This window comes from Nelumbo nucifera, chromosome 1 (genome assembly GCF_055504915.1).
Source record: "Nelumbo nucifera cultivar China Antique chromosome 1, China Antique-T2T, whole genome shotgun sequence".
NCBI classification, from domain to species: Eukaryota; Viridiplantae; Streptophyta; class Magnoliopsida; order Proteales; family Nelumbonaceae; genus Nelumbo; species Nelumbo nucifera.
Window position 1 is genome coordinate 49,387,918 of NC_142649.1, and position 144,179 is coordinate 49,532,096.

At 40.7% G+C, this 144,179-nt stretch overlaps 1 protein-coding gene, 1 long non-coding RNA gene and 1 pseudogene across 8 annotated transcripts; all 3 read left to right on the plus strand.

Moving 5' to 3' along the window:
* The first annotated feature begins 33,801 nt into the window (after nt 1-33,801).
* LOC104587508 (chloroplast envelope quinone oxidoreductase homolog) lies at nt 33,802-65,140 on the plus strand. Of its 6 annotated transcripts, none has more exons than XM_088896678.1 (5): nt 33,802-34,817; nt 35,153-35,267; nt 54,782-54,923; nt 55,222-55,301; nt 64,127-65,140. In XM_088896678.1, exons 2-5 carry the CDS (start codon nt 35,202-35,204, stop codon nt 64,814-64,816), a joined length of 978 nt encoding a protein of 325 aa, XP_088752804.1. In that variant the 5' UTR covers nt 33,802-34,817; nt 35,153-35,201; the 3' UTR covers nt 64,817-65,140. The 6 variants fall into 6 exon arrangements, with proteins under 6 accessions (XP_088752804.1, XP_088752805.1, XP_088752803.1 ...); XM_088896679.1 differs by having other exon boundaries at nt 55,225-55,301; XM_088896677.1 differs by having other exon boundaries at nt 33,805-34,817; nt 55,210-55,301.
* Nucleotides 65,141-108,908: 43,768 nt separating this feature from the next.
* LOC104587511 (uncharacterized) lies at nt 108,909-121,519 on the plus strand. The gene is made up of 2 exons (XR_733606.3): nt 108,909-109,240; nt 121,216-121,519. It is a non-coding gene; the product is annotated as an uncharacterized LOC104587511 (long non-coding RNA).
* An 8,372-nt stretch (nt 121,520-129,891) lies between these two features.
* On the plus strand, nt 129,892-136,782 carry LOC104587510 (receptor-like protein kinase FERONIA pseudogene; annotated as a pseudogene). Its single transcript, XR_016081394.1, has one exon. The product of XR_016081394.1 is annotated as a receptor-like protein kinase FERONIA pseudogene (transcript).
* Nucleotides 136,783-144,179: the final 7,397 nt, after the last annotated feature.

A 144,179-nucleotide genomic window follows, 5' to 3' on the forward strand; every position in this document is an offset into this window, starting at 1 on the left:
AGCTCAATGATTTTTCTTTGAAAGATTTGGGTGATGGATTTAGGTTTGTCCAGTTCACGATTACTGGATGAAAAACTTGGAACGTACTTGAGTGAGTTCTTGAGATGTTACGGTTTAGGGATGAATAGGATGGCCTGACCCCGAGGAATCTCTGTGAGATTCATCTTTCTGCAAAATGTATATTGGTAAAGAATAAATAGAGAAAAGGGCTCCATGCCAGCACCAATTGGCCAATGATCAGCCTCATCATGATTATAAATTTGCCCAACTTTTACCAAATTTCAGTGACATTGAAAAGAGTCCTGTAATGGTAAAAAAAGATATAATGCCTAACAAAGTTATAACCAATAATCAGTATTTTCATTCGATAATCTCGTGGCTAAAAAGCGGTTCGATGTGATATTTGTAATTTTTCAGTGGTGATCCTTTAGGGAAGCAATGGAAATTCTTGATTAGTAACCTGTACTTTGGGCTAGTGCCAGTTTTTGATCCCCCAAATTTTAAAATGCAACAATTCAGTACTCAATTTTCAAAACGTGCTAATTTAGTACCTGTCATTAACCAGCCGTTAAGTGGCATATGAAAAGACATGAATGCCCTTTGGATGTCACTTAATTTTTCTTTATCAACCATCCAAACTCCCTTTTTAAAACTAAAACACTATTCATCATCTTCTTCCTCAACAGTTCTTTGGCATTGCTTTCCCCAACAAGCAACCCATGAGGGTGTATGACTATGAAACATATACGATTGCAAGGTTCAAAGTATCGATACGCATTGGCCCATATCAGCCAATACCTATCATGCTGGTGGCTTCCTGATATGCCCCTACAAGGGGTGTATTGGGGTTCTGACCGGCTCAGGGGTGGAGGAGCCTTAAACTGGCCCCACTGAACTGGTTTTGAAAAATAAATAAAAAAAAAAACTAAAAAACATTATCAATATCGCTTGATACGCCCCTATTGACGTATCGGGCATATCGATATTTTGAACCTTGGACGATTGGACGACGAGAAGTGGGCTTGTGAAAACTGATTGGTCGCAAGCACCCTTCATCTCTCTCTCAGGTAGTCTCTCTTCAAGATCTGATTTGGGTCACAGAGCACTATTTCAGTCTCAAGGTAGAAGATGATGAACAGTGCTTTTAAGGGTGGTTTTGGCATTTTAAAAGTTTTAAACCACACGCCATCACATGATACATATAACTGACAGATCACTAATAGAAGGTATTAAATTGGCATGTTTTGAAAATTTGCATATTGAATTGTCGTGTTTTAAAGCTCAATGACCAAAATGGTACTAGGCCCAAAGTAATCAGGAATTTTCCCAAAAAATAAATGGTTATCTATAGAGCCCCCACTAGGAAAGAAATTATGATTACTTGGTCTTTACAAGTATAAAAGATTCTCTGATGCTATGGCCCTCTGCCTCCACAACTTGCCACCTGTCGAGCCAGAACCCACTCTCGGATCACAGATGCACGGATGGCCCCCACTAAAACAAGTCTCGTTCATTGATACTTTTTCTAATTTCCTCCCCCGCAATAAAAAATTAAAAAGAGAACTGAATCTAATCTTATTTACCAACATTAAAAAAAAGTCAGAATCTTCAAAATTTCATTGACCTTGACATATGAAAATATAGCAGTTTGGAAAGAGTATAAATACAAATATAAAGTGCAAAACCTTATATAGTTTGGAAAGAGTATAAATACAAATACATATTTGCATTTGTATTCCTTCCAAATTAAGCCAGAACAAAACTTTTGCACGGAAATGAATGATCCAATCGAAGAGAGAGATACCATAATCTCTTCTTGATTCCTTTTATTCTCATGAAGCCCTTCATCAATCTAATAATCTCTGGCACTGCCTATATGCTCCCACTTATTAGGTCCTTGTTAACTACAATCCTGGCACTGACTTGTTCAAAGACTTTTTGGTGGATGATATATTAAGGGGATGGTCAGCAGTGGCAAATTCTTCAATTAGACAGTTTGTGCTTCAACCTTATCGGACACCTTCAACACAATAAAGGGTAAAATAAAGCTTTGACGGAAGCTCCTTGGGCAATCGAAGACCCTCTAGAGCTGGGGGAGTCTTCAAGGATGAGGAGGGCAGACTGATGGTATTATATTCTAGTCTCAGATGTAAAAGAAACAGAACCACCAACTCCCAATATTTTCAAAACATACAGTTTTGTGAATGAAATCGAAATCATTTCAATGCTGGCTAATTTCTATAAGATACCGGCGTTTATTGCACCTGCTCAAATGATACTCTTTACTTTGATGGCAGCTGCCTACTGGGTGTTCTTCCTAATATGACCATCTCAATTGAAATCGGCTTCAGTGCTCACAAGACCATGCTAACACCATTCACAGTCTTTGCAGCCTTGCATTGAGAATATCTCCCCATAAAAAAAAAGCATACGAGTACGAAGATATTCTCAATGCATGGCTGTAAAAGGCTGTGTGAACGATGTAAGCATGGTCTTGTGAGCATTGAAGTCAACCTCATCTCAATCGAATGTAGCTAGGTACCATGATCGGTGGGACCAGTCAGTCAAGTCTCTCTGAATGAAAAGTATGATCTGACCTAGTATTTTCCAAACTCACATCCTCTGCACCCACGAATGAAAAAAAAAAAAAAGTCATGTCTAGCTCTCAACTTCCATGAGTTGGGATCATCGGCCAAGGAAGCACATTCTAACACCCTCCCAACATGATTTGGCACCCTACGTCTTACTATGAGAGTAGGAACAACCATACGTCTTAACAGAGTCTAGATCGTTAACCGGCGTTTGGGCTCTAAAAAGCCATCTCCCTTGAATTCCCCTCTTATGTATGTTTATTTTCTCTCCCCTACCTCTACCCCTCTCTCTCTCTCTCTCTCTCTCTCTAACCACCACCCCTGGTTCACTAGTGAGAAAGACTACAAGTGTGAACCGTCGTTGGCTGTTGTTCTTGCCAACGCCATAGTTATGATCACAAATAATAAATATATTGAGTGTGTTGCAAAGGACACATGTTAAATGGGGTGAAGAAGTTTCAGGCAAAATACTAAACACAACTAAAATTATTCCTTTAGAAAGCGATTATAAATGCTAAGGCTTCTTTTGGAAATGATGCAAATATGTAGTGTAAAACGGTCCATTTAAATTACAAAATTTGGTTAGTTTTTCACTAACAAATTTACTTTCTTACCAAACAGACTTTTAGTTGTAATGGATGCAAACACAAATTCTAATAAAGCATATGTTTTTTTTTTTTTTTATCAAAAGTCCACTTGAATGCAAATTTACTTCTTTTTTATTGAAGTACTTTTACATCTTATTATCAATGTAAATATGCAGTGGTTTGACATTTGTCAATGCATAAATGTAATGTTGTCAAATACAAGCAAAAATGAACCAGAGTACAAATTTATCCTAAACTGAGATTTACACTCCATTTGTATCATTTCCAAATACAGCCTAAATGCCCAATAACCAGAGAAATAATAGGTAAAAAATTCTTAGTTTGAAAAATATGTGCACCCCTGCTAGCCCATTGCATGTAGCTAGATCTTCAAAGTTCAAACAAAAACAAGCCTGGTGCAAGGTGTAAATAATAGTTAGAGATGGATCTTGAATGACAAAAATGTGGGTTAAAAAATACATAGGAAGATAATTTCAACCAGAAATTCCATTTGCCCAAAAATTCTTTGTTGTTTCTAAAGGAAAAAACGGCTTACCCTATGAAATATGCTTAGATTCTTTTTTGGGAAAATTCCAAATTAATATCTTGTACTACTTTAAGGATAGTCTTAGTTTAGTACTCAAAACATGAAGAGCCAATAATGCAGCCGATAACGGATGATATGGATGTTACTTTTGTAACGGGAGATCCATGCTTGAAGGAGACCAAGAATTATGTCAGCCATGCAATCAATACCCCTTCCGAGGGATATAGTGCAATGGATATCTCACCAGCCTCGAAGCCTATAATTGCTACTAAAGCAAAACGCACAATGGGAGATTTAATTGTCAATTCAATGGGTCAACCTTCCACTTCTTATGCTGTGACCAATATGAAGAATAGAGCAAGATCGTTAATTTCCTCCTTTCAACTCTAAATAACTGAATGTTGTAAAAATAATAAAGAAGGTAGAATAGAACTTATCAGCAATCGCTTTCTAAACTGAAGTTAAAGTGATGTGGTATTGTAAAATCTCGAAACTGAGAATTGTAGGGAGAAGGAAGGCTGAGTCATGCCACTTGGTCACTCTCCTTAAAACCGCATTTTCCCCCTATGGTGCAACCGGGTGATTGCAAATCGGTCGCCAAGATAAAACAGCCCACAGGCTTCTGGTAGGTGTGCACTCACTTACTAGACCTCCATGAACCACAAAAGACTGATGCTCAGATTTACAGAGAAGGCAGAGTCAAAAAAAGTTGTGTGTAGATTGGGTCGTTCAACACTCTTCTTATAGAGTGTTCTCAAAACTGAATGGACACAGATGTGTCCGTTCAGACATGAGCCTATTCAGAACGGTGCACCTGTTCGAAGAGACGTTTTAAAAAGACATGAAAAGAGAAAATGTTTTAATTTAAAGTGTTAAATTCGAATTCGAAGAGACACATTTTAAAAAGACACGAAAAGAGAAAACGTTTTAATTTAAAAAGTTAAATTCGAATTCGAAGAGACACATTTTAAAAAGGTTTAATCCGGTTAAAACCAAAACGATTTAGTGCATCACACACGCACATGCACCTGCGCCCACGCCCCGACCCGGCCCGGCTTGGTTCGGTGCGTGCAAGACACCTTTTTCTCTTTTGGATCATAGAATAAGTAACCTACAAAACTTTTGGGGTAACTTACAAATAAGCAATGACTGGTTTTGGGTTCCAGTTTAGCATGCAAATTGTAGTCTCTAATGTGAAACCCCAAATGGATATAGGCAACTATGAGTGGATGAGAAGTGAACGAACCATATCCAATAGAGTCTGATTTCTCCTCTCCGATACACCGTTTAATTATGGTGTACTAGGAGGAGCCAGTTGTGATACAATCCCGTTTTCCTTCAAGTAGTCCCTGAATTCGTCTGAGAGATATTCGCCTCATCGATCTGATTGAAGGGCCTTAATGTGTCTCCCCAACTGTTTCTCAACCTCTTGTCTGAACTCTTTGAACTTTTCAAAGAATTCAAACTTGTGTCTCATTAGGTACATGTAACTATACTGTGAAAAGTCACCGGTGAATATTATGAAATTAACGTGCTAGTTACATGTCCTTACATTCACGGAACCACATACGTCAAACTTACCTGTAAATGGTCGTTTCATCATCTTACCCTAAAGGCAAGGCTCACAAGTTGGAAGATTTTCTATTGTTAGAAAATCCAAAGGACCATCATTTACCAACCTTGTGAAACGGTCTATATTAATGTGGCCAAGTCGGTAATGCCACAGGCACGTGGGATTCACTGTATCACAAATTCTCTTCTTGTGGATTATTTCCGACATAGTTTCGGTTAAGTTCGTTTCTAGAGAATGATAGAGAACATAGTGAAGGGATGGGATATCCATAACATGGACGCCCAAGTCTTGTGGAATGGATAGGGCGAATTTCAAAAATTTATCCCATCTTTGCAGGGAATCGAATTCCCTATTTTAGAAAACATAATTTCAAGGATCAATCTTGAATCAAAAACCAAATCAGATCTGAACCAAAAGGAGTAGGAGGGAGGATATACCTAATATAGAGAAGCAATGTCTCCCAATGGAGGTGTTCACGCCCAAGGAAGGATCCAAAATCTACTCCACTGAAGATGGCGCAGTGAAGGATGGAGCAGAATCGGCAACGTTCTTCCAAAAGAACTTGACCCTTCGCAAGAATCAACTGAATGGCTTGTGGGTACAGCTCCAACCAATCTTTTCCCAAAAGATTGGAATCAAGATCAGATCTTGATTTCTCCCAAGAACTAGAGATCGAACTAAAGGCAATGGCGACGGCAGGAAGGAGGCGGCAGGAGAGAATTCGCAGGGTGCAGAAAATCTCTCTTTCTGTGATTTTTAGCTCTAAAGAGAATTGAACATCAAAAATCACAAAACTCTGCTCGCCCCTTTCTTCTTTCATAATCTTAAAGGGATCAACTCCTAATCTCATTAGGAGTTACTAATCCAAATCATATTTGGGTTAGAAGTCCCTTTAAGTGATAAGGGATAACCCTTATCTTATCTGCAGATCATATCAGCCATCTCTTAATCTAATTAGGAGGCTTCCAGATCTAAATCTCATTTAGATCTTGGACTCTCTAAGTGGATAGGGTCTAGGCCCAATCCTATCAACTGATCCATCTCAGAATTCGCCTCCCTTTTTAATTGACTGATCAAATCAGCCTAGTTCGAAATGGGCTTAAGGCCCATTTAAGGTTATGTACTCAATTAGCCTTCCAAACTGCTGCCCAGTTGGGCTTTCTTGTATGGCGTGGGACCCAAACATTGATCTACACATCAGCCACATGGGTTCAGCCCAGCCTTTGTTACAAGGCCTGGCCGAATACACTATTATGGACAGTGCACCCCCTGAATCCCATCATATGGGCTCTATGGGCCCAACACTTACCCTAAGTGGTCCCTGGGCCAAGCCACCTTGTAACACCCAGGGACTGTGGGCAGATGCAAGATTAGCCCATCAGGTATTATCCTCAATGGTCTTACACTTAACCTCTCAGCCCATAATGATCATACACTGCCCGACAAGAGAGGACCTCTCCCTCGGCTGCAAGGAACAGTGTTGCACTCTCTACTTATATGGATCCCAGGAATTAAAACCTTTTGCCAACCATTTCGAAACCATAACATATATATACATATCTTTATATAAATATATTTTGCAAAAAAAAATCTCAACAATTGAAATCGGCTACCGCCAGTCTTGGTTTCCATCAGAGAGAGTGCATCCCCGATCATTACCTTTGTCCGACAAAGGGGCTGATCCTGTCACTATGATCACCCACTCAGATGAATTCTCGGACTGTCCCAACATACCCAAGTTTTGACCCCCACTAAGGATCTCACTGATTGGTACATCAAAGACAGTCCAATCCGACATCTAGTGTAGTATCATAATCGAGTCTAGGGGTCAAGTGTAACTTTCCAGTTTTGCCCATCTATCTCCAAGGTCCAGGGGAATACTGAAAATCTGGTCCGGTTCAAAGGTTCTATTAATCCTACACTGTATGTGCCTGGGGTCTCACCCTGGCAGCTGAGACAGGCCACCCCAACCGACTTGGTGGCACCACAGTGTCAGCCTTATCAGGATAGGTCTCCCCAGACTGATCCACTGGCTGTGAACGTTCTAAACTAACACGAGTCTCATTAAGTGTCATGTTAAAGGGTATTACACAGAAACATACCAAGGGAACATGAATCAAATATGCACTTTCATTCATTTACAATAAACTCATAAAGTACATCATTCTTGATTGAAGCTAAGGGCATACAAAACTGTCTAACACATAGAGACCATTCTCAAGTTCTCCGTATGCGAGGAATTTGTTATTCCATTTAATAGTAATTACATTACTGAACAAAATAAAATAACCATCCATGCACAATTTTGAAACAGAAATCAAATTTTTTCTAAGTATTGGTACATAAAGACAATCTTTTTGTTCAACTATTCCTTCTCTAAAAACTAAATCTACAGTTCTTATGGTTGTAGCTGCAACTGTTGTAGAAGTCCCCAAATAGAGTGTAACTTCTCCGTCACTTAGTCTTCTGCTTGTCCTGAACCCCTGTAATGTGTTACACGCATGAGTAGAAGGCCCAAAGTCAATACACCAGGAAGCAAAAGTGACCAACAAATTGGTCTCTATGACAAAATATTCAAAATTACATCGCTTCTTAGTCTCCAAATACTGAGGGCAATTCCTCTTCCAGTGGTCGGTCTGCTTGCAAAAGTGATAGTCATCTGATGTCTTGTCCTTCTTTTGTCTTTTAGGTTTGCCAGCCTTCTTCTAAGGCTTCTTCTTTGCCCTCCTCTTTCTTTACCTGAATTGCCACCTTCAACAAGCATGGCAATCGGTTTGTCCTTCTTAATCAGTTCCTCAGCCCTCTACAACATATTGTTGAGTTCCTAAAGGCTAACATTTAGCTTATTTATGTTATAATTCATGATAAATTGATTGAACAAGGGAGGCAATGAGTTTAGGATGGCATCAACTTTGGTGACATAATCTAGCCTTGACCCGAGAGCCTCTAGTTCGTTGATGTAGCCCATCATCTTGAGACAATGGTCATGAACCATTTGGCTCTCAATCATTTTGGTGGTCATAAACATCTTTAAGAACTTCTGTGAAGTATAACGATTTTTCTCTACATACATTGTCCTCAGACTATCCAGGATATCCTTGGACACTTCAATCTGATCGAATTGTCTCTATATCAGATTGTCGAGGTGGCTATGATGTATCACCGGGCAAGAGAGTTCTTCTCCTCCCATCTTGATACTCTTTCTTACGGGCCTCAGAAACTCTATACCTGGATGATCTAGAGTAGGGTTCTTAGTAACCTTGCCCAATTTCTCAGATGTCAAAACCAGCATAAGGTTAAGGAACCAGTTAGCATAGTTTGGGCCCTTAAGCTAGTTATCGTCCAACAATTTGGCGAACTGTCCATTTGCCATTTCTGTTAAAGGCAATGCAAATTATTAGTCCACAACCTAAATTGATTCATGTTAATTACATAGAAATGGCTTTAAATCTATGTTTCATTCCCATTTGTTCAACTCTGAGATTTCCCTCCTATCTCAGTGACGGAGACGCAATTATGTCTCTAGAAATGTTGAAAATCAAATATAGTGCATGGAGCCAACTATTTCAACTGCATAAGCCCATCACCTTCTATGAATGATCATATCCACTCATCTTATGAGCTTTCCCATTGGCCTCAATCAAACAAGGTTCATTGTCATTTTAGGTTAAACCTTTCCTTCTAGTAAGTGTTTACTCATCATATCGTGAATGCCAATGTACCATGAGAGAGTCTTCCATTTTATGATAGGCCCCGCCCACATCGGTCTATGACGCCCATATCATCTTATGAAACAATCAAACAGACCCAATAGCAAATGGATAGCCCAATTTTATGGTGAATCTCCTCATTACTGAACGACTCATCTTCATGCTAATGATGGAAGGCCTTTAGAGAATTCATCATGTGAATCTCCCTATCACATGCACTTATATTTTGTTAGAGGAAATGATTTGTAATGCCCTAGTTCTAATTTAGGTCAAAACAAAGTGGCTCTCACTGACTTTCTCAAAATCATATTCAAATGGGCCCTAAACGGCTAGGGTTCCACACGGTCCCTCTTGGGGAGGAAGATGAAATGGGGCCCATCAAGAAAGGTCATCCAATGATCTTAAGGACACAATGGCAATGATGTGCATTCAGCCATGTTGTGCAAAAGAGCCACTGTCGAATTAACATGGGCCAAGTGCTTATGGCCCACGTACGTAGCACATCACACATACATACATCATATGCATGAAAATTGATCCAATCAATCACACAAATTATAAAACCCTAATTAATTAGGTTAAAGTAAAATCAACCCATTTACAACCCATAATATTATCATACAACATTATCTAGGTAGACGGGCTAAATTGCAAAACAGTTCGGCCCATATAGCATTTATGCTGATTTGGGCTAATTCAGTTTTAACATAAAAAAATTGGGTTTTATAGGGGTGGGCCGAATTAAATATTGGAATGGGCCATCAAACCCCTGGCCCAAAATCCAATTTTAGGGGCTGAGAACAGACTCCATTGAACCATAGATTCAGTCCAACCAGTTTGATCCAATCTGGGTGAAAACACCATAGGATTTGGTGTCTATTACAAGATTTAATCCTATTCCCAATTTAAAAAACTGCATTTTCGAGGTTCATTCTTGATACTAAACCAGACCAAATCTGAAACCAAAAGCAAGCAAGTAGGGAAATACCTTATATAGAATCAAGAAAAACTCCCCACGTAGGTGTTCATGCACAAAGAAGAAACCAAGTCCATCTCCACTGAAGATGACACAGTGAATGATGAGGCAGGATCAACAAGAAAGGTTCTTCAGCAAAAACCAGTGATTCTTCAGCAATAATCGTGTAGGGTGATGTGAACACAACTTCAGATTGTTTCTTCACCAAGAAAAAAATATCAAGAATGGTTCTTGATCGCTCCAGGAGGTGGAGATCGAACTGGAATGGCACCAAAAACTGAGGGAGAGAAAAGACTACAGAAAGAATTGTGCATTCTCTGTGGAATTCACCCCCTATTTATAATCCTATCAGAATCAGCTTCCTAATCTGATTAGGAATGAGATTTCTTAACCTAAATATTGTATTTAGATATGGACTCTCAAGTTAATAAGATCTATCTTATCCAACTGCTAATCCCAATCAGATTATAAACCCAGATTAGCCCATTTTATTTAAATCACTTAAGCCCAGTTCGATATGGGCCTCAGGCCCATTAAGTCATATTGCTCACTTTTCCCAATAAATGCTAGCTAGTTTGGCTCTCTTTGTATGGTGTTGGACCCTAGTATCGATCTACACATCAACCACATGGGTTCAGCCCAACCTTTGTTACAAAGCCTGGCCGAATTCACTATAGGACACAATGAACCCTTGAGTCCATCACCATGGGCTCTTAATGGGCCCAACATTTACACTAAATGGTCATTGGGTCCAACCATCATATGAAGGCCCAAAGACTATGGACAGATGCAAGATTAGCCCATCAGGTCTTACATTTAACCTCTCAACCCATAATGATCAAACACTGCCCGACAAGAGAGGACCTCTCCCTCGGCTGCATGGTACAGTGTTGCACTCTCTACTCACATGGATCCCGGGAATCAAAACCTTTCTGCAAATATTTTGAAACCATAATATACATATATGTATATCTCTATATAAATATATTTTGCAAAACAAATGTCAATAGGTTTGAAATCAACTGCCGACATTTTAGGTTTCCATTATAGAGAGTGCATTCCCCAATCATTCACTTTGTTCGATAAAGGGGTTGACCTATCACTATGATCACCCACTCATGTGAATTCTTAAACTACCCCAACATACCCAGGTTTTGACCTGGTTAAGGATTTCACTGATTGACATATCAAACACAGTCGAATATGGCACCTAGTATAGTACCATAATCGAGTACAGGGGTCAGGTGTAACATTCCAGTTTTGCCCATCTATATCCAAGGTCTAGGGCAATACCAAAATTTGATCCGGTTTAGGGTTTCAAGAAAACCCACATTGTGTGTGCCAAGGGTCTTACCCTGGCAGCTAAGACAAGCTACCCCAACCATCTTGGTAGCACACCAGTGTCAGCCTTGGCAGGATAAATCTCCTCAGATCTATCCAACAGCTATGAAGATTCTAAATTAACACGAGTCTCATAAGTGTCCGGTTTAAGGGTATTACACAGAAACGCACCACAATAACACGAATCAATTATGCACTTTATTCATTTACAATAAATATCAATAAGTACATCAATTTGATTGGAGCTAAGGGTGTAATAGTCTAACAACTCCCACTTGCACTTAGGTCCAATCGAGTACAAGCTAGAGTCTCATACTTTCCACATGTTTCTCAAACACTTTCTGCGTGAGTGGCTTAATCAATGGGTCTGCTACATTATCCGCGGACGCTACCTTCTGAATCTGGACGTCCCTCTACTAACAATCTCCCGCAATACATGGTACTTCCTCTCGATGTGCTTCAACTTTGAGTGGGCTCGTGACTCCTTATTCTGAGCAATAGCTCCAGTGTTGTCACACAACACTGGAATGGGTGATGTGCTGGACAGAACAACTCCTAATTCCTGAATGAAGTTCTTCATCCAAATGGCTTCCTTGGAAATATATTCGACTTTGGTTGTGGAATTTGCGGTGGACCCCTATTTACTAATCTTCTAACTAACTGCCCAAGACCCCATCGTGCAGATGTATCCATATGTAAACTTTCTATCATCTAGGTCTAACTGGAAGTCGGCATCAATATACCCTAGGATCTGTATTGAACTACCATCGAATACTAGACAAAGCTCTTTTGTCCTTCAATGGTATTTTAGTATGTGTTTCACAGTTGTCCTATGCTCCTAACCTGTGATTGCATTTGGAAATGGAACTACAGGTCGGTTCACTATAGGTTTTTCTTCTAAATTTTCCTTTCGTTTTTCTTCCCCCCCCAACTTATGCTCTTCTCCCTCCTTTTCTTTTTCATTGATGTTTTCAAATTTCTTTTTCTCATACGGGTCCTTGACGGGTTGTCGAAACCCTCAAAATTAGTACTAGTCCCACGATAAAATGTTTGTAGTAAAAGTGGTTCTAGGTCGAATCCCACAGGGAGCAAATCAGTAATCTCTTAGCCGAATGGATAAAGTAATTGTGTGGGAAAATTTAATAACTAAAATTAAATGAATAACAAACTAAACAAACAACAGAAAATCAGTCTTACTGAATTCTGGTTCAAGGGTTCGGGTTGAATCGATTGGCCATCGATCCTAGGTACATTTCAGCATTCTTGCAATTCAAGCATTTAACCTTAGATTTATTAGGATAGCCATAATAAACCTTGTGTTTTTCTAATTCAGTTGACCAAACCCAGCATTCGATCAACACTTATCACCACTCAACTGGGTACGATAGCGTTCCATGTTAAACAATGATAGCATTAAGATTTGTGAAAACAGTTAAACCAAAATAACAATAATTGAGATAGCTGCAATTACTAAATTTTGTTCCATCGATTCCTTTAGGTTGAACCATGTTAAAACAGTGGTCAAAGGCTGTCACGAACAATTGACCCAAAAAGATATCAACCTAATTGCTACTTGTACCATTATTCGTGACAATTACGGATCACCGAAATCATGGATAGCAATAGGAATATCAACATTAATTCAGTTTGTCAAACTAAATAACATCAACATCCAATAAAAATATGCACAAGAATCAATGAATACTTGAATTAAAAAGCAAGAAAGTAAATTAACTACAGAACCTCACAATGACATAATCGAACATTCCCCCTTGAACCAGAAAAAGAAGCTTAGCTACTCATGATCTGCGCAATCTCCATGCCTTTCTTCTCCATAGCCGAACTGCTTTCTTGAGCTTCTTGGCCTCTTGATGATCTCTTGGATCTTGGAATGAGTGATGCTAGAGCTGGTTCGCCCCCCTCTTTATATAGCCAAAGGAGATGGCTGTTTTCCAACTCCTTCTAGGAGATCATCTTATCTTTAGGGAGTCTTGATCTTCTTTGAACTAATCATATCCTATCTCTTATCTAATCTCCAACCTTCTTATCCTTATAGGATTACATTCAAAGTTTAGATCTAATAAGACTCTCTCCCTCTTGGGAGATTACATTCGAATTAGGACTCTAGACTCTTGCATCCGAGTTGGGCTTCTCTGCTACTTGGGCTGCTTCCAGGTTCTTCTGCGAGTTGGGCTTCAGCTGTTAAATGGGCCTGGCTGCGAATTTGCTCCGACTTCGGGCCCAGTTTCGTACTCGATGCGGGCCGAATCAGTCAAAACCCAAAATAGTAAAGTTGTGGGCCTTTCTTTCTTCTTTCTAATGCTTCTTGAATTGCCCAATTCGGAGTCCGGAACTGTGAGTTAGGCCCAGATCAATGACTGTCGCCGAAACTGTGCAAAATCACCCGAATTGGCCTGTTTTCTTCCAATTGCCTTCTTTGTTGCCCTGAATCAAAATACAAGAGTAATGAGTCAATTTAAGTGCTAAATAAATATAAAAGAGTGAATATTAGAGGATAGAAATATGGTTCTTTTTGGTCTCATCAGTCCTCTTATATCCTCCCACTCCTTAAGGTCGTAATAGCCTTGGCATTTTCAAACTTAGGGTTCTTAGGAGGTGGTTGAATCTGCTATGGAGGAAAACCCAGTGGATGATTTCTAGGATTCGCAACCTGTTGACTCAGTAGTTGTCCTACTTCTCTCCTCGCATTGGCTTCAACTAGCTATCTTATTTGGATCTCTAATCTAGTGATTAACTGTTATTGAGTTAGAATCAAATGCTGAAGCTGCAAGAATTTATCATCAAGAGAATCGGTTTGATAGGGCTGAGGGTAGGTTTGACATGGCTGAGATGGTTGAGTCCTAGGGTAATCATTATACTCATAGTGAGTCTAGGCTTCAGACCATTAAGAGTGCACATCTAGTAGGGTGGTTTCTTGGGCTTGGGCCCAATAAGAGAAGTTGGATTGATTTTTCCACCCAGGGTTATATGGGCGAAAGAATGGGTTAGCATTGGGTTGGAAAAATCAGGTAGATGCATGTACTTGCTCTGGAATGATTGGTTGACAGGAGCCCGCCGCAAGGCACTAGCTAACATGATGGGTCGGGCTTACATAGATGGACCATGTTGAATAGGATGACAAGGTTGGGTATGGGCCAATTTGTTGACGAAATGCAAGGAATTGATCAAGTCTTTGGGCCATCCCATTAATCTTATCCAATTGTTGAGACACATGGTTCCAATCTATCCGTGACTTAGGTTGGAAGTAGTTTCTTATTCCACAAACTCCGGCCATTGAATTCATCTTATTTTGTTTAATTTTTTTTTGATTAAGCACAAACAAGTAAAGCACACGACCTAGGGGCTAAACTAAGGTTTCCTAAACTAGTGGTTCAACCAATGTGAATCCTCTTAGGTTCACTTGGAATTACACCACTTCCTTTGGTTAGCAAGGTAAGAGTTGGGAATGTGGGAGGCTCCCCTTGCTCTCGCAAGGACCTAATTAAGTAACCACAAAACCCTCTTAGGCTTAGCCGGTTAACCTCTTTCCTTAGACACCTACCGCCGGTTATGGAAAGTAATTACAAACTTCTCTAAAATTCAGCACACTTTTGAACCAAATGTGTGGGGCCTCCTAAAGGATCTTGCTATCTAAATTTTAAATTAAGGTTTAGGGTGAACTACACGTGAATGGGTGGTGGTTTTTGGGCCAAGGAAAGGTGATACAATCCCAACTTATCATATTTAAATTGGATCTCCCTTAAAAGGATTAACGGAAAAACACAACTACTAATCCTAAAAATGAGATCGCACCTAACTAGAAATAAACAATAAATCGCACCTCCTTAAATCAGAAATGAAAGAAAAACAAAAATAATTATTCTTAAAAATAAAATCACACCAAGCAAGAAAAATTAAAGACACGAAAAAAAATATAGGAATAATTAATTCTAAAACAAAAAAAAACTCATGTGAATACAAAAATAAAAAGATAACTTACTAGATCTAAAGATGAAACCAAAGAAAAAAATAATCCTAAAAAAAAATATAGCCGAATCTATTAAGAAATAAAAATAAAAATAAATAACCAAAGATTTGAAAACACTAATCTTCCAAGATAAATTTGAAAATAAAAAGAAAAATCAGAAATAAGTTGGGACGACCACACCAGAATCGTTACCCAATGTTTTTCTTTTTTTTTTCTATGTGCAGTTCGGTAGTATTCCGACACCCCACCTTCAGCTGCTACGTCCTGCGAAAACAAAGAAAAATTAAGAGAGTTTTATTTCCAAAGATCATAAAACTAACAAAATAAAAAAAATAATAATGTAAACGGATCCGAAACAAAGAAATAAAAATTTTCAATCTATTGCTTCCTCGGCAACGGTGCCAAAAACGTGGTGCGCCCGGGATGTGTCGTCAAACACCAGGGGCTCCAATTTAATAATTTATATTTTTCCAATCCACAAAACTAAATAAAGAACGTAGTTTAGTGGTGAGGAAGGGGTTGAATCCTCAGGGAAGCAAGGTGAAAAATTATTATTGTTTCGGACAAATAAGAAAAAGAAAACAGATTTAGGATTTGCAGAAAATAAGAAAATAAAATTTATTAAAACTGAAATTAAATATTCAGGATTGAAAAAGACAAGAAATAAAATTCAAAAATTAAATAAAACTAAAATTAACAAGAAAATAAATAAAAATATGTTGAAATTCGGATCCAGTGGCGGTAGTTTTCCGGGAAAACAAACTGCAAGCCGTTCCTCCTCCATTCAGCCCTCGAACCCCTCGAGAAACCTTAGCCTTGAATTCGGCGAATTCATATCTGCGAAAGACAAAGAAAAAAAGAAATTAAATCAAACCAAAATTGAAAATTACAGAAATGAAATTGCTAGAAAAACTTAATAACAAAAAGAAAGAAAATAAAACAAAATAAAAATGGTGGATCAGCTCTAGTGGCGGCAATTGCAGGTTGGACGAACTGCTTGCAGGAACCCCTCCTGACAAGAACTGGGCTTTCTCCTTCTTGTAACCCTTGAACCCCTCAAGAAGCCTTGGCCTTGTGAACTGGGCTAACCAACCCCCTCTCAAGGGCCCCAAGGGTCCTTTTTATAGAGAATGGTGGACAAAACTAGGATTAGAGAAAAAGAAAGGGGCGGCTAGTGGGTTTATGCAAAACAATCGGTGCCCCTAGGGTTTAGGAATGGAGGGTTAGGATTAAACTAAAGGGATCCTATGGCTATAGTGAAAAGGAGAGGGTGCCTATAAGTACGGAGGACTGGGAATTAAGCAAGGTGAAGATCTAAGGGTATGAGAGGTTGCTAAGGCTTGGATGGTGAGATTAAATGTTAGAGAGGAGTGGAAGGGGAAGATTTCGTAGTTCGGGGTGGCTAGGGTTTGTTAGAGGTGAAAAGAATGAGTGGGGAGGCACCCTAGGGTTTGCTAAGGAGAGGGGAGAATGCTAATACAGTAGGAGGGGTGCCTTTCTGGGTTTAGCAGATAGGAGGCACTCTCTTGTGCTTAGTTTTTCATAGAAACACCCCCTCTCTCAGCTAGAATTGTCACCAGCTTCCCAAAATCTGCAGAAAACTCTGTAAATTTCCTAGGTTTTACCAAAAATTTTTACAAGGACTCTCAGATGTCACAACAATGAATTTAACCGAAAAAAGGGTACATATTAGTCAGTCTAAGGTCTAAAATACCCCTAAAATGATGCCCTTAAGGCATCAAAATACAGAATTATTAGTCACCATGTGTGAAAGAGTCATCTCATTATTTAAAGAAAAAGAGTGATCTGTGTACGAGTCAGCTAAGCTTTATCTCATATTGAGAAAGATATCATCGCATTTTTTATAGGGTCCAATTTCATCGCATAAGTGAAACCCAATGAATACTTTCCAACTAGGGTGGCTGAGTGTTACCACTCCTATAAAGATTAAATTCAGTCACCTTGGGTTTCACCTAGGTAATCTATTGTAAGTAATAGGATGAATAACAATGTCTAATGCTATCAAAAGTACTCCTGGAGGTACCAGGGTGGTGATACACATTCAACAAGATAGAATAATGGGGTTTGTTACCATACCTTATGTTTGGCTTTTCTCCCTTGGGTTACCAGGGTAGTTCATCGCAATTTGTAGTGTTACCTTCTTTGCTTTGTCATCACTTCTGAGGTTTCCAGAGCCTTCATTGGGTTGCCAAGATAAGTAAGTGTATGCCTGGGGTTGCTAGGGCCTTCGCGTGGAGCATGCGGCATCCTAGAACCGGCTAGGTGCAAGTATATATGCGTCTAGGTTTGCTAGAGCCTTCGCATGAAGCATGCGGCATCGTGGACATCCTGGAACCGGCCAGGGTAACTATGTGCACCTGGGTTTGTCAGGACCTTCGCATGGAGCATGCAGCATCATGGAACTGGCCAGGGTAAGTGTGTGTGTGTGTGTGTGTGTGTGTGTGTGTGTGTGTGTGCATGGGTTTGCCAGAGCCTTCGCATGGAGCATGCAGCATCGTGGAACTGACCACGACATCCTGGAACCAGCCAGAGTAAGTGTGTGTGCGCCTGGGTTTGTCAGGGCCTTCTCATTGAGCATGCCACATCGTGGAACCGACCACAGTATGTAAGTATGTGTGTGCTAGTGTTTTCCAAGGCCCGTAAGAAAGAGTATCAAGAATGGGAGGAGAAAGACTCTCTTGCTTGGTGTTACATAATATCCTCCTTAGACAATCCAATATAGAGACAATTCGATAAGATCGAAGTGTCCAAGGATATCATGGATAGTCTAAGGACAATGTACGAAGAGAAGAATCATTCTACTCAACAGAAGGTCCTCAAATTGTTGATGACCACACAGATGTTTGAGAGCCAACAAGTTCATAACTATTGTCTAAAGATTATGGGATATATTAACGAACTAGAGGCTCTTGACTCTGGGTTAGATGTTGACACTAAAATTGATGCTATCTTAAACTCTCTGCCTCCCTCCTTCAATCATTTTGTCATGAACAATAGCATGAATATGCTAAAGGTTAGCCTTCAAAAACTCAGTAATATGTTGTAGAGGGCTGAAAAACTGACAAAGAAGGAAAAGCTGATAGCCATTCTTGTTGAAGGTGGCAAGTCAAGTAAGAAAAAGAGGAAGGGTAAGAAGAAGACTCAGAAGAAAGCTAGCAAACCTAAGAAGCAGAAAAAGGACAAAGCATCAGATGTGTGTCATTTCTATGACCCAAAAGATCAAAATGTGATTTTGAAAGAAGGGTAGGATCCATCGTATGGACGCCAAAAAGGTTGCGGAATTGGTGGGCGAATTTCAAAAAATTTCCTACCCTTCTTCCAACTGGGAATCATATTCCCTAATTTTAGAATCAAAATTCAAGGATCCTATTTAAACCATACCAGACCAGATCTGAACCAAAAGAGAAGGGAATGATTATACCTAATCCAAAGAAGTAAAATCTCCCAAAGTTGGTGTTCACACCCAAAGAAGACACCAAGATCAGCTCCCACTGAAGAGGACACAGTGATGATGGAGCCGAACCAGCAGTGTTCGTCCCACGAACCAGGTTCTTCAGAAGAACTCGGTGGAAGACTGAGAGCACCACTCATACAATCAAGAACGTTTCTAGATCTTCTCGAACTGGCAGAAAAAGGACGATGGCTGCTAATGGAGGAGAGTCATAGAGAAGAAGATGGTGAACTGCTTTCTTTCTCTCTAGGGTTTCTGAGATCTCATCTCAAGAAGCAGCATTCTCTCTTAAAAAGCTCCCAGGGTTCGAATTCAGGTAATTCGAATTAGGGTCTTTATCCTCTTTCTTAATGATTAAGAAAACCTCCTGAGCATATCAGGAGTTGCCCTTATCCAAATCTGTATTTGGATTAGGACTCTTTAATCATATCTGCAAATTAGATTAACTTTCGGGCTCATCCTAAAGTTAATTCGAATTAGGGTCTTTATCCTCTTTCTTAATGATTAAGAAAACCTCTTGAGCATATCAGGAGTTGCCTTTATCCAAATCTGTATTTGGATTAGCACTCTTCTTAATCATATCTGCAGATTAGATTAACTTTAGGGCTCATCCTAATCTCAGATCGGCCCCCTTAATTGACTGATCAAATCAGCCCAGATCAAAATGGGCTTTAGGCCCATTAAGTAATAACTGCTCAAAAGTATTCCAAACTGCTGCCCAGTTGGGCTTCTTTGTATGGCATGGGACCCAAGCATTGATCTACACACCAGCCACATGGGTTCGGCCCAGCCTCTGTTACAAGGCCTAGCCGAATTCCCTGGAAAGCCCAGTGAACCCCTTGAGCCCATCACATGGACCCTATGGGCCCAACACTTACACTAAGTGGTCCTTGGGCCAAGCCATCTTATAAAAACCCAGGGACTGTGGGCAGATGCAAGATTAGCCCATCAAATATTATCGTAAATGGCCTTACACTTAACCTCTCAGCCCATAATGATCAAGCACTGCCCGACAAAAGAAGACCTCTCCCTCGGCTACAAGGAACAGTGTTGCACTCTCTACTCACATGGATCCCAGGAATTAAAACCATTTGCAAACATTTTGAAACCATACATAAATATATATCATATATATAAATTTTGCAAAACAAATTTCCAATGATTGAAATCAACTACCGGCAGTTTGGTTTCCATCAGAGAGAGTGTATCCCCGATCATTACCTTTGTCCGACAAAGGGGCTGATCCCGTCACTATGATCACCCACTCAGATAAATTCTCAGACTGTCCCAATAGACCTAGGTTTTGACCCCCGCTAAGGATCTCACTGATTGGCATATCAAATATAGCCCAATCCGACACCTAGTGCAGTACCATAATCGGGTCTAGGGGTCAAGTGTAGCTTTCCAGTTTTGCCCATCAATCTCTAAGGTCCACGGCAATATTGGAAATCTGGTCCGGTTCAAGGATTCAAGTAATCCTACACTGCGTGTGCCTTGGGTCTCACCCTGGCGGCTGAGACAAGCCACCCCAACAGTTGGCAGCACACCAATGTCAGCCTTGCCAGGATAAATCTCCCCAGACTTATCCAATGGCTGTGAACATTTAAAACTAACACGAGCCTCATGAAGTGTCCAGTTTTAGGGTTTTACACAGAAGCATACCACACAACATGAATCAAACATGTACTTTATTTATTTACATTAAATATCAAAAGTACATCAAGATTCATTGGAGGTAAGGGCATACAAAAACTATCCAACAGATTTCGCAGTCGAAATGCCCATTTCGTGGAAGAATATTACATCCTAGACAATCATCATCAGTAAATCGTTCTTGATGAGGATAACCCAGGAGTAGTGGGAGATGTCCCACAAGCTCTAGATCATACCCAACTTAGAAGATCTACTCAGGCTTCTAGGCCTCCAGTTAGTTAGGGCTATGATCAAGAAAGTTACTAGATGGAAGTCATGATTAGTGAGGAAGATTCCATGACTTATACAGAAGCTATATTGGACATAGATTCATTAAAGTGGGTCGATGCCATGAAAGCCAAGATGGACTCGATGGAAACCAGCACGGTCTGGGTTCTTGTAGATCCACTCTTTGATGTGAAAGCAATTGGTTGCAAATGGATATACAAGAGGAAGAGGGTTCCTGATGGAAAGATTGAAACCTATAAAGCTCGTCTTATAGCGAAGGGGTACACTTAAAAAGAGGGAATCGTTTATGAGGAAACATTTTCGCTAATGGCCATGCTTAAATCCATACATATCCTGCTAGCTATAGTAGCACACTATGACTATGAGATTTGGAAAATGGATGTCAAAATCGCGTTCATGAATGGAGATCTTACTGAAGATATCTATTTGTAGCAGCCACAAGGCTTAATTACTGCGAGTCAGGAACACATGGTGTGTAAACTTAACCGATACATTTATGGCTTAAGCAAGCTTCTAGAAGTTAAAAGATCCAATTTGACTCTTCCGTCAAGCAGTTTGACTTTGAGTAGAATCCGGGTGAGCCCTGTGTTAACAGGAAAAAGTGGGAGATAAGGTTACGTTCTCAGTTCTGTATGTAGATGACACTCTACTCATCGGGAACGATGTAAGAATGTTGACTACGGTGAAAGTATGGCTTTCACAGCAATTCTCCAAGAAAGATCTTGGAGAAGCCTCCTATATCTTGGGACTTTGACTCTATAGAGATAGATCGAAAAGGATAATAGGATTATCCCAGTCTACTTACTTTGACAAGATTGTCAAAAGATACAACATGGAAAACTTCAAGAAAGGATTTGTCCCTTTCAGACACGGAGTCACTCTCTCTAACGGTATATCTTCCAAAACTCCCAAGGAGATTGAGGGCATGAGAGAGGTTCCCTATGCCTTAGTCGTAGGGAGCATCATGTATGCCATGTTGTGCACTTGACCAGACACTGCTCAGGCTGTGAGTGTGGTAAGTAAATACTGATCTAACCCTAGGACAGGAGCACTAGACAGCTGTGAAGAACATTCTTAAATACCTTTGAAGGAAAAAAGAGTTTTGTCTGGTATTCGATGGTAGTTCACTATAGATCCTAGGGTATACCGATGTCGACATCCATTCAGACCCAGATGATAGAAAGTCTACATCTGGTTACATCTTTACGATGGGGTCCTGTGCAGTTAGCTGGAAAACAGCAAACAAGGGTCCACAACATATTCCACAACCGAGGCCGAGTACATTGCCGCAAGTGAAGCTGCCAAGGAAGCAGTATGGATGAAGAAGTTCATTCAAGAATTAGGAGTAGTTCCATCCAGCACATCATCCATTCCACAATAGTGTGACAACACTTGAGCCATTGCTAAGGCTAAGAAGCCTCGAGCCCACTCGAAGTCAAAGCACATCGAAAGGAAGTACCATGTACTATGGAAGATTGTTGGTAGAGGGGATGTCTGGATTCAGAAGGTAGCATCAGCAGAGAATGTGGTAGACCCATTGACTAAGCCAAGTTGACAATGTTAGACAGTTTTGTATGCCCTTAGCTTCAATCAAGAATGATGTACTTTATGAGTTTATTGTAAATAAATAAAAGTGCATATTTGATTCATGTTCTCTTGGTATGTTTCTGTGTAATACCCTTAAATTGGACACTTAATGAGACTCGTGTTAGTTTAGAATGTTCACAGCCAATGGATCGGTCTGGGGAGACCTATCCTGACAAGGCTGACACTGTAGTGCCACCAAGTCGGTTAGGGTGGCCTGTCTCAGCTGCCAGGGTGAGACCCTAGGCACATACAGTGTAGGATTAATAGAACCTTTGAATTGGACCAGATTTCCAGTATTGCCCTGGACCTTGGAGATTGATGGGCAAAACTGAAAAGTTACACCTAACCCCTAGACTCGATTATGATACTACACTAGATGTCGGATTGGACTGTCTTTGATGTACCAATCAGTGAGATCCTTAGCGAGGGTCAAAACCTGGGTATGTTGGGACAATTCGAGAATTCATCTGAGTGGGTGATCATAGTGAAAGGATCAGCCCCTTTGTCGGACAAAGGTAATGATCGGGGATGCACTCTCTCTAATGGAAACCAAGACTACCAGCAGCCGATTTCAATCGTTGAGATTTGTTTTTGCAAAGTATATTTTATATGAGATATGAAAGTATATATATTATGGTTTCTAAATTGTTTGCAAAAGGTTTTAATTCCCGGGATCCATATAAGTAGAGAGTGCAACACTGTTCCTTGCAGCCGAGGGAGAGGTCCTCTCTTGTCGAGCAGTGTGTGATCATTATGGGCTGAGAGGTTAAGTGTAAGAGCATTGAGGATAATACCTGATTGGCTAATCTTGCATCTGCCCACAGTCCTTGGGTGTTACAAGGTGGCTTGGCCCAGGGACCACTTAGGGTAAGTGTTGGGCCCATAGAGCCCATTTGATGGGTTTAAGGGGGTGCACTGTCTTTAACAGTGTATTCGGCCAGGCCTTGCAACAAAGGCTGGGCTAAACCCATGTAGCTGATGTGTAGATCAATGTTTGGGTCCCACGCTATACAAGGAAGCCCAACTGGGTAGCAGTCTGGAAGGCTTTTTTGAGTGCATAACCTTAAATGGGCCTTAAGCCCATTTCAAACTGGGCTGATTTGATCAGTCAATAAAGGGAGCGAATTCTGGAGTGGATCAGCTAATAGGATTGGGCTTAGACCCTATCCACTTAGAGAGTCCAAGATCTAAATAAGATTTAGATCTAGAAACCTCTTAATTAGATTAGGAGATGGTTGATCTGATCTGTAGATAAGATAAGGATTATCCCTTATCACTTAAAGGGACTTCTAACCCAAATATGATTTGGATTAGCAACTCCTTATCTGATTAGGAGCTGATCCCTTTAAGATTATAAAAGAAGGGGGCGGCAGCCTTTAAGATATGATTCACAGCATATTTTCTCTTTAGAGCAAAGAAAGAGAGAAAGAGAGATTTCCTGCATACTGCGAATTCTCTTCTGCCGCCTCCTTCCTATCATTGACATTCCTTTCAGTTCGATCTCCAGTTACAAGGAGAAATCAAGATTTGATCTTGATCTCAATCTTTTGGGGAAAAGATTGCTTGGAGCTGTACCCACAAGCCATCCAGTTAATTCTTGCGAAGGGTCAAGTTCTTTTGGAAGAACGTTGCTGATTCTGCTCCATCCTACACTGCACCATTTTCAGTGGGAACAGATTTTGGATCCTTCCTTGGGCGTGAACACCTCCATTGGGAGATATTGATTCTCTGTATCAGGTATATCCTCCCTTCTATTTCTTTTGGTTCAGATCTAATTTGGTACTTGATTCAAGATTGATCATTGAAAATATGTTTTTCTGAAATAGGGAATTCGATTCCCTGCAAAGATGGGAGAAATTTTTTTGAAATTCGCCCCATCCATTCTGCAAGATTTGGGCACCATGTGATGGATATCCCATCCCTTCGGACCAGCAGTTAAAAGGAAAGTGAGCCTACAAGCTTAATGGGCCTAAAGCCCATGACAAATTGGACATGGGCAAATTAGGGTTTAGATCTGGGTTTGGATCAGCTAGAGGATAAATATTTGGATCAAAGAACTCCTAATAGGATTAGGAGAGATGATCCTTAAGGCTTATAAATAGAGGGGGCAGATTGCTTCAGTTTCACCTTTTCTGCTCTCAGTTCTCTCCCTCTGTTCTTGTTGCCCTACCCCATTCAATCTCCAGTTTCTTAGACTGATCAAGATTGGATCTTGATTTTGATTTTTGCAAGAAAAATCAGATTTAATTCGTGCTCACCATCCTTTGCTTGATCCTTGTTGAAGGATTGCAGTTCTTGCTGAATGACTGCACTACTGAACCTGGTTCATGTCAAGTTGTGCCATTTTCAATGGAGGTGGGTTTTGCTACACTCTTTGGGTGTGAACACCTTCTTTGGGAGTTACACGTGTGGATTCCGTATCAAGTATAACCCTCCTCTTTCTTTTGGTTCAAGATCTGGTTTGGTTTATTTTAAGAACGATCCTTGAAAAATGCAGTTTTTCTAAAACTGGGAATACGATTCCCGGAAGGGAGAAAGAAAATTTTTGAAATTTCACCCAGCCACCCTGCATGTTCGGTCATCCATATAATGGATCTCACTTCCCTTCAAACTTGCAATTTGCATCAAGGGGAGAGATGGTGAGTAGTATCAACAGGCTTAAACCCAAAGTTTGATTTCACTAAGCAACACATTCTTAGTGCAGACGTTGTCTCTCTTGCTACTGCTTACTCTCTTGTACAAGGGGAAGAAAGTCGAAGAATCGCCATGATGCAATCCTCTGTGAGTGATCATTCTGCCTTTATGTCATCACGACCCAAGCGAAATACTAGCAAGCATCCCATTGCAGAGAAGGTCAAGGATGTTATTTGTGAGTACTGCAAGAAGCCGAGACACACTAAAGAAAGGTGTTGGAAGCTCAATCCTCATCTAAAGCCAGAGAAGTACAAAATCAGGAAGAAGGGCAATGCTCACTTGGCTACAATGGGTAATGATGCTCAGCCCTCGAATGTGCTTGACTCCTCTGATATGATGGATAAACTCAGGAATATATTATTGCAGCTAAATAATGGTGGTACTGAAAGAATGGTAGGATCCATCCAATGGACGCCATAAAGGTTGCGGAATGGGTGGGCGAATTTCAAAAATTTCCTACCTTCTCCCAACTGGGAATCATATTCCCTAAATTTAGAATATATTATTCAAGGATCCTACTTGAACCATAATCAAACCAGATCTGTACCAAAAGGTAAATGGGAGGAATATACCTGATCCGGAGAAGCACTATCTCCCAAAGTTGGTGTTCACGCCCAAAGAACGCTCCAAGATCCGTTCCTGCTGAAGATGACACAGCTGTGGATGGAACAGAACCAGCAGGGTGCGTCCTACACACAGGATCCTTCACAAGAATCCTCTAGAAGAAGTAAACACTGTAACCTTTTCAGTCTTTCTTGCAAGACTGATGTCAAGAACAGATTTCTTGACTTTCTTTTCTTGCAAAGATCCAATCTTGCAATGGCAGATGGCGGCGGCAGGAGGAGAGAACCAAAACAAAAAAAAGCTGAACTGCTTTTTTTTTTCTCTTTTCTGGAGAGTATGAGATCTTATCTCAAAATCGCAGAAGGTATCCCTTGTGTATCCAAAGGATGGTTCGAAATCTGATGTATTTTCTTTTTGGTTTCTCCTCTTTTCTTCTTGATTAAGAAACCTCGTAATCAAGAGTTATCCCAATCCAAATCAGTATCTAGATAGAGGATCATCTTAATCCTATCTGCAGATAAAGTTAGTTTACTCCTGATCTTATCAGGAGGTTACCAGATTCAAATCTGATTTGAATTTGGTCTCCCATAGTGGATAAGGTTAAAAGCCCCATCATTTTCACTAACATTAATCTCAGATTCGCCCCATCTTTTGGGTGATCATATCAGCCCAGTTCGAAATGGGCTTTTGGCCCATTAAGTATTCAGTGTTTAATTAGTTTCCAATCCGCTGCCCAGTTGGGCTTCTTTGTATGGCGTGGGACCCAAGCATTGATCTACACACCAGCCACATGGGTTCGGCCCAGCCTTTAAAACAAGGCCCAGTCGAATTCACTGAAAAGCTCAATGAACCCCTTGAGTCCATCGTATGGACCCTATGGGCCCAACACTTACATTAAGTGGTCCCTGGGCCAAGCCATCTTATAAAAACCCAGGGACTGTGGGCAGGTGCAAGATTAGCCCATCAGGTATTATCCTAAATGGTCTTACACTTAACCTCTCAGCCCTTAATGATCAAGCACTGCCCGACAAGAGAGGACCTCTCCCTCGGCTGCAAGGAACAGCGCCGCACCTCCCTCTCACATGGATCCCGGGAATTAAAACCATTTGCAAACATTCTTGAAACCGTACATATAATATAAGTATATTAATTTTGCAAAACAAAATTCCAACGATTGAAATCAACTGCCGGCAGTTTGGTTTCCATCAGAGAGAGTGCATTCCCGATCATTACCCTTTGTCCGACAAAGTGGCTGATTCTGTCACTATGACCACCCACTCAGATGAATTCTCAAACTGCCCCAACATACCCAGGTTTTGATCCCCGCTAAGGATGTCACTGATTGGCATATCAAAGGCGGCCTGATCCAGCACCTAGTGAAGTGTCATAATCGAGTCTAGGGGTCAGGTGTAACTTTCCAGTTTTGCCCATCTATCTCCAAGGTCCAGGGCAAGACTGGAAATCTGGTCCGGTTCAAGGATTCAAGTAATCCCATACTGCATGTGCCTCGGGTCTTACCCTGATGGCTGAGACAGGCCATCCCAACACTTCGTGGCACACAAGCATCAGCCTTGGCAGGATAAGTCTCCCCAGACTTATCCAACGGCTGTGAACATTTAAAACTAACATGAATCTCTATAAATGTCCAGTTTTAGGGTTTTACACAAAATTAAACCAAACAACATGAATCAAAACATGCACTTTATTTATTTCCACTAAATAACAAGTACATCAAATCAGATTGAAGCTAAGGACATACATAAACTGTCTAACAGGTACATCCTCCTCATTTGGTTCTAGACTTAGTAATCTATCTAGTTCATATGCCAACACAGGTACTGCACTTGCTTGTTCCACCTCCTTTAGCCCATGGATTGTAGACTCTGGGACCAGTGCCCATATGACTAGTATGCCTTCACATTCTACCTCATATAAGTTAACCCCGGGGAAAGGCAAGATTACTATTGCTGATGGATCTCAAACCCCAATCTCGAGTCAGGGTGAAATCAGAATCACTAATAACCTTTCTCTTGACTTTGTTCTACATGTGCCCTAGCTACAAAAAAAATTATTATATGTTAGTTCTCTAACAAAATCCCACAATTGCTTAGCGACATTTTTCCAACCATTGTGTTTTTCAGGACTTAAGCACGGGAAAGATGATTGGAAGTGGGCATGAAGTGGATGGAGTCTACCTCCTGCATGGACCTTCAGAGCATGGATTATCTAGCTAGACTGAGTCTTGTTCTAAAGAGAAAATGAGTCTTTTGAAATTATGGCATTGTCGCTTTGGTTATATGTCTATCAATTCTATCAAGTTTTTGTTTCCAAACTTGTTTGATTCTGTGTCCAAATTGAATTTTGAATGTGAAGTTTGTCATTTATCCGAACAATGTAGAAACACATATTTTGCAAGCAGTAAAAGAAGTAATGTTGCTTTCCACTTGATCCATATTGATGTTTGGGGCCCATATGCAGTCTTTTGTATGGGGGGTATAGATATTTCATTCTCTTCAATGATGACTACAATCGGTATACATGGCTTTATTTAATGAAAAGTAGAGATGAAGTTCCTATGATTGTTCCTTCTTGAATATGGTCGATGCACAATTTGAGAAAAGAGTTAAAGATAATAAGATCTGACAATGCCAAGGAACCTATGATTGTTCAAAACTTCATGAATATGTTCGAGACACAATTTGATAAAAGAGTTAAGATAATAAGATTTTACAATGCCAATGAATACTTTGAACATCACTTGCATAGATTTTTTGAAGACAATGGCACTATTCACTAAAGTTCATATAGTCATACTTTACAATAAAATGGGGTGAATGTAAGAAAAAATAGGCATGTGGTTGAAGTTGCTTGAGGCTTAACATTAAAAATATCATTTTATTGATAAAATATTAAAAATTTAAAAATTAATAAAAAAGAAAAGTATGTAGAAGAGATGTACCGTATCAAAATACAATGCAAAAATATTGTGGACCGGCCACATCTATGAGATATAAATGTGACCGAGATTTTGGGATGTGGACGAGGGTAGTCTACGATATATTGTGAACCAGTTCCATCCACGACCAACAGAATGGTGAATTCACCCATAGCGTGGATCGAAATTGTCCATCCATGAGATGAACACACTACCGAATACCACCTTAAAACTTTTAGGTCCATTGTCTCAATGTTATATTTTCAATCTAAAGCCATGTACTACTTTTATCATTACAAATGCAATTTATACCACCGTACTTTTGGACTAAACAGACCATGTTAACAAATATATGTGGGATCATCTAAAAATGACACAAAATGTTTTATCTAATGCTTTTAAAAATGATTTCACAAATGGAATGACTTTGATCCAAACTAGACCTGGAGTCGTCGATTCATCTCATAAATCAAATTGGACCAATTTCACCAAAGGAGCTTTAGGTTATTGTGTTGGTCAATAAACTTACTTTTTTCCATTGTAAATTTGGCTTATCATTAATACAAATCGTTATTTCTAACTAATAAATATGACATTTCAATTATAAACTTCAATTTGAATGTCTATCTTATATCATGTTATTGAAGGGATGGGAGATCCATCATATGGATGGTTGAACCCTATAGAAAGGTTGGGCGAAATTCCAAAAATTTCTTTACCCCCATCAAGGAATCCTATTCCCAATTTAGAAAATTGCATTTTCAAGGTTCGTTCTTGTAACCAAACCAGACCAAATCTAAAACCAAGATTAAGGAGGGATATACCTGATACGGAATCCATGCAAAAAGCTCCTCTCAACATAGGTGTTCACGTCCAAAGAGTGTACCAAATCCTCCCTCCACTGAAGATGACACAGCTTAGGATGAGGTAGGATCAGTAGGTACTTCTTCACCAAGAACTAGTGATTCTTCAGCAAGAATCGAATGAGACAATGAGCACAACTTCTAAATTATTTTTTCTAGCAAGAAACAATATCAAGATCGAATCTTGATCCAAACCGAGAACTGGAGATCAAACAGGGTAGGGCGGCAAGAGTAAGAAGAAAAAAGAGCAGAAGGCAAGAACAGTCTAACTTTGTTGTCTTCTGTAATGTTTTGGTTTCTTTTTCACATCCGCCCTGCTATCTATATATAGTCTTAAAGAGACAACCTCCTAATCTGATTAGGAGTCTCTTGATCCAAATCTTTATTTGGATCTGAACTCTTTTAGTGATAAGGATAATCCCTTATCTAATCTGCAGTTCAAGATCATCCTATTCCTAATGAAATTAGGGGTTCCCTGATCCAAATTTCTATTTGGATTTGCTCTTTAAGTGGATAAGAGTTATCCTCTTATCCTTATTTGCTGATCCAAACCCATATCCGCCCCTATTTAATTAATCCAATTAACCTAGTTCGAAATGGACTTTAGGCCCGTTAAGTTTTCAGGCTCACTTCCTTTTAATGTTGGTTAGCTTGGCTCTCTTTGTATGATGTGGGACCGTATCATTGATCTACACATCAGCCACATGGGTTCAGCTTAGCCTCTGTTACAAGGCTTGGCCGAATTCACTATTGAATACAGTGAACCCTTGAGTCCATTAGTATGGGCTCTTAATGGGCCCAACATTTACACTAAATGGTCATTGGGTCTAGCCATCTTATGAAGGCCCAAGGACTGTGGGTATATGCAAGATAAGCCCATCAGGTATAACCCTCAGCCCTTAATGATCAAACACTATCCGACAAGAGATGACCTCTCCCTCGGCTGCAAGTACAGTGCTGCACTCTCTACTCACATGGATCCCAGGAATTAAAACCTTTTGCAAATAATTTGAAATCGTAATATATAAGTATATCTCTATATAAATATATTTTGCAAAACCAAATTTCAAACACATTTGAAATCCACTATCGGTAGTTTAGGTTTCCATTAAAGAAAAATGCATTTCCTGATCATTCACTTTGTCCGATAAAGGGGTTGATCCTGTCACTATGATCACCCACTCAGATGAATTCTCGGACTGTCCCAACATACCCAGGTTTTGACCCCCTCTAAAGATCTCACTGATTGACACTTCAAAGACAGCCCAATCCGACACCTAATGCAGTATTATAGTCGAGTATAGGAGTCAGGTGTAACATTCCAGTTTTGCCCATATATTTCCAAGGTCTAAGACAATACTAGAATTTGGTCCGGCTCAGGGTTTTAAGAAAACCAGTACTACATGCACCTCAGGTCTCATGTTATGGGCCCGCGTGTAAGATCTCATCATGGGTCGGTCCACGGGGAAAACTCCTAGCCTTCCCTTGCCCTTCCCTTTGCGTGCTGACCCTATTATGGCGAACTAGGGGGTGATTTGTCCAAGAGATCACCCTAACTCTCCTAAGCTCTTTCTTGATAAAAAATTCAATGCCTTTATTCCAATTCCAAGCTCATTTAAATAGGAGATTACAAGAGGGTTTCCTTGTTGTATTCGGCTAGGATAATCCATCTCTTATCGAAACTCAAACTCCTACTTCTAATGGTAATTAACTTCCTATTTCTACTGGTAACACAACTCCTACTAAGAACAGGGGATAAGTAGATGGGATAAGGGATACAGTAAGGGATAAGGGATAAGGTAAGCTGGCGGTTAGTTGGCTAGAGTGGCAAGGTAAGTGGGCCCCTGATGAGTTGTCGTGTAGGCCCCCCTTCAATGCTGCTGCTCAGTGCTACTGCCCTTCGCTACTGCTGCCGGCCGCGGTGGTTAGGCTCGCCTACGAGTGTGTCTGCAACATTACACCCCTCTTGGACTATGAGCTTGTCCTCAAGCTCGAATTCAGAATGGGTGTCGGAAAACACCATCAAAGGAATCCCGGATAGGTGGAATGACTTTGCCCTCCTGGATCAGGTTCCCATGAAGGGGGTTCCTCTTCATCTTCCTCTTGTTTCACCAGGAGGCAGAAAAGTCTCTTGCACCTGTGCCCTGCTGAGTAGAGTTTCTTGCAATCCCTCGCCCTGCGTTCTGGCATCTCAGCCCTGGACAAGTGCTTAATAGGGGGTGTAACGACGCTGCTTCCTACCATGGATGCTGATCTGGGATTGGTGCTTGTCTGTGGCTTCCGTTCTTGGCTGGTTGTTGAGTATGGAGCCACTCCGAGTGGTTCTGGGGATGCCCATGCTGATGGAGGCCGCCCCATACTGACGGTTCCGTGGCTGAGTTGTAGTTTGCGTTCGAAGGCGCGTGCTAGGTTCATGGTTGTGACCAGGTTGGGAGGGTGTTGCATCTCCACGTCCACCCTTCGGGGTTCTGCTAGCCCTGCGGTGAACATATCCACCTGTTGGTCTGGGCGTACTGAAGAGGCTCTGGCGAGAAGGGTCTGAAATTGCCGCTGGTACTCGGTTATGGTCCCAGTCTACTTGAGGTTAATTAATTCTCCCAAGGGGTTGCTTGTTAATGGGGGTCCGAACCGAAGGAGGCAGTATGACTTGAACTGATCCCAACTAAGTCCTGGTTCTTCCTATTCCACTCGGTAGAACCAGAGCTGCGCTTCGTCTGTCAGATGGAACGCGGCCAGGCTGACTTTATCCTTCTCCGCCGTGCGCTGATTACGAAAGAATTGCTCGCAGCGGTACAGCCATCCCAGTGGGTCGCCGCTGCCGCTGTATGAGGGAAACTCCAAACGGCTATACTTGGGAATAACTGTGGCTGTTGGGGCAGCGATCCGCTGTTCGCTGGATGCCTCTGCCCAGTCCGGACGGTGATTATTTGTGTTGGCGATTTCCTTAGAACTCCTTTCTTTGTTGGAGAGGAATGCTTCCAGCAGGCGTCGCAGCTCTCGGACATCTTCCTTGACTTCACGAACCTCCATGCTGGTTTCTGTTAGCCTATGTTCCAGTTCGTGGACCTTGGATGATAGCTGCTCCATATCGCCCATGACGTTTGACTCTGATACCAAGATGTTATGGGCCCGCACGTAGGATCTCGTCACGGGTCGGTCCACGGGGAAAACTCCTAGCCTTCCCTTGCCCTTCCCTTTGCGTGCTGACCGTATTGTGGTGAACTAGGGGGTGATTTGTCCAAGAGATCACCCTAACTCTCCTAAGCTATTTCTTGATCGAAAATTCAATGCCTTTATTCCAATTCCAAGCTCCTTTAAATATGAGATTATAAGAGGGTTTCCTTGTTGTATTTGGTTAGGATAATCCATCTCTTATCGAAAATCAAACTCCTACTTCTAATGGTAATTAACTTCCTATTTCTACTGGTAATACAACTCCTACTAAGAACAGGGGATAAGTAGATGGGATAAGGGATACGGTAAGGGTAGGGATAAGGTAAGCTGGCGGTTAGTTGGCTAGAGTGGCAAGGTAAGTGGGCCCCTGATGAGCTGTCGTGTGGACCCCCCTTCAATGCTGTTGCTCAGTGCTACTGCCCTTCGCTGCTGCTGCCGGCTGCGGTGGTTAGGCTCGCCTACGAGTGTGTCTACTGCTTCTGTGTCTGCCACATCTCACCCTGGCATATGAGACAAGCCCCCCCAACCAACTTGGCAACACATTAGTTTTAGCCTTGACAGGATAAATCTCCCTAGATTTATCCAATGACTGTAAAAATTTTAAACTAACACAAGTCTCGTATATATCTAATTTAAGGATATTACACAGAAATACACCACAATAACATCATGCTCATCGAGCTAACAGTTATCTTGTAATGTAATGTAATGTCACAAGACACATTTATGAAAATTTTGTATTTTTCAATCCAAAACACTTGGAGCAAAAAAATAAACTTGTCAAAACAAGAAAATAGGCGGTCTTTCTGCGCGTGCCATCAATTGTTCAGAAGTTTGGCCGTCTGTCCCCTTTTTCTGATTTTCCTCGTTGGAAGAAGATTTAATCGGAAAATTTTAATTTTTTCATTTGAAAACGACACGCATGCAATCAAACGGACCGTCAGCTCCAAATATCTTTATATAAAAACCCACTCTTTTGACTGTCCATGCTCCGTGATCTTCTTAATGCGAATTCGTAGGTGAAGTTTCGAATGTTCGAGCAAATGCCACGTTTACGAAGCCGATAACTTAGCGCTGTGGTGTGGACCGTTACTTTTTTATTTTTTGGGCTTTTTACAAAAAATAAATAAAATTAAATGAATTTACAAAATTAGATGCGCTTTGAAACAAAATTTTTGACCAAATTGACCCTTCTTTTCACCTATTTTTCTGGACATTGTCTTCTAGCTCCAATAGCAGCTACATCAGGGCTTCGTTCATCCGCAGCTTCTCTCGATCATTGATCCAAATGGCATCCACCGTTTCCTAGTCGTTGTCGTGTCGATCCATTGGTGGTGACGGAGAGGTTGAAAAGCCTGAACCATTTGAAAGTGGTGCTCTGAAGGAAGGAGACGAATTCCTTCTTCCTTTGTCTGCACTCCATCATTCCTTTCAATTATTGTCTTTCCCCCGTTTGAAGTTGTTTATCCATCTTTCCCTTTAATATTCGTCGTTAACCAGTTAACCTCAAAATATTCGGTTGAGCTCTCTCGGACGCCTAAAGAGAACCAGAGTGGCCATGGAATGCATGGGCATCAGTTCGGATTGCCTTAGCGTTTCTCATGCTGGTTTCTATTGGGATTATTCATCCCTCGACTATGGAACGGGCATTGGTTCTAACGACAGCGGTGGTTCTGACGAGGTCAAAAGGGAGAATGAGAATAGGAGGCGACGGGAGTGATCAAGTTACGGGGGAGAGGAAATCGCTGCCGCTAATCTGGGTTGCAGCGGCAGGCGGAAATGAGGAAGATGGAGAACAAGGAGGTGTTGATGATGAATGGGCGACTGTGCTATTGCAGAGATAGAAGAAAAGGTGGGGAATAAAAAACTCACAGGGTTAGAGAGGAGAACTAATGGGGGCCGGTTTCTAGCGTCGCGGCTTATTCGCATTGCAGCGGGGGCCGAGAGATAGAGTAGGGCCATGAGGGGACTGGTTCGGATAATGCAGGGAGAGGGATAGAGAGAGAGAGAGGGAGAGAGATTGGTGGTGGCTATGTTCGGACTTGCCGCTGCAACTCGTTATAGCAACAATAGTGACGGGCCGAACCGCTGCTGTTGGCTTGAGTTATAGCGGCGGGCGGAGATAGGGGAAGGCGAAGGAAGAGAGAGAGAGAAAGGAAAAACGGAGGGAGAGGAGAAGAGAAGAGAAAATTCAAATAGTGAGTGAGAGGAGTAGGAGGAGTGATCGGAGGAAGACCACCGCCGAGTTCTGTGTCGGGAGGAGGAAGATGAAACGTAACTTCTGCCCTCCCTTTTAGAAGGATAATTTGGTCAAAGAAAATGATTTTCTTGTTCCCCTCACTGTTTTCGTAATATATTTCAACATATACGAATTTAATGAAACTTTATTATTTTTTTTAAAAAAACCGTTTTTTTGGTAATAAAGAAAAGTATATTAAGACTAAGAGATCAAATAACAAGTCTTCCCAACAAGTCCTGTAAAGTATATATAAGATCGTGGCTTCTTCTCTTTATTCAGCTAAACAGAAGAAAAGTGCTTCTGGGGTTCACTCGTGGACAACCATTGTAGTGTTTTGTTTATTACTCTGACCTCTGAAGAACTGTTGCAGCCCTGATTCGGATTTGGGTTTCTAAATCTGCCTTTCCCTTCTTGTGATTATGGCCGGGAAGGTTATGCAAGCTGTTTGTTATGAGGCTTATGGTGGTGGATCAGCTGGTTTGAAGGTAACCTTTATTTTGTTATTTTCTCACGTCTTTTTGTTTTTTTTTTTAGTTTTTCAGTTTATTGGGTTTCTCAGTTAGTTTGGTTTTAATCTATAAATTTGTTCTTGCTTCTTAAAGGCTGATTTTGTGCTTTTGGGTTGAAGGGGTAATTTCAATATACCTTTTCTTTAACTGGGGGTTCTTTCAATATTTGTTTATTTTTATGAAAGAATTTCAACCATTGGAACCCCCCGATAGTTAGGTAGATACATAAGAATGCACTAAACCACTAATTGACGAAAATTGGAGAAGACATAGAAAAGGATGAGAAGAAAATAGAAAAAATGATACTGACAAAGAGGATATGCACACTGGGTTCAGAGTTTAAGACCCATTAGACATTCTTTTTAAGAGTGTCTCTACATGCTATGACTGAAGAGCTTATGATGAACAAGATATTGCAGAAGTAGAAGAATCATAATGATATTTAGAGCTCTCATTTGTCTACTTTTTATTTTAAAATCCTACAAGAGTTTAATTAGTGTTTCAGAATATTAATAAGCTTAGCAAGTTAAACTAAGTATCCAAATTGTTTTCGATAGGTAATATAGGCGTTATAATGTATTTGGTGTTGTTAAGGTGGCTAGATGATGTCTATGCCTTTCGACCTGGCAAGGTGGATTGATGCATAGATGTTCCTTTAGGCTAAATAAATAAATAAATGAATTTACATATTTTATAATGTATTTCTGTAACCATACATAATTAAATGTTAATTGTAAGCTATTTAGTCATAAATTATATTACTAGATGCTTAAATGACAACTTACAATTGATTAATTGTAAAATGCCAAGATTTTTGAGTGACCTTGCCTCCTTGGTTTAAGTGGAAAAAAACACATACAAACAGAGGGAATAAAGACCCAATTTTGAATTCTACAAGAATTCCTATCAACCTAAATAGGTTACAGATGGGTTGGGATCTGCTGCACTGTTTTTTTTTTTTTTTTGGTTCTTTATATGCTGAATTTTTTATTACTGCACTTATCTTGTACTTTCAAATTATTGAGAAATTGGTTCTTGGTTGGGCTGAATTTTTTTAACTTTGGCCAGCTATTGTAACTGTTTTGGCTATGTTTGGTTAAAGTTTCAGTCCTTTCAATAGTTACAGGAAGGCAGGTCCATGGCCTATTTTAGTAAAACTCTTCCTTCTCGGTCTCAAAGATATGCTACGTATGAAAAGGAATGGTGTGGTTACTTGTTGGGTTGTCATTTCACCGTTTGTTCTAACCACAAGAATCTTAGATATTTGGCTGAACAACTTGTTCTCAACAAAATTCAACAGAAATGGTTGATAAGTTGATTGAATTTGACTATAATGTTGAGTACAAGGCCAGCCCATCAAATATAGTGGCTGATGCTTTGTCATGTCAGCATGAATTGGTCCAGTACTCAGCCTCAAGGCCCATTTACCCTCTCACAGCTCGGTTGAGGGCAGAAGCTGCCCGAGATGACACTCTTATTTAGCTTAAGGCCAAGATCATGGCCGCACAAACGCCCATCCACAAGGCTACTCTATCAGTAGTGGAATTCTTATGTTCAAGGGTCAAATGGTAATCCCACAACAGTTAGTCCACATACCTGCTTTGTTGGAGTTGTTCCATGCCTCTACTCTTGGGATACATTCTGGTGTGTTGCATGCATATCATTGATTGGCTTCTCATTTTTATTGGGTTGGGATGAAGAAACAGATGTAGAATTATGTGGTCCAATGTTCTGTTTGCCAATGTTATAAATTTGATACTTAGACTCCTGCTGGTATGTTACAACCCATTCCTTTACCTGGATAGGTTTTGGATTAGGTCACGATGGACTTCATCACAAGTCTTCCACCATCTTCAGGAAGGATAGTGATAGTGTTTTTTTTTTTTTTTTGGTAGGAAATGGTAACTTTCAGTAACTTTAAAGATAATTAGCACTACTATCACCTTCCAAAGAAGGTGATCCCCAATTCACATCAGACTTACCAACATGCCCAAATAGAGTTTTCCTAGTAACCCCTTTCTTTGCCAAAGCATCAGCCAAGGTGTTTGCTGACCTTCTAGCCCATTTAAACTTTACTCTAAGCTCCCTTGTTAGGTTCAGAATTTCCTTTACAAATTGTCTAAGGGACAAAGTGCCTAAGCTATTTGTCTACATCCAGCCTACTACCAACTTTGAATCTCCCTCTACTTCTAAATGTTCAAAAACCGAACTGTTTAGCCAATCTGAGTCCTTGTAGTAGTGCCATTACTTCTTCCCTAAGTGAATCACCTACCCCAATTAGTGCTGAGAATAAAGCCAGTATTCTTCAGTCCACATCTTTACAAACACCCCCAACTCCCAAGGTACCAGGGTTACCTACAGAACTGCCATCAAAATTCAGCTTTACCCTATTTTGTAGAGGAGGGGACCAGATTTCATGAATGGAGATGAAGAAGAGGAGCCCACTACTGTACTTCATTCTCTAATCAAGTCATCTATTGAAAGAGCCTTGAATAGATCCAATGTTTTCATCCAATGTATGACCTTGATGGTTATTTCTTCTACTAATTCATCTTTTGATTTTCCTCGCCCTTGGAAGATCTTATTATTCCTCTCTTACCAGACTGTTCAAACAATAGCTGCTCTCGTTGTTCTCCACATCAACCTACTACTTTTCTTTGGTTGTCGGGAAAAAGTTTTAGTTGAAGAGGTACACCACACTCGATGGAGGAGTCCACTGCAATAAAAGAGAGGAATTCTAATTCCAAATATGGGTAACAAAAGAACAAGAGATTATAGATGGTTCACTGTCTCTCCACTAGCCATACAAAGGCTACAGACGTTGGGATAAGCACCAGTTTGGTCTCTTTTCTTGAAGCACATCCAAAGTGTTGATTTTTTGGAGAACCACTTCCCAACATTAGCCCTAATCTTAGGAGATATAGGAGCACACCACACTTCTTTAACAACCAAAAAGATAGGCAGGCTATTTGACTACAATAAAGCATTAAAGAAAGAGGATCCGTTTTGATTGTTGGGTGTGGTAATAAAGTGTTATTCTGGGAAGACCTATGGGTAGGGGATATGCCCCTCAAGTGTAAAATTCCCTGACTACACCTTGTCAAACCTTAAGAAGGAACCTGTTTCTCGGGTTGGTGTGCTTTCAGATTTGGGTCTTTCTTGGGATTTTGGCTTCAGAAGGGGTGTGAGAGATAATGAATGTGCTTCCCTAAAGGTTTTTATCTCAACCTTGGAGAGGGTCCTTTTAGACCAAAATTCAGTTGACTGTAGAATCTGGTTCCTAGCCTTTGATTGCATTTTCACTTGTGCCTCTTTCTTCAGTTTGTTGACTCACTTTGAATCTTTGGGGTAGAACTTTCCAGTGAGAGAAATCTGGTGCAAACCGATCCCTCCCAATGTACAAGCCTTCTGTTGGGAAGTGTTCCTAGGGAAGGTAAACACCTGTGATGTGCTACAGAAAAGAAGGCCAAACAAATGCCTTTCTCCTCGTGTGTGTGTCCTATGTAAGGCTTGTGGTAAAACCCTACCTTACTTGCTCTTATCTTGCTCTTTTGTTTTTTGTATTTGGGAATATTTTTGTTCTCTCTTTGGATGTGGATTGGCTCCTCTACAAGATGTAGTTTTCAGCCCTGATGCAACAGAAAAAAGGGGAAAGTGTTTATGGAAGGCAGCAAGAGCTGCTGTGGTGTGGACCATTTGAGAGGAAAGAAATCAAAGAATTTTCTTTGAAAAAAACAAATCAAAGGAGGAAGTCATTGAAGCCATAAAAATCAGAGCTTTGCATTGGGTGATGACCATGGAACTATTCAAGAACATCTCCACAAATGACATTCTCAGGAACTGAACTGAAGTGGCACAAACAGATGTACCAAAAGAAATTGGGAGAGTGGAGAGGAAACCACCTGCACTAAATAAACTAAAGCTAAACTTTGATGGGAGCTCCTTTGGCAACCTGGGAAGGACAGGTATAGGGGGTGTGTTCAGAAATCATCAAGGAGGAGTTGCGGCTCTATTCTCAGGACCAATAGGCATTGGTGGCTCAATTCAGGCTGAAGCTATGGCACTCCTACAAGGCTTAAATCTGGCTGAGCAGATTGGAGCAATAGATTTAGAAATTGAAGGAGATTCACTATTGGTCATTTCTTGGGCAAAACAGGTCACTTCAGCACCTTGGAAGCTCAAATTTATCTTTAGGGAAATTGACCTTGCAAGGACGCTCAATACTCAGTTTGGTTGGGTGAAAAGGACTGCAAATGGGTTGGCAGATACCTGAGCAAAACAGGGAGCAGATAGACCTACTTTGTTCTGGGAAGTGTTGTAATTGCTTGTAGTTGGGGTCATTGCAGTGCTGATATCTATGTCCTGTACCTTAATGTGATCTTTGAACTTAATAAAAGTCTTATTTGCTGATAAAATAAGCATTAAAGAAAGAGGAGCTAGAGAAACAACCTGAAGAGGATTCAGACAAAATTCTACTATCAAGACAAGATTGATCCAAAGACACTGAATTTGAAAGACAGAAAGGTTCATCTGTAGTGACCACTTCTGAGTCCCTTAAAGCACTTCTCAAGCCCAAGTCCTAAGAATCCCCCAAGCCCGTACACAAGAAATACTTCTGAGCTTATGGACTAGCTTTCTATGTTCGTGTGTTTTCTGCCTTTAGCCCACCCCAATACTGCAGCACAGGCAGCCATATCTTCATTTAAGAAGTCTCCTGTCTACATGGTACTCCATACACCATTATCACTAATAGAGATTCAACATTTATGAGCTGGTTTTGGTCTGCCTATTTTAAAGCCTAGGGAACCAAATTGCAGCATTCTACAAGTTACCACCTCCAAATTGATGGATAGTCGGAGGTGATTAACCACACCCTTGAAACCTACCCACAGTGCTTCACTAGTGAGTATCCTTGATAATGGCTTAAGTTGCTGACCTGGATAGAGTACTGGTACAATACCTTTTACCATTCTTTGTTTGGAATGTCTCCTTTCAAGGCATTTTATGGGTGAGAACCCCCTTCCTTGTTGCCATATGAGAAGGGTTCTATTGGTGGTGGTGGCTGAGGTCAACCATTATGACTCATTGGGATGTAGTCCTTAAGGATATTAAATTGAAGTTCTCTCATTCTAGCAACAGAAACAGATGAAGATAGGCACCATTTTGATGTTCACTACAAGGTTAGGGATTGGGTCTACCTTAAGTTGGGGCCCTACATGCAAAGCAGCTTGGCTAACCGCAGCTCTTAGAAAAGTGGGGAAAGTGGCTTACAAAATTGATTTTCCAGCCAACTTGAAACTGCACCCAAGTTTTCATGTATCACTCGTGAAGTCACACTTGGGGCCTGCCCACACTACTTCACGGGTCTTGTCTGATTTCTCAGGAGATGAGAAATTACTGCTGGAATTGGACTACATTACTGATTTCAGGTGGGTCATGGATAACCACCAAGTTTGCCAACAAGCTTTGGTTGTCTGGAAGAGGTTACCTATAGAGGACACTACTTGGAAAGATTATCAGCTCCTTAAGCAACTTTACATTCACATCAACCTTGATGACAAGGTTGTGCTGGGGGGGGGGTTGGAATTGATAGAGTGTTGTAATGTGAATAAAGGCCCATTTAGTCCCATCAAATATTGTATACAAGAGGACCACGTAAGCAAGCCTGGTATTAGGTGGTGGGTCTCATTGAGGAAATGTATAAATAGACCTCAAGATGAATGAAATAATACGAAGGTTTTCCCTCTCAATTTCCTTTTCTCTATTTGTTATTCTCTTCTTTTTTGTGTTTCAGGAGAAGTGTCTCCCTTCGAAGAGGATTCCTGTGGTGAGAAGATCTCATCAAATTCCTACTCCAAATAATGCAAAAATGGTGCTTATATCTTGGAAGTGTAGGAGTAGAGGCTAATAGAAGGTGAGCAATCTCACCAATTAGCATTTCAAAGTAAAAGAGTAACGAGGATAATTTAGGTCATTTGTATTAAGTTTCATATGTGGCACCTCCCAATTGAATGCCCTAATCTTAGGTGGCTTGGTGATGGGGATCAACTTAAGGCATATCAAAAGAGAACCAAAGATGCTCATATGCTTATTTGGCATCAATATGATGACATGGGGCCCACATGGGAGCTGGACAGGACTTATTTGACTTTCTTACATTTATGGACAACAAGGGTATTTATGTAATTTGCATGTTTAGGGGTTATGGTTGGGGACAAATCTTAGTAATTTCCCTTTGTTTGGCTTTATGTTTGTAATTGTTTATGGGCAGGTTTAGTCTAATCTAGTTTCTTTTTGTAAATGGCTTGTTAGGCAAGCTAACTTTGGGGGGGGGGAGGGGGCAAGTTTCTTCCTTTGGAAGCTTCTTTCTTATTAAGCTTGTAAGGTTCTTTGAAAAATAGTTTTGGATAATGAAAAAAGAAAGTTCCTCTATAGAATTTGGTGTGATTGCCAAGTTAGGGGTGTGATTGTCCTTACCCTTAGTGTGATTGTCTAGGGTTTTCATCTTATTTCCATTTCTTCTCTTTTCTTCTCTTCTTTCTCTATTAGTTCTTCGTTTGTGCTACACATCTAGACCTAAGTGGGTTGCAAGAATAGTGCTAAATCACAAAGATCTTACATCACATGGTACTTTGCAAACGACCTCATTTGGAAACTGTGGAAGGGGGGTAACTTGAGGACATAATTCCAAGAAAAAAGAGGCACAAAGAGAATAAGTCCATGGGACTAAAAACTCCAAATGACTATGCACTAATGGTTACTAAGAAGGCGTGCACCTCGCCTTGCGCTTTGTTCCTTGGGCACAAATTGCCCCTAGTGCTTTTAAAATATTGCTGTGTATCTTGATTTACACTCCTATTATTACTGAATTTACATGTCATATACTCTATTTTAGTCCTACTTATTTTAAAACCTCCTGTTTCTAAGACATTTTATCCATAAGCTTAATTTTACATTTAATGCTTCATTAGTTTCATCAATTGAAAGAATGTTATCCACAAACAATATGCACCATGCATAGTTTTCAAGGCGCCAAGGTGAGGCTAGGCAACCATGGGGCGCCTAGCCCTCGCCTAGGCAATGGAATTTAAAAATAAGAAGTTAATGTTTTTCTACCCCTTCTGAACTAGTTTTTTTGGTTTTATGTATTTTGCACTTACTTTTGTGCTTGTGTTTCTTGTAGTATTGCTTGATGAGAACAAGTACTAAAATAAAAGAAGAAAATGAAGAAGAAAAGTAGGGGGCAGGGCCCCTGTTGTAGATCCAGAAAAACTGGTGAAAAGATATTAAAACAAAAGAAGAAATATGAAGAAGAAAAGTAGGGGCAGAGCCCCTGTTTCAGACACCAATGCTGAGAACAAAAAAAGCTGAAAAAAGGCAAGAAATTAAGAACAAAAGGGGGCGGAGCCGAAGCCCTTGTTCTAGACCTAGAAAAGTTGGTGAAAAAAAATACTAAAATAAAAGAAGAATATGAAGAATAAAAGAAGGGGCGGAACCCCTGTTTCAGACACCAATAATGAGAGCAAAAAAGAAAAAAAGCTAAAAACATGAAAAAAATTTAAGAACAAAAGAAGGGGGGCAAAGCCCCTGTTTTAGTCCAATAAAATGATTAAAAAAACTTAGGGAAAAGATACAAAAAGGAAGAGAAAAATGGGGTGTAACCACTGTTTTAAACCAGGAAACAGAGAACAAAATGAAGTTACTTTCCTCACAATGAAAACATGATAACATGCATTAGATTCTATTATAAAAACTAAAACCAACCAATATAATATTATATATTTTATATCTATTTTCATTTAATAAATATTATATATTATATATGTGTTTCAGTCCCCTAAGCATGCACCTAACATATATTTTCTTGGTGTTTGAGCGAGGTGGCACTCTTTGAAAAAGTGCCTAGTGTTTCAGTCCCCTAAGCATGCACCTAACATATATTTTCTTGGTGTTTGAGCGAGGCACTCTTTGAAAAAGTGCCTAGTCACCTAGGCGCCCGCCTAGGCGTTGCCTTGACAACTATGGCACCATGAAACTTCTTCTTGAATAGGTTTAGTCAATCATCTATGATCAAGGCAAATAGACAAGGGCCAAGTGCTGAAACTTGGTGAAGGAAGATCCGTAGTAACTGTAAAATTTGAAGTCTTGTTTTTGATAATTGAAATGTGAATTCATTAATCAAAGAGAATAATCTATTACACTCATCCCTTGGAGAAGCGCAAGGTGCAGCCTCTCCTAGATATTATAGTGAAACAAGAAAAAAACAATAATAAATTACAGACTTGCCCAAAAAAGCTCTTCTCTAGAAACCCCTTGTTTGGCAAGACAGTCAGCAAAAGCATTTGCTGACCTACCAACCCATTGGACTCTAATGATCATGTGTCTTGTTAACCATTTGATTTTTTTTCATAAGATCCCTATACCTCCAAGTAGTTGAATCAGGGTTCTGCAAGCAACCCACAATCACCTTAGAGTCCCCTTCAATCAATAACTTCTCTATCCCAAATTGGTTGGCAATTGAATTCTTTGTACAGGAACCAGCAGTTCAACCCTTGTAGAATCACTTACTCCCACCGGGCCTGAAAACAGTGATAAGATCTTGCTATTCCTTAGTTCTCAAGAATCCTCCAATCCGTGACAATCTCGGATTGCCTTGACTTCTCCCGTCAAAATTCAATTTGATAAACCCTTCTGAGGGAGGTACCCAAACTGCTGCAAATTTATTTTTCTAAGAGGATAAATTAGCAATTGCAGCCCAACTTCTCCAAAAATCCACAAAGGAAAACAAAGAAAAGGAATCTAAGGTTCTCAGTCTGTATAGTTCTAGTGAAAATACACTACTTTACTATTGGAAGGGTTCTCTCCTTGTCAAGAAAGATTTTGGAATTCCTTTCTTCCCAAATAGTCCACAGTGTGGCTGCTCTAATGCATCTCCACATGCATTTCCCTTTTTTTGTTGGCCAAACGAAGGTAGACAAGCTAAACAACAAATTGACTTCTGTAGCAATCCTCATTATGGGCTTTGCACAAAATACACCAGTTTGGTTCAAAGTATTAATCTTATGATGATACACCTCCCAACAAAAGACAACTTAGGGGGAATAGGTTTGGTCCAAACTTCTCGGATAAGGAAAAACTAGGCACATTTACTGGAACAAAGGGATTTGAAGAAAGAAGCACAAGAGCCTTGAGGAGCAGGGGTCCACATTCTCCTATTAGGGGAAAAAGGGTCTAAACAAACATTGCCAAGAGAAGAAAGCAACTCAGTGACACAAGGAAGTTCAACCTCTTCCAAACCTCTATGAAAACCAAAATCCCAATTCAAAAAAAGAGGGAGGACTGGAGGGGAGAGGAATGAGGAAACATGCTCTTTTTTTATAAAGAGAAAGGGAGTAAAAAGAGGGGAAAAGGTCTTTGAGGGACATGTTACCCACCCAAGTATCTTCCTAAAAAAGAACTAGATTCCCACACAAGCATCATACCTTACACATTGAAGAAATTTGGGAAGAATGCCATGTATTTATTTATTTATTTTGATCAATAACACCGGTTTCATTAAATTAAAAGAAAAGAGGGAATATGGATACAAAAGGGGAGATAAAATATCTTAGCTCCCTAAAAACAGAAAATAAAGGGAGTGCAAATAGAAAAGATTAAAAAATAGCCCAAAAAATAGACTCCCTATTCACTCCTTGCTTGGCCAACCCATCCGCAAATGAGTTGGCACTCCTCTTCACCCAGCTGTACTGAATCTCAATGTCCCTACCCAGCCATAAGAACTGTTTTTTTTTTTTCATTGTTAAAGTTCCACAAACCACTGTCCTCTGTCTTCAACCAACTAACCATCACCTTCAAATCACCTTCCAGGATCAAACGACTGATATTTAATTCCTTTGCTCTTCGAATTCCTTCAAGCGCTGCAAGGATCTCAGCCCTAAGAGAGTCACCTTCTCCAATAGGGCCAGAGAATAAAGCAATTAACAATCCCTTCCTCATTCTTGAAGACTCCTCCAATCCCAGAGGGCCCTGGATTCCTTACACTGCTGCCATCAAAATTCAGCTTTATAAAGCCCGAGGGGGGAGGGGACCAAAACGGACAAAGAGTCCTCTTGCATCTAGCATTGGAAGCAATCTCTTTCCAGTTTCTTAGCAAGTCATCCACAGGAAAATCTGAAAACAACTCCAAAAATTTTAGCCAGTGGACAACCCTTAAAAGGATTCGATCTAACAATTCTTCCAATATTCTTTCCTTGTCGGAAAAAATGCGTGAGTTTCTTTCTTCCCACAATGACCAACATACCGCTGTCCTAATACACCTCCACATAGTCTTCCCTCTCTTCCTAGGCCAACTGAAAAAAGAAAATGAAAACAAACCTTGGACAGTCTCCGGAGGATACCAAGAACACCCAAAACGGGAGAAAACCCACTCCCAAACAGTTTTAGCAGCCTTACAGGAGACCATGAGGTGGTAGCCAGATTCCCCATCAGCTTTACAAAGAGCACATCTATTAGGAAGTAGACAATAGTTGGGTCTCTTTCTCTGAAGTAAGTCTAAAGTGTTGATTCATTCCAGGAAAATTTCCCAACAAAAAAAACCAATTCGAGGAGGAACAGGCCTGCTCCAAATTTCCTTAACCGGAAAGGACAACCCAAAGGGGATAGGAGGCTGAGTTAAGGTTTCAAAGAATGAAGCACAAGAAAAGGTACCAGAGCTAGAAGGGGTCCAAAATCTGGTGTCTTCCTTAGCAGGGTTTAGGAAGACAATCTCAAGGGAGGCTAGCAAAGTTACCAAGCTATCCATGTCTGTATCCCTAATTGCCCTATGCAGGCCTAGGTTCCATCCAAAGCCAGAAGTGGAGGTTGAAGGGACCAAGAGAAGATATGGGTTCATTTTTCAAGTCTGATAGAGCATACAAGGAAGGAAGCTGGTCCTTCAGAGGAGAATCCCCGACCCAAAGTTGTTCCCAGAATTTTATTCGGTTACCAGAGTTTGGACCATACCTGATCCAAGGGGAGAAAACTGGAAGCAGATTGTGAATGGATTTCCAAGGAGAAGCAGCTGAAGCCCTTGCCAAGATTCCAGGATCCCAACCATTGTCTTCCAGCTCATGAATGCTAGCCACAATCTTAGTCCACAATTTATCCCTTTCCAATGAAAACCTCCACAACCACTTTCCCAGTAGAGCCATATTCCTTTTCTTGAAATTACCAAATCCAAGACCTCATAGTTTTTTACACCTAGTGACCACCTCCCAACTCACCCTATGATCTCTCTTCTCCTCTCCAGGCACCCACAGAAAGTTCCTTATTAATTTTTCCAAAAGATTGGAAACCTTTGAGGGGATCTTAAACACTGACAGATAGTAGATAGGTAGGTTAGCTAGGGTAGACCTAATGAGAGTGACTCTCCCACCTAAAGAAAGATAATTTTTCTTCCAGGCCGCCAGCCTCTTCTCAAACCTCTCCACTACCGGAGCCCAAAAGCTAACACTCTTAGGATTATCTCCTAAAGGGAGGCCCAAGTATGTCAGGGGCCAGTCCGAAATTGCACAACCTAGCTCACCTGCAAATTAGGTCCCTTTCATTCACATTCACTCCCGCCACACAACTCTTATCAAAGTTCACCTTGAGGTTAGATATCTGCTCAAAGAGTTGTATTGTCAACTTTAGATTCCGGATCCAATTGAAGTTCCCTCCTTCACAGGATAGGATAGTATCATCTGCAAACTGTAAAAGTGTTAAGGGAACCTCCTCCCTTCCTACTCTCCACCCTCTTATCAAATTCCTCGAGTCTGCTCTATGGATCAATCTCCCAAGCACATCAACAATCAGGGTGAAAAGAAAAGGGGAAAGAGGATCTCCTTGTCTTAGACTTCTCAACGCAGGAAAGAAGTCAACCACAGTCCCATTCACCAGGATAGAATAATGACAAGTCCTAACGCAGCCCCAAATCCATTTACACCACCTGTCTCCAAAACCAAAACTCCTCAACACCTCCATCAAGAAAGACTAATAAACCAAGTCATAAGCCTTCTCCAAATCCAATTTGCAAACCACTCCCTTCTTCTTTGACTCCTAAAGCTCTCCAAGCTCTCATTTGCAATGAGAATCTGATCGGTGATCTGTCTTCCCTCCACAAAAGCACCTTGGTTGGGTGCAATAATAGAGGGAAGCACCTTCTTTATCCTGAGAGACAACACCTTTGCAATGATTTTGTACAAGTTAGTCACCAGACTAATAGGTCTAAAATTCTTTGGTTGTGATGCATCTTTCTTCTTTGGGACTAAAGCAATGAAAGTTGAGTTCAAGCCCGGATTTATTACACCCCTCCTGTGGAACTTCTCAAAAACTGATCTAAGATCATTCTCCAAAATATCCCAACAATCCTGGTAAAAGGCCATTGTGAACCCATCTGGACTCGAAGCTTTTGTACTATCCATTGAGAATACTTCTTCCTTTACCTCCTCCATATCAAAACTTTTTTTCTAACCACTCTCTCTTCTCTGCACTTAGAGTCGACCAATCCAATCCCTCCAACCACACTCTCCCATTCATAGGCCTTCTAAAAATAGATTTGAAGTGGTTTACTAGAGCCTCTGCAATTTCTACCGGGTGGGACAACACTGCTCCATCAACTTCCAAATTAGAGATGAAATTCTTCTTTCTCCTCCCATTTGCCACTGAATGGAAAAACCTTGTGTTTCTGTCTCCCTCCTTTAGCCACTTACACCTGGATTTTTGCCTCCTACTGATTTCCTCCTTAACCAAGATGTCCTCCATCTGCCTCCTCAGAACTCATCTCAACTTCCTTTCTTCCTCTCCAAAGGAACCTCTCTCTTCCTTCAGGTCCAAATCCTCGATTTGCTCCACCAGAACTTGTTTTCTCTCTTCTAATCTTCCAAACTCCAGCCTATTCTACTCCTTTAATTGTGATTTTAAGTATTGGAGTTTCTTGTGGAACCTCATTCCCTCCCAATCAACTACTGGATTAGCTTGCTCCCACCACTCTCTGATCTTCTCAATGAAACCCGGATGAGTCAACCACAAGTTTTCAAACCTGAAAGGGGTAGGCCCAACTCCTCTTATTTCCTTCTTGACCAACACTATAGGTTAGTGGTCTGAAGTAAGTCTTGGGAGAGTCCTAGAAGTAATATTGCCTCAATGTTCCTCCCAATCTGTTGATAACAAAAATCTGTCCAACTTAGAGCAAATTTGCCTTGATTGAAGGTTGGACCAAGTGAAGTTATTATTTAGGAAATGAAGTTTTTTAAGTTCAAAAGAGTCCACAAATTGGTTGAACTTCCTCATACTTGTTGTCACTCTCTGTCTGGGGTTGTTGGTTTCCTCTGTAAATCTCACTACATTAAAATCCCCTCCCACACACCAAGGTCCATCCTAGAGGCCTCTAATGTCACTCAATTCTTCCCATAATTTCTCCCTCTGCCTATAGTCATTGGGGCCATACACATTTGTTAGTACCCATTCATACCCATCGTCCACCTGTCTGAACTTTAGGGAGACAGAATGATCTCCAATTAGCTCCTCCACACCTATGACTAAATCTTCTTTCCATAGGGTCACAATCCCTCCTGAGGAACCCCACGAGGGAGCAGCCACCCACTTTATACCCCTAGAACTCCACACACTCCTTGCCCATCTGCAATCAAAATCCATTCTTTTGGACTCTTGAAGCATTACCACATCCGGATTAAACTTCTTAATTACCTCTTTAATTGTCGCTCTCTTCCTAATGTTGCCCAACCCCCTCACGTTCCAACTTAGGATTCTCATTAATAACTCTTAGCCTTAACCCTAACTCCTCCAAGATCTATTTAGACCCTTTTCTTCTATCCCCTTTCACTTCAAACTTCTTGTCCCCCTCAATATCTCTTTTTAATCTCTCCAATTCACTCAGCTTTCTATTCTTCATCTTGCTGTCCTCTTTTTTTTGCATGTAGGCTTTTAGATCATTCGGGTTCTTCAGCTTGCACCCCAACTTTTTCACAAACTCTGCAACTGACTCTTCCCCACTAGTTTCCTCTTTTTCTAAAGTTGCACTCTCCTCACTCCTAGGAAACTTCTCGTTCCTTCTCACATTACCTCCAACAACAGCCCTTTCTGTCCCCTCCATGCTCCCTCTCTACATTTCCTTCCTCTCCACTTCACCCAAAAGGCTCTCTATGATTTCCCATATTTTTGTCTCTCTGCAAGTTTTCTCACCCACTACCCCCCCTTGTAGACGCGCTGTGGCTTTCAGACCAAGGGCTTCCGACTCTTGGTTGGGAAGAGAATTTGGAACAAGGGACACAGAGCGCTCATCGGTAGCCCAAACTGAATTGACAGAGTTGAAGGATTTACCTGAGGTAGAGATGTGAGGAGAGAGCATAGGCAAAGGAGTGGTAGTCACTTTCTTTTTTGAGAAATTAGAGCACTCTGTCTCCCTGAGTTGGGGGAAGAAAATCCCTGTCATTGTATCAACACAAAGACCCCTTTCTGTACCCAAGTATGTACCTCTCTGTGAGGTACCCTTGTTCAGCTCTGAGAAGACCCGAGCTACCTCCTTTTCGGCCTCTTCCAAAGCGCTAGAACTAGGGAAGGGCTCAGCCAAATTTGGGTTAAGATCATTCACCCGCTCCTCCCCCTCCTCCTTTCCCTCCCCCACCGAATCCCCTATGAACAAACAATCCAGGCTGAAAGTATCCCTGTTCTATTCTTCAGATAGAGCTTTGTCTGCCGCACTGCCTAAACTCCCATAGGCTTCTGATCTTTCATCATAGTCAGAATCTGAGCCGCAACTTATCCAACCTTGGTCAGCCTCTTCCTTCTCTTTTGTTCTAACTCTCAAATAGCGCGGGTTCGGGCGATCAGGAACGTTGTGTTTTTGCGTGTCGCCGGCTGGCCGTCGGACCCAGCACAGGGCGAGACCTAGACGATGATAGATGAATGTTGCCATCTATCATTGCCCCATGCCTGCTCTGCCCCACGTGATGACTTAAGTTGTCACGTGGGCTTTTAAAGAAACCACCCGGTGCCTGTCCCGCCCCACGTGAAGGCTCATCCACTGACCCGCCCGGCCCAACCTTCCTTAAAACCAGTTCAGACAATGACTTTGAGCACACCCGAACCATACCCCTTTTAGCCATGTCAGCATAGGACGGGCCACCCTCTTTAAACAACCCAACTTCAAAAAAATTTGAATTAGAACCCTTAATAGGAAAGCTTCGAGACTTGGGGCACCCCTGCGACTGTTCCCCTTCCTCTGTAGTTCACCCGCATGCACCAGGCTTTCCCACCAGCCCCTGAAGGCCACGTGTACACCAACCTACAGACTCGTCAGCTCCTTCAACCTCTGTTCGTCTTCCCCAGAGCGAGGCTTCATCTTCTGAAGCTAACCAGACCTTGTACCAGGCATCTTCTGAGAGAACTTTGAAGGCGCGTGGCAAGTACTCCGGCTTGATCCCAACAACCTTAAGTTCCACAGCTCTCAAGTTTCTTAAGTTAACCTCCAACAGAACTCCACTCAACGCTCTGACAATTTTCCTTAGTATTTGATCATTCCAAAGGTTGAAAGGAAGACCGAGAAGTTTGATCAAGAAGCTGCCAACTCTAGATTCAACTTCGTTGCAAACTGGAGCCCAGTTCTGGACCTGAATCAAACTTCCCTCTACAATGAACGTACTGAAATTCAGTTTCTTAATGCCAATATCTAATAAAGCTTTCTTTTCAGCAAAAGGCAACAACACTACATCTTCATCTAAGCCCAACCTCTCTGCAACTACTTCTAAAACCTTCGTTCAATCTTCTATCACCCTATCTGCCACTATGACCATCCTCTTCTCCTAGCTCCCACTCCCTTCTTCCAAAGCTACTCGTTGGAGGACAGTCGAGCTAGACACCAAAACTTCAGGGTAATGCTTAAAGCAGGACACCTGGTTACAAAGGACAGAAGGATTACAATCCTTCAAGCCAGGGACTTCTTCCACTTTCCCTTCGACCTCCAGAAGAAAAGCCTGAAGATTAAAAGCAAAGGAAGCCCACCCTCTCTGCTTCTGGCCTTCCGAAATACACAACACTTGCCTTTTGTTATTACCAAAGAGTTCGGTAACCATTACAAACCACCCGTTTCCACTCCTCTTTAGCACAGTTTTGAACCTCTTACTCTCACATGTCAACGAATTTCTCCAACCTTCTTCCCGTAAAGAATTCACAGTTCCATCTACAAAACCTTTCAACCACACACATGCCTCCTCCGGTAGGAGAATCGTCGCCCTGCTCCCTTCTCTGATTTTCAAGTGAACCTACCCCTTTGTCCTTCCCTGCTCGAACAGGAAAGATTTGGCTTCAATGATCAACTCCAGTCTCCATTTCCCCGCCAGCTTGAACTTCCTCCCCTCCCTCTCCCATGGTTTTTGGCATAACCTCCTCTTGTTATTCTGGTGTGAATGCCATGTATTTATTGCCTTCCAAGGAGTTGATAGAGTAGCCCAACGAGATACTCCAGCATCCCAACCTGAATCGGAACAGCCATGAATGCTACCCACCACCCTATGCCATAAACTCTCTTTCCATTGGCCATCTTCACAGACACTTTCCCAACAAGGCTTCATTTTTAAGAATCAAATTCCCAACTATAAAATTTGAAGTTTTTCCCATTGTTGTTCTAACAATGGTTGTTAGATCCATCATATACTTATTTTGAACCCCTTTCTTTTCCAAGATCCATCATATTATCTCTCTAAGAACTCTACCATATGCCTTTTTTAGATTAATGAACACCATATGAAGATCTTTCTTCTTCTCTTTGAATTTTCCTATCAATCATCTCAAAAGAAATATAGCTTCCATTGTTGATCTCCTTGGCATAAAGCCAAGTTGGTTCTCCCATACACTTGCTTCAAGTTGTAATTTTTGTTCAATTATTCTCTCCCAAAGTTTCATACTGTGGTTCATAAGTTTAATCCTTCAATAGTTATTACAACTTTGTATATCACCTTTGTTCTTACATATAGGCACCATACCACTGTTTCTCCGATCATTAGGCTTATTCTTTTCTTTCACTATCTTATTAAATAGCTTGGCTAGCCATAACAAACCTATCTCTCCCAGACCTTTCCATACTTCTATTGCAATCCCATCTAGTCCTAATGGCTTTCCTTTCATCTTATTTAGTGCCTCTTTTAGTTCAGTAGGTCTAACTCTACGAAGGTACATATTATTTTTAGCATTACTAGTATTACTAGAATCTTCTCCATTAGCACCCTCATTACTAGTATTACTAGAATCTTCTCCATTAGCACCCTCTCCTTGTTATTCATTTAATAAATTTTCAAAATAGTTTTTCCATGTTTGTTTGATTTCCTCATCTTTTACTAAGACTCTTTGATCTTCATGTTTAATGCACCTAACATGGTTTAAATCTTTGCCTTTCCTCGTTCTTAGCCTTGCTAGTTTATACATTCCTTTTTTTGATAAGATAGTTTATACATTCCTTTATCTCCCTCTTTAGTACTGTATTTATGGTAAAGGTCATCATAGGCCTTACACTTAACTTCATTCACCTTCTTTTCAACTTCCTTTTTTATGATTTTACATTTTTCCTTTTTTTTTTTTTTACATTTCTAGCTTTTTGTCATTCTTTGTAGCATGTTCATTTTAATCTAATTATATTTTGAACCTCTTTATTTCACCACCACAGTCTTTTATATTCTCCTAAGTCATTTTTTACTACTTTTTTTATATTGTTGGTCATTTCAAGCCCAAGTCATTCTAAATATTTTAACTTTTACAGTTGTTTCATTTTTTTTTAAATCCTTATTTACTGTTATTGCTACATCATTTCTATTACCTCCGTATACCATAATTTGTAGCTATTAGTTTCTTTAGCATTTTTACCCCTCCATTAAGTTTCTTGTAGGCATGTAATATTAACCCTTCTCTTCATAGTGTCTAATAATTCCAGTTTTTCTTGTTAATGTTCCTACATTCCAAGTGGCTAAATGAAGTCGTGTTTCTTGGACTAGCTTCTTTACCCTCCCTTGTCCAGAAGGATGTGGGAACCCTTGCCTATTTGACACCACAACCGGGTGTTGCCATGGCACGCCACTTATGAGGACCATCCTAACAAGCCCTTGCCACTACACTCGAGTTAGGGTGTAGTGCATCGTTTATGAAGATTGCTCTAGTATGAGCACGGAAAGACAAATCAGGATCCTTATCATGAGAGTTTGACAAAAGTTTTAGTGGTGTCTGCTAGCTTGATGCACCCTCCTCCTTTATCTGGGCTTGGGACCAGCAGTGTAGGACAAGCTCACACTGGTAAAGTTATTTATCATGTGGAATAGGAGTTTGACATTTGATTGATTTCTGAGTTGAGTTTGAGAGTTCAAAGTTAGTTTCTATTGTATGTATAGATTCAATTTTATTTTGCATCCTTATTCTTCAAATTCTCTCTTTCTATTTTCTGTGTTTGAACTTATAAGCTGTTAACTTTTATGTTGGTGCATGGCATGAACATAGTTGTCAAGGCACACCTTGGTGACAAGGCACCAGTGGAGGGTCACCTTGCTTAAGAGCCTAGCTATCTTGTACATGATGCTATGAAAATATTAAATATTTTTACATTATTTGTGTCTTGAATTTATAATAATAAAATGGACACTGTTACACTGCATTTCTTATTTTATGAGTTTTTTCATTACTTTATTATTTTTAGGGTTCAGTAAACACATATTTTGGTGTTTGCTGTCTTGAACCCTTGAAGACTTCAAGACCTGAACCCACAAGGAAGGAGGAACTTAATATTTTTTCCAATCACCATATTCTTCTTCTCCTAGGAAAAAATATTTTCTGAATTTTATTTCCTTTCTTCTTTTTCTACTCATGAATATGTTGATTTTCTATGTTTTTATATGAAGTTTATACTTTTTTATGAAGATTATTCCTAATTACTAGTGATAGATGATTGCTGTTGCCATTGACCCTGGGGAATTACCCTAGGATTCAAGGTTTTTATTAAAATATAGAAGATCACCTAGGCAGTACCTAGCTTCCCCTGTATCATGTAGCCTCACCTTGAAAGCTATGAGCCTGTATATCCATTATTGAGATACTGCGGAAAAGTATATCCAATATTGGGGTCTTATAGATCAACATCTAGAAAGAACCACAAACAAATACATCTGTCAATAAATATTAAATTACCTAAATGATTCAAAATATGGTAAGAAAAATTTGAGGTCTATTCTCGTGGCATTTTGAAGGTGCTTAGTGCCAACATCCTCCTCCCCCTCCTTTTTCTGAATGCATGCTACATAACCAGAGATAAATAGTGCAAGCCAAATGCCAAGTGTCAACATGGATAGGCTTATCAAGGTCCCTGGTAACATTGATGATGGTTCTACTTGAAGTACTTAGCAACATGAAGTTGATCATAAATTAGATTTCAGCATGCTTACTGAGATGTTATAAGTTATACATCTTAATTGTTGCAGCATGTGGAAGCTCCAGTTCCAACACCAAAGAATGGTGAAGTTTTGCTGAAGCTGGAGGCAACAAGTGTAAATCCGATTGATTGGAAAATTCAGAAAGGTGTACAACGACCATTTCGGCCACACAAATTCCCTCACATACCAGGTATATCCTCAAGAATTTTTTTATCTATATCCTAATTGAAGGTTTTCAACTTGGATTGCGATCAACGTTTCTGTTTTTTCTTTCTTCTTTTTTTTTTTTTTCGGGGGGGGTTAATTTTCTGGTGGAAAACCTCCCATAATATAACCATAATCTAAGGTGGAACCAGCCCATTCCAAATAGCCTATACCAGAAATGTCTGCATTGTAGTGGGGTTAGATCATAGTACAAGGAGATGAGAGGCATGTTTATTCATTTCTTACTTATTTTTTCAAACTTGATGAAACAGCTACTGATGTAGCAGGAGAGGTCGTAGAGGTTGGGTCTGGAATCAAGGATTTCAAAGCTGGTGACAAAGTCGTTGCTGTGCTTAGCCATGGTGTGAGTACTCAACCTCATGTTTTGGGGATAACACCCCTATTATTCACTTGTTCTTGCATTTTATTCTATAGGGATTTATTGAGAAGAATTACAGTTTGTAAATAGATATTTAGAGTGATGAACTGCATATGAAAATTGTTAGTGTCGCCTAAATAAGGGTAGAATGGTCATTTGAGTTTTATTAGTATGGTGATGTGTCCTTAAGTTAGTGCTGATGTGTCCCAACTTAAATAGGGGCATAAAAGACCTTTGTTATTATTTGAGTAAACTATATATATATATCCTGGCCGACCTAAGAGTAAGTTTTTTTCTCTTCTCTCTGGTTTGAACAGGCTTCTTCGTCTATTTCTCCTTCTCTTCTTCTCTCCCTCTCTCTCTCTCTTACTTCTTCTCTTTTATATTTAGTTCAGATCTGAAACTGATGAATCTAACTTGTAACAAAAATAGAATAGTTGGGTTTGTGGCCTCAATTTGGATAGACCAAGATCTGCAGTTAGTCCGTCCAATTAGGGAGAGATGAGTGGCATGGATTGGATCCTAGAAAACCTCACAGACTGGTCTACCTAGCTGAAGAAGAAAGAACCATAGTTAGATGGTTTCTAGACATACCTTGTGCTACTTAATTGAATGAACACTAGGAAACTTTTTTTGTCTGGATGTTTCTTCAGAACTATTTGATCCATTAGAAGTTGACAGTTTACCAATTTACATCAATCTTTATGAAAATGGACTCGATGTTTGTTCCTGACTCTGAAAAAGGCTTTTCTTGCTTTTGAGATTTAAGCTGTTGTATGTACCTGGATATGACTGTTGGGATCCGACGTGTGTCCATGAATCTGTTTCAGCATGATAAAAAAGGTCGACTTGGGGGCACATCCAAAAATAGTAATTACTACTTTCTTTGAAAGGTAGCAGTAGTGTTTTAAAAAGCATGGGAGGCGCCTCCAAGCGAGGCACCCCCAAAATGCCCTGAGGCGTATGCCAGAGGCGCTGATACCTCTGAGGCGTACGCCTCAGGTGCAAGAGGCCTACGACTCATATGCCTTTTTCATGAGGTGTGCTAGAGGCATACACATGCACATTTCATATAAAAAGATAGAGAAAAAAAAAAGAAAAAAAGGAAAAAAAAGGAAAGGAAAGGAAAAGAAAGGGAAGGCTTATGCCTCCTTCCTCCTCATTCCCCTCCTCTTAAGGTGGCTTACGCTTCCTTGTGTTTGGGAGGCCTATGTCTCTTACGTTCTAAACTACGCCTCACGCCTCTAGGTAGTGGAACTCCTCATGTCGCACCTCTGCATTTTAAAACATTGGGCAGCAGATCAGTCTATTACTGAAAATGAGTATGCACAGAAAAAATACAGGATTATAGCATATGCTACCTAACCATTCCCTGATGGGAATTCAAATTTGAATTACAAATTAGCCCTCCAATACAAGCTTTCCCTATTTACTCCCTATCTAGCCAATTGGTCATCCACACTGTTTGCAACCCTAGGAGTCCAAGACCAAGTTATCCCCAATTCTCTTGTGATAGAAAGAGCCTTCTTTCTTAAGGTGTATCTATGTTGCCAGGTTCCTTTGGAGCTATTTCTCAAACAGCTGACTCCTATCTTAGACTTTCCTTCAATCTCTACGTCATGCAGATTTAAGTCTCTAGTAGATTGTTAGGCCATGAAGCACAACCTGTTATTCCATATTGAGTCTCCACTCCTAGTAGTCCAGAGTATAATGCAATGAAAGCACCTAATATTATCTCTTACAACTCCCCCTACCACGGTACCCCTGATGGGCCGGGATTTCCTAAGATGCTGCCATCAAAATTGAGTTTAAAAGGTATACAAAGTTGAGATTTGAATTCCCTTACAACTCTTTGGTAGTTTAGACTTTGAATTTTCTATTGCCTACCAGCCCCTTATTATGTCCAAAGTGGCGAAAGGATTAAAGATATCCAATGTCTTAGTTGGAAGGTTTTTAGAAGAAGAAGAAGAAGAAGAAAGTGTCGAGAATGCTTGGTGTGTTATTGTTCACACCAAGAGACTTTTTCATTTAACTTCTCAAGCAAAAATTATCTCTACTGGCAACTCTTTCTCTAATGGAAGGTCGATCAACCTCTATATGCTTTGTACGATCATGTTGAACAGGGTTGTGGGCTATGTATATGGCAGCTTGATTGTCAAAATATAACATCATTGGAGTATCAATCTACACTCCCATTTCTGTCAACAAGTTCTTCAACCACAACAACTCAAAGACTCCATGTGCCATAGCTCTGTACTTTGCCTTTGCACTAGATCGAGCCACAACTAATTGCTTCTTGCTTCTACAAGATACAACATTACCACCCACCAAGGTACAATAGCCAAAAATAGACTCCTATCATCAATAGAACCTGCCCAGTCAGCATCAGAATAGGCTTCTACCTTCAGATGCCCATGATTAGAATACAACATCTCCTTTCCTGGACATCCCTTCAAATAGGCAAGTATTCTATTCACTGCTTGTATATGAGATGATCTAGGCTTGTGCATATATTGGCTGACCACACTTACAACATATGATGTATTTGGTCTAGTCAGACACAAGTAGAGAAGGCGACCGACAAGTCTCTGATACACACCTTTGTCAGGAAGGACATCTCCATCATCAACTTCTAACTTATATTGGGATCAATTGGAGTTTTAGCCGGTTTACAATCTAATTTTCTTTCCACTTGAAGCAAATCAAGGACATATTTCCTCTGAGAAATATAAATGCCCCTCTTTGACCTTGCGACCTTAATCCCTAGGAAATAGCGATGACTTTCGAGATCCTTAATTTCGAATTCAGTAGCAAGGAAAGACTTCAGTTCAGCAAGCCTTGAAATATCATCCCCTTTGATAACAATATCATCGACATATACTATCAACATAGTTATTTTTCCATTTACTCTCCTAATAAACAGGGTATGGTCAACTTGTGGTTGTGAAAAGCCAATTTTCAAGATAGCTTTCCTAAATCTGTCAAACCAAGCTCTAGGGGACTGTTTAAGGCCATAAAGGGATTTCTTCAAACGACAAACCTTTCCTTCACTCCCAAGGATGTTCACTCTTGGAAGAAGTTCCATGTAAACTTCTTCCTAAAGGTCTTTGTTCCAACTTTAATAAAGTAAGAAAAGGTGAAGAAAAGGATAGAAGAAAGAAAGAGAAGAAGATAGGAAGAGAAAGGGAAGGGAAATAGAAGAAAAGGAGAAGAAAAGAGGGAAGACTAGAAAGGAGAAATCTGTTCACTTCACCTTATTGTCGACCTAGGTTGTATTAACATTCTACTAAGGCTGAAATGACTACAATACCCATAGGAAAGTTACAGCAGATATAAGAGAGAAAGAATAACATGAAAAAGACAATACTAGCCCTATTAATTACTTCTAACAATTCTGATAGTCCCCCTAAGCTAGAGCATATATATCATTAAGTTCCAACTTGTTACAAATATAGTCCATCCTTGAGCGGCCCACACTTTTAGTAAAAATATCAGCTACTTGCTCTTCAGATTTAATATAGGGAGCAACAACCTCTCCTCTTGTCACTTTCTCTCTCACGAAATGGCAATCAACTTCAATATGTTTAGTTCTTTCATGAAACACTAGATTAGAGGCAATATGCGTTGTAGCTTGGTTGTCACAAAACAATTTAATGGGTTGACAAATTGTGATATTCATCTTCCAAAGAAGATGCTTCAACTAGACTAGCTCACAGGTAGCATGGGCCATTGCCCTGTATTTAGCTTCAATGCTACTCCTAGCAATTACGTTCTGCTTCTTGCTCTTCCAAGTAATGAGATTTCTACACAAGAAAGTACAATAACCTGTAGTAGACTTCTTGTTTGTCGGAGACCATGCCCAATTTGCATCTGAGTACCCTACTAGAGACATATCTCCCCCTTTCTTGTACAAAAGCCTCGACCAGGAGCACCCTCATAACGCCATCCCAATGAGCAATTGTTGGATTCTGCATGAATTGACTGAGGACTCCAACATTAAAGGAGATGTTAGGCCTAGTGATGGTAAGATAGATCAACTTGCGTACTAGTTTCTGATACCCTGTAGGGTCTTCTAATGGCTGCCCTTGACTATCAGTCATCTTCACATTGGGATCCAAGGGAGTTTCAACTAGCTTGGATCCTGTTGAAGATTAATCAGTTTTGTGATGTTTTTATGAGTAGATGTTTTATGTTAGTTGTTAGATAGGAGGTGGGGACCACATTAGTTATGTGAGTCCAAATTTTATTATGTTTTTGTGTCTTATATATGTTGTTTTATGTCTTGCCGCCCTATAAGGTCATAGTTGTCTTTGTACTGCTCTATTATTTTTAATATAAATAATAAGTGAAGGGAGCAACCAGATTATTAGCTCTCCTTTCTTTTCAACTTCTCTTCTCTTCTCCTTTTCTCTTCCTTCTTTCTTCAAGAAACTCCTTTTATTTCATATTTTTTTAATCCAGCAAGCTTTCTACTCGGTATCAGAGTAGCGGCTAGGGTTTGTAGAAGCATTCTCATGCAGCCCTAGATCAGCCGACTGCATGAAGTAATAAAGGGCTGATCGATCTATTGTAGATTGCCCAGTTCTTGGATTTTTTGGTGGGATCTAATCATCAGGAAGGTGATCTACTGTTCGACATCAAAATCAGGAAGAACTGGAGTATGGGGAAGAGTCCCAGAAAAGTTGGACTCCTTGTTTTTTATCTGATCTTAGGCGGCCAAGTATTGTTAGCTTTCTTTTGATTTTCTGAAGAGTGGTTTGGTTTCTGGATTTTTCTGAGCCTCCTGGAGTGATCGATTTACTCCTCTCTGTTGGGAGGCGTGGGGAGGAGAGAGATTTCTCTCCAGCTAGGGTTTTCTTCTTCCGAAAGGGTTTGTTTCTGTGTGTGTGATATTACATTGTTTTTGGAAGGTTTCCAATCTATTTTTTCTTATTGTTGAACTGTTTGAATTAAGATGGAGAGTTGGAATACCGAGTTGAAATCTACCGGTACTATGGGACTGGGTGATGGAGGTAGTAGTGATATTTTTGGGTTTGGGATCATTACTACAGTAAAACTTGATGGTACAAATTATTTGGAGTGGGCACAATCAGCTAAGATGGCTATTGGTGCCTGTGGAAAATTAGGATATCTCACTAGGGAGGAGAAGAAACCTGATACAGACTCTTCCCGATGGGTGCAGGAGAATTACGTAATGTCCTAGTTGTGTAATTCTATGTTACCTCATATTGCAAAAAAATTCCTATGGGCTAATACTGCTAAGGAGATTTGGGATGGAGTGACTGAAACCTACGCTCAGAAACAAAATGAAGCTAGAGCCTATCAGTTAAGGAATTAGGTGATAAGTATGAAATAGGGAGAAAAACCTCTTGCTTTGTATTTCTCCATGCTGAAAACCCTATGGCAGAAAATAGGTCACTTAGAAACTGTGGTATGGGAAAGTGTAAATGATGCAACAACCTATCATAGACTGGTAGAGAGGAATAGGGTTTTTGAGTTCTTGGCAGGGCTGAACCCTGAATTCGACATTGCTAGGCAGCATATTCTTTCTAGGGAGGGTGTGATACTCTCTCAAGCCTATGCCTTCGTCTCTAGAGAGGAAAGTAGGAGGAATGTAATGCTGAGACAGCCTGGGATTGACCAGTCAGCTATGGTTGGAACAACAAAACCTAAGCTGAATGGAGACAGGGGGAGTAGTGAGACTAGAAGGGAAGATAAGAAGGATTTGGTGTGTGATTATTGCAAGAAGCCTAAGCATACCAGGGACACTTGCTGGAAGCTTCATCCAAATCTTATGCCTGCCCGGATAAGGAACAAGAACGGAAATGCAAATGTAGCCACTATAGGAGACTCTTCGGTCCCTCTTTCCCAAACGGATTGGGAATCCATTGTTGTGAGGACAGAATTGGAGAGGTTTGGACAGCTTATGAGTAAGAAAGATTCACCTAGCACTAGCCTTCCAGATGGACAACAGAATGCAGGAGCCACCTACACTTCTTCCTTTGCACATACAGGTAGTTCATATGCAACTGCAAATCTTGCATCCACTTTAGGTAAGGAGGGACCTCCCTGGATTATAGACTCAGGAGCAATTGAGCACATGACTAATGCCCCTACCCTTTTCAGTTCCTATCAGTTGTGTTCTAGTAGAGACAGTCTCTACAGCAGATGGTTCACATATCCCCATTGCTGGGAAAGGGACAATTAGAGTGACCAATGATATAACTGTCTTCTGTTTTACATGTCCCTAGACTTCATACCAACCTACTGTCTGTTAGTTCTTTGACAGAATTTGAATTGTTCCGTAACCTTTCTTCCTGGTAATTGTGTTTTGCAGGATCTGGAGTCAAAGAAGATGATTGGGAGTGGCCATGAGGTGAATGGAGTCTACCTTCTGGATGAGATTCCGAGACATCAGGGCCATCATGTTAGCAACAACAGTAGTAGTGGGTCAGAGTCAGTGAACCAGATTATGCTCTGGCACAATCGCTTGGAAAACCTTTCTTTTAGTTCTTTAAAATGTCTTTTCCCAAAGTCCAGGGCAATATTGGAATTTTGGTCCGGTTCAGGGTTTCAAGAAAACCCACACTGCATGTACCTCAGGTCTCACCTTAGCAGCTGAGATAAGCCACCCCAACCAACTTGGTGGTATATTAGTGTCAGCCTTGGCAAGATAAATCTCCCCAGATCTATCCAACGGCTGTGAAGATTCTAAAGTAACACGAGTCTCATATGTGTCCAGTTTAAGGGTATTACACAGAAACATACCATAATAACATGAATCAAATATGTACTTTATTCATTTACAATAAATGTCATAATGTACATCATGCTGATTGGAGGGCATACACTGTCTTAACATGAAGGTCATTTAGTGATTATAAAATGAGCATGTTATGTAACAAACTCGTCAAAAGAGAATAATCGAATCCTTACCTTCTCAGTCCTCTGTGTGTGTGTGTTTCTTCTTTCTCCCCACCCCTCTCATCTCCCCATTGTAAGCCTTTTCAGGAGGTTGAGCTCCCTCAAAGTAGCTCGATGAATTTCAGTTTTATTAGTTTATATTCGGGTCCTGCTGGTTATGGAAATGTGATTATAGAGCAGAAGTTCTAGCTGTCCTACAGGGTCTAAAGCTGCTTAAGAAGAATAACTACAACATCATTGTTGAAGGGGACTCTAAAGTGGTGGTGGAATGGGTTAGAAAAGAGGAAAGGTGCCCGTGGCTGTATAGACGCATTCTGAGTGAATATTCTGCACTTAAATGAGACAGGGTAGTTGCTGTTCAAAGGGAATGCAGATCTTCAAATGGGCTTGCAGATGGATTAGCTAGACAAGGAGTAGAAATAGAGAATTTTTTTTCTGGGGTGATGGGACTGGACTATATCCTAATGTATTGGATTTCTGTTTTGGAGTTTGATTTATAATTGTTGTTTGGGAGTCTGGCTTCTTTCAGTTTGTTCTCTACGGTTCATGGTCATCTCAACCTCTGGGGTGACTTTACTCTTGTATTTTGATCTTCTTTATTAACAAAAACTGTTCCGTTATTTCATTAAAAAAAAAGAGATAATCTGGCATCTAGAGGTGTGCAGGTGGAGAATTCATGTCATTTATGTGAGTGTTGGCGAGTCAGCAAGCCATGTTTTGATTCATTTTCTACTTGCATACAGTTTGTAGTCTCGTTTTGTGAAGTTTTTCAGTCAGCAATGGGTGGTCCCTGTGGAGTTCAAGGCTTATTCTCTCAATGGAAAACACCAGCTTCAGTAGGAGAGGAAAATGTCTTTGGTTCATGGTGCATTTCTTCTCTGCACAGAGCCTCAATTAAAGTTTATTGTTGATAGCTCTTCACCTCTGGTCAAAAGGCTGTATTTACAATTTTTAGGTGTGCATTTCTTCTCTGCACAGAGCCTCAATAATGCAATCACTTTTCATTTACATTTTTCAAATGTGTGTGTGTATATACAAAAAAAAGAGCTAATTGAGTCTGAAAAGTTTATCTTTGTTACCAAGAATATTATTATATAGGAAGATGGAAGTGTTATAAACATTAGATGCTCACTTATGCCAAATAAGCAAGGAGAGAAGGGAATGTCTTATGTAGAAGTGTCATCCCTCAAGAATCCAGTGTCAGAATGCACCATGCATCAGATTTGGACTTCGTCCATTTAGGAGATTCCATGCAACAATGCATGGTTAACATGCATAAATAAGTAGTTGGACTGAATTTTGTATAAGTCCTGTTATTATATCCTTTCTGCTACAACTTTTAATGAATGCATGCCCCAGTACTAGGCAACTGATTACTCCTTTTGTATAAGAGGTTAGAGCAATTAGGTGAGATTTTATTCATTTTCATGGGGTTACTTTGTTGCAAAAACATCAATTGCCCCCATGCAACCAGGATACCCTCAAGAGGAGAATGTGTCCTGCATGTAAGATGGGCTCTTGCTCGTGTATGTTGGATTAGTACTACCAGGTTTTTCCTTTTTCTCTCTTTTCCTTCATATCTATTCTGGCCAGTGGAGGTTTTTTTTTTTTTTTTCTTTTTCTTTCGATGCATATCTTGGAACTGGCCTTTCTATTATTTCTTTTGGTAATCTATCTTAAACAGCTTTTTGGATTTATGTTTTGAAGTCTTTGTTACGAGTGAGTTAAGAATTCTTATCCATCTTTTGATGTATACATTATATGTGTATATGTGCCTGTGATGCACTCCTTTTATCTTTCTACATTAATGGGCTCCAAAGCCCTTGTTCATGTTAATAAATCACTTATCCTGGTTGTTGTTAATCATAGCTATTTTGAAATTACAGACCGGAGGTGGTCTTGCTGAGTTTGTTGTGGCGCAAGAGAGCTTGACAGTTAAGAGGCCTCCTGAAGTATCAGCAGCTGAAGGTGCAGGGTTACCTATAGCCGGCCTCACTGCACACCATATACTTGTCAATTCTGCTGGGGTCAAACTTGATGGTAGTGGCAAGCCAACAAACATTCTGATTACTGCGGCCTCAGGTGGTGTAGGTCACTATGCTGTTCAGCTGGCAAAGCTTGGGAACACACATGTCACAGCAACCTGTGGGGCTCGAAACATTGAGTTGGTTAAGAGCCTAGGTGCAGATGAAGTTCTTGATTATAAGACCACAAAAGGAGCAGCCTTGAAGAGTCCTTCTGGTCGGAAATATGATGTAGTTCTCCACTGTGCGACTGGTATTCCTTGGTCAACCTTTGCTCCAAATTTGAGCGATAATGCCAAAGTTATAGATATCACTCCTGGCCTTAGTTCCTTGCTGACCTGTGCATTGAAGAAGTTGACCTTCTCTAAGAAGAAGTACGTGCTAACATTTGTAACCCCCAAGAAAGACAATCTGGAGTTTTTGGTTAATTTGGTGAAGGAAGGGAAACTAAAGACAGTAGTTGACTCGACACATCCACTGAGCAAGGCTGAAGATGCTTGGGCTAAGAGCATAGAAGGTCATGCTACTGGAAAAATAATCGTGGAGCCATAAATTAGGGGATAAATTAGCCCCATGGGGGTATGGTGGATAAGAATTTCTTTAATATCACTATACATGGGATTTGCAGAAGATATATTCATACTAAAATTACTAAATATCTTGTGTGTAATTCATGTGTTAAAATTCCTGTGCATCTTTATTGTAATCTGGAAACCATGGTGTCTATTTTATTTCACGGTTCTATTCTTAGAACCTGTATCATTTTATTGTGTGCAAATATTTGACTCGAAGAGAACCTATGTACAGTCTTCTAATATGGTTGTGTTTAGGGAACGTAAAGTTGTTTTTGTTATATGATAATGGCAGTGTTATATCTCACTTGTATGTGCAAATATTTGATTTAAAGAGTACATATATTCAGTCTCACTTGTATAGGTTTCCCTATCCTATAAATTTAATTGGCAAAATATTACAAAGATGGGGTTCAACTCAAATCTGAACAACGCCCAACCAAATAATCCCATCCCCAAAAGTTTTAACCTTCTGAGCCACATAATTAGACCCTAACGTAAAGTTTCGAGGCTTATATACAAATCTCACAGAATTGAAATTTAGAAGAAGAGCTAACACTTTATCCAACCAAACCATAAAAAGCCAATAATATAGATGAACCCGGACCCATTAACACTTTCGAGTCCTTTAGAGTCTGCAGCTAACCGTCCCTCGAACCTCAATGTGTCATTACATTAACTAGATTCTAAAAAACTGTCATTTTTTCTCTGCCGTTAGCGGTTCGTTAGTTATCTATATAAACTGTCAATTTAGTCTGTCGTTAGCGGTTCGTTAGTTATCTATATCACATGATGATATGTAAAACTTAAGACTGAACTAGAAGAGAGGGACTTGTAGTCTTCACACGACAGTACGACAAAAGTAGTGTCGTCACTGAATATCCATCTCCAAGGAAGCTTCTCGTGATTTGTCACAACCAAAGAACAGGTCCATCCTTATCATTCTTCTTCTTCATTTTTTCTTATTTATTAGAGTTGTAAATCGGGTCATGCCGCTTGTGGCCTGACACGGCCTGGCACGAAATTGAGCCATCCCGGCACGACAATACGTGGGCCATACCAGAACGACACGATGGAATGGGCCATCTCCGGCCTGGCTGGTACGGCCAGCACAGCTAAGCTGGCCCATACTGTATATATATATATATTTATTATATTATTTTATTTAATTATTGTATATATAAACAATTGTATACATCAAATTTCATATAAAATAAAAATTTAAAGATTTTTTTTCATTTTCCTAAACAAACCTCTCATAGCTTGGCCTAGTCTGTTGCCTAACTTGACCCAAGGCTTGGCCCATGGACTAGCCCGACCTATGACATGGCACAACACGGACCCGTGTGGGCTCAGGCCAGGCCGACCCCCCAAATTATCCTAGGGGAGGGAGACACAGACTAAGACGGCTTGCAGGCCAACACAGAATAACCTGCATTTTGTGCGGGCCACATGCGGGTCGTGTTGTGCCAGCCCATCACGACCCAATTTACACCTCTATTCTTTATGGGCATCAAAGATGGGACGGTGGGTGTAATGTCAAAAAATATGAATCCAACAAAAACTCAATGTTGGATTTCTCAACCTCAACATAAGTATGAAGTGAAGCAAAGACTCCTTTTAACTTTTGAGAACCATATAAACGTTCTTCTTCTATGCAATGGCCAATGATAGAAGAAGGAAGAATTTCATATCTAAGTTGGTAATAGGAGAAGTAATCACTCAACAAAGGGAGATCTCTAGGGCTTTTGTAGTGCACTTTAGATCAATATATAGAATGCCCTTAAATGATAGAATTTGGGTTAAAGGTTTGGATTGGCCTAAGCTATCAAATGAGTCAAAAAGCTAGTCCAAAGCTCTAGGTCTAGATGGATTTAGAATGGCCTTTTATCAAGATTGTTGGGATATCTTGTAGAATGATTTGTTAGATGTGTTTAATGAATTCTTTGAGAGGGGTGTGATCAATCCGAGGTTGAATGCTACATTCCTTGTCCTAATTCCCAAAAGGAAAGAAGAAGTTCATCCAAGAGATTTTAGACCTATAAGTTTGGTGAATAGCCTATACAAAATAATAGCTAAGGTCCTATCATTAAGGATAAGGAAAGTTGTCCCCTTTATAATTTTGCCAAACCAAGGGGCATCAATGAAATCAAAAGGTCAAAAAAAAGGCTTGCTTTGTAAACTAGACGTAGAGAAATCTTATGATATGGTGGATTGGATCTTTCTAATTAAAGTCTTAATTCATTATGGGTTTGAAGAGAGGTAGTGTAATTGGATTTGGGGGTGTTTACATACATGTGCGTATTTGGTGATAATAAATGGTATGGTGGTGGATTTTTTTTTTCCAACAAAGCAAGGGATTAGGCAAGGGGACCCACTCTCACCTTTCTTATTTACACTTGTGGTAGACACCCTAAGCAGACTTACGCTAAGGGCATATTCGAGACAATTGGTAAGGGGATGGATACTAGGGGGGGATAGAGTGCCACTCACACATCTTCAATTCCCAAATGATACAATCCTTTTTTTGTGAAGGTGACATTGTGAATGTTAGACAATGTATGCCCTTAGCTCCAATCAGATTGATGTGCATTATGTCATTTATCGTAAATGAATAAAGTGCATAATTGATTCATGTGATTTGGTGTGTTTCTGTGTAATACCCTTAAACTGGACACTTATGAGACTCATGTTAGTTTAAAATCTTCACAGTCGTTGGATCAATCTAGGGAGATTTATCTTACCAAGACTGACACTGATATGCCGCCAAGTTGGTTGGGGTGGCTTGTCTTAGCTGCCAAGGTGAAACCTGAGGTACATGTAGTGTGGGTTTTCTTGAAACCCTAAGCCGAACCAAATTCCAGTATTGCCCTAGACCTTGGAGATAGATGGGAAAAACTGGAATGTTACACCTGACCCCTAGACTCGATTATGGTACTGTACTAGGTGTCAGATTGGGCTGTCTTTGATATTCCAAACAGTGATATCCTTAGAGGGAGTCAAAACCTGGGTATGTTGGGACAATCCGAGAATTCATCTGAGTGGGTGATCATAGTGACAGGATCAGCCCCATTGTCGAACAAAGTGAATGATCGGGGAATGCACTATCTCTGATGGAAACTTAAAACTGTCGGCAGTTGATTTCAATCATTGAAATTTGATTTTGCAAAATATAATTATATAGATATATACATATATATTATGGTTTCAAAATGTTTGCAAAAATGTTTTAATTCCCAAGATCGATGTGAGTAGATAGTGCAACACTGTACCTTGCAGCCGAGGAAGAAGTCCTCTCTTGTCGGGCAGTGTTTGATCATTATGGGCTGAGAGGTTAAGTGTAAGACCATTGAGGGTAATACCTGATGGACTAATCTTGCATTTGCCCACAGTCCTTGGGTTTTCGTAAGGTGGCTGGACCCAAGGACTATTTAGTGCAAATGTTGGGCCCATTAAGAGCCCATGGTGATGGACTCAGGGGTTCACTGTCTCCTATAGTAAATTCGGCCAGGCCTTGTAACAAGGTGAAGGAATGAGAGATACATCATTAGGATGGCCAAACCCTGCAGGAAGGTTGGGCGAAATTTCAAAAATTTTTCTCTCCCATGTGCGAATCTCGATCCCTATTTTAGAAAACTGCATTTTCAATGATCAATCTTGAACCTAAACCAGACCAGATCTGAAACCAAAAGGGAGTGAAGGGATATACCTGATACGAAGTAGTAATAACCTCCAATTAAGGTGTTCACGCCCAAGGAAAGATCCAAAAACTGCTTTCACCGAAGATGACACGGTGCAGGATGAAGCAGAATCATCAGGATGGCTCTTCAATAAGAACCTGATTCTTCAGCAAGAATTTGATGGAGGGCTAGTGAGCACGACTTCTGATTACCTTTTCCACCAAAAGGTAATATCAAGAACACTTCTTGATCGCTTCCACAGGTGGAGATCGAACTGGTATGGCGGCAAGAGCAGAAGACAGGAGCTGTCGAACTGCAGGTTCTTCTCTCTTTGTTAGCTCTGAACTGAGAATTGTGTATTAGAGGCTCTCCCTGCTCCTCTATTTATAGCCTTTAAAGAGAGCATCTTCTAATCCCATTAGGAGTTTCCCAATCCAAATCTTGAATTTGGATCTGGACTCTCTTTAAAGAGATAAGGATAACCCCTTATCTTATCTGTAGATAAAGATCAGCCCTCCTAATCTAATTAGAAGTTTCTTGATTCAAATCTTTATTTGGATCTGGACTCTCTGAGTGGATAGGGATAACCCCTTATCCTATCTGTTGATCTAAATCCTAGAACCGCCTCTTTTTAATTAATCTCATTAAGCCAGTTCGAATTGAGCTTTAGGCCCATTAAGTCCATCTGCTCACTTACTCTCCAAACTGTTGCCCAGTTGGATATCCTTGTATGGCGTGGGACCTAAACATTGATCTACACATCAGTCACATGGGTTTAGCCCAACCTCTGTTACAAGGCCTGGCCGACTTCACTATAGGAGATAGTGAACCCCTGAGTCCATCACCATGGGCTCTTAATGGGCCCAACATTTACACTAAATGGTCCCTGGGTCAAACCACCTTATAGAAACCTAAGGACTGTAAGTAGATGCAAGATTAGCTCATCAGGTATTACCCTCAATGGTCTTACACTTAACCTCTCAGCCCATAATGATCAAACACTACCCGACAAGAGAGGACCTCTCCATTGGCTGCAAGGTACAGTGTTGCACTCTCTACTCACATGGATCATGAGAATTAAAACCTTTTGCAAACATTTTGAAACCATATATATATATATATATATATATATATTTGCAAAACAAATTTCAACGGTTGAAATCGACTGCCAGCAGTTTTGGTTTCCATCAGAGAGAGTGCATACCCGAACATTCACTTTGTCCGACAAAGGGGTTGATCCTGTCACTATGATCACCCACTCAGATGAATTCTTGAACTGTCCCAACATACCTAGGTTTTGACCTGAAGGGATGAGAGATCCATCATATGGATAGCCGAACCCTGTAGGTAGGTAGGGCGAAATTTCAAAAATTTTTCTCTCCCATATGGGAATCACATTCCCTGTTTTAGAAAATCTGCATTTTCAAGGATCAATCTTGAACCTAAACCGAACCAGATCTAAAACCAAAAGGTAGGAGAGAGATATACTTGATACAGAGTAGCAGTAACTCCCAATGAAGGTGTTCACGCCCAAGGAAAACTCCAAAGACTGCTCCCACTGAAGATGACACAGTGTAGGGTGGAGCAGAATCAGCAGGTGGTTCTTCAGAAGAACCAAATCCTTCTGCAAGAATTCGATGGAGGGTATGTGAGCACAACTTCAGATAAGTTTTTCACCAAAAACTGATATCAAGAACCCTTCTTGATCGCTCCTACAGTGGATAACGAATTGGCAATGCGGCAGTAGGAGGAGGGCACAAGAGCAGAAGATGGCGCAATCTTACAATTGTTGTCTTCTCTCTTTCTGTGATCTGAGATCTGATTGAGTTGTTGTTGTGAATGGAGGTTCGCCCTCCTCCTCCTTTTATAGCCTTTAAAGAGAGCTCCTAATCTCATTAGGAGTTTCCTAATTCAAATCCTTATTTGTATTTGGACTCTCTTTAAGAGATAAGGATAAGCCCTTATCTTATTTGCAGATTAGATCAACCCTCCTAATCTTATTAGGAGCTTCCTGATCCAAACCTCTATTTGGATATGGACTCTCTGAGTGGATAGGGATAACTCCTATCCTATCTGCTGATCTAAATCCTAGAACTACCCCTCTTTAATTAATCAAATTAAACCAGTTCGAATTGGGCTTTAGGCCCATTAAGTCCATGTGCTTATTCAGCCTCCAAACTACTGCCCAGTTGGGCTTTCTTGTATGGCGTGGGACCCAAACATTGATGTACACATCAGCCACATGGGTTCAGTGATAGATATAATTATATAACCCTAGCAAGTGCACTAGTTATCAAGTAGTAAAAAGATATCGTTCCCACGAGGATTTAACAAAATAAGTATTAGAACTATAGCTTCCCTCAATTTTTTGGACAACCGAATTTTGGATCTAACAATAGGAACTACTGAAAATTAAAGATAGAAAAAGAAAAGAGATAAAAACAAAGGCAATCAATGACTGAACTTGCAATGATTTAACTGAAAGTGCCAGGACTATTGGTCCGCCTAACATTTCCAATGAATATCAATTTATTAAATTAACCAAGATAATTTATTATTTTCATAAGCTGAAGTTTTTCCTAATTTATTTAATATTCCCTTCCAGGATATATCAAACCTACTTCTATCAAGTAACCTTTCGATTCATCGATTAGAGTTCTCTAGATAGAAAGTGCGTTAAGTTCTATGATAAACCTGTATCATCAGATGAATCATGTATATATATTCCTATATACCATTCAATTCATACTATGAGTTATTTAGTCTATTATATGAATTCCCCTTCCGGTTCATTCACATAAACCAAATCAACTAAGAGGTGGCCAAGATCCTAATTGCATTACGCATAATAACTCATAGACAATATGAAAATAAGAACAGCTTGGTTGAATTAAATAAAAATCAATCCGTGGTCGTGGTTAGGCTTTCCATAGCCCCAGCTATAAATAAACTAGTTCATGATAAAGAAGAGTAAACAAACAAGGTATAAGAAAGAACTCATGATGTCGCCCTTGAAGTTGAGTTCAATGAGCTTGTCTTCTCCTTGCTGCCGCCTTCTTCTCCTCCTAGGTTGCTGACTGCTTCCTTGAAAGCTAAAGCTCTCTTGGAGGACTTTTGATTGCTCCCCAGATTGATTGATGCCTGGTGCTAGTTCCCCCCCCCCCCCCCCCCCCCTCTTTATATAGCTTTAGGAGGAGGGGATGTTTCCAACTCCTTTTTGGAGTTCTTTCTCAAAAATAGAAAGTCCTAATTCCTAATGATTAGTTTAGATCTAATCTTATCCTATCTCTTATTTGGTAATCTCGATCTCCTTTATCTTTCTAGAATTACATCAGAAAATTAAATCTGATAGGACTCTTAGCAGTTTGCTTATTCTTGTATTTGTATTGGGCTTCTTCAATGAATTGGGCTGCTGCAAGGTTTCTCTATGAACTGGGCTTCTGCAGCGAATTGGGCTTCTTTACGAATTTGCTTATACTTCGGGCCCGATTTTGACTTTGATGCAGTCCGAATCTATCAAAACTCAAAATATGAAAGTTGTAGAGTTTTTTCTTTTCTTTCCAATGCATCTTGAATTATCTCAATCGGAGTCCGGATGTGAGAGTTATGCCCAGATTACTATGCGAAACCGAAATTGTGCAAAATTACCCGATTAGACTTATTTTTCTCCTAACGCCTTCTTTCATGCCCTGAATTGAAATACAAGCATAACGAGTCCAATTAAGTACTAATTAAGCATAAAAGACTAAATATTTAGGGATAAAAATATGATAATTTTTATTCTTATCAAATCTCCCCATACTTAAACCTTGCCCGTCCTCGGGCAAGACAAAATTCAAGCAAACACAAAACAAACAACTATCCTTCCAATCTTTAAACTCAACTCTCCTTCATCTTTCTCCACAAATATTCTAGGTTAACTATTGCAAACCGTTAAATCAACACAACCAAGTCATACACGACTCATTCATCAGTCAATCCAATTTTTACTACTACAAACCAGATAGTAAATCAGGGAAAACCTCTCTTTTTATTTTTTTTTGGGAGTAAGTGCATTTTATGCTCCGTCTCACTTTTGGATCACTCGGCCAGTAGGTGCATTTTATGTTCCGTCCTACTGTTGAATTTGCTGGCTAGTAGGTGCATTTTATGCTCCATCCTACTATTGAATTACTTGGTTGGTAGGTGCATTTTATGCTCCATCCTACCAATTGTAGCAATGGTAAAACAACTACCCCATTTACTTAAACCTGAATTTAGGACTAGTTTAATTGGAAATGGCTTCAGATAAGTCATGTACTCCTTAATCGTACCTCATTACTAGGTTCAAAAGAATTTTCCTAGAACATTGTTTCAATTGATTTCAAAAGAGTTGAGGTTTTGATATATATATTGAACTGAAATAAAATCCTATACTCCATCCCCCCCCCCCCACACACACACACTTTGTCTACGTATTGTCTTCAATGTAAGGTAAAAAGAAAAGGTGGAAATAACTTAACTATAAAAACAAGAAGAGAGAAGAAAAAGAAAAACAAACTTCCTTGTTTTTAATCATAAACTGGATATATATATATATATATATATATATATATATATATATATATATATATATATATATATATATATACATATATTTTGAACTGAAATAAAATCCTATACTCTCCCCCCCCCCACACACACTTAGTCTACGTATTGTCTTCAATGTAAGGTAAAAAGAAATGTGGAAATAACTTAACTATAAAAACAAGAAGAGAGAAAAAAAAAGAAAAACAAACTTCCCTGTTTTTAATCATAAACCGGATCCTCCAGGTCTTGTAGTTGCAATTTCCGATGTTTTCCCCTCTCACCCATCATGGGTGGGTTTAAACCTGGAATAGGGGCTTGCACAATAGATGGGAGGAGTTTTGTGTGTGTTGGAGGTGTTTCAATGGAAGGTTGCAATTGCTTGGTAGAGGTCGGTCCATCCAATGGTAAAAGTTTTCCTTGTCTTAGCTTGAACTCTTCTTCACCGGCCTCCAAATAGTTCAAAACCTCCTTTATTTTTTCATCCAAGACCTGCACATTATTACAAGAATTAAGAATGCAACGTTCTAAAGGATCATCTGATTTAGATGCATTGACTTCAGCTGCCCAAATATCAATGCAATCAATTGCATATATTTAATGTTCAATTGTGTTAGAATATTTCATGGTTTTAAATACATTAAATACTACTTTTCACCATTGATTCTAAGAGTAAGTAGACATTTTTGCACATCAATTAAAGCATTACCAGTAGCAAGAAAATGTCTCCCTAAAATCAAAGGCATTGTCCTATCTTCCTCCATATCTAACACAATGAAGTCAGTAGGAATAATAAAATTGCCCACTTTGACTAAAACGTCTTCTACTATTCCCCTAAAATATTTAATGCTTATATCAGCTAATTGTACGGTAATAATAGTAGGTGTTAGTTCATGCAATCCAAGTTTTTCAAAAATAGAATATGGCATTAGATTTATACTGGCACCTAAATCGCATAAAGCTTTCTCAAACTTAATATCTCCTATGGTGCAAGGAAAAGAAAAACTCCCTGGGTCCTTGAGCTTTGGGGGCAATTTATTTTGAAGAATTGCTGAGCACTCTTCTTTTAGTTTCACCATTTCGCATTCCTCCCATTTCCTTTTATTTGACATCACCTCTTTCAAGAATTTGGCATATTTTGGCATCTGCGACAATACATCAAGAAGAGGAATGTTAATATGTATTTTTCTAAACACCTCTAAAAATTTTTCAAATTGTTTACCCAAGTTAGCTTCCAAAACTCTTTTAGGGTAGAGGAGAGGAAGTTTAATGGCATCTAAATTTAGTTTAGGTGTACTCCCTTCGATCTCCATTTGTGAATCGGCTACCTCAACTTTTTGATCATCATCCTTGATCTCGCCAATAGTCTTTCCACTTCTTAAGGCAATGGCGTTCACTTGCTTCCTTGGGTTCTTCTCTGTATTGCTAGGAAATTGTCCCTCTCTTCTTTCTTACAGCATGCTCACAATCTGCCCCACTTGAACTTCCAAGTTCCTATTAGATGCCTCTTGATTTAAGAATCTCTTTTCGTGATCTTGGAACTTTGCTTCAGCAGTATTGATGAACTTATAAATCATGTCCTCTAAATTTCCCTTCTTTTCTTGCGGGGGCGGTTGTTGTTGAAATCCCATGGGTGCTTTTTGTTGGTTGTTGTTCCATGAAAAATTCGGATGACTCCTCCACCCTGGATTGTATGTATTCGAATAAGGGTTGAAATTTGGCCTGCCACCATGAGAAACAAAATTAACACTTTCATGTGAAGCAAAATAATTAGCTACCTGACAATTAGAATTTATATGTCCCAAGTGGCCACAAAGATCACATGGATTACAAGATGACATATTTATTGCCGCAACACTAAGATTGTCTAATTTTTTATTCTAATTTTTTATTAAATAAAATTTTTTTTATTCAAAAAAACCCACACTACATGTACCTCAGGTCTCACCCAAGCAGTTGAGACAAGCCTCCCCAACCAACTTGGCGGCACATCAGTGTTAGCCTTGATAGGATAAATCTCCCTAGATCTATCCAACGGCTGTGAAGATTCTAAACTAACACGAGTCTCATATGTGTCTAATTTAAGGGTATTATACAGAAACACACCACAATAACATGAATCAGATATGTACTTTATTCATTTACATTAAATGTCATACGGTACATCATTCTGATTGGAGCTAAGGGCATACACTGTCTAATAGCTCCCACTTGCACTTAGGTCCAATCTGGTACAAACTGGAGTCCCAGACTTTCCACGTGTTTCATAAACAATTTCTGTGTCAGTGGCTTAGTCAATGGGCCTGCCACATTCTCTGCTGATGCTACCTTTTAACATTAATCTCCCGTAGATCCAGTGTTATCACACAACAGTGGAATGGGTGATGTGCTGAATTCCAAATTTAAGAATGAACACCTTCATTCATTAGGCAGCCTCACTTATGGCAATGTGTTCAGCTTGGGTTGTGGGTTATTATTTTCGCTACTTAGGACCCCTGTTTGCTGACTTTCAGAAAATAGCACATGATCCTATCGTGAAAACATACCCAGATGTAGACTTTCTATCATCTAGATCTGACTGGAAATCGGCATCAATATACCCCTGGATCTGTAGTGAACTACCATTGAATACCAGACAACTCTTTTGTCCTTTGAAGGTACTTGAGTATGTTTTTCACAGCAGTCTAGTGCTCCTGCCCTGGGTTGGCTTGGAATCTACTTACCACACTCACTACCTGAGCAATGTCAGGACGAGTGCACAGCATGGCATACATGATGCTCCCTACGGCTGAGGCATAGGGAACGTCTTTCATGCCATCAATCTCCTCGGGAGTCTTGGGAGACATGCCCTTGGAGAGAGTGACTCCATGCCTGAAAGGAACATTTCCTTTCTTGGAGTTCTCCATGCTGTATCTCTTGACTATCTTGTCAATATAAGCAGATTGGGATAATCCTATTATCCTCTTCGATCTATCTCTATAGAGTCGAAGATCCAGTATATAGGAGGCTTATCTAAGATCTTTCATGGAGAATTGCTGTGAAATCCATACTTTCATCGTAGTCAACATTCCTACATCATTCCCAATGAGTAGAATGTCATCTACATACAGAACCAAGAACGTAACCTTATCCCCACTGGATTTCCTATAAATACAAGGTTCATCCGGATTCTGCTCAAAGTCAAACTTTTTGATAATAGAGTCAAACTGTATGTTCCAACTCCTGAAAACTTACTTAAGTCCACATATGGATCTATTTAATTTACATACCATGTGTTCCTGACCTGCAACTATGAAACCTTGCGGTTGCTGCATATAGATATCTTCAGTAAGATCTCCATTCAGGAACGTAGTTTTGACATCCATTTGTCAAATCTCGTACTCATGGTATGCTGCTACAGCTAACAGGATCCTAATAGATTTAAGCATGGCCACCGGCGAAAAGGTTTCCTCATAATCGAAGCCCTCTTTCTGAGTATACCCTTTCGCCACCAGACGAGCCTTGTACGTCTCAACCTTACCATCACGGCCATTCTTCCTCTTATAGATCCATTTGCAACCAATTGCTTTTACCCCGGGGGGCGGATCTACCAGAGTTCAGACTCCATTGGTCTCCATTGAGTCCATCTCAGCTTTCAAGGCATCTACCCAGTTCAAGGAATCTATGTCCAACATAGCTTTCGTATAAGTCATGGGGTCCTCCTCACTTGTTGTAGCTTCCACCGGGTAACTATCTTGGTCATAGCCGAAATGAATTGGTGGCCTGGAAACCTGGGTAGATCTTGTTAGATAGTTTTGTATGCCCTTAGCTTCAATCCGATTTGATGTACTTTTGACATTTAGTGTAAATAAATAAAGTGCATGTTTGATTCATGTTTGGTATAATTCTGTGTATGACCCTAAAACTGGATACTTATAGAGACTCGTGTTAGTTTTAAATGTTCACAGCCATTGGATAAGTCTGGGGAGATTTATCCTGCCAAGGCTGATATTGGTGTGCCACCAAGGTGTGTCATCTTTAGCAGGAGCGGATCTTGGTGTCTTCTTTGGGCATGAACACCAACTTTGGGAGATACTGCTTCTCCGAATCAGGTATAATCCTCCCTTTTCTTTTTGGTTCAGATCTGGTTCGACTATGGTTCAAATAGGATCCTTGAATATTGTATTATAAATTTAGGGAATACGATTCCCAGTTGGAAGAAGGTAGGAAAATTTTTGAAATTCGCCCACCCATTCCGCAACTTTCATGGTGTCCATTAGATGGATCCTACCATTCTTTCAGATCTGGGGTTACGCATACACTCAGAGAGTATGCATTCACTCTTGGGGTTACGCATACACTCAGAGTTACCCACTCAGAGTTACCCACTTTCAGAGAGGAGGAATAGGACCTTATTGGATATGGACCGGTCACTTCTCATACACTCAGAGTTACCCACATCCTTTTGGGGTTATGCATTAGAGACTGCAATTTACGTGCTGAATCGGGTTCCAACCAAATCGGTTTTGAACACGTGTATTTCATCACCTTTACAGATGATTTCTCACGATATGGTTACGTCCACCTAAAGAGACACAAGTCTGAATCCTTTGAAAAGTTCAAAGAGTTCAGACAAGAGGTCGAGAAACAGTGAGGGAGAGAAATTAAAGCCCTTCGATCAGATCGAGGTGGCGAGTATTTCTCTGACGAATTCAGGGACTACTTGAAGGAAAATGGGAAAGTATCACAATTGGCTCCTCCTGCTACACCACAACTTAACGGTGTTTCAGAGATGAGGAATAGGACCTTATTGGATATGTCTGGTCACTTCTCATACACTCAGAGTTACCTACATCCTTTTGGGGTTACGCATTAGAGATTGTGATTTATGTGCTGAATCGAGTTCCAACAAAATTGGTTCTGAACACTCCATATGAACTTTGGACCGAAAAGAAACCAAGTGTCAGACACTTGAAGATTTGGGGTTGTCCTGCACAAGTTAAAAGAATGCGTGCGAAAAAGTTGGAATCCAAGACCAGCCGTTGCTTATTTGTAGGCTACCCGAAAGGCTCTGTAGGTTATGACCCAAGTGAGCAGAAGGTGTTCTGCAGCAGGAGAGGGCGCAAGAGCAGAAGATGGCACAGTCTTAATGTTGTTGTCTTCTCTCTTTTTGTGATTTGAGATCTGATTGAGTTGATGTTGTGAATGGAGGTTCGCCCTCCTCCTCCTTTTATAGCCTTTAAAGAGAGCTCCTAATCTCATTAGGAGTTTCTCTTAGACAGTTTTTGTATGCCCTTAGCTTCAATCAGAATGATGTACATTATGAGTTTATTTTAAATGAATAAAGTACATATTTGATTCATGTTCCTTTGGTGTGTTTCTGTGTAATACCCTTAAACTGGGGAAACCTATCCTGATAAGGCTGATACTGATGTGCCACCAAGTCGGTTGGGGTGGCTTGTCTCAGGCGCTAGGGTGTGACCCAAGGCACATGCAATGTAGGATTAATTGAATCTTTGAACCGGACCAGATTTCCAGTATTGCCCTAGACCTTGGAGATTAATGGGCAAAACTAGAAAGTTACACTCGACCCCTAGACTCGATGATGATACTGCACTAGGTGTTGGATTGGGTTGTCTTTGATGTACCAATTTCAACGGTTGAAATTGGCTATCGACAGTTTTGGTTTCCATCAGAGAGAGTGCTTCCTCGATCATTACCTTTGTCCGACAAAGGGGCTGATCCCGTCACTATGATCACCCACTCAGATGAATTCTCAGATTATCCCAACATACCCAGGTTTTGACCCCCTCTAAGGATCTCACTGATTGGCATATCAAAGACAACCCAATCCGATAGCTAGTGCAGTATCATAATCGAGTCTAGGGATCAGGTGTAACATTCCAGTTTTGCCCATCAATCTCCAAGGTCCAGGGCAATACTGAAATTCTTATTCGGTTCAGGGTTTTAAGAAAACCCACACTGCATGTACCTCAGGTCTCACCCTGGCAGTTGGGACAAGTCACCCCAACCAACTTAGTGGCACATCAGTGTCAGCCTTGGCAAGATAAATCTCCCCAAATCTATCAAACGGCTGTGAAGATTCTAAACTAACACGAGTCTCATATGTGTCCAGTTTAAGGGTCTTACACAGAAACACACCACAATAACATGAATCAAATATGTACTTTATTCATTTACATTAAATGTCATAAGGTACATCATTCTGATTAGAGCTAAGGGCATACACTGTCTAATATGACCCCCTCTGAGGATCTCATTAATTGACATATCAAAGACAGCCCAATCTGACAATCTAGGGGTCTGGTGTAACATTCCAATTTTGCCCATCTATCTCTAAGGTCCAGAGCAATACTGGAATTCTGGTCTAGTTCAGGGTTTCAAGAAACCCACACTGCATGTACCTCAGGTCTCACCCTGGCAGTTGAGACGAGCCACTCAACCAACTTGGCGGTAGATCAGTGTTAGCATTGGTAGGATAAATCTCCACAGATCTATCCAACAACTGTGAAGATTCTAAACTAACACGAGTCTTATGTGTCTAGTTTAAGGGTATTACACAGAAACACACCATAATAACATGAATCAAATATGTACTTTATTCATTTACATTAAATGTCATAATGTTCATTATTCTGATTGGAGTTAAGGGCATACACTGTCTAGCACAAGGGCTGGGATAAACCCTTGTGGATGATGTGTAGATCGATGTAAGGGTCCCACGCCATACAAAGAGAGCCAATTGGGTTTAAGTGAGCACATAAGCTTAATGGGCCTAGAGCCCAATTCGAATTGGATTTAAGTTAGTTAATTAAAAGGGAGCAAGATATGATTTATAATCTGATTAGGATTAACTGAAGGATAAGATAAGTCTTATCCATTCAAGAGTCCTGATCCAAATATCAGATTTGGATCAAGAAACTCTCTCCTAATTAGATTAAAAGGCTGATCCAAAGAAGACTTATAAATAGGGGGCGAATTCCTTAGTTTAAATACACAGCAATTTGCAGAGTTCTCCCTTGTTCTTGCTGCCCTTTCCCAATTTGATCTCTACTTGTGGAAGTGATCAAGAAGTGTTCTTGATATTGTTTCTTGGTAGAAGAAGCAATCTAAAGTCGTGTTTACCAGCCCCTGTTCGATTCTTGTTGAAGAATCCTGGTTCTTGGTGAAGAGCCATCCTACTGATCCTGCTTCAACACGCACTGTGGCATCTTCAGTGGAAGCGGGTTTTGGTTTTCTCCTTGGGCGTGAACACATTCGTTGGGAGTTACTGCTACTTCGTATCAGGTATATCCCTCACTTTCTAATGGTTTCAGATCTGGTCCGGTTTTGTTCCACGAATGATAATTGAAAATGCAGTTTTCTAAAATAGGGAATGCGATTCCCATATGGGAGAGAGAAATTTTTGAAATTTCGCCCAACCTTCATGCAGGGTTCAGCCATCCATATGATGGATCTCTCATCCCTTTAGTGAAATGGATTAGAAACCTGAAAGTAAAAAATGCAACACTTTGGGAGAACATCAAACTTGAATATTAATTATGACAAGAGTTGTGTGACAAGAATTAACATGGATGAGAGGGAAATGGAGATTTGTGCCTCTATTTTGGGTTGTGACTTCTCACACTAGCCTATGAAGTATTTAGGTCTTCCCCTAGGAGCCAACCCAAAGGATGCAAGTTTTTAGAGTTTGGTAAGAGAAAGAATTTTGAAGAGGCTTGATTGTTGGAAAAAAGGGTATATTTATTTGGGAGGTAGAATCACCCTAATCCGATTGACCCTAAATAATTTGCTAGTTTATTACTTTTCAGCCTTCAAGGCATCAGTTAGTATGTATAGGAAGATCGGGAAGTTGATGAGAGATTTTCTATGGGATCCAGAAAGGGATCATAGAGTTAGGTGGGAGGTGGTGAGTAGAAGTAAAGAGGAAGGCAAGTTAGGCTTAGGATTCTTACAAAGAAGAAACCTAGCATTGTTAGGGAAGTGGCTTTGGAGACTACCTAAAGAGAGAGATAAGCTTTGGACAAGGGTGGTATTAAGTATACATGGGCTCTCGGCTGATGGATAGGATGGTGAAGCACTAAACCGGGCAATTTATGCATCTCCTTGGAAGGCCATCAATGGTATCTTACCTTCCTTTCTTCCTTTGGTTAAATATGACCTATGTAGTGGAGACCGTATTAAATTTTGGGAAGATGCATGGTTGAGTCCCTCCCCATTAAAGGACCAATTCCCGTCTCTTTTTACCCTTAACCATTTCCATAACAAACAAGTTTCTCATTTCCTTGTTCCATCTAGCTTTGCTAATTCTATTAGTTGGGATCTAAGTTTCTGCAGGAGTTTAAGGGATTCAGAAACTCATCGTCTCTAACTTGTTACAACTATTAGAAGATGTTTTCATGGATCCATCAAAATCCAACGGCCGAATTTGGACCTGCTCCCCCCCTCTAGTTCCTTTACATGTGCTTTATTTTTCCATGCCTTGTCTAGTTTTGATTTGTCCTCTTCGCAACCATTTCCAATTAAGGATGAATGATGCAGGCCTATTCCTCCCAAGGTTAGTGCATTTGGCTGGGAAGTTGTTCATGGAAAGATTAATACTTATTATTTACTTCAAAAGAAAAAACCACAGTGGTTTTTACCCCCTCATAGGTGTTTCTTGTGTAAGGCCAATGGTGAGAATTGTTATCATTTGCTAATTTCTTGTTCTTTTACTATTGGGAATGGTGTTTCTCTTTATGTGGGCACAGGTGGACTCCTCTCAATAACATTCAAAGCCTATTTGCCTCAACAGTCTTTGAATGGACAAATTCAAGGGGTAGGGTTATGTGGAAATGTATAAGGGTGACATGTGTTTGAACTGTACAAGAAGAAAGGAATGCAAGATTGTTTTAGGATAAGGATAGCCCCAAGTATGCAATATGTGAAACTATTTTGGTCAGAACAACACAATAGCTGAATCATCACCTAGTAGATCAGTAATTAACCTAATCTGGTGCCCACCGCATAGGGGATTCATGAAACTCAACTTTGATGGAAGCTATATGGGTAATCCTGGACCTTCAGGAATAGGAGCTATAGTTAGAGATGAAAAAGGTATGGTTATAGCACTTTACTCAGGACCAGCTAGGGAAAGAGATTCTCTCACAGAGAAAAGGTGCTAGCTGCAATGGAAGGAATACCAAGAATAAGGCTGCTGAACATGAGAAAATTATTAACTGAAGGAGATTCCAAACTGGTGGTTAGGTAGTTGATATTCTATGATCATAGGATGTGGATCCTTAATTATCTGAAAAAGAAATTCAAATGATTAACGAGAGATATGGAAATCAAGGTTCAATGGGTTAAGCGGTTTGCTAACTGTATGGCAGATTGTTTAGCCAAACAAGGGCTAGAGGGGAAGAGTTTGTTTTGGGCTCTATTGTCATATTTATAGGTTGTAGGGGAGAGACAAGCCTATTTGTTACGATTGAATTGGCACCAATAAAGTGCTGCTTCGGTTGCTCTCCCAACCCATGTGGAAACAACTTTTTATAGATCATCTTATAGACATTATTCCAGGAGAGGTTGGCAACTTGGGGAATTTCTTAGTGCTTGATTTGTCAGATAATTTCCTTACTAGTCATATTCCACAAGGGATCGGAATGCATAGCCCACTTCCAGATTTACAAACAATATTCTAAGCTAGTTGTTTTTAACCTAAAGTCAAACCGGCTGATTGGAAATATCCCTAAAGAGTTCACAAATTGTGTATCATTGAAAAGGCTTCTACTTCTACTCTCCAACAATTTAGGTTTTGAATTCCCCTCACTTTTTCTGTTGTTACGGCCGCTTGATAAATAATATCATCAAATTTCTCTTTGATGATCTAAAATGTCTATTATAATCAGTGTTGCTATAATGTTCTTAGCAAGACATAGCCAGTGATAGGCCATTTAGGTAAAACCAAATATCCCAAAATGTTTTTTTGAACCTGATAAGCTTCTAGACTCAATTGCTACTTCACTAGTTAGGTATGACTAAATTTGGGCTTCACCTAATCTTCTCATTTGAAGGTTATTTCCATCCTCATACGGTCCTTTTAGTTGAATGACACATGACGGGAATTTTTGTCCTTTTACAAGTCATTTAATGTTCCTTAACAATTTTGGATTAAATTAGCAATTTTTGAGAGTTTAGGTATTAAAGTGGCACGTTTTGAAATTCGGATACTAAACTGAGACTATCCTAAAATACAGGATATTAATATGGAATTTCCCCCTTTTTCTTTCTTTATATACAAAAGTGTATGACTTGCAAAAATATAAAACATGGGCCAATTTGCATTTGTGAATGTCTCAATCGTGTTTGGTAGTTTGAATACAAAAATAACTTACAAATTTGTTGGCATTTGGTAAGAGAGCATTCAAACATTTGAGCAACTTTTTGTAGTGGAACCCGCATTGATTACTCTGTCCTTAATTATCTGCCTTGTCTAAATATTTTCAAACTATTTTTTTTTTACTATTATTACTTAATTGGTTGTTACCAAAATTGTTCAGCTAGCATTTTCCAATTGCGATGGGTCCATTGTACCTCTCATGCACAAAGACAAGAATTAATGCAGTCTCATCTTCTATTGAAATACCAAATTCACCATAGGATCCTAAGAACGTATGAGTCCAACACTAGTGGGCTAAAAGGGGCTCTATGAACTCAATCCCCCCATTCTTAGCTAAAGATCTAAAATAATCCACAACAAAAAGACCTGAGGAGCAAAGTAACTTAAAGAACATTGAGTTTTCTAGAACAAACTTTGTTTAATCCAATCGGACATGTTGAAACTTCCACCCTTTTTTGCAACCTTTTGGCATCCATCTATTATGTGCCTTAAGAGAACTCGCACCTAAAAGTTAGCTATTAGAGGGAGGAAAACCAAGTATATATATACCCCATAACAGCATCCCATTCTACCGATGTGGGATACCTCACATTAACATCCCATACTACTAACATGGGACAAATGAATCGTAACACCGTCAAACAAATGTAGTTGTCAATCGAACATGTTGAAACTTCCACATACATGGTTTATTCCATTGCAGATTCAAAGTACTTATGAAGAAGATGAACAAAGTTTCACAAACTAAAGATAGAAGAAGATGATGATGAAACGGTAACAGGTTGGAATTGTTCAAAATGGATTGGCAGTTTTTTTTTTTTTTAACTCCAATGTAACTTAAATAATCCTAAACACACGTGTAGTGCCATGTGCACAACCATGTAATTACACTATTGGCCACTACTTCCATAATGGTACTAGGCAGCCATTTAATGCACACCTAATTAATAGGTTGACACAATAATGGCTAATCATTTCTGTGCTATTGATTGATTATCCTTCCATTTAGTCCATTTCATTAATTGAAACACACCTTTGTCAAGAACACCAAACGTTGTTCTAACACATGAGTAATCATTTCAGATTTGGGGGGTTTCCATCAGTCATCACATACCTTGTTTAGTTAATTACATTGCTTAAATAGCAATCCCAACATATCACTCATCTTCTTATTAACAGAAATACTTCTATTAGTAAGTAAGGGCTACATTCAGATAGGCAAGCAACAAAATAATCAAATTCATTTTTAAATGCATTTAAAGATCAGGCTTACTAATAGAATCACTAGTGGGTGCTATATGGGGTAGAAGTAGTGCATTAAAACATTAAGATAATAAAGAAGGATTAAGGTATCGATACAATATTTTTCATACGGGGTGTATCGTATTTGTATCTATGACCTGAAGAGATGAGAGATCTATCATATTGATAGCTGAACCCTGTAGGAAGGTAGGAAGAAATTTCAAAAATTTCTATCTCTCCCATGAAGGAATCACATTCCCTGTTTTAGAAAATTTGCATTTTCAAGGATCAATCTTGAACCAAGAACCGAACTAAATCTGAAACCAAAGGTAGGAGAGGGGGGTACCTGATACGAAGAAACAATATCTCCCATTGAAGGTGTTCACACCCAAGGAAAACTCTGAAGGCTGCTCCCACTGAAGATGACACAGCGTAGGGTAGAGCAGAATCAGCAGGTTCTTCACAAGAACCGAATCTTTCAGCAAGAATTCGATGGAGGGTATGTGAGCACGACTTCAGATCAGTTTTTCTCAAAAAACTGATATCAAGAACTCTTCTTGATCGCTCCTACAGTGGAGATCGAGCTGGCAATGGCAGCAACAGGAGGAGGGCACAAGAGCAGAAGATGGCATAGTCTTACTGTAGTTGTCTTCTCTCTTTCTGTGATCTGAGATGAATGGAGGTTCGCCCTCCTCCTCCTTTTATAGCCTTAAAGAGAGCTCCTAATCTCATTAGGAGTCGATGCCCCGAAGTCAATACACCAGGAAGTAGAAGTTACCAACAAATTGGTTTCTATGACATAGGATTTGAAATTACCTTTCTTGGTTTCCAGGTACTGAGGACAGTTCCTCTTTCAATGGCCGGTCTGTTTGCAGAAGTGACAAGCATCTGATGCTCTGTCCTTCTTCTACTTCTTGGACTTGGTGGCTTTCTTCTAGGGCTTTTTCTTTTCCTTCCTCTTTATCTTGCCCGACTTGCTAACTTCAACAAGCATAACAAGAGGCTCATCCTTCTTTATCAGTTCTTCGGCCCTCTACAACATATTGCTGAGTTCCTGAATGCTGACATTCAGCTTATTCATGTTATAGTTCATGATGAATCGATTGAATGAAGGAGGCAGAGAATTCAGGATGGTGTCTACCTTTGTGACATAGTCCAGCCCGGATCTAAGAGCCTCAAGTTCATTGATATACCCCATTATCCGAAGACAATGGTCAAGAACCTACTGGTCCTTGGACATCTGTGTGGTCATGAACTGTTTCAAGACCCTTTGTTGTGTAGAACGGTTCTGCTCTTCGTACATTGTCTTTAGACTGTCCAATATGTCCTTGGCCAGCTCGATCTAATCGAACTGCCTCTGTATCGGATTGTCCAAGGAGGCAATGATATAACACCGGGCTAGGGAATTTTTCTCTTCCCACTCTTGGTAGTGCCTCCTGCGGGCCTCAGAAGCCCTATCTCTCGGATGCTCTGGGGTAGGGTTTTTATCCACCTTGTCCAACTTCTCAGAAGTTAGGACCACCATATGGTTACGGTACCAGTCAACATAGTTTGGTCCTTTCAGTTTGTTGTAATCCAACAGCTTTGCATATTGTCCGTTTGCCATTTCTAGTAAAAAGCAAACATCAGTCCACAACCTAATTTGATTCATGTTATCTACATAGATATGACTCTTAATCTATGTTCCATTTCCATTTGTTCATCTCCGAGATTTCCCTCCCATCTCAGTGACGGAGAGTGTGAATTGTCTCTGAAATGTGGGAAATCACATTAGGTGCATGGAGCCAACTTTTTTAGCTACATAACCCTACCACCTTTCTATGAAGGATAATATCCACTCATCATATGAGTTTTCCCTTTGGCCTCTGTCAAACAAGGTTCATTGCCATTTTAGGTTAAACATTTATGTCCAGTGAGTGCTCACCCATCATATTCGTGAACGCCAAGGTACCGTGAGAGAGTCTTCCATTTTAGGATAGGCCCCTCCACATCGGTCTATGACACCCCTATCATCTTATGAAACATTCCAACAGATCCAACAACACTTGGATAGCCCAATTTTATGGTGCGCCTCCTCATAACTGAAGGACCCATCTTCATGCTAATGATGGAAGGCCTTTAGAGAGTTCATCATATGAATCTCCCTATCACATGCACTCATATTTCAGGAGGGAACAAAAATTATGCCCTATTTTAATTTAGGTCAAACCAAAGTGGCTCCCACTGACTTTCATAAAGCCATATTTAGGTGGGCCCTAAACGGCTAGGGTTCTGCACGGATCCTCTTTAGGGGAGGTGTGAGGTCCACCACGAAGGGAGATCATCCAATGATCTTTAGGGATACCATGGCAATGATGTGCATTCAACCATGGTGTGCGCAAGAGCCACTGTCGTATCTACATGGGCCAAGTACTTATGGCCCATGTACGTTGCACATCACACATCCATACATTACATGCAAGGATAGAATTGATCTAATCAATTAATATCTGTAAAGCCCATTATTAAAGCCTAATTTAATCCATAATATTACTGATTAATATTATCTAGGTATATGGGTTGAATAGCATTAAGCAGTTTGGCCCATATAGCTTTTCTGCAATTAATGGGTTTTAGTAGTTTTAACTCCTTAAAACTAAGCCTTACAAGTGTGGGCCGAATTAAGTCTCACAATTAAACATCAACCCCTTGACCCAAAAGTGGGAAATTAGGGCTGAGAACAGCCCCCATCGAACCATAGATTCGGCCCAACCAGTTTGGTCCAATCTGGTTCGAATGGGTCTAGGGTTTGATTTTTAATTCAAGAATTAATTCAAGGAAACGATCTCAAATTAATTACTGATCAAAGACAAACAGAAATCAGTAACAGGGCTGTTCGCACGTCTCCCAACCTGCAAAACAGATGTTAGATCACAGTTTGCACTTTCATAAACTGCAAATCGCAGATAGCGATTTCCTTATCTTCGAATTCTCCTTCTCTTGTGCAGCCACCTTCGATCATGAAATAAAATAAATAGAAAACCCTAATCTTTCTATTAATATTACATCAGATCTTCCTATACATTCAGTCTAGAAATAAAAAAAAAAACTAATTATAGACCAGAATGTAAAAAACTGCAAATCGCAGATATCCTGCACCAATAAAGAATTCGATCTCCTTTCTACGAATAGCCCATAAATCAAGAAAGTTATAGAGAACAATTCTAAATAAATTTCAGATTTATAAAGAATTAATTTCAGATCATTCGCCCTTGATCTGGGAAACAATTTCCCAGAAAAACCATAATCTGCGCAAATCGGGTAGAACGCCTTCTGCCCATTTGCGTAGGTTCAGATCTGATTTATTTCGGTTCAAGATTTGAACCTGGCTTTGATACCACTGAAGGGATGAGAGATCTATCATATGGATAGCCGAACCCTACAGGAAGGTAGGAAGAAATTTCAAAAATTTATCTCTTTCCCATGAGGGAATCACATTCTCTGTTTTAGAAAATCTACATTTTCAATGATCAATCTTGAACCAAGAACCGAACCAGATCTGAAACCAAAGGTAGGAGAGGGGGGGTACCTGATACGAAGAAACAATATCTCCCAATGAAGGTGTTCACACACAAGGAAAACTCCAAAGACTGCTCCCACTGAAGATGACAAAGCGTAGGGTGGAGCAGAATCAACAGGTTCTTCACAAGAATCGAATCCTTCAGCAAGAATTCGGTGGAGGGTATGTGAGCACGACTTCATATCAGTTTTTCTCCAAAAACTGATATCAAGAACTCTTCTTGATCGCTCCTACAGAGAACGAATTGGCAATGGCGGCAGTAGGAGGAGGGCACAAGAGCAGAAGATGGTGCAATCTTATTATAGTTGTCTTCTCTCTTTCTATGATCTAAGATCTGTTGTGATGAGATGAATGGAGGTTCGCCCTCCTCCTCCTTTTATAGCCTTAAAGAGAGCTCCTAATCTCATTAGGAGTTTCCTAATCCAAATCTGCATTTGGATCAGGACTTCTCTTTAAGATATAAGGATAAGACCTTATCTTATCTGTAGATTAGATCAGCCCTCCTAATCTTATTAGGAGTTTCCAAATCCAAATTTGTATTTGGATCTGGACTCTCTTAGTGGATAGGGATAACCCTCTATCCTATCTGCTGATCCAAATCCCAGATCCGCCCCCTTCTTTAACTAATCAAATTAGACCAGTTCGAATTGGGCTTTAGGCCCATTAAGTCTATGTGCTCACTAACCTTCCAAATTTCTGCCCAGTTGGGTTTCCTTGTATGGCGTGGGACCCAAACTTTGATCTACCCATCAGCCACATGGGTTCAAGCTAGCCTCTGTTACAAGGCCTGGCCGAATTCACTGTTATGGGTAGTGAACCCCTGAGCCCATCACCATGGGCTCTTAATGGGACCAACACTTACACTAAGTGGTCCCTGGGCCAAGCCACCTTATAAAAACCCAAGGACTGTGGGCAGATGCAGGATTAGCTCATCAGGTATTACCCTGAATGGTCTTGCACTTAACCTCTCAGCCCATAATGATCAAACAATGTCCAACAAGAGAGGACCTCTCCCTTGGTTGCAAGGAACAGTGCTGCACTCTCTACTCACATGGATCCTAGGAATTAGAACCTTTTGCAAACATTTTGAAACCATAATATATATGTATATCTTTATATAAATATATTTTGCAAAAACAAATTTCAATGATTGAAATCGACTGCCGACAACTTTGGTTTCCATCAGAGAGAGTGCATCCCCGATCATTACCTTTGTCCGACAAAGGGGTTGATCATATCACTATGATCACCCACTCAAATGAATTCTCAGACTGTCCCAACATACCCAGGTTTTGACCCCCTCTAAGGATCTCACTGATTGGCATATCAAAGACATCCCAATTCGACACCTAGTGCAGTATCATAATCGAGTCTAGGGGTCAGGTGTAACATTCCAGTTTTGCCCACTAATCACCAAGGTCTAGGGCAACACTGGAATTCTGGTTCGGTTTAGGGTTTCAAGTAAACCTACACAGCATGTACCTCGGGTCTCACCCTGGTCTATCCCACTGCATGTATCTCGGGTTTCAAGTAATCTCCCCAGATCTATCCAACGGCTGTGAATATTCTAAACTAACACAAGTTTCACATGTGTCCAGTTTAAGGGTATTACATAGAAACACACCATAATAACATTAATCTAATATGTACTTTCTTCATTTACATCAAAAGTCATAAGGTACATCATATCGATTGGAGCTAAGGGCATAGACTGTCTAACATGACCATGGATACAGGATATGCTACGACTGGACACATATCATATGAGTCATGCATATCGGTATGATACGCCTCCATATTGGGCCGTATCTCATCGTATCAGTGGATACGGTCCGATACACACCGATATTTGTGTCTAGTTTGACAAAATTGTACATTGAGTATTTTTGGATTGTTTTTCATCTTTAATACAAGTTAAAAAATAGTATTATGAAAACTAAAATAAATAATTTAAGATTTAATTTTTCTAAAAAAATAATAAAAACTAAAAATTATAAAAATAATATTTTTCATCTACCTTAGATGATTTATATATTTTATTTTGCACATAATTATTTGTTAAAAATGAAAAAATAGTTATTATTTGAAATAATAGTTATTATATAAAAATAGTAAATAAATAAATTTTCCCAACAAAATTAATGGAATACAAAAAATTATAATTATAAAAACTTAAACGAATAATGTAAGATTTAATTTCCCAAAAAATTAATAAAAACTAAAAAATAAATATAATGTATTTTTTCTACCTTAAATGATTTATTTGTTTTATTTTACAATTATGTGTAAAATAAAAGCATTATATGTTAAAAATGAAAACATATTTATTATTTAAAAAATAGTTGTTATTTAAATAAAATACTAAATTATTAAATATTCCCAAAATTAATAAAAATTGAAAATCATCATTTTAAAATTGAAAGAGTGATAGTTATTGTACAATGTTTGAATGTTTTAGAGTCCCAGTATTGTTTATTTTAATATTTCTCTTCATATAACCTATTGAAGTATGCATTTCTCATGTGTTTATTTCTTATTCATAGATAACTCAGCTTTTGGTTTAGTATGATTAATGTATTTATGTGATTTGTATGCATTTCACTAGTGTATCCAAGTGTTTCTATATCTTTCATTCGTATCCATGCGTTTCCAAAACATATCCATATCTATATCTGAATTATCCGATACAATACCCAATACTGATACTTTAATCCTTGATAGTAACAGTTAGGCCCCATTCACTTTTCAGTAACTTACTTACCCGGGTAAATGCAATTACCTGGGTAAGTTTTTCTTGGGAAACACTTTCCCAGGTAAGTGCATTTACCCATGTTCTTTTATTTCTCAAGTAAATAAGGTAATGACCATTTTAGTCATAAAAATCCATTATTAAAAGGGACATTTTTGTCCCATTCAAATGTTAGCAACTTTCATCTTAGGTGGAAAAGTTATTTACCCACCTAGGAGATGGATATTTCCCTAGTCCCCACATTAATCGGAACCAAAATCCCATTAATCAACTTTCCCCCTCTCAAAATCCAAAAAAAGAACGTCCCCTTAGTTTCCAGTGTAATTGTTTCCTATAGATATACTCATCCTCACAAACTCTTAGCGCATAAAGACATTGTGACAATACACCATGTAGTGGCTTTCCAATGCATTTTCTTGATATGGTTAATGTCACAATAACGATTTTGTGATGAGTCATGGCACCCTATTTTTGCATCATAGGATTATTATGATCTAATTACGATGTGATTTCCTTCTCTCATGACAACCATATGACCTGACCTTACAAGCGTGCCTCACAACTTAACGCTCTAGCCTTGCATTACATTCAATAAATTCGTGACCATGAAAGTATAAAAGTTTTCCCCTTTTCCTTGAGGTGATCTCTATGAATAGAGGATTTCTGAGGATCCCCACACGAAATATTACCCTAAGCCCTATGTAAGCTCTGCTAATTTAAGACTTCAACCTTCCGGCTTTTGTTTTCAGTCTCCTAGAGATCATCACCACCACCACCTACCATCCTTCTGGTAGTGGTGCCCTTCACCTTACACCTACAAGTAGTAGTAATTGGATGGATGAATTGGGCATTTCATCTAAATAGTGATTAATTGTAGGATCCCACCTACGATGGGTAATATTGTCATGTTGTATTTAAATACACAAGAAAGAACAAAAATTAGGAAGATTAATTGTGATTTTCTTTCTTTTTTCATAATCTTGATATTTAATATCGGGCAATGCCAATGGGCTAATCCATTTTATTTCTCCCTTTTTCTAACCCTCTCTCTCTCCCCCCTATGTCAGAGGCCCTCATTTCTCTCTTAGACCCCCTTTAAATTTTATCATTTTTTTTTCTTTTTTTTTTTCTCTTTAACAAGTAACTATACAAGTCTCTCCTCTCCCCCAGCCCACGTCATCATAGGCCCTATTTATAAAACATTATTAAATAGTTAAAAAAAGGAACATAAATTGGCTAAACAATTAAAAATTGATTACTAAAATGACTAAAGTAACCTAATTAACTCATCTTATTAATAGGAATGAAAATGGTGAAACCATAAAAAAGAATTAATGACTAATATAATAATCAAATAATTAATAAAGTTGTTAAAAGTTAAAAATGACAAATTTATATTAAAATGGTAAAAAGAAGAACTTCAAAATATTGAATGGGGACCAAGGGTGTAGGTGATATTAAGATTGATCTCAATCTCAACAATATCATCAGGGTTAGAAGTTATGATTTGATCTTAACAAAGATGCAATTAGTGTCTGAATTGAGGTTTTGGTTTTTGGTTTCAATATCAAATCCTCCAAACCCAAGGTTATTGAGACTATTGGTACCACGAGGGACAAAAACAATGAGGAAGTCAGAGAACTATGATTCCTTTGATTGTTGAAGGCCTTGTGGTTCTTATGACTGTAGAGATGATAAGAGAAGTAAAATCCATGTAGGTTCTGGTGTGGATGGGAGATCACCACCGCCTGGAAGTAATAATAATAGTAACTTAATATTAATATTAAATAAGTTAAAAAAGTTACACTTAATATATGATAAAGTGTATTATTAAAAAATATATTAGTACTTAATTAACTTATAACAGGGGAAATTAAAATCACAATTATTTAATCTAAATAAATTAAATTAAAATAAGTAAATTAGAAAAATAATTGCATTAATGTGAAATTAACTTAAGCTTTACTATTTATACTAATTAACTTGATATTAGGGTAAAATTAATTATTAATAATTATTGTAAATTAAATTATTGAGTTATCATTTGTGTTAATATTCATAGAAAAGTCAACACTTTTATTTTCATATGATGATCATGCCTAACATCTAGATGTAATTAATTTTAATGTTTGTCAAGAAGGCCATACATCATTAGTCACAGGGGTTTTAGTGGAGTTTTCTGATACCTTATCTTTTATCATGGGCCAAGGTTTTATAATAATTAAACTCCATAAAATAATTCAAAACCTTGGTCATGATTTTTCCTTATCTGACCACTGGCTCCGCTTTGTGGTCTCTAGAACTCAACTTTGTGGGTTCAATCTTCCTAATTGTGTAAGGAGTAAGGTTGGATGATGACACATCCGGGTCAGTGGTCTCTAGAACAAAAAAAAAAAAGTGTGGAGCTTAGGATTCATGTGTAGAGATGCAACTTAGGTTGAACTGGGCTGAAAACTTCTAAAATTTTCAATGGATTCGGTTCTTAACCCAAACCCCATATATTGTCTTAATTCTTCAAATTAGGCAACCTGATTTGCAGCCTTCTTACGTGTGGTCTCCTAACTAGGAAATAACAACGATTACCTTCATGATTCTCTGTATTAGTTGAACATAGATATCATGGTTTTAAATGCCATGTCTTGGTTATGATCATTCATTTTCTCATTGATATATATATATATATAATTAAACCTGTTGATGCTCGGATTGGCCGAGGTCAATATTGACAATTCACTTCTAAGCCCAAGGGGATCCGAGGTGCTGGAAGCTGAGGACTGGCGTGACCAAGGAGTGGAGTCTGAAATGGGAAAGATCCGAGGTCCGAGCTCTGTGACGTCTAGTATCCGAGGTAGATAAGGATTTCAAGATCAGTTCTGCAAGGAAGGGTAATGATAGAGGCCTCGGGTTAAGACCCGAGGCGAGGACTCTGACGGTCAAGTTAACAGGAAGGTATGAAGTGGACAAGGTCTGAGGTGTGAGCACCTAGACAAGGTCACAACGAGAAATCTGAAGAGTGAGCTAGAGAGCTAGAGTGTCCAATCCTTTACCTGGAGGGGGTTGCCTTCTATTTATACTTGAATTGGCTTCGAGGTAGGTGAGCTCGGACGACGGGGATTAAATCCGTACATGGGGTACGTGACCGTCCTAGGGTGCCAAGTGACCCAGCGCCATTGGTTCCCCGCTTTGCGCTGAGCTAGGTTGTGTGGGCCAAGTGATTGCCTCAGCCCTGACATGCACCGCCTGACACGTGTGAGTCCTACGATTGGTCTGGGACATCTGTGCCTACATCATTTGCCCCCCACTCCCGAGGCCATGGCGAAAGAACAAGTTGGGAGGGGCCTCGGCTTCGGCCGAAGGGAGTGCATTGTCTCGTACCCGGAGGCATCGATGGACCTATGTGCATCGTGGCCTGCGGTGGCGTCGGTGTGCCTTTGAACTGCAAGGATGGCCGAGGCTCATGTAGGGCCTTGACTCAGCTGTACCTGCAAAGGGGGCCTTGGCTTCGGCTCCGAGGCTGCCATGGCACGAGATGGGCGAAAGGGAGGCTTGCCCCCCAGTCTTGTGAATGTTGGGTGTGTCTCCGAAGGCCTCAGCTTCAGCTGAGGGTGCCGAGGAGGAAGCACAAGGGTGCCCGAGCTAGTGACTTAATCGCTTCTGAGGAAGTCTCTTTCTGTGGTTCCATGGGTCATGAAGGAATTCCTAGAGCTGGATTTGGGTCGCGCTGGTCGCGAGTCCTCGAATCGGCAAGTTGGGGGCCGTGCCTGCAACGGGTTGCTGAGTCATCGTCATAGGGGGGACAGGACACAAGTGAACTGGACCACGCTTCTATTGAGTTATCACAATTGGGCAAACCAGTGAGTCATGGTGAGGAGGTGCACGGGTTCGCCCGGCATCATTTCGTCCACCCGAGGCAAGTGACGTGTGTCAGTTAGCGGACAGGGTAGCAAAGGCAGTCGTTCATCAGCCATTGGATCCCGTGTGATCTAGGCTGTCCATTTTTCTTTAAATAGGGACCTTAGTCACGCATTTGTCCGTCATTTGTTCACTAGTACCTTTGCTCCCAAGAGTTTCCTGCTTTCTCAGAGCCCTCAGTTTCAGTTGCTCACCTTTATCTCCATCATCCTCATCATCTACCCTTCGGTAAACGCCATGTCCCTTTCTGATTCTGGTCCTGAGTGCTATGAACTCCTGGCCTCCTCGGGAGCAAGCTCCTTCCATACCCCAACCCAAGTCAGCTCTAGCAAAGGCTTGTCAGTAGCCAAGATCCTTGCCCCACATCGAGACGTTGAGGTGCTAAAGGAGAGGACTGCCCCTGCTGATGCTGTGTACAACCGAGGGGGTGAGGACACTTCTTGCGAGGGTGCTGAGTTTGCAGCACTGGGGGAACCCGAAGGGTCCCCCATGGTGGTAGAGAGGGAACTGGCGGCCGAGCTCAATTCGAGGACGATAGCCGAATATTCTTCTCGAGGAATGAATGTGAGACGAATACCTCACTCGGAGGTCAACAGTGTCCTAGACTATGACCAGGTTAAGTCCTTGGTGAAGAGATACCACATCCCTCAGTCCTATCAAATTAGGATCCCCGACGTTCATTGTTGGTCGTGGACATCAGAGAAGGGGGAAATCTTTGTCTACCAGCACTTTCTTAAGTCAGTTCTCAGGTTTCCCCTTCATCTGCTGGTCCCCGAGCTGCTGAAGTGGTATGGGGTAACTCTTAGCCAGCTTGTCCCCAACACCCTTAGGACAATTATTGGCATGCTGGTGGTGGCTCAAATCCAAGATGTGGTCCTACAATCGAAGATATTATGAGGCATGTTTGTGCCGAGGAAGTGCAACATTGAGGGTGGCATGTACTACTTCCATCCTCGGAGGGGCCGGCCCCCCTACACAACCCCTCATCCGTCCATGGCTGGAAAGAGAGGTTTTCCCTCATCTCTTGCCCCGAGGAATGGTCATTCATGTCTGGCTTAGGGGAGATGTACCTAAATGCCGAGAAGCCAAAGCCAACGCTTCGGGATGATGAAGTCGTTGTGGTAACCCATCTCTTGGTGTTGGGCATGCTTTGGGCTAAGCCCCTAGTGGAGGACGAGCTGCCTTTGGTCTTTGTGGGGCTTAGCAATGCCCCCCAGTAGGAGAAGTCCTTGCATTGGTTACTTAACACGTCAGCTTCTTCTTGTTGTTTGGTACTGATTCTATCTTTTTTTCTTGTAGAGATGCCCGTGGATGCCAAGAGATTGCTATTGGAGAGCGCCTTGGCCAGGAAGAAGGCCAGGTAGAGAGCACCTTGGGGGGGGGGGGGGGGGGGGGGGGGGGGGGGCAGACTCCAAGGAGAGTGGTTGAGGTGCTGCCCATAAGGGTGGAGAGGGAGTCCACGCCTACTAGGGGGACCCCTCGTCCACAGGCCCTTGATGGTGGGGATGAAAGAGGGAAGAAGAAGGCCAAGGAAACTCCGAGGAGAGTGGTCGAGGTGCCAGCCGCAAGGGTGGAGAGGGGGTCCACGCCCGCCAGGGGGAACCCTCGTCCACAGGCCCCCACTGGTGGGGGCGGCAAAGAGAAGAAGAAGGCCGAGTGCCTCTAATGGTGGGGGCGAAAGAGGGAAGAAGAAGGCCGAGGAAACTCCGAGGAGAGTGGTCGAGGTGTTGCCCACAAGGGTGGAGAGGGGGTCCGTGCCTGCTAGGGGGAACCCTCGTCCATAGGTCCCCGCTAGTGGGGGCAACAAAGAGAAGAAGAAGGTCAAGGAGACAGGCCAAAAAAGGCCTATGCACAAGGACTGCTGGGCGGTGTGCTAAGGAACGGGGCTCCTGCTGCTCCGAGGAGGCTGTTGTGTAGGGTCCCAGCACCGGGCCCTCATTTTCTCCTCCCTCCGCTTCTGAGCCCGCTGAGGAGGGGGAGTGCCTGAACTGTCTCTTCCGCTCAAAGTGTTGTGTCTGCGAGGGGGACTCCATTAATACTGAGGGCGTCGGTAAGGCCCTCAACAAGGGGATGGTCTCTCCGAGGGACCGCTTCGACATGATGCAAATGGACCCCCTTGCCCTCGTCGACGAGGGGATGGACTTCTTGGCCGAGGTGAGTTTTCTTCTCTTTTTGACTTGCTGCTTGCTAGTTTTTATTGGCTCTACTGATGGTGTGCTTGGTGCAGGTTTTCCATCATTATGTCGGCCTCGGTGACCGCTCCAGCCTCCTCGAGCGTGTGGCTCAGCTCAAGGAGAAGAATGAACAACTTCAAGTGCGGTGGCTTCCGTAGAGAGCAGCCAAAGCGAGACTCTCGCTCTGTTGAAGGTGGAGAAGCAACTCCAGTAGACGCTAGAGGATGACTTGAAGGCCGAGAAGGCTCTCATCACCCGGGCCAAGGAGTGGTTGAGGAGATCCGAGGAGGATTAGGCTCACCTTGATGGGGTCGCTCTTAAAGCCAATAAGGAGACCACTGACGCCAAGGCACGAGCAGTAGAGGCTGAGGAGGTAACAACAGAGGCCGAGGCAAACTACCAGAATGTTGTCGCTGTTTGGTAGCAGACTCTGGAGTACCAGAAGTGCCTGGCGCACTACGGATCCAAGGCCTACTTGGAGGGTATTGAGGACACCAAAAAGGCACTGTTGAAGATGGTGTTGGACTTCCCCATCGACCAGCTATAGGTGCTCCCTGACTCTCTCCCTCCTAACGATGAAGCCGAGGTTCCCGCTGAGGTTGCATACGCGATAGTCAAGCATCTTGCCATTCCTCCAGCCGAGGGCGAGGCCTAGCCAATTCCTGTGCTTCTTCTCCTTGTTTTCTGTTTTCTTTGCTGTAAATGTGCTTGGCCTTAGGGGCCAAAAATTTTTGTAAGCTAAACTGTGGAAATGAAGTGGGCAATTTTTTTTTTGTATACATTGTGCTTTTCTCTCTTCTCTTTTCTCTCTTCTTCTCTCTCCTTTTTTTTACCGAGGGGTCCATGCCCCTTCCCTTTAAGAGGTCACAAGTAGACAAAAAATAGTCCGAAGTGGCTCGTTACTTAGATGATAGCTTTAGGAAGTTAAAGGGCATGGCCGAGGCCGAGATATGCCACCGAGGTGTACCTCGCCTGACACACTTTTATATCCTTAAGTGTTAACTTAGGCGAGGCCAAGGTGGACCACTGAGGTGGTCGGGGTTACTATCCTCTTTCCCTTGTCGTGCTAAGTGCCATGGAGCCGAGGTGGCTGTCTGCTACCGAGGCTTGGGGCGAGGTGTGTGATACCTCAGCCGACCTGACTCGTTTTTTCCTAGCGAGGTGCTTAAGTCTAGTGTTCGTTATAGGCCGAGAGCATTGACAATGGCTTGCAGCCAAGGTCCCTTCCTGTCCTTGCCTCATATGCGGAGTTTAGACAGACGTTTGACTCGAGACAAGTCGTATGTCCCGACGATAGTCCAGTCCGAGCGTAAGTGCCTCAAAGGAGTCTATGCGCGTCGACTGGTCGTGCAATCGAGCGGTCCTGGCCACTTATAATAAGAACACGCAATAAAGATAGAGCCAAGGAGAAACTTTGCGCTATATTCATTGTTCAGCCAATAGGAGATAAAATCATTGGTAGTAAATTCGGAGGTTCTCTGAGTTTCATGTCCGAGTGACTGGTCTTCCATCCAAGTGCTCGAGGCGAATGGTGTCGGGGCAGATGACGTGTTTGACTTTGTAGGGACCTTCCCAGTTGGGGCCGATCTTGCCAACGTTGGGCTTGGGTACCATAACCTTCTTGAGGATGAGGTCTCCTTCTCGGTAGTGCCTTTCCTTGACCCATGAGTTGTAGTAGCGGGCCACTCTTTCCTAGTAGGCCGCTACCCTGATTTGTGCTTATTCTCAGACTTCTTCTAATAGGTCTAATTTTGCTTTCAGTGCTTCTCCGTTCTCGGCCTCATTGTATGCCTCGGTCCAAAGTGTCGGTTAGCTGATCTCCGCTGGAATGACGACCTTGGTGCCATGAGCCAGGTTGAAAGGGGTCTCTCCCGTGACTGTCCGAGGTGTCGTCTGATAAGCCCATAGGACACTAATTAGTTCATCTGCCCATAGGCCTTTTGCCCTGTCAAGTCTAGTCTCCAGTCCATCTAGGATAGTTCGGTTAGTGACCTCGGCTAGGCCGTTCATCTAAGGGTAGCCTAGTGTGTTCGGAAGCGTGTCGTTAACCACTTCGGAACACTAGTTTTAATATTTATAAATTTTTTTCGATTCTCAAACAACTATAAATGTAATTAATGGTGAGAACAAGTCGTATCCAAAGGGAAGCTAGGGAAAAATCGTTATTTACTTATATTCGAGAAAGATAACACAATTGAGACTTGCAGAAACACATAATTTAATTAAATTAAACTAGAGTTCATTAAAATAAAAGTTGAACAAGGCTGAAAGCGACAAGTGCAGAAAAATAAATAAATAATAGAAATAAATAAATAAAAGGAACAAAATAAAAAGTCTATAATCCAATGAGAGGTAGCAGTCTTCAGATCTCTTCTTTGACCCTCGAACTTCTCGAGCTAGGCCATACGTCTTACCTGGCCGAATTCTAGATCTGTAGAAAGGAAAAGGCAAAAATTAAACTGGAATAAAGTAAATTGCAGAAAGGAAAAAATGGAACTGGAAATGAAAGAATAGAAATTAAATCTAAGACTGATGGTTGGGATCCGAATCTAGAGGTAGCAGTAGTGGCTTTGGCGAACTGCAAGTAGGAACCCCTCTTCTTGCATGGGCGTCCTCTTCTTCCTCTACCCTTGAACTTCTCAAGATTAGCCTTCCGTCTTACATGGGGGCAGAATCCAACCCTTTCTCAGGAGCCCTTGGGTCCTTTTTATAGAAAAGGATGGACACAACTGGGATTAGAGAGAAAGAGGAGGGCGGAAATTGGGTTTTAGCAAAGATATGGGCGCCCTAGAGTGGATGGCTGAGATAGAGAATGGAATGAAGGGCTGAGATCTAGTGGTTAGGAGCTGAATGGTGATGATTAGAAGTTAGGTGGCACCCTAGGGTTTAAAAGCTACAAAGAGAGTGCCCTAGAATGAATGGTGGAGATTAGAAGAGGTGGAGGGCGGAGATTAAATAGTTAGGGGCGACTAGGGTTTGCTAAGGAGAAGGGAGCATGCTAATACAGTAGGAGGGGCGCCATTATAGGTTTAGCAGATAGGAGGCACCCTCCTGTTCGCAGTTTTTTAGAAAAACACCCCCTCTCTCTACTGGACTTCACACTAGCTTCCCAAAAACTGCATTTCAGCCATGAAACTTCCCTAGTTTTGCACAAAGACCCACAAAGGTCACAACATTGGATTTAACTGAGAAAATGACACACTTTAACTATTCTAAGGCCGAAAATACCCCTGAATCAATGCCCTTAAGGCATCAAACTATGGAGTTATCATAGCCTACCAAGGTGTACTACTGTTTGATGTTAAGAGAGGCGCACCATTCTTTGAACCTCGCATCATTGAACTGCTTTCCATTGTCCGTGACGAGCATGTGGGGGAGGCCGAAGCGGTAGATGATGTTCTTCCAAAAGAAATTTTGAATTGTTTGGACTATAATGGTGGCCAGGGGCTCGACTTTGACCCACTTGGTGAAGTAGTCGATGGCAATGACGAGGTACTTTCTGTTCCCTGTTGCTTGGGGGAAGGGTCCGAGGAGATCCATGCCCCATTTGGCGTAGGGCCAAGGGCTGCTGAAGGCCGACAATGTCGTGGCTGGTTGATGTCATATGTTGGAGTGTCTCTAACATTTGCTACATCTTCACACTAGCTTAGCCACATCCTTCTGGACCATTGGCCAAAGTATCCTTGCCTTAGTGCTTTCTGGGCCAAGGCTCTGCTGCCGAAGTGATTGTCGTAGATGCCTTTGTGAATCTCTTGGAGCACGTACTCGCCCTTCTCTTGATGAAGGCATCAAAGGTAACGGAGGGTGAATGAACTCCAATATAGCTTCCCTTCGAACAAGGTATAGTGAGCGGCCTGACGTTGGAGTCGCGTGGCTTTGTTTCTGTTGCTAGGCAGCTGCTCAGTCAAAAGGAAGTTGATGATGGGGTCCATCCATGATGGCTCGGCTGGGACTGGGAGGACATGAGCTTTGTCAATAGATGGCTGAGCCAATTTCTCCACACGAATTACGTGGCCGAGGGCTACACCTGAGGTGCTTGCCAGCTTGGACAGGGCATCGACTCTCATGTTCTCGGTCCGCGGAACTTGCTGTAAGGAGAGGTGTTGGAAGTGACAAGATAGCTCCGGAACTTTGGTGAGGTACTTGGCCATGCTCTGCTCCCTAGCTTCGTACTCGCCATTAACTTGGTTCACCAGCAGTTGGTAATTGCTGAAGGCCTCAATGTGTTGTGAGCTGAGGTCCTTAGCGAGCTGTAGCCCAGCGAGGGAGGGCTTCGTATTCGGCTTCATTGTTGGATGCCAAGAAGTCAAACCTCAACGCGTACTCTACTTTAGCATTATCTGGGGTGAGGAGGACGAGACTTGCTCCACTTCCTTTAGAGTTAGATGACCCATCAACAAAGATTTTCCAGGTGGGCTGAGGCTCCCCAACTGGCCGAGGTCCTTCTTCTGCTTCATCTTTGGGAACTCAAAAGAGGCCTCGGCTAAAGGTGCATTCTACTACGAAGTCTATAAAGGCTTGGGCTTTAATTGCTGGCCTCGGCTGGTACTAGAGGTCGAACTTAGAGAGTTTGATGGCTCATTTTATCAAATGCCCCGAGGTCTCTGGCTTGGTGAGAATGGCTTTGAGTGGTTGGTTGGTCAGGATCGTTATGGTGTGGGCTTGAAAGTATGCCTTGAGCTTCCTGGCCGAGACCACCAAGGCAAAAGCTAACTTCTCTACCCCGGGATACCTGGTCTCAACATCGCAGAGGACCTTGCTGACATAGTATATTGGCTTCTGCACTCCATCTTCTCTTATCAAGACCAAGCTAATGGCCTCATCCCAGGTTGATAGGTACAAGTACAAGATCTCTCCGAGGAGGGGACGAGAAAGGAGGGGAGGTGAGGTGAGGTATGTCTTCAGTTCGTCGAAGGTGTTAACCCTCTTCTGTCCACTAGAAGTCTTAACATTTTGATGGCTTGAAAGAAGGGTAGGCATTTGTTAGTTGACTTCAACATGAAGCGGTTGAGGGCGGCCACTCTACCAGTTAGTCTCTATGTCTCCTTCACCGATTGAGGTGGTGCCATGTCTAGTATGGCTTGGATCTTCTCTAGGTTGGCCTCTATGCCTTACTGAGTGATGACGAAGCCCATTAACTTACTCGAGGTGACGCCAAAGGCAAACTTGCTGGGGTTGAGCTTCATGGTGTACCTCCGCAAAGTGTCGAAGGCCTCGCCAGGTTGGAGGTGTGTGCTTCGGCCTTCAGGATCTTCACTACCATTTCATCCACGTAGGCTTTGACATTCCTCCTCATTTGGTTATTGAACACTTTGTTAACGAGGCACTAATAGATTGCCCCGGCGTTCTTGAGGCCGAAGGGCATTACCTTGTAGCAGTAGGTGCCATGCTCGGTGATGAACAAGGTCTTCTCCTCGTCCTTGGGGTACATTTTTATCTGATTGTATTTGAAGAAGGCATCCATGAAGCTAAGTAGCTCGTACCCTACAGTGGCATCGACAAGGTGGTCTATCCTTGGCAAAGGAAAATTGTCCTTTGGGCAGGTTCAATTGAGGTCTATAAAATCAATACAGATTCGCCACTTCACATTACCTTTCTTTACCATAACCACATTCGACAACCAGTTAGGGTAGTGTACCTCTTGGATGAAGCTGACATCGAGTAGCTTGTCAATTTCCTCTCTTATGGCCTTCCAACGCTCCGGTGCAAAGTTCCACTTTCTCTACCAAATTGGTCTAGAGCTCGGGTCCACTCTTAGCTTGTAAGTAATGACCGAAGGGTCAATTCTGGGCATGTCAGTGATAGACCAAGAAAAGACGTTGGAAATAGTTTTGGGGAAGCTTACTAGTTCAGATAGGCTCTCTGGGGGAAGGTTGGATCCGACACGAACTATTTTCTCGGGCTTGGCCTCGTCTAGGGGGACCGAAATGAGGTCCTCGGCCGGTTGGCCTCAGCTCGCTGGTTCCTCCATGTGGTCGAGGCCCTCAACTGGTAGTGCTTCTTTATTCTTGCCCTTCAATTCCGCCATGTACCACTAGCAAGCTACTTGTTGGCCCCCCGAACGACTCCGATGCCATGCTCGGTGGGGAACTTGAGGGCGAAGTGATAGGAGGAGATGGCTACCTTGAGTGCGTGGATGATCGACCTCTCGATGATGGCGTTGTAGGGGGAGCTGGTCTTCATGACCAGGAACTCTGTCATCCTCGTCACCTGTCAAGGCTCTGTCCCTATCGTGACTGGTAGGGTGATTCTTCCCTTTGGTCGAACTATGTTGCCGGAGACATGGTTCAAAATATCGATACGCCCGATACGCCAGTAGGGCCGTATCGAGCATTTCGATACTTGTTTTTTTTAATTTTATTTTTACTTTTTTTCAAATCTAGTTCAGGGGAGCCGGTCTAGGACCCCTCCATCCCCTGAACTGGTCAGACCCCCGATACACCCATTGTAGGGGCGTATCGGAATGGCCCAGAAACGATACGTATCAGTCGATACGGGCTGATACATAACGATACTTTGAACCTTGGCCGGAGAAGCTGACAAGTGGGACGTTGGCAAGCTGGAGGTGCTCAGGTGTTGGCTTCATCTTCTCGAACGCCCCATAGAAGAGGATGTCAACCAAGGAGCCACTGCCCACCAGAGTCCTCTTCACTTGAAATTTGTGATGATGACCGAGATCACAAGCGTGTCATCATGGGGCACCGTGACCCCCTTTAAGTCCTCATCTGTGAAGGCGAGGGCTCCGCTCTACTTTAGCTTCTTCGGGGCTGGCTCCTAGATGTTCAGCTGCCTGGCGTAGGCCCTGCGGGCCGAGGCCAAGCCTCCGACGATGACGTCTATGATGCCAGCAAGCTGTTGGTGTTTGTTGCTGCTACTGATGGGAGGACAAGGCTCCGTTCTCACCTTCGATGTACTGCTTGAGGTGGCTGCAGCGGATGAGGGACTCTATCTCATTTTTCAACTCGTAGCAGTCCTTGGTATCATGGCCGATGTCGCGGTGGTACTTGCAGTACTTCTTCGGGTTAAGTGGCGTGTATTGACTGTAAGCCATGGCTGAGGCCATTGGCTTCTTGTTGTCTTTGTTGTTGTTGTTGTTGCTGTGGTGGTCTTCATTCTTTTTCTTCTTCTCGGAAGCCCCACGGTGGCGCTCGACCTCCCTTTCTTGGTGGTCACCGGCCGATGCTTCCTCAATTGTGATGTACTTTTGGGCCTTCTTGAGGAATTCTGCCTTAGACTTCGGCAGAGTCTTGGCTACCGAGCACTTCAGGGCCAAACCAGGGAGGAGGCCATTGATGGCAGCGTGCATGGAGACCATCGGGTCAAGGTCGCAAACCTCGAGTTCTTACTTCTTGAAGCAAACAATGTAAGACCGCACACTCTCGCCCCACTTCTGGTTGACAGACATTAGCGAGACGACGCTTTTTTGGCATTGCTTGCTGTTGATGATGTGTGCGAGGAACAAGTTTGCGAACCGCTCCCACAAACTGATGGAATGAGGTGGGATGCAATTCCATGATCTGAGGGTCAAGGGGGACCTATGCCCCTTCCCTGTCCTCATGGACTCAGTGGGGGTCATCCTGGATCCCCAAGTACTCGGATGTGGGGCCGTGGCCGTTCTATCTGGCATGGCGGTTGTTGAGGAGGTCACGGAGGTCGGAGACCTGAGAGGGAGAGGCGCAACGTCGGCCCTCAACCCTAGAGTGAGGGCTGTAGTGGTCGTGTCGTCCTCCTTTGTCTCAGGAGGCCTCTCGTCTTCGGCGACGGTGGTGCTGTTCGGAGTCCTGGCGGTTGTTGCCGGGCTGAGCTAATTCTTCTCCCCTTCGGTTGGGAGGTCTTGGATTCCGAGGTGGTTGGTTGGCACGTCGGCTGCTACCAAATTCGAAGGGCTTGGCCCAGTGGGATTTGGCGGAGTTGAGGGCTAGCGGGTCCACAAACTTGCGCTGCCCCTGATCTGATGCCTCGACGGGGCGGCTACCTTGAGAGTGGCCTCCTACCTAGGACACACCTCCTTGGCACGCTGGGTGAGGTGGTCCAAACGGTTGGGACCGCTTGAAGCTATTCGTTGGTGACCATGTTCTAAGAATTCCTAGTGTTTCGTATCATGTTGATTGGATCTTAGGGGTGTTCTTGATTATAAGTTAGATTAAAGGAAGTCTTAGCGACTTTCCAACTGACGACACCAATTGTTGATGCTCGGATTGGCCGAGATCAACACTGTCAATTCACTCCTAAGCCCGAGGGGATTCGAGGTGCTGGAAGCCGAGGACAGCATGACCGAGGAGTGGAGTCCGAAATGGGGGAGATCTGAGGTCCACGACTTCTGGTATCCGAGGTAGATAAAGATCTTGAGGTTAGTTCTGCAAGGAAGGGTAACGTCAGAGGGCTCTGGTGAAGACCCGAGGTGAGGACTTCGATAGTCAAATTAGCAAGAAGGTACAAAGTGGACGAGGTCTAAGGTGCAAACACCCAGACGAGGTCACAACAAGAAATCTCAAGAGTGAGCTAGAGAGCTAGAATGTCCAATCCTTTACTTAGAGGGGATTGCCTCCTATTTATACTTGAACTGGCTTGGAGGTAGGTGAGCTCGGACAACAGGGATTGAGTCCGTACACGGGGTACATGGCCATCCCAGGGCGCCAAGTGGCCCCGTGCCATTGATTTTCTGCTTTGCGCCGAGCTAAATAGCATGCCAACTGATTGTCTCAGCCCTAACATGCACCTCTTGACACGTGTAAGTCCTGGTATTAGTCTGGGCCATCTGCGCCTACATCAAAACCCTATAAATTTATTTGTTCAAAATTTTGAAATTCAGAAAAAAAAAATCATTGTGGACCATGGTCTTAAAATGATTGAAAGTTTGTTATATACTTTGTTCTTATCTCATGACTGTCTCCACTTTGCACTATCCATCATATCAATGGCAGGTACATTATGAAGGGCATCAAGCCACGTAAATCCAATAAAGTTACAAGGTGTGTGGGTTCAATCGTTAGGTGATACATCCTGGTCTCTAGATTAAAAAATGTGTGAAGCTTTAATGATATTTAGAGGTGCAATTTGGGTCAGGTTGGATTGAAAATTTGTTAAATTTTTAATGAGTCTAAATGTCTAATCTCTTCAAACAACTTAATTTGCAGATCTATTAGGTCGATTTCAGAATTTTATAAAATGTTTTGGTTTTTTATCGTTCATATTCTTAAAATTATTTATATAAAATTAAAAATAAAAATAATAATATAACATAAAATACTATAAAATATTCAAACCCAATATATTTATTTGTTTTAAATTCATAAATTAAGAGAGAAATCATCACGGACCAAGGTTTTAAACTCTAATCCTCCTTTTCTTATCTCACTATTGGCTCCACTTTGCACTATCTACCATATCAAGGCCAGGTACATTAGAAGGGCATACATGATAACAGAAAAAATTGCAGCCAATCAATCGATAATATAAAAAAAGTGACCAATCAAATGGTATTCATCAAATTTACAGGTGCTTTGATTGGTCAAATCTCTTCCGAATTTGGGATACATAAATTTTCCTTGTTGAAATAGTTGAATGATTGTGACCAACCACTAACTCACCATGTTGCAAAAACCATTGATGTTGATTATTTGTTGATGACCCGTCAAACTTGGATGTGGTCGAGACGGTGACCTACTTTGTCCATTTACTAGGTTACTGGTACTGGTTGGCACTTTTTAGGTTATTGGGTTTTTATTAGAAGACTTCATAGATTTATTTAAACATGATCTACAGTTTTCATTTTATTAAAACACCCTCTGTAATTGCAATCTATTTACTTAATAAATTTTTTTATTAAGAAGTATTTGTTTTTCTATCCGAAAATAGTAACATGATTAAATAAACTGAATGAAAAATGTTTAAGTGCATGAGTTCATGAATGTTTATTCCAAAATTACAGGTTTTACTAAATTCATGAAATTATAGCGGTTGTATTAATAAATGACTCTTTTTGTTATCTTATTTTTTTGAAAATTTCATGATGTTATGGGTTGACTGTTAACCAGACGGTTGAATTGGTGAACCAAAAGATGGTTCACCCTTGAAGTTGTGTTATAAAACATTGGGTCAAATGACCAACTATTCTTTCATATAGCGTCACCAATTCACCAGATGGTTGAGTCGGTACTGCCCATAGGGCAAAATGATTTAACCATCATGCTAGGTTTTAAAACATAGATAGGACTGAATGACGAAGGTATGGATTGGTCACATTATTCCTCCGAACCTTCCGAACCAATCATTGTAAGTTTTAATTCTATGATTTTGTCTTTAATTATATTAATTAATTTGGTGAAAACCTGTTCTTTTTATTCCAAATTGATTTAAATCCCAATCAATTACATAGTTAATAATATATAAAGGATTCTAAACTGATTTAGACCTTAATAAAATATAAAGGCTTCTTGGCTTTTGTTATATTTTATGTTAAAGGGGTAAATTTTATAAGATAAATTCGGTTAAAAAACAGTTATATTTTACACGTACTATTGGTCTAAATGGTTCAGACTTGATTGTCCCGGTTAATAATTATAACAGTTTAAATCTAACTTATGGAATTAATTATCAATTCGTTTGGACTGGTACACCCTGCCCAACCTGACCTATGGATAGGATAGCCCTAACCTCATTCCAAAGCAAGCCTACATTTGGATTCTCTAATTTTCGGTTTTCTTGTGTTTTTAGTTGAAAATTTTCTTTCATCATGTAGGCAAATAAGTTCATGGGAAATTTATAATTCAATTCACCTCAGGGATTCTTTTTTTTTTTGGGTTTCATTTATCAATAAGTCCACCAATGATGATCCACTATCTCTTTAAAATTTGATTCATTCCCCCACCTTTCCAATTCTATCAAGTTATTTCTACCATACCCCATATCATAAATGTTGGAGGCTCTGCAGTTCTTACTTTAAGTTCCATTTGGAAGGAATAAAAATACAAATATATAGAATCCAAAACTTTATATTTTGTATGCATTTATTTTATAAATATTTGTATTTAGAATCATTCCAAACGTCTAATCACTCCATGTTATATTTTCAATTTAAAGCCGTTTATCATTATAAATGCAATTTATACTAGCACTTTTGGACAATTGTAAACAAGTTCGCATCTATTGACCATGACACATTACTGGCCACATACATCCTGCCACACATCGGAAATATTAGTTATATTTTACATCACCAATATTCTTGATGTGTGGCAATATGCACGTAGTCAGCAATGTATATCCGAACTCATTATAAAGGAGCTGTGTTAACCAATATATCGGGGATCATCTCAAAATGACACAATATGCTTTATCTAATATACTTTTAAAAATGATTTCTCAAATGAAATGGGCTTTTCCCAAGCCAGATCAGCAATTCAACCTGGAGTCGATTCATCTCGTAATTCAAAATGGACCAATTTCATCCAAGGAGCTTTATGTTGTGACCCTTATCTTAATACTTTTTAAAATGACCCGGGCTCATTGTTATGCATGCATTTTTCTAATTCGAATGTCTATCTACATCACGACAGGGATTTATGAAAAATTTGTATTAATCAATACAAAACACTTCGGAACAAAGAAATAAAAAGAGATCAAGTTATCGAAACAAAGAAAATAAGAAATAAGAACTCATTAATGCGACTTGGTAGGTGAAAATGTCGAACGTTCGAACAAATGCCACGTTTATGAAACTGATGACTCGCTGTGGACCGTGGCTTAAAATTTGTATTAATCAATGCAAAACACTTCGGAACAAAAAAATAAAAAGACATAAAATTACCAAAACAAAGAAAATAAGAAGCAAGAGCTCATTAATGCGAGTTGGTAGGTGACGTGTCGTAAGTACGAACAAATGCCACGTTTATAAAACTGAACTCGCTGTGGACCGTGGCTTCTCTGTATTCAGCCAAAGGGAGGAAAAGTGTTTCCGGGGTTCACTCCAGGAGAATCATTGCAGTGTTTCGTTTATTACTCTGAGCTCTGAAAAACTGTTGTAGCCCTGATACGGATTTGGGTTTCTAAATCTGCCTTTTCCTTTTTGTGATTATGGCCGGGAAGGTTATGCAAGCTGTCCGTTATGAGGCTTATGGTGGTGGATCCGCTGGTTTGAAGGTAATCTTTATTTTGTTATTTCCTCACGTCTTTTTGCTTTTTTAGTTTCTCAGTTTATTGGGTTTCTCTGTTAGTTTGGTTTTAATCTACAAATTTGTTCTTTCTTCTTAAAGGCTGATTTATGCGCTTTTGGGTTGAAGGAGTTCTTTCAATATACCTTTTCTTTAACTCGGAATTCTTTCAATGTTTGTTTATTTTTATGAAAGAATTTTCAACCATTGGAACTCCGCGAGAATTAGGTAGATATATAAGAATGCACTAAACCACTGATTGGCGAAAACTGGAGAAGTCATAGAAAAGAATGAGAACAAAATAGAAGAAATGATACTGACAACTAGGATATGCACACTGGGTTCAGAGTTTAAGACCCATTTGACATTCTTTTTAAGAGTTGTCTCCACATGCTATGACTGAAGAGCTTATGATGAACAAAATATTGCAGAAGGAGAAGAATCATAACAATATTTAGAGCTCTCATTTGCCTACCTTTTATTTAAAATCCTACAAGAGTTTAATTAGTGTTTCGGAATATTAATAAGCTTAGCAAGTTAAATTAAGTATGCAAATTGTTTTCGATAGGTAATATCTAAATTTTGTTAGAGCAAAAAAAGGATGATAATGTTTTCATTCGATCAGGATTTATAGATACATGGCAACCTGCTTATGCCAGCTGTATATGATGCAGCAGCAAACAGAGTAACTGCCTAACCAACAAAGTCCCACATGGAGAATTGCTTCTCCCAATATACATGCGTGGAAAATTGTTTCTCCTAATACCCCCCCTTCAAGTTGGAGCGTGGGAAACAATGCCCAACTTGGAGTAAAGACTATGTAGTCTGTCCCGACCTAGAGCTTTGGTGAAGACATCGGCAGGCTGTTCAGCGGTTGGAATGTGAGCTGTAATGATCCTTTTAGCTAGTAAATGGTCACGGACAAAGTGACAATTAATTTCGATGTGCTTTGTCCTCTCGTGGAATACTGGGTTTGCTGTTATGTGTAAAGCAGCTTTATTATCACAAAAGAGTTGCATGGGTTCAGAATGCTGAAGGCCCAAGTTTGAGAAAAGTTTCTTCAAACATATAAGTTCACTTGTGGCTGCAGCCATAGATCGAAATTCTACTTCAGCTGATGAACGAGTTACTGTGGCTTGTTTCTTGGTTTTCCAAGAGAGAGGAGAATGCCCTAGTGTCGCGGGGCTAGTCGTTGGGGCCCCGTGCGGCACTCGAATGTGACGAGTAAGCCTATGTAACAAGCAACAACACAAGAAAAGTCAACAAGATGGCACACGAATTAGTCAAAAAGGCTACTTGTATTGCATTAATGGATGGCAAGCACAAGCACACAGTTCAGTGTCGAGGGGATCTCGTGCTTAACCTTTATACGCTTATGACTCACTCGACTACCTACCTCCCCTTAAAGAGTACGTTAAGCTTTTGGGGGAGTGACATAAAGATACATCAAAAGGATGAAAAATCATACTAGGTAATTACAAGAATGCCATTGGAAATCCCCCATATAAAAATACATGCATAGCCCACCCATGACACACACTTGGACACTAGAGTGGCGGCTGTAGGCACGATGGGTGGCACTTGATGGCACGGTGAAGAGAACACTTGTGACAGTCTCCCCCACTCAATTCAGTCTTCGTCCTCGAAGACTGGCCTCTGATTGAGGCTCAGATCTACTGTTGATGAAGGAGGGTTCTTTAGCTGCTCCACGAACTTTGTCTCTTCCAAGGCCTAGGCATGATGATGGGTGGAAGTCTTTAGGGTGTTCTTGATGGTGGGAAAACCTATGGCTAGTCCCTACGTTAAGTCCTTGCCTGGCTGCTTCAAGGTAGGATTTTGGATGTTTTGCTTTTGTGGTAGGAAGGTTTGTGGCCAGGGCTAGGTCAAAATGAAGGTTTAGATTTTTCGGGTATTGTTCCCCATGATGATTTTTCCCCCAAGGGTTGCTCCTCACAAGGCTCCTATGAGGGTTGGTTTGATCATTGTGGTGGTGGATAGGGTACCTAAGTAGATTTGGTGGTACTCGCTCTCCCCGATGATGGTCATAGTGGAACTGGTTGTGGCTGGAGACGGCCTTGGGTCTTCCAAGAGTCTTCTGTGTTGTCGGCTCGTGGCACTGACGTTGGTGCCGTTGTTGATGTTGATGTTGGCGCTGGTGTTGCTGCTGACATTGGTACTGGCGCTGGTGCTGATGTTGATGCTGGCGTTGATGTTGGAATGGCTTTGGGGGAGACTTCTGAAAGGAGGGAGAGATCCATCGTATGGATGCCAAGAAAGCAGTGGAATAGGGTGGGCGAATTTCAAAAATTTCTCTCCTCCCTTCCAACTGGGAATCACATTCCCTGATTTAGAATACAATATTCAAGGATCTAATCGAACAAAAAACCGAACCAGATCTGAACCAATGAGAAAGGGAAGGGATATACTTGATCTGGAGAAGCGGTATCTCCCAACGTTGGTGTTCACGCACAAAGAATACTCCCAAGATCTTCTCCCACTGAAGATGATGTAGTGATACTGAAGCAGAACCAGCAGTGTTCATCTCACGAACCAAATTCTTCAGAAGAATTTGATGGAAGCGAAGAGCACCGTACACAATTAGCCTTTCAGCAAAGACTGATATCAAGAACACCTTCTTGATCTTTCCCTCTCAGAGAGATCGAACTAGGCAGTGAATGGCGGCGGCGGTTGGAGGAGAACTATGAAGTTGGCGTATTTGCTTTTCTTCTCTCTAGATCTTCTGAGATCCTATCTCAAATTGCAAAAGGAGAGTCTGCTAAAACCCTTGGTTCGAATTCTAGTAATTCAAGAGTAGGGTTTCTCCTCTTTCTTAGTGATTAAGAAACCTCCTAATCCCATTAGGAGTTATCCCAATCCAAATTTGTATTTGGATAGGGAATTATCTTAATCCTATCTGTAGATTAGGTTAGCCTACTCTTGATTCTACTAGGAGATTACCAGATTCAAATCTTTATTTGAATTTGGTCTCCAAGAGTGGATAGGGTCAAAACCCAATCCTTTGGCATGCCCTTATCTCAAATCCGCCCCTTTAAGTGGGCAATTAAAACACCCAGTTCGAAATGGGCTTTAGGCCCAATAAGTATTAAGTGCTCAACAGGCTTCCAAACTGCTGCCCAGTTGGGCTTCTTTGTAAGGCGTGGGACCCAAGCATTGATCTACACATCAGCCACATGGGTTCAGCCCAACCTTTGTTACAAGGCCTAGCCGAATTCACTAGAAAGCCCAGTGAACCCCTTGAGCCCATCACATGGACTCTATGGGCCCAACACTTACACTAAGTGGTTCCTGGGCCAAGCCATCTTATAAAAACCCACGGACTGTGGGCAGATGCAAGATTAGCCCATCAGGTATAACCCTAAATGGCCTTACACTTAACCTCTCAGCCCATAATGATCAAACACTGCCTAACAAGGGAGGACCTCTCCCTCGGCTACAAGAAACAGTGTTGTACTCTTTGCTCACATGGATCCCGGGAATTAAAACCGTTTGCAAACATTTTGAAACCATACATATCTATATATCTTATATATATAAATTTTGCAAAACAAAATTCCAACGATTGAAATCAACTGCCGACAGTTTGGTTTCCATCAGAGAGAGTGCATCCCCGATCATTACCTTTGTCTGACAAAGGGGCTGATCCTGTCACTATGATCACCCACTCAAATGAATTCTCAGACTGTCCCAACATACCCAGGTTTTGACCCCCGCTAAGGATCTCACTGATTGGCATATCAAAGACAGCCCAATCCGACACCTAGTGCAGTATCATAATCGAGTCTAGGGGTCAGGTGTAACTTTCCAGTTTTGCCCATCAATCTCCAAGGTCCAGGGCAATACTGGAAATCTGATCTGGTTCAAAGATTCAATTAATCCTACACTGCATGTGCCTTGGGTCTCACCCTGGCGACTGAGACAGGCCACCCGAACACTTGGTAGCACATCAGTGTCAACCTTGGCAGGATAAATCTCCCCAGACTTATCCAACGGCTGTGAACGTTCTAAACTAACACGAGTCTCATTAAGTGTTTAGTTTAAGGGTCTTACACAGAAACATACCACACAACATGAATCAAACATGCACTTTCTTCATTTACACTAAATGTCAAAAGTACATCAAAACTGATTGGAGCTAAGGGCATACAAAACTGTCTAACAACTTCTTCCTGGTGATGACTTCCCAACCCGTCCCAGTGCTGATGTGAGATGATTGAGACGGGGTCTTCCTTGTAGGCACGGCGCTGGCTTCATGGGTATCTACTTCCTGATAGTATTGCAGGGCTGAAAGTTGCTTCCCATGTACCTTCAAGGCTGTTGTCACTGGAACCATGCAAGGAGAACACTTGTCCAAGATGAGCAGACTGTCTATGTGTGGCATGAGAGCTGCTTCCGCCTGTGCGAGAAACCCCATTCCCAAGACAACCTAAAAATCATCCAAAGGTACTACAGATAGATTGATGGGTCCTTTCCATGACCCAACTTGGAGATCTACTCCACGAGCCATGCCTTCTACTGCTTTGGCCCCTGAGTTGACAGCCTTGATCCACCCTGTTTGTTTGGTGGTGGCCCCAGTGTCCACCAAGGCTTGGGTCGGCCTCCCGCCGAGGGTGATGTCTACATATTTCAGTTCTTTGTGGGCTTTGGTGGGCCGCTTGGATGTGGCCTCTTTCTTAACCATGGCGTTGATGAGTTGGAGGGTGCCTACTCTTGGCGCCACTGTGGGTTTCTCCTCATCGCTCTCTTCACTGTCGCTGAGTTTGGCGATGAAGGCAGTGAGTTTCTTCCGTGTTGGACAGTCACTCGTCTGATGATGCCCATTGCAAAGGTAACAAGGCACAGGAGTAGTTGGTCTCCTAGTGAACCGGTGGCCCTGATCGCTTGGGGCTGCTTGTGGCTTCTTCCCTTGTTGGTAATTTTTGGGCTTGTTAGTGGGCATTGGTTTCTCCTGTGTAGAGGTTGATATCTGATCTCCCCACTCAAGCTATTGGTACGTGGGCTATGTGGTTGATGGTCTTCCTCTTCTGACTTCCTTAGATCAACTAGTTGCTCGGCCACCGCCATGGCTGTTGCTAAGTCCTTCACCCCACACCATTGTAGTTCGAGTTCTGCCCATGGTTTGAGACCATCCATGAAGTTGAACAAAAGGTCTTTGTCAGACATGTCGGAGATCTCAAGGGTCAGGGCTGAGAACTCTTGGACATAGTTATGCAATGAGTCTTGGTGCTTCAAGTTCTTCAACTTTCTTCGTGCCAAGTACTCAACATTTTCGGGGAAGAACTGTCGCTTGATTTCTCTCTTGAAATCGGTCCAGGTGTTGAGGGTCCGAGTGCCACGTTCAATGTCCTGGCAACATCTACGCCACCATAACATTGCAATATCATTTAAATACATGGCGGCTGTACGTACCTGAGTTTGGTCATCATGGATGCTAGTCACAGAGAAGTACTGATCAAGTTGCCATAAGAAGTTTTCAAGCTCCCGAGCATCACAAGCACTGGAGTATGGAGTTGGTTGGCGCACCTTGATGTGGGTGGATGGAGCGGATGAAGGGCCGGTGGAATTGGCAATAGCTCTTTTCATGATTGTTAGCTCATTCCTCATCTCATCTAATTGTGCTTGGAAGCTATCCATCATGCCTTGAATGCTGCTTTTGTTAGACAGTGTATGCCCTTAGCTCCAACTAGAATGATGTACATTATGACATTTATTGTAAATGAATAAAGTACATATTTGATTCATGTTATTATGGTGTGTTTCTGTGTAATACCTTTAAACTGGACACATATGAGACTCGTGTTAGTTTAGAATCTTCACAGCTGTTGGATAGATCTAGGGAGATTTATCCTGCCAAGGCTGACATTGATGTGCCGCCAAGTTGGTTGGGGTGGCTTGTCTCAGCTGCTAGGGTGAGACCTGAGGTACATACAGTGTGGGTTTTCTTGAAACCCTGAACCGGACCAGAATTTCAGTATTGCCCTGGACCTTGGAGATAGATGGGCAAAACTGGAATGTTACACCTAACCCCTAGACTCGATTATGATACTGCATAGGTGTCGGATTGGGCTGTCTTTGATATGCCAATCAGTGAGATCCTTAGAGGGGGTCAAAACCTGGGTATGTTGGGACAGTCCGAGAATTCATTTGAGTGGGTGATCATAGTGACAGGATCAGCCCCTTTGTCGGACAAAGTGAATGATCAGGGATGCACTCTCTCTGATGGAAACCTAAACTGCCGGCAGTTGATTTCAACCGTTGAAATTTGTTTTTGCAAAATATATTTATATAAAGATATACATATATATTATGGTTTCAAAATGTTTGCAAAAGGTTTTAATTCCCGGGATCCATGTGAGTAGAGAGTGCAACACTGTACCTTGCAGCCGAGGGATAGGTCCTCTCTTGTCGGGTAGTGTTTGATCATTATGGCTTGAGAGGTTAAGTGTAAGACCATTGGGGGTAATACCTGATGGGCTAATCTTGCATTTGCCCGCAGTCCTTGGGTTTTCATAAGGTGGCTGGACCCAAGGACCATTTAGTGTAAATGTTGGGCCCATTAAGAGCCCATGGTGATGGACTCAGGGGTTCACTGTCTCCTATAATGAATTCGGCCAGGCCTTGTAACAAAGGCTGGGCTGAACCCATGTGGTTGATGTGTAGATCAATGTTTGGGTCCCACGCCATATAAGGATAGCCAACTGGACAGTATGCTAAGAGGTTAAGTGAGCACATAGACTTAATGGACCTAAAGCCCAATTCGAACTGGCTTAATAAGATTAATTAAATAGAGGCAGTTCTGGGATTTGGATCAGTTGATAGGATAAGGGATTATCCCTATCCACTCAAAGAGTCCAGATCCAAATGAAGATTTGGATCAGGAAACTCCTAATTTGATTAGGAAGGCTGATCTTTATCTGCAGATAAGATAAGGGATTATCCTTATCTCTTAAAGAGAGTCCAGATCCAAATATAAGATTTGGATTAGGAAACTCCTAATAAGATTAGGAGAACCTCTCTTTAAGGCTATAAATAGGAGAGCAGGGTGGACCTCTATATACAAATTCATAGTTTGCTGAATTAAGAGAGAAGACAACTCACAGTTTGACTGCTACTGTCTTCTGCTCTTTTCTTCCTGTTCTTGCCGCCCCTACCCAGTTCGATCTCCACCTGTGGGAGTGATCAAGAATCGTTCTTGATATTGCTTCTTGGTAGAAGAGGCGATCTGAAGTCGTGCTCACCAGCCCTCTACTACTTTCTTGCTGAAGAATTCGGTTCTTACTGAAGAGCCGTCCTGTTGATTCTGCTTCACCTCACAATGTGTCATCTTCAGTGGAAGCAGTTTTTGGTCTTCTCCTTGGGCGTGAACACCTTCATTGGGAGTTACTGTTACTCCGTATTATGTATATCCCTCTCCTCCCTTTTTGGTTTCAGATCTGGTCCGGTTTGTTTCAATATTGATCCTTAAAAATGCAGTTTTTTAAAATAGGGAATGCGATTCCCAGATGGGAGAGAGAGAATTTTTGAAATTTCGCCCAACCTTCTTGCAGGGTTCGACCATCCATATGATGGATCTCTCATCCCTTCAGCCTTGGGAAGAGCTGCCTTGTGACTGCTGCAAGGTGTTCTGGACGTCTCAGAGGGCTCTGTTAAAGCGGCTTTCCAGCTCCACCACAGCATTCTCTATCGTCTCCACGTTGAGATGGAGTTCGTCGACCCGATCTCGAGTCTCACCTACTGTTGCCTCGCAGTGTAGGATGCGCATGTCTAGGCTAGCTAGTTGGTCGACAGATTTGTCACGCTTGCTAGCTTTAGTTGTGTGGCCCTTTGGGGCTTGTGTCTTGGCAGGATCGTCGAGTGGAGCCTCATTGGTGTCGTGGGCTTGGTGCAGCCCGTGTAGTGTGTCATCGGCAATGTCACGGTTGCTCTTCATTGTGCTGAAGTTGGGGTGAAGACAGGGTCCAATGTGTGCGTAGGAGCTTCTGCTCTAATACCAACTATCACGGGGCTAGTCGCTGGGGCCCCGTGCGACACTCGAATGTGACAAGTAAGCCTATGTAACAAGCAACAACACAAGAAAATGCAACAAGATGGCACACGAATTAGTCAAAAAGGCTACTTGTATTGCATTAATGGATGGCAAGCACAAGCACACAGTTCAGTGTCGAGGGGATCTCGTGCTTAACCTTTACACGCTTATGACTCACTCGACTACCTACCTCCCCTCAAAGAGTACGTTAAGCTTTTGGGGTAGTGACATAAAGATACATCAAAAGGATGAAAAATCATACTAGGTAATTACAAGAATGCCATTGGCAATCCCCCATACAAAAATACATGCATAGCCCACCCATGACACACACTTGGACACTGGAGTGGCGGCTGTAGGCACGATGGATGGCACTTGATGGCGTGGCGAAGAGAACACTTGTGACACTAGAGTAGTGAAATAACCTGTGGTGGAACGCCAGCTAGTGGGACATCCAGCCCAATCTGAGTAACAGTAGGCTTTTAAGATCAAATCACACTTGGAAGAGAGTAAGATGCCTTGTTCTGGAGATGCTTTAAGGTAGCGGAGGACATGCATGGCTGCATCTAAGTGAGATTGATAAGGATTGCTCATAAATTGGCTTAAAACATGTACCAAGTATGTCAATTTGGGCCTGGTGATGGTAAGATAAACTAGCCGACCTACTAATCTTCTGTACTGATCTGGGTGGCCTACAGGAGGTCCAGAATCAGGTTGTAAGTGTTGCTGCTGTAGCATAGGAAATGAGCTAGGTTTGCAAGCATACCAGCATCAGTGAGTATGTCAAGTGTATATTTACGTTGACAAAGAAATATCCCAGCTGCAGTCCTAGAAATTTCAATGCCGAGAAAATATCGTAGGTGCCCGAGGTCCTTTATAGGAAAACAAGAGCTGAGATAATCTTTGAGAGCTGAAACACTACTTGTATCATTGCCGGCAATGATAAGGTCATCAACATAAGCTAGGACTGGAAGTAAGTTGCCCGATTGGTTGAAAGTAAACAATGTCTTGCCAGCAATTCTCCACGTATGTATATTGGGAGAAGCAATTCTCCATGTGGGACTTGGTTAGGTGGTTACTCTATTTGTTGATTCATTTACAGCTGGCATAAGCAAGTTGCCATGTATCTATAAATCCTGATCGAATGGAAACATTATCAAGGTCAGCTTTGTAGATGGATCGATTGGGAAACCAGACTCAATCAAGACAGCTGAATTGCGAGCATGGAAACACTGCAATTCTATTGTTATTTCCTGGGTTTACAATGCCCTAACCAACTAAGTCCCACATGGAGAATTGCTTCTCCCAATATACATATGTGGAGAATTGTTTCTCCTAATATAATATAGGCGTTACAATGTATTTGGTGGCTGGATGATGTCTATGCCTTTTGACTTGGCAATGTTGATTGATGCATAGATGTTCCTCTATGCTAAATAAATAAATACATGAATATTTATATATTTTATAATGTATTTTTGTAACCATACATAATTAAATGTTAATTATAAACTATTTAATCATAAATTATATTACTAGATGCTTAAATGGCAACTTACAATTGATTAATAGGAAAATGCCAGGATTTTTGAGTGACCTCCCTGGTTTAAGTTGAAAAAAAACAGAGGGAATAAAAGACCTATTTTTTTGGTGGTTCTTTATATGCTGAACTTTTTATTACTGCACTTATCTTGCACTTTCATTCAGTCTGTGACAGGTGTCCCGTACCATACATATAATGGGATAGCTGTCACAGATTGAATGGAAGTGTGAAGTGCATGATAACTGCAACAGATCCAGTTCATTATTAACACTCGTATCAATATATACTACTACTACTATTGCTGCTGCTGTTGCTATTATTACTATTATTTATCTATTTCTCTATAGAATAGGGCCTATTGCTTGGTGTAATGGTAAAATCTCAGGCTGGAAAGTAAGAAGAACACGGTTTCAAGTCTGAGAGCTGCCACTCTGCAAAAAACTGCCAAAGGTTAGGACTATATCCAGTCTATCCCTCCCAAGACCCCAGATAGCTGGGAGCAACATTGGCTAATGGCCTTTTTTTTGCTCAGAATCATATACTAGTACACCCTTATAACATCTTCTTATCTCAGTGAACTGGTGTAATTCTAGCTAGTAATGGTAAGCTTAACAGCCAGTTTAGGTGTTTGAACTTTTGTCTAAATTGTTTACAAAAAAATGGTGAACTGGTGTAATTCTAGCTAGTAATGGTAGGCTTAACAGTCAGTTAGGTGTTTGAACTTTTGTCTAAATTGTTTACAAAAAAATGGCTAAACCCAGTAGCTTGTGGAGTGATCAGGCACAAATTTTAGGGGTAATAGTAAGCTGAGCCATGTGTTTTACTTTTTCCTCTTCCTTTCTCATATCACTTCTCTCCATAGTTTTCCTTTCTGCAACTATTCTCCTAAGTTTCTCTTTTAGAAAGTGAAATTGTTTCTCAGGTGGACAAGAAATGATTGCACATTTTATATTGTTTTATCTAGTTGGGGATCATGATGCAGTAAATGCATACAACACTGGTTTATAAGCAGGAGATTCTGAGTTAAAATCTCAGTAATGCACACTTCTTTTTATAGACAGTAAAGGCTTGCTTAGTTGCAGATTTGGCGATGAAAAAATTGAATTGCTTGATTTTTTTTTTTTCAACTTGGACTTTATTAAGTGCAAGAAAATAATGAATACATGCCAAGAATCCCTCCATTTAGGTTAGCATCTGCCACCTAACCTAATCCTATTTTAAGTATTCACATTACTTGTTCTTACAATTGCCCCCAAAATGATCGACCCCTGTTGACCCCTATCTTGGCCAATGTGGCACCTAAGCATTTATGATTTATCTGCTTTTAGAACCCAAGAAAAATTGGTTCCCATTTTCCTTGCAAAACTTCTTATTTCTCTCATAATGTATTTATACTGCCACTATTCTTGACCTCTACCTTTTAGCCAGCACATAACCATCTTCATAAGAAGTTTCTATGTACAGTTGTTTTTTTCTTCAGTAATGAGATCAGTAGAATCTATTAAAAGAAGAAAGGGTGCGAAGGGAATATGAATCATATGATGCAATAAGAACAGATACCCCATGGGGCAGGGATCTGCTACCAACAAAATACTCCCAATGCTGTACCAACAGGCCACTGCAGCCACAAATTGGGAGCATCTCCTTTGATGTGCGATTGTTATGGCTAGCTGGTACAGTGTTGTGAGAGTTTGTTGGTAGCAGATCTGAACTCTACCCCAAGGCTTCCAAACAACAACCTCTCCTACATTCAAAATGTAATTGTTCCTTATTGGTAAGTCAGCATCTTGTAAAGCTCACTCATATTTACATCTTCTCTAGCTTAGGAATCAGCTAGAGCTTTAGCATATCTTCTAATCCAGTGAAACAAGGTCTTATCTCCATGTTGTCAAAATCTTATGATTTATGATATGATTCACGATTTGAATCATGAATCCCAAGGGTTTCAATTCAAATCTTATGTCTGAATCCTTTTATGCAAAAATCTTACTTTTCTTGTTTGAATCCTATGATTTGATTCATAAATCTTACGATTTATACGATTCTTGTGATTCATTGTGATTCAAATCAATTCAGTTCAGAATTAGTTCTTTGTCATTTTATTTTGTTTAGATTTAGTTTTGTGAAGGTTGACTTGTCTAGAGACCTTACTAGAAATTGGTTTATTCATGTTATTTAAGAGCATATATTGAGTTTATTTTCTATCATATGGAGGATAAAGACTCATAGTATGTGGATTATTTTACTTTCAAGTCAAATTTGATTATATCATTTGAGAATTCTATTGTATGAGTGATAAATTGTTTTATGTGCATATATGGGAGATATGGTTAAAAAATAGAGTATAATCTCTTTTCTAAGCTAGACTTACGAGCAGGGTACCATCAAATTCGGGTGCATGCTCAAGATGTACACATGACTTCATTTCACACACACGAGGGTCATTACGAATTTTTGGTGATCCCTTTTTTTCTCATTAATGTGCCCTCTACTTTCCAATCCTTAATGAATGAGATTTTTTGCCTGTTCTTGCGACAATTTATTTTGGTAATTTTTTATGACATCCTCGTGTACAATGAGGATCGTTCGTTCCTCATAAACATTTATGTACCACATTGAGTTTGTTAAGAGGCAATTAGATTTATACTAAAGCTTCTAATGTGATTTTAGTCTTGCGATAATTTACTTTTCTCATCAATGTTCCCTCCACTTTCCAATCCTTAATGAATTAGATTTTTTGCTTGTTCTTGCGACAATTTATTTTGGTATTTTTTGATGACATCCTCATGTACAATGAGGATTGTTGTTCCCTCTTAAACATTTACATACCACATTGAGTTTGTTAAGAGGCAATTAGATTTATTCTAAAGCATTTAATGTGATTTTGGTCAAAGACAAATCCACTATTTGGGCTGACCTAGACAAAATACGCTGTATGGGCTGACCTAGACAAAATACGTTGTATGTTACACTGGCCTTGGCCCAATACCAGTTATTTTTAGTGATTTATTCAAAATTGTAGTACTATTGTTGCTCCTCTAACACAGTTATTAAAGACAAATGATTTTGAGTATTTTGAAGCGATTGTGAATCCTTTTATTTTCTTGAAACACATTCTTGCTAACAGTTTGGTGTTGGTATTGCCAGACAAAGTGAATCCACTGTAGGCAGTGGATTTCAACTGTATTTGAAATTGAATTTGCAAAAGGGTTTGCGAAAGGTTTTAATCCCGAGATCCATTTGAGCAGAGTGTGTGACATTGCACTTTGCAATCAGGGAAGAGGTCTTTCTCTGTGAGTAGTGTTTTAATTATTTAGGGCTGAGAGGTTAAGAGCAAGAGACCATTAGAAGGCTGGTAACTTGATGGGCTTTATCTTACACTAGTGAGGACCCGTGCGATGCACGAGAAAATCCAATAAATCAGTATTGTACTTGTATTAAAAAAATATAATAATTTAGTAATATATCAGTAATTATTCATTAATTATACAAACATTTTTCAAAATTCAGTAATTTTTAGAAATTACACTAAATTATATTAAAATTTTCAATTATTGAAAAATATTAATTACTAAAAAAAATACAATTACTGAAAGTTATAATTTAAAATGCAAAAATAAAAAATAATAATTAATTTATTGACATATTAACAAATTTTCAATATTTGTATTTTAAAATGTTAAAATAAAAATAATATTAATAAATAATTATTTGAAGCATCAAAACAAATAAGTAAAAATTATCAAAAAAATAACTAAAAATGTTTTGAAAAGTTTAATTACTAAAAATATTAATTTATTAAATAACTTATAATAATTATAATAATAATTAATGATAATATTAAATCAAATAAGTACAAAATATAAAAAATAAATAAAAATATAGAATTATTTAATTACTGAATGTAATAATTATTGAGAAAGCTAATTACTAATATTATTAATTACTGAAATAACTAAAAATTACTAAAAGTTAATTTTATCAAATAACTGAAAAATAAATATTCAATATTCAATAATGATTTGAAATTGTAATAAACCATTTTTGGACAATGTTTGTGATTTTCATAATTTATAGTTAGTCAACAATTATAAATGATTAATAATGATTAATTTATATAAAAAACAAATTAATTTTTATAAAAACGAATGGGGCCAATGTCTCGAGTAATTTAAATTAAATATCATTAATCATTTTCAGAAATTAATAGTTATAATTGGTTATTAATAGCTATTAATTAAAATTTAATAATTAGCTATTAGATTATGAATTAATAAGTAATGATTATTTATTAATTAATGCAATTATGATAATTTAATAATTTAATGACAAGGAGAGGGATCAAATCCTTGGATTTGTTGTCCTCCTACACTTTTGATGATATAAGGAGAAATTAGGAACAACTAGCTAAAAGTTCCGTAGTTAGAAGCAAGCTAGTGGTGGATTGGAAGTCTCCTGATGCAGGCATCATTAAACTAAATTTTGATGGCAGTAGTTTGGGCAACCCGGGACCATCTGGAATAGGGGGTCTTTAGAAATGATGAGAGTCAGATTGTAGCTCTATTTTCTAGTCCTATAGGGAGGGGAGACTCGGTAAATGCAGAACTCCAAACTGTGTTACATGGAGCAGAATATGTAAGAGAGTTGGTAGTGGAGCATTTAATGATTGAAGGTGATTACAAATTGGTTGTTGGATGGCTAAAAGAACCAGAGGCGGCAGCTTGGTTGTACAGGGGGACTTTGAGAAGATTTAAGTGGCTGACTTCAAATATTTCAGTCACAGGTCAATGGGAAAGAAGATCGGCAAATGGGTTGGTAGATCTCCTAGCTAAACAAGGAGTACATAGGAATCGGCTCTTTTGGGCTCAATTGTAAAATTTAAGATGTAGTTTGGAGGCTGCACCTCATGCCTCTTAGTGGGGAATTGTATGATGCACACTTAGTTCTTTAATTAATAAAATTTTCATTGTCGTTGTCTATCAGAAAAAAAAATTTGGTTGGTTTGGACTGTGAACCGAATTGAGAGCAAGGAGAAAACGGAATTAAGGGTGTCAAGAATAGTCGACCCCCACCCCAAAGAGTCTCTTTTATATTAATGAGATAAAAGATATGTACAACTACAAAAATGCCTTTATAGGGTTGAAAGATAAAAAAGAACAAATAAAATAATAAGAGTACGATACTGCACAACAAGGACTATTCTAATAATGTACATCAAGGTATATCTTCACACTCCCCTCAAACTAATGCATAGACATCATTATCAGTTTGCCCATAAGAATAAGGTGTCGACTTTTAGTTCTAGCCTTGGTGAAGATGTTGGCAATCTGCATGTGAGAGGCTACATGAGGAAGAGATATAGACCCTACAACAAGAAGGTCTCTAATAAAGTGACAATCCACCTCTATATGTTTAGTCCTCTCATGAAAGACAGGATTAGATGCGATCTTGATAGCACTGGTGTTGTTGGCATATAAAGGGATAGGAGTAGGAAGAGGAGTACCAAGATCCATGAAAAGAGACTTCAGCCAAACAATCTCGCTACATGCAGAAGATATAGCTCTATACTTGGCTTCGGTAGAAGACTTGGAGACAGTTTGCTATTTCTTGCACTTCCAGGAGATTAGCACCCATGAAGATGAAAGAATGGTAAGATCCATCATATGGACGCCAAAAAGGTTGCGGAATGGGTGGGCGAATTTCAAAAATTTCTTGTCATTCTTCCAACTGGGAATCATATTCCCTGAATTATCCAGGATTTATCTTGAATCAAAACCGAACCAATTCTGAACCAAAAGCGAAGGGAAGGGATATACCTGATCCGGAGAAGCAGTATCTCCCAACGTTGGTGTTCACGCCTAAAGAAAATCCCAAGAACTGCTCCCACTGAAGATGACACAACGATGATGGAATAGAACCAGCAGTATTCGTCCCACGAACTAGGTTCTTCTGAAGAACTCGATGGAAGCAGAGAGCACATTCTTGATCTTCCTTCACAGAGAACTCGAACTGGCAGTAGATGGTGGCGGCTGCTAGAGGAGGAGGCTAGAGAAGAAGATGGCGAACTGCTTTTTTCTTCTCTAGGGTTTCTGAGATCCTATCTCAAAGTTGCATAGTGTTCTGCGAAAATCTTAGGGTTCGAATTCTTGTAATTTGAATTCTTGTTTCTCCTCCTTTCTTTGTGATTAAGAAACCTCCTAATCTCATTAGGAGTTATCCTAATCCAAATCTGTATTTGGATTAGGAGTCTTCTTAATCCTATCTGCAGATTAGATCAGCCCACTCCTGATCTTATCAGGAGGTTACCGGCTTCAAATCCTAATTTGAATTTGGTCTCCATGAGTGGATAGGTCAAGACCCAATCCTTTTTGGCTTAACGTAATCTCAGATCCACCCCTTTAAGTGACTGATCAAATCAGCCCAGTTCGAAATGGGCTTTAGGCCCAATATGTATTAAGTGCCCAATAGGCTTCCAAATTACTGCCCAGTTGGGCTTCTTTGTATGGTGTGGGACCAAAGCATTGATCTACACATCAGCCACATGGGTTTGGTCCAGCCTCTATTACAAGGCCTAGCCGAATTCACTGGAAAGCCCAGTGAACCCCTTGAGCCCATCACATGGACTCTATGGGCCCAACACTTACACTAAGTGGTCCCAGGGTCAAGCCATCTTATAAAAATCCAGGGACTGTGGGCAGATGCAAGATTAGCCTATTAAGTATAACCCTAAATGGCCTTACACTCAACCTCTCAGCCCATAATGATCAAACACTGCCCGACAAGAGAGGACCTCTCCCTCGGCTGCAAGGAACAGTGTTGCACTCTCTGCTCACATGGATCACGGGATTTAAAACCATTTGCAAACATTTTGAAACCGTACACATCTATATATATAAATTTTGCAAAACAAAATTCCAACGATTAAAATCAACTGCCGGCAGTTTGGTTTCCATCAGATAGAGTGCATCCTCGATCATTACGATCACCCACTCAGATGAATTCTCAGACTGTCCCAACATGCCCAGGTTTTGACCCCCGCTAAGGATCTCACTGATTGGCATATCAAAGACAACCCAATCCGACACCCAGTGCAGTATCATAATTGAGTCTAGGGGTCAGGTGTAACTTTTCAGTTTTGCCCATCAATTTCCAAGGTGCAGGGCAATACTACAAATCTGGTCCGGTTCAAAGATTCAATTAATCCTACACTGCATGTGCATTGGGTCTCACCTTGGCAGTTGAGACAGGCCACCCCAACATTTGGCAGCACACCAGTGTCAGCCTTGGCAGGATAAATCTCCCCAGACTTATCCAACGGCTGTGAACATTCTAAACTAACACTAGTCTCATTAAGTGTCCAATTTAAGGGTCTTACACAGAAACATACCACACAACATGAATCAAACATGCACATTATTCATTTACACTAAATGTCAAAAGTACATCAAAACTGATTGGAGCTAAGGGCATACAAAACTGTCTAGTGTCTAATAGAAGACACACCACCTAGTAGTGGATCGACGAGTGTCAGGACAACCAGCCCAATCAGCATCAGCATAAACCCTCAACTGTATGGATGATGAGGAAGAGAAAAACAGTCCCTGAGAGGTTGTGTCTCGAATATAACGGATGATGCAGTGAACAACAGTCATATGAGGTTACCGCGGGGCAGAGACAAATTGACTAGCAACCTGAATAGCATGTGAAATATTAGGCCTGATCATAGTGCGATAGATCAGAGAGCCAGCAAGCTGATGGTACAAAGTAGCATCAGGAAGGAGGAGGCCTTTGGATTTAGATAGTTTGACATTCAACTCCAAGGAAGTATCAACATGTTTCTCATCAGTAATTCCAGCTAATTTGACGAGATCAGAGGTGTATTTTTGTTGACAAATGAAATGCCCTCGACTGCTACGATGGACCTCCAAACCCAAGAAGTAAGTAAGAGGACCCAAGTCCTTCTTGTGAAATGAGTTATGAAGTAAGGACTTTAGCTCACAAATCCCATCATGATCATCCCCGGTTAGAAGCATGTCATCAACATACAATAAGAGGATAGTGATACCCTGGGGTTTTCTCTTAACAAAGAGAGTAGTCAGAGGAACTCTAATTATACCCAGATGCAACAACATCCCGGAAGCATTCAAACCAAGCCCTAGGTGCTTGCTTCAGACCATATAGAGACTTCTTTAGGCGACAGACACGTGAAGGATCATTGCAATATCTAGGTAGAGGTTTCATGTAGACTATCTCCTTTAGTTCACCATGAAGAAAAGCATTCTTCACATCTAGTTGGTAAACAGTCCAGGAATGAACAGCAGATATGGCCATAAGAGTCCGAACTGTGGTGATCTTAGCAATCGGGGCAAATGTTTCTTCATAATCAATCCCATATTCCTGGCTGTATCCTTGGGCAACTAACTAGACCTTATATTGATCAAGGGAACCATTTGACTTTAGTTTGATCGTATAGACCCAACGACTTCCAACAATAGAAGCATCTGGAGGAGCTGGCACAAGATCCCAAGTATCATTCTCATGGAGGGCTTGAATTTCAGCATCCATGGCTTCTTTCCACTGAGAACTTCTAATGGCTTGCTGATAAGATCTAGGGATATTTGTGAAAGAAAGTACAACAGAAAAAGAACTATGGTATGAAGGAAAACCATAGCGGTCAAGGGGTCGTGAAATACGGGTAGAGTGACGAAGTGGAATAACCAAACTACTATCTAAATTAGGAGGATCTTGGCTCAAAGTATCACTTACAGGGGGTACTGGGGAGGGATGCTCTGGACCGGGTGGAAGTGGGGTTGTAGGCGCAGGGACCAGGACACGTAGCCGCTTACGGGTGAAGACAAGAAAATCTCTCTCAGTGGAGGAAGTAGTAGTGTTGTCTAAATCAAAATTCTGCAAAATAGAGATGGAAGGAGCAGATAATCTAGCAATCTCAGCAAATAAAGAGATATGTTCAAGAGACGCAACATTCCGGGAAATCCGAATACGACAAATAGCAGGATCATAGCACAAAAATCCTTTATCGTCAGGACTACATCTCACAAAGGCACACATAGTAGACTTAGCAGTTAGTTTAGATCATTCACGAACAGGAAGATGTACAAAACAAAGACAACTAAAAACATGAAGATTAGAGAAATCTGGGGGATGACCAAAAAGTTTTTGGAAGGGAGAAGTGATTCCTAGAACAGAGGAGGGAAGAAAATTGATCAAATACCCTACTGTACTGGCTGCTTCTACCCAAAACGAAGTTGGAGTATGAGATTCTTGTAGTAATGTTCGCACAACACTGAGAATATGTTCATTCTTTCATTCAGCCACACGATTCTGTTGTGGAGTGTCTGGGTATCTACGCTGAGATTGAATTCCATAACTCTTCAAGTAGGCTTGAAAGTCTCCATCTTTATATTCTCCCCCTGAATCTAAGCGGAGGATAGTCACATTGCACTTGAATTGATTTTGCACCATAGTATGAAATAATTTAAATGTGCCAAAGACTTCTGGTTTGTGCCGCAGAAAATAAATCCAAGTATATCTGGTACAATCATCTATAAACAATACAAAATATCTGTATCCCAATTGTGAAGTAATAGAAGCAGACCAAACATCACTATGTATTATCTCAAAAGGTTTAGTGGCATGTTTAGATGTATGAAGAAATGGTAAAACATTAATTTTACTCAAACAACATGTAGTGCAAGAAACATCAAAAGTATGAATGGGAGGAATTTTATTCTTAACCAAACCAGAGTCAAACAAAAACATTAATTTTTGGGAATATGGATGATCCAACCGTTTATGCCATAAATCCCAAACATTATTTCTATAACTCGACAGAGAATTAGACAAAGAAGAACTAAGTAAAGCTGAGGATGCTCTTGATTGAGATTTCTCAAACTCAAGCGCAAACAGGCGGGCCCAGCCTACACCTCTTTCCTTTCACCTTCCCAGTGTATCGGTCTTGTATCAAGCAACCATCATGAGAAAAGGTGAGAACATTTGCTTCATCAACAAGTTGGCCAACAAAAATCATATGAGTAGTAAGGTTGGGAACTAAAAGGGTTTTGGAGAGAGGGAAGGATCTAGTTGGTGACAGTTTAAGGGACAAATCATTGCTACCAATGATGTCTAACTTTTCACCATTGGCAGTAATAATATGTTTATGGTGAGTTTTAGTGGAAGGATTTGGGTGATTGAGGTAGGCTCCTGTCATATGATTGGTGGCACCTGAATCTATAACCCAAGCATGTGAAGGAGAAGAACAATATGCAGAGAACTTACTAGACAAGCTAATAGCAGAGAAAGCAGAGGAAATAGCAGAAGATACCAATTGCCAGACCTTTTCTTCATCCATGACACCTATTGAATCACCTTTCATTGAAGAATCACCCTTGGTGGATACAGTGTCCGTTGCTTGTCCATCTGTTGCCTGATAGGCCCGGGGCTGAGTTTTTTTCTGAGAACCCTTAGTTGGTTGGACTGGACAGTCTGGAATGATGTGACCATGTTGCTTGCAATAGGTGCACACATTCTTCTTCTTACGGTGAGATGCAATGTGTCCAAAACCCTTACACTCATAGCACTGAGTTTTGGAGAAATCCTTGGAGGTTGGCTTCTTACCTCCATGAGCAACAAAGGCTGTTTCAGCCCCAACATCGGTCATCTTCCCGTCAAACCCGGCTGTAGTGAAAATCTAGTCTCTTCCCTCAGAAGTTCCCCTAAAACAGAATCCATATCTGGAAGTGTTCCCCTACTCGGTATGTTAGACCTGATTATCTCATATTCAGGTCTAAGTCTCATCAAGAATTGAGTCACCTTTCTCTTCTCAAAGTGCTCATCCGGTTTGGTTACAAGAACGAACTTTGAAAATGCAGTTTTCTAAATTGGGAATAGGATTCCCGGATGGGAGTAAAGAAATTTTTGAAATTTCGCCCAACCTTCCTGTAGGGTTCGGCCATCCATATGATGGGTCTCCCATCCCTTCAAGCCGAACCCTATTTTGCGTTATTTTATTGTTGTAATGGCTTCAAACCTAGGGAATATCATTCCTGTGAAGATGAACTATGGGATGTGGAAGTTCCATTTTGACTTTTATGTTGAAGGGAAAGGTTTAGAAGGATATCTGAATGGAACAGTCACTAAACCAATTGGGACCGAGGCCAAGGCTTTACAATAATGGAAGTTGGATAATGGTAAGCTTGTTTCTTGGATTCTGAGTTCTATTGATTATCATATATCTGTACCTATGAGGAGAATGAAAACAGCATATGAGATGTACTTGTATCTGGAAAAAGATTATCAACAGTCCAACGTATCTAAACAGTACCAAATAGAATCAGGAATATTTTCTTACAGCCAAGGAGATAGGAGGATACAGGAATATTATTCATGTTTTCTTGATTTATGGACTGAATATGAGATTGTTCACATTGAACCCTTAGATCCAGTAGAGTGTGTGAAATATCTCGAACAGTCACTAAACCAATTGGGACCGAGGCCAAGGCTTTACAACAATGGAAGTTGGATAATGGTAAGCTTGTTTCTTGGATTCTGAGTTCTATTGATTATCATATATCTGTACCTATGAGGAGAATGAAAACAACATATGAGATGTACTTGTATCTGGAAAAAGATTTTCAACAGTCCAACGTATCTAAATAGTACCAAATAGAATCAGGAATATTTTCTTACAGCCAAGGAGATAGGAGGATACAGGAATATTATTTAGGTTTTCTTGATTTATGGACTGAATATGAGATTGTTCACATTGAACCCTCAGATCCAGCAGAGTGTGTGAAATATCTCCATTCAGATATCCTTCTAAACCTTTCCCTTCAACATAAAAGTCAAAATAGAACTTCCACATCCCATAGTTCATCTTCACAAGAATGATATCCCTTAGGTTTGAAGCCATTACAACAATAAAAAAACACAAAATAGGGTTCGGCTTGAAGGGATGGGAGATCCATCATATGTATGGCCGAACCCTACAGGAAGGTTGGGCGAAATTTCAAAAATTTCTTTACTCCCATCCAGGAATCCTATTCCCAATTTAGAAAACTGCATTTTCAAAGTTCGTTCTTGTAACCAAACCGGACCAAATCTGAAACCAAAATTAGGGAGGGATATACCTGATACGGAATCCATGCAAGAATGCTCCTCCCAACGTAGGTGTTCATGCCCAAAGAGTGTACCAAATCATCCCTCCACTGAAGATGACACAGCTTAGGATGAGGCAGGTTCAACAGGTAGTTCTTCACCAAGAACTAGTGATTCTTCAGCAAGAATCGAATGGGACAGTGAGCACAACTTCTAAATTGTTTCTTCTGGCAAGAAACAATATCAAGATTGAATCTTGATTCAATTCAAGAACTAGAGATCAAACAGGGTAGGGTGGCAAGAGTAGGAAGAAAAAAGAGCAGAAGGCAAGAGCAGTCTAACTGCGTTGTCTTCTCTCTGTATTCAATGAATGTGTTTTGAAGGTTCACCCTGCTCTCTTATTTGGATCTGGACTCTTTAAGTGATATGGATAATCCCTTATCTTATCTGTAGATAAAGATCAGCCTTCCTAATCAAATTAGGAGTTCCTTTGATCCAAATCTTTATTTGGATCTAGACTCTTTAAGTGGATAAGGATAATCCCTTATCTTATCTGGTGATCTAAATCCCAGATCCACCCCTATTTAATTTGGGGGAATCGAGTTGTTACGGGACGAGGTGGTAGAATTGTGTCATAGATACGAGATCCCAGATGAGTACCAATGGATCATGTATGGTCCTGGTCGTTATCATTGGAAGCATGGCTCGAAAGGTTTATGTGTCTACGAAGAGTCTTTGGCGGCTGGCCTTTGCTTTCCCCTTCATCATTGTTGTCCTAGTGCACTATCAGGTGTCCCTAGGCCAGCTCGCTCCTATTGGGGTTAGGATGCTGATTGGGTTAATCAGTTTGTTTCATCACCGCGATTTTCCTCTAAGTATTGAGGCCCTCTCAGCTTTGGTGCACATGAAGCGGGTTTCGGGTCCCTTCTGTTTTTATCTCCCTTTTCTAGTGGGAATAAAATTTTTAACTTCCCAAATAAGGTTAGGAATTGGAGGAATCGTTTGTTTTTCCTTGAGAAGGCTGGTGGTTGGGGTTGTAGTACTGCTTGGTACAACTATCCTCAAAATGTTCTTTTGTTTGGTAATCTGCTTTTTCGGCACGACAACCTGCTATGCCTTCTCCTTGAAGATCTACTTTTACGAGGTGATCTACTCCTTCATTTGGTTCGGTTGGTGCTTGCTTCTTCATCTGTTCGTTTCCTTTTTCCTATTGTCTCAGTCCCCCCTCCGACTGCTTCTTCCGCCCTAAAGAATTCATGAGCAACTATGAGGAATCTTTCCATAGTAGTTGGAGGGTGGAGTTCTAGCTCCTGTTTTAGCTTTCGGTGCTTAACGCCCTTTTTGGCTGCTATCAGCTGTATAGAGGGGTCCAAATCAGGATCTACAATCTTTTCATGTTGAAGTGTTAGATGTATTCTCTAAGTGGTTCATTAGGCTTCTGGACTATGTTAAACAGGCACGTAGCTGATTTTGAGTGTTGTGTGCTCGTGATGAATTGGTTGATGAAGAGTTGGGTGAATCGGTCCCAATTTTTTATGGATCCTAGGGCCAGTTCCGAATACCATAACCAAGCTTCTTCTTTTAAGGTGGTGGGGAACACTATGCACATGCTAGCATCATTAGCTCCGTGAAGGAGCATTAGAGCTTGAAAACTATTAACATGTTCCACCGGGTTTGATTTCCCTCGGTAAGATTCCAAGGTAGGGTGCCCGGAAGTTTCTAGGGCGTAGAGCTCTGAGGATTTCCGGTGCAAGAGGGGTTTCCCTAGTCAAACCTAGTTGTTCAAATAAGGTGATTATTCTCCCTATTGCCGCACTACCTTCTCTTGGTCGAGCTTCACCCCCTGCCCGAGCGAGTTGTATCTTTATCCCTACACGGTGCATTCTTTTCTTTCTTCTGGTACCTTCGGCGGAGCTCGCCACATTAGATTCAATGGGGGCCTCTGCTTGGCTTTCTGTTGATCCTTGTTCATTCGGGGCCGCAATGTCTTTTTTGTCTGGAGAGTGGATTTGAGTTCAATCTACAGCGTGAGTCGAGCTATTGTGCTAAGCTGTGAGGTCGAGCTGAGAGCTGAAAGGAAAGAGAGGTTAGAGTGCTTGGGTAAGTCTTTACCTAGGAGGACACTCCGATGCTTAAGTTAGTGAATAGTTCTTCCAAAGAGAATGTGAGAGAGAGAGTGAGGGCTTATGTGTGCCTACCTTTTGGAGTGATCCTATGATCTTTTTATAGCTACCTCAGGTTCAAGTGCTGTCAGGCAATGTCTCTGAGCCATGTACGAAGTTATTTCCTAAATCGTGGGGTGTATTGATTAGTTGTTTGCTAAATCCATGCAGCGGATGCTTGCTGGTCTGGAGGCGGTCAAATCAATGTACCATTCTCTGTGTTGTAGTTACAGCGCTTATGCGGGCATTGTCCGCAGGGCTGTTTCGGGCGTGCTGAGCCTGTCGAAGCAGCCGCATATCTGATGTTGTAGAACAAGCTTGCTCTAGCTTGTCTTCATACCTAATGTTGACTGCCGCATGTCGAGCCGGCGAAGTGGGACGCTGCATCACTGACAGCGTCCACTTGTCCATCGTCCAAAATGCCCCTCATAAAAAACTAAGCATCGGAAGATATAACATCTCACGAGACCCCTACAAACAACGCCAAAAGTCATGAAACGTTAACAATGAAGGTCATTTGTCTCCAAAAGAGAACATATATCAGCGAGTAGAAGTCACAGAACAACAAAATCCAAAATGCATCATCCAATGGAACAGCTCGGTGTTTAATAGTGCTGTAAAAAAGTTGTGAAGTAAAACCCCTCCTTTGGCAATTAAACTTACTAAAATCCAATCTTAGACGGGGGCATGGAGAATGGTAAGCTCTAAATAAATAAATAAATCTTTTTTTTGAGATAATAAATAAATAAATCTTAAATCCTTCTTTTATTTTTACAATTATTTTTTTAAGTGCATTTGTCTTCGCATTTGCCCTTGCGAAGGAGGGGGCCCAACACGCTAGTTTACCAACATTGGATAGAAAAGTCAGAGTCTTGAAAAATCCATAGATGTTTGCACGTGAAAATGAACAAAAATTATGCAGAGCAGAGCGATAAATTCTGAACAGATTAGAGAGGAGAGTGCATAGTTCTCTCCTTGATTTTATTTTCGTTTCCATGGAGAACACCGAGAGAAACTGCCTACTCTCCCTGCTCGCTCCTCTCTACCTCTTCACCAGTCTAATAATCTCCGGCACCGCCTACACTCCGTATGTTACCACCTATCAGGTATTCGTTGACTGCGGTTCCCATGGAGAGGTGACTGAATCACATGATGGCCGGAACTGGACCGGCGATTTCGGCGGTAAATACAAGCCCTACGCCAATATCAGGGGATCAACCTTTGTAGTTTCAGTACAAGGCATCTCTGTTCCCCAAATTCCTTACATGACAGCTCGTATCTTTCGCTCACACCTCACCTACAAATTCTCGGACGTCTCTGCTGGTCCAAAATTTATTCGCCTCTACTTCTACCCTGCTTCATATTCTAATCTCAATCAAAGCTATGCTTTCTTTGACGTTTCCGCTGGTCCTTATATTCTCCTCCGTAACTTCAGTGCCTCTCTTACCGCAAATTTCCTCGACACGGATCGCTTCTTCAAAGAATTTGTTGTCAACATAGAGAGGCAGAGCGAATTAATCATCACTTTCTCACCAACTCCCAATATTTTCGAAACACATGGCTTTGTGAATGGAATCGAGATCCTTTCCATGCCGGATAATTTCTACATTCGAGATGAAATACTCCCTTATGCAATTCGGCAGAATGATATTCCTGTCGCCCTTGAGATGGTTTATCGATTAAACGTCGGAGGAAGAGAAGTTTCACCTCAAGATGATACTGGCATGTATCGCACATGGTCAGAGGATACTCCTTACTTTCACGGTGGCCAACCGGGTGTTATTCCTGTTAATGCGACTATCTCGGTCACGTATACTCCTTCAGTACCTAGCTACACAGCACCAGAGAGTGTCTACCGCACTGCACGGTCGATGGGAATGAACAAGTCTCTGAATGAAAAGTATGACCTGACTTGGTCTTTTCCTGTTGATTCATCAGGCTTCTATTACCTTTTCAGGCTCCATTTCTGCGAGTTCCTACATGAGATAACAAAGCGTTCCGAAAGGATCTTTAGAATCTTTATTAGAAATCAAACGGCAGAAGAACGCGTCGACATCATCGAGTGGAGCGGCGGAAACGGTATTCCAGTGTATAGAGATCACATCGTTGTGGGTCCAAATGGAAATGAAGGCAATCAAGATATGTGGCTCGCGCTACGTCCCAACTTAGAAGCAAAGCCTTTATACTCCGATGAAATCTTAAATGGATTAGAGATCTTCAAATTGAGCAAAACGGACGGCGATCTCTCCGAACCCAATCCAATTCCTACACGGAATTGGTCGTTATCCCCTACATGGTCATCTTCCCGACGCTCAGATAATTCAAAGAAACAGATTTCGTTCATTGTTGCCGGAGGGGTGGCGGGTGTTGTAGTTATAGTCTCTATCATATTCTTCTTTTCTTCCCGGCGAGCCAGAAGAGTGAAGAGCAACACTTCAATACCCCAGTTGTCCAATCTTTGCCGTCATTTCTCGTTGGCAGAGATCAAAGCGGCCACAAACAATTTTGATGAGAGAAGAGTGATCGGTGTAGGTGGCTTCGGCAAAGTATACAGGGGCTGTATCGACGGTGGAACCACCTCCGTTGCAGTCAAGCGTGGGAACCCAAAATCCCAACAGGGAGCCCACGAGTTCCAAACCGAGATCGAGCTGCTATCCAAGCTACGTCATTTCCATCTCGTCTCCCTCATCGGCTACTGTGAGGAGCGTGGAGAGTTGATCCTCGTCTACGACTACATGGCCCAGGGTACCCTCCGTCATCATCTCTACAAAACTGATAAATCTCCTCTGCCATGGAAGCAAAGGCTTGAGATCTGCATTGGAGCCGCACGTGGTTTACACTACCTCCATACTGGTGACAAGTACAGGATTATCCATCGTGATGTCAAGACAACAAACATCCTCTTGGATGAGAAATGGGTGGCCAAGGTTTCAGACTTCGGCTTATCCAAGATGGGGCCCACTGCAAGTAGCTTGTCCCACACTCACGTCAGCACGGCAGTGAAGGGTAGTTTTGGGTATTTGGATCCAGAGTATTACCGGCGGCAGCATCTAACGGAGAAATCTGACGTCTATTCTTTCGGCGTGGTGTTGTTCGAAGTATTATGCGCCAGACCAGCGTTGGACCATAAGCTTCCAGAAGATGAGGTTTTGTTGGCTCATTGGGCTCTATGCTGCTTACACAATGCGACCCTTGATCAAATCCTTGATCCATATTTGAGGGACAAGATTGCACCTGAGTGCTTAAAGAAGTTCACGGAGATTGCAGAGAAGTGCCTGGCTGACCGTGGAGCAGAACGGCCAACAATGGCTGACGTACTGTGGAACCTTGAATTTGCATTGCAACTCCAAGAGAGCGCAGAGAAGATTAGCAACAGTGTTGATGATTCGTGCAGAGATGGAGGAAGAATTATCAGTAGCGAATGTAATGGCGTGATGTCCTTCTCTGAAATCGTAAACCCGGAAGGCCGGTGATAACGCTAGAAGTTTTTGGCTCCTTTTTCATTGGACTGATGACAACAGTGGAAGCAGTATAATCTCCGGCCGGCTTTTGCAAGTGGGATTTGCTTTAATCTGTTTCATTGGTCGTGGGGCATCAAATGCATTGCTTGGCCTTTGTACACTCGAACAACGATTTTGCAAACAATCACTGGATGATGATAATAGCTATATGGCAGTGCAAATGTTTTGGTGTTGCAGTACAAATAAAGTAAAATAAAACCCAAAGAAGAATAACGTAAAATCGATCCAAAACAAAAGTAAACCAAATTCTGCATTTTTTTTTTCATTTACACTTCCATACATTTGTACTAGTGCAAATAAAATTGCACTGCAACCAAATACAGCCTTTCAGTCATTTTATCCAACAATGTTTTCTAGAACTGTAACAGTTTCATAGAATTTGTTTTCCACAATTCGACTGTTTATAGTAAAAATTAATAAAAAAAAACAGTTTAGAATAAAAACCTATGCTATAATGGTGAATTCTGAATTTCTGGTAAGTTATTCTAAGATAAAAGGGCAAGTAGCAAATAATGGGTGAGCATTGTTTGGCTAAAACCAAAAGACTAGTGGTCTGTAGTGTGGATGAAAAATTGGGTGGTGTAGACCAGTCCACACCACACCTAGTGGCAGGGATCAATCCACACCACAGTTCGCAACTGTTTTGAACTGTGGATAGATTGTGTGGCCAATCCACACTCAGACTGGTGTTTCGTAGGCATGGTGTGGATCATTTACCCACCACACTTTTTTATTCCACATATCGTATATACAATTTATAAAATAATCTATATAGTCGATCATAAATGTCTAATTTTTATAATTTATACGATAAATAAATTGAAAAAAGGCTTTGGCAATTGAATATTAATTTCAACAAAAATGGTAATAAAATAATTTAAAAAATAAAAATTATTATTTTTATCTTGTGTTTACCCTTCAGCAAAGACACGTGCCTTGACTTGCTGTTCGGTGTTAAATTTTAAGTGTTTAATTTGCATATGTTAACAAAGTTTTAAGTTTTAAAAAGCATTCCATTTTCCCTAATGTATCTTCTCCTCTCATAATTTCTGATCAAACTTATCATTTTGAAGAATTAAAATTTCTCTTGAAATGGAAATTCCTCACATTGTCTACCACAACTCATGTTGGATTTCACCTAAGTGGTGTAAGTGGTAGAAGTCCTATTCCTCCATTCAGCACAATCTAGGGACATATCTTCTGTTAAATAATGAAAGTAAAACACAAGATCTATCTAATTTTTTTCTCACTTCTAAATCCAGGTTTTTCTTAGCCTTCCCTAACCTCATTCATAATGCTCCTCACTTTTTTTTCTCTTTTCAAGGAAAAAACATCTATCCATAAACCGTGTGGACAACATGAAGAAAATTGTAGTTGTTCTTTGACTATTCTTTCATAACATGAAGCTTCTCTACTAATATGATGGATCATGCCCAGTGATCCATATCACAAATCTTTATATTGTAGTTCCTTGGAGGGGGGTCCAGAATTGGTGATTAGTAGAGGGTTGTCCTTCGAATAAGAATTCTCTTCAAAGGATTCAACTCCGACTTCTGGAATTGAAAAGGTGTTATTGATTGTGCCTCTTGACAAAAAGGTTTCAGAACTTGGAGACTTAAAGTTGCATTTTGGTGGGGGTGTTCAGGAGAAGAACCGCAAGAGAAGATGAAAAATTAGAAGAAAAGGAAATGGCGGTGGAAAAAAGGGAGTAACACCACCAAAATCAATATCAATAACAGAAACAAAAGAAATAAAAATGACAGAAAAAGCCTGGAAGAGCGCTTCGGTGGAGGAGACCTCCCTTTGCGGCAACGCACAATGATAGAGTGCTTCGGTGGTGGAGAGGCTAACGGTAAAATGCAAGGTTTCGATTGTGAATGTGAAACATAATATCAAAAATAAATTGTGGATGGAGCCATTCCAGGATAAATACCCATTGTCAATATTTTGGGTGTGGACAAGGTTGGTCCACGATATAGTGTGGAGTGGACTAGTCCAATCCATGCCCAACCGAACTACATGTTCATCTCGTGGCATGGACGGAAACAGTCCATCCACGAGATGAACACACTATCAAATGCCACTTAAATCGAACAAATTTTAAAGTTTCGGTTTCAGTTTTCAGGATTAAAAATTCTGTTAAACGATTTAAATAAAATTTATGTTATATATATATATAGATAGATAGATAGATAGATAGATAGATAATATTATATAATATATAATTTCACTGATATATATAATATTAATTGTATTAATATAATATTAATAAAATTTAGTTTTAATAAAATATTGAACTAGATATTTCGGTTCCTGTTTGATTTTTTTTTTCTTTTTTTTTTGTAACATTGATGTTTGACTTTATGTTTGACACGTTCAGTTTTTAAAAATTCGGTTTTACCCCCACTAATGGTAGTTTATGGTTTCCAAATCTAAAGATGGTTAGTTTGTTGTGAAGAACTCAAATAATCATTCAGTCATTAATCGAGATGTAGTAATTGGTTCAAATTCTCTCTTGTCGTAGTGCAAGGCTCTCAGTCTTTCCTCTGTACAGTACTCCTCTAATGAACGTGGAGAATTCCTCCACCCCTTCTGATTCTCCTAACCAGGGAGATGAGGAACTACTAAAACATTTGTCGAGTCTGAGGTTGCCTCGCTCAGTTATTCCGATCAAAGCAACGGATAACGACCTGCTTCCCAGAGAACATTAATCTTCAAAGTTCTTACTGATCAAAATTACAGAGTGGCAGGACTCAGAGAAATGATCTATAAATCATGGAAACTTGGAAATGGCGAGATTATGGACTTTGGTCCCAACTCGTATTTAGTCAAGTTCCCAAGCTGCTTTGGAAGAGATCAAATCTTGGAAAAAGGACCTTGGCTATTTGACAACGATCTATCTTATTATCACTCAAAAAGGGGATCCAAACTTCAGACCAATTGACTATCCTCTTGATCAAGCAAGTTTCTGGGTTCATCTTACAGGTTTACCTATCGGATATCTAAACCTCGATGCTGTCAAAAAGATTGCCTCTGCTCTGGGAAAACCTTTTGAGCCTGCAAGCAAAAGCATTAATAAATGAAGCAAATACACCAGAATTAGAGTCCAAATCAATATTAACGATCCAATTCAACAAGAGGTCCCATTTGCACTTCTGAACGGTGATACAATCCCGATCAATGTTCAATATGAAAGACTACCACGACATTGCAAATTTTGTAGTTTAATGGGACATGAAGATATCTCCTGTCGAATAAAGCACAAGCTTTTGGAAGCTCTACATCGTTGCAATTTAGAAGAAGGGAAACAACGAATTCAAAATCTCCTGTCTGACTTCATTACTCTGGAAATCAGAGCAACGCCCTTCAGCAAATTACACTCTCCCAGAGGAAAAGATGACGAACCTGCGGAGAAACAAGACAATGACGAATCATCCCATTCTTCATAAGGCTCACTACCAGCAAGTTCGCTAGAGTTGGCCGGCGGCACTGATCTGTTAACTGGTTCCAGCAAGGAAATTCGAAATGGCGATTGTCAAGCCGATTCTCTCGGATGTGAACCCGCCAATCCAGGCAAGTTCTCATCCCATAACTCCCCAGCTCCTGCCATTAATGCCCATCATTCAAAATCACAAACGGATGCCCCATACTCTAAACCGTTACATATGGAAGTGAATTTCTTGAGAAGATGTGTTGAACCACCACCGACAACCAAGGAGCCCTCCCATCCAATTTCCATTTCGGACGACACAAGCCAACCATTAGCAGTTATTCAAGAAATTATTAATACGGGGGAAAATCAAGAGGCTCTAAACACAATCACGTCTCAGCCTTCATTAAGGGATGGTGGATTTACTACCAATCCGTTGGTTAGTAGATCCGCCAAATCAGGCAAGTCTTCTAAATTCACTCTCTGTATTAATGTGGATTCAAATCCGTGGAGCATACACCGATGGCCATGGATGATCACCTGAATTCATCTAATTGTTGCACAAAGAAAAGAAAGAGTTGCTTCGAAGATTTAACTACTTCAACCCAAGGACGAGTCAGACTCAAAAGGCAAGCAAGGAACATCAACACCAATGAATTTGATGCCTCTAACTCTCAAATTCTCATTTGGAACTGTCAGGGAGGGAGTCGCCTGACAGTTCTCTACCTCAACAGGCTCCTTTCAAAGCACCATCTAGACATATTCTTCATCTTTGAAACAAAGAACAATTTGATCAAATCCAAAGCAATTCTTCGACACCTTCATAACTACCATGTCGAAGTGATCCTTGCAACTGGTAGATCAGGAGGTTTGTGGTTTGGTTATTCAAAGAATGTATTGCTGTCCATCTTCTCAATTACAGACCACTCAATTTACTGCACTGTAAAGAACAGACCTCATTGCCTTGAATGGGATTTACTCTGCTTCTATGTGCATCCATCCCTTAGTGCTCGAACTCAATTCAGAGATGAAATAAAATCATTTCTTGAAAATTCAACCAGGCCTTGGTGTATTTGCGGAGATCTTAATCTCATTGTTTCCAGCAATGAAAAACAAGGAGGTTGTGCAGTTTCAAGGGGTGAGACAAGTCTATTATCACAAGCCATAAGTGAGTGCAATCTCATTGACTTAGGCTCATCAAGCCCTCCATTTACATGGACTAACAGAAGAGATGAATCCCATCTTATTTCCAAAAGACTCGACAGATTCCTGGCCAATCAAGACTGGATTCATGAATTCCCCCATGTTCATGTTCGAAAGCTGGCCTCCTGTGGAAGTGATCACCACCCCATTTTGTTAAGCACCAAACGTAGTTGGCAAAATTCCGCCCAACTCTGAAGAACTGAAGAAGCTTGGACCCAGGAACCCAATTTTTTGGAAGCCTTATCTGCCTCATGGGATAACTCAAATGGTGCTCTCCATTCTAAACTAAAATCGACTTTTGACAAACTTTGTTGTTGGGGTCAGCAGTTAACTGGAAACATAAGGAAAAATATTGTAAATGTGGAACAGAGGTTATTGCATTGCCAATCCAATTTGCTGAATTCAGAGGCTCGTATGGAAGAGAAAAATCTTAGGCAAGAACTTGAGACTTGGCCGATTCGTGAAGAAACTTACTAGAAACAAAGAACTCGTTTGGGCTAGACTCTCAAAGGTGATAGGTGCACTAAATTCTTCCACATTACAACAACCAATAGGAAAAGGAGAAATGGAGTCCTTTGCATCCGCCGAACTAATGGATCATGGACCAAAAGTGAACAAGAAATTGCTTCAACTTTAAATGAGCACTTCAAACAGCTTTTTCAGTCTTCCAACCCTGATTTGAGTTATCTGAACCTTCCTGACACAAGCTAATCTCTATCTGAGCAGGAAAATCTCTTATTAATGAACCCCCCTTGTGAAGAAGAAGTTAAAAATGCTTTGTTTAATTTTGGACCTTGGAAGGCTCCTGGCCCCGATGGGGTCCATGCGGCTATTCTGCAAAAGGGCTGGCACTTTATGGGAACAGAAATTACTCATTGGGTTCAACAAGTATTCAGAAATCCGAAAGAAATCGCTAAGGTAAACTCTACTTATTTATGTTTGATTCCCAAGACAGATTCAATTGAAACTCCAAAGGATCTTCGACCTATTGGTTTAAGTAATGTGCTCTATAAAATTATTACAAAAATAATTACCAATCAGTTGAAGAGCATTCTCCCAAATCTGATTTCTCCACTCCAAAGTGCCTTCACTCTGGGAAGAAATATTGCAGACAATACTATAATCTCTCAAGAAGTAATTCACTCAATGAGAAAAAATGAAGGGGCGTAATGGAAACTTCTTGCTTAAACTTGACCTCTCTAAAGCCTATGACAGGATGGAATGGACTTTCTTGTTGAATGTTCTCCATCACTTTGGTTTCTCTGATGATTTTTGCAATCTGATTTACTATTGCTTATCTACTACAAATTTATTGGTTCTATGTAATGGAAAGCCTGGTGATCCATTCTAGGGGTGTCCCTTATCACCCTACTTATTTATATTGTGCACAGAGATTCTTTCTTGCTTACTGGAAAAGAAGATGCAGAAAGGACTAATTCATGGCTTCAAATTTGGATACTCCAGTGTTCATCTCTCGCACCTATTATTTGCTGATGACCTCATTATTTTTGGCAAATGTAACAATAAAGAAGTATCCCACATTCTACAAGTATTACATCTAATCTGTAATTGGTCAAGTCAGGAAATCAACTTTCAGAAGTCATCAATTTTTTTCAGCTCCAATACCCGGCACCGAATTAGAATCAGAGTTGCACACCTTTATAGAGTCAAACTCATGATCCCCAAAGAGAAATACCAAGGGGGCCCTCTGTTCCTAGGCCACACAAATGACTCGAGAATGGCAATATTTGGTGGACAAACTTAAATCAAGACTTTCAGGGTGGAAGAAGAAAACTTTATCACACATGGGTAGAACAGTTCTTATTAAATCCACACTCCAATCCATGCCATAGTACATAATGCAAATTTATCTCCTTCCAAAATCCATTTGTACGGCATTGAACAATGTGTGTAGGGATTTCTGGTGGATTGACTCGGATAAACCCGGTCTTCATCTTAAATCCTGGGACCTATTTCTCTCACCAAAAGAACTCGGGGGTTTGGGAATCCGTGATGCTGTGCTTAAAAATCAAGCTTTGATTGTTAAACTAGGATGGCGATTCCTCAACTCAGCTAACTTACTGTGGGCTCGAGTACTTCAAGCCAAATATCTGAGAAATTCTTCTTTTTGGTGTGCAAAGCAAAGATCATGTAACTCCTATATCTAGAATGGAATTCTTAAATGCAAGGATTTCCTTGAAAAGGGTTGCCATTGGGTAATTGGCAATGATTGGGCTGTGGATGCTGTAAATGACCCATGGTTACCATTCAAACCCCAATACATGTCTTCAGAAGCTCCCCAGAGCAAGATTACAACTGCGGAACTCATCAACCAAGACACTAAGACATGGCGAAGAGAGGTAATTCACAACTGCTTTGATTCCCGTACAGCTCAGGAAATATGTGGAATCTAGCTTCCTATTTCATCCTCAGACTTACAAGACAAACTCATCTGGAAACTCACCCCCCATGGCCGTTACGCTACGGCTTCTGGGTACCTTCTGTTGGCATCTTCTCGGGCCTCCTCTTCTCAGGCACATATTATGTCTAATAACTTTACTTGGCGAGACTTTTGGAAATTAAAAGGTATTCCTCCAAAAATTCATTTGTTCATCTGGCGTGCCATTCATAATATGCTACCCACTAGAACTCGGCTGAGAAAATTTGGCAAACACATTGAAGCGCTTTGTCCATTTTGTATGACTGAAGATGAAACAGTAGATCACATTTTCCTGTATTGTCCAGTTGCCTCAGTGGTGTGGTTTGGTTCTTGCCTGGGACTCCACATTTCTAAATTTCCCAATAAAACCTGTTCCTCCCTGATCACAAGATTCAACAATAGTAGTCGTAACTAGAGCTGAAAAGAAATTATTCCAGATCTTTGTCGTGACAGAATATAATGGAGGAACAG

What these genes read in the sequence shown, in the direction of transcription:
- LOC104587508 (XM_088896677.1), top strand. Translation starts at nt 35,202, where the DNA reads ATGGCCGGGAAGGTTATGCAAGCTGTTTGTTATGAGGCTTATGGTGGT. An exon ending in GTGGATCAGCTGGTTTGAAG is followed by an intron (nt 35,268 to 54,781) that starts GTAACCTTTATT and finishes TAATTGTTGCAG; the next exon opens with CATGTGGAAGCTCCAGTTCC. An exon ending in CAAATTCCCTCACATACCAG is followed by an intron (nt 54,924 to 55,209) that starts GTATATCCTCAA and finishes TTGATGAAACAG; the next exon opens with CTACTGATGTAGCAGGAGAG.